Source organism: Pristiophorus japonicus, chromosome 6, assembly GCF_044704955.1.
Source record: "Pristiophorus japonicus isolate sPriJap1 chromosome 6, sPriJap1.hap1, whole genome shotgun sequence".
Classification (NCBI taxonomy): Eukaryota; Metazoa; Chordata; class Chondrichthyes; family Pristiophoridae; genus Pristiophorus; species Pristiophorus japonicus.
The window spans coordinates 186,003,474-186,147,652 of NC_091982.1; positions in this window are offsets into that span (position 1 = coordinate 186,003,474).

Here is a 144,179-nt window from a genome sequence, read left to right on the forward strand (position 1 = left end):
CAAAGCTTTTCCCGCTCCACCATTTTAATTTTGCTGAAATCCCATTTATGCACATAAATTGGATTTCTTTTCTACTTCTGGCAAAGTTATGGTGGTAGAGTGATAGCAGCTCAATTCCCAGTCAGAGTGCCTTTCCACATCATAATTTGAATGCTTGAAAAAAAATGAATTCAATTTTGAAACCAAAGAAAGGGGTTGATTATAACTGTTCCTGCTGAGTGGGAAATGGTCGGCAGTTGGTCGACCACCCGTTTGATATCACACCCAACTTGAAAATCGTGCGGCATGTGAAACAGGTGGCCGAGCCATTTTTGCCTGGTATCCACCCAGCGGGAAGAGTTAGAATTGTCCCTCAAGCCTTTATTTATCACTTGATTATCAATCATGTTTTCTTGAGTGTGAGCTTCAGAGAGAAGGACAGAGAGCCAGAAAAAACACATGGGTAGAGAGAGAGAGAGACAGAGAGAGAGAGAGAGAGAGAGAGAGAGAGAGAGAGACTGGAATATATTTCCACAAACCAAACACAAAACAGCAAATTTAATGTTTGCGGAGATTTATTCAAAAGTTACAAACCAGAGTAGTGAGCCTTGACTGCCTCTACCTCTTTCCCACAGTGTTGTCAGGTCCATTAACTCTCCTTCTCCTCACTACCAGGCAGGCATTCATCAGTGAGCCAAACCACTTCCACCCTTGAGTTCTGCCAAACCCCAGGTTTCCCCTCCACAATGATGCCAGATCAAAGGCCACTCATCACGTGTTGCCAAATCCTAGCAGCCCAACTACAGGGCTGCAAACTCTAGACCACACCACCCACCCACCCCCCACCCCCCACCACTGCCATCCCCCCACTGCTGATAGGATTTGACCATCTCCAAGTGCCTTTAAATTGCAGTATCATCCCTAAAGTTACACCCATGACCACTCCCAGTCCAGTGAGACCCCACTCAGTACTACTAAGTCCGAGCATCTTTAAAATTTTGTGGCAGTTCTGCAATAGCAGAGCGACAGAACCACCAGCGAAATAGCATAAATAGCTAAAACCAGCTATTGATGCCATTGCTCCAAGGTTTCCACTTGTTACAGTAGGAGAGTGGGGAACCCCACAACATTTCAGAGCCTAGATATCTAAATTCAACTGGTACATTTTCCATACAATCTAGATGTTTCATCATCATAGGCAGTCCCTCGAAATCGAGGAAGACTTGCTTCCACTCTAAAAGTGAGTTCTCAGCTGACTGTACAGTCCAATATGAGAATTACAGTCTCTGTCACAGGTGGGACAGACAGCCATTGGAGGAAACGGTGGGTGGGGAGTCTGGTTTGCCGCACACTCCTTCCGATGTCTGCGCTTGGTTTCTTCATGCTCTCGGCGACGAGACTCGAGGTGCTCAGCGCCCTCCTGAATGCTCTTCCACCATTCAGGGTGGCCTTGGGCCAAGGATTCCCAGGTGTCGGTGGGGATGTTGCACTTTATCAAGGAGGCTTTGAGGGTGTCCTGAAAACGTTTTCTCTGCCCACCTGGGGCTCGCTTGCCGTGTAGGAGTTCCGAGTAGAGCGCTTGCTTTGGGAGTCTCGTGTCGGGCATGCAGATGATGTGGCCTGCCCAACGGAGCTGGTCGAGTGTGGTCAGTGCTTCGATGCTGGGGATGTTACAGCATATTGCATCACTGAGCCTAGGAGTGCAGCATATGGGAAGAGAAGATATGCCCACCGAATCTGTCAAAACTAAGTCACGCACACAGAAATGTTTTTCAGTCTGTAGCATTGAAATGATCTTTTAAAGACATTTAAAAGCTCTTAAAAACTCCTTAATACTTTTGAAAAAACTTTTAAATAATTTTTAAAACTTTAAATTATATGGTAAATTGTTCCTTAATATTAAATTTAGATGTAAGTATCTTAGAGAACATTCACGTTACAGATTTCATTGCGAGACAGTTACTGAATGCATTAAATAAAAAAAAAATAGAGAAGATAAAATTGTTGGTAAAATATGTAGAACTGCACAGTTACCAAAACTGATGCTTGGACTTATTTCATATATCAGAATTTTGTTAAAATTATATTAAAAAATACCACTATATTGATTTTTGAAATGCAATATAAGGCCATAGCCAAAAAATACCCGCTTGGTTTTTGGAAACAAAACATCTGCTTCAGTGAGAGTAGGTGCAGAAAAGGGGACTGACCTTTATTATGTATTGTAACATTTGCCAACTAAACCAAAAAATTGGTGTATTTTCCCGCCCAACTCCATATGAAATTCAAGTGCAGCTATGTGTCTTCTCTCTTGAAGAGGATGACTTGCTTCCACACTAATATGAGTTCTCAAGTGACTAAAGATTCACCTACAGTCTCTGCCACAGGTGGACAGGTAGACAGGTGGGGCAGACGGTGGTTGAAGAGGCGGGTGGGTGGGGTGCTTGGGTTGTCATGCGCTCCTTCCGCTGTCGACACTTGGCTTCCGCTTGCTTCCGGCGAAGAGACTTGAGGTTTTCGGCGCCTTCCCAGATGCTTCTCCTACACTTTGATTGGTCTTGGGCCAGGGATTCCCAGGTGTCGGTGGGGTTGTTGCACTTTTTCAGGGAGGCTTTGAGGGTGTCCTTGAAGCGTTTCCTCTGCCCACCTGGGAATCGTTTGCCATGTCGGAGCTCTGAGTAGAGCGCTTGTTTTGGGAGTCTAGTATCGGGCATGCGGACGATGTGGCCCATGCATTGGAGCTGATCGAGTGTGGTCAATGCTTTGATGCTGGGGATGTTGGCCTGAGAGAGAACACTGACGTTGGTGTGCTGATCATACCTGTTATGTATGTGAACCTCACCTTTGTGTAAGACTTGAAACTATGGGGCACACCTGTGGGAGACCTATGGGTCACCTGTGTACCCTGGAGCAAACAGGTATAAAAGGCAGTCCACCACACTGCTGCCTCACTTTGGAGTTATATTAAAGAGACCAAGGTCACAATGGTTTGAGCTTACAACACAGTCTCGTGGAGTTTTTCTGAACTTAACAACTGGCGACAAGTTACAGATCACGAACTTTTGCACGGAAATGGCTGCCATTGGTATTCTTGAGAGATTTGTTGAGGGTGATGATTGGGAAGCCTTCGTTGAGTGTCTCGACCAGTACTTCGTGGAAAACGAGCTGGACACGGCTGAGACGGAAACCAAGCGCAGGGCGATTCTCCTCACCGCATGTGGGTCATCGGTATATGGCCTCCTTAAAGATCTACTGGTCCCAGACAAACCAACGGACAAGACTTACACAGAGCTGTGTGTGCTGGTTCAGGAACACCTCCAGCTGAAGGAGAACATCTTAATGACCAGGTATCGCTTTTACACGCAGCATCGCTCCGAGGGCCAGAATGTGGCGAGCTTTGTCGCCGACCTAAGACACCTTGCAGGACCGTATGAATTTGCAGGATCTTTGGGTGAAATGTTGCAGGATTTTTTTTGTGCTCGGAATTGGCCACGAGGCCATCCTCCGCAAACCACTGTCTGCCGAGTCCTTAGATCTGAGCAAGGCCACCATGATAGCCCAGGCCTTCACATCCATGAGCGACCACACGAAACAGATATCTTCACAGAATCAAAGCTCACCAGCAAGTACTGTGCATAAAATAATGCCTTCAGCAGGCAGAACTGTACATGGTAGGGCCCACTCAACCGCAGAGACCAGGCCTAAGGTGACTCAGAGGCCGCTGGGGAGTGCAAATGTGAATCCATTACCACCATGCTGGCGCTGTGGGGGCAGTCACAGAGCCCATCAATGTCGATTAAAGCACTATGGGACATTGGAACTGGTTCTGGGGGCAGTGGGAACAGTACAAACCAGACGGTCTGCACCTGGGCAGGACTGGAACCAATATCCTAGGAGGAGTGTTTGCTAGTACTGTTGGGGAGGGGTTAAAATTATATGGCAGGGGGATGGGAACCTATGCAGGGAGACAGAGGGAAGTAAAATGGGGGCAGAAGCAAAAGATAGAAAGAAGAAAAGTAAAAGTGGAGGGCAGAGAAACCCAAGGCAAAAATCAAAAAGGGCCACATCACAGCAAAATTCTAAAGGGACAAAGTGTGTTAAAAAGACAAGCCCGAAGGCTCTGTGCCTCAATGCGAGGAGTATTCGTAATAAGGTGGATGAATTAACTGTGCAGGCAGCTATTAACGAATATGATATCATTGGCATCACGGAGACATGGCTCCAGGGTATTCAACATTCAGGAAGGATAGACAGAAAGGAAAAGGAGGTGGGGTAGCATCGCTGGTTAAAGAGGAAATTAACGCAATAGTAAGGAAGGATATTAGCTTGGATGATGTGGAATCTGTATGGGTAGAGCTGCGGAATACCAAAGGGCAGAAAACGCTAGTGGGAGTTGTGTACAGACCACCAAACAGTAGTCGTGAGGTTGGGGACAGCATCAAACAAGAAATTAGAGATGAATGCAATAAAGGTACAGCAGTTATCATGGGTGATTTTAATCTACATATAGATTGGGCTAACCAAACTGGTAGCTATACAGTGGAAGAGGATTTCTTGGAGTGTATTAGGGATGGTTTTCTAGACCAATATGTCGAGGAACGAACTAGAGAGCTGGCCACCCTAGACTGGGTGATGTGTAATGAGAAAGGACTAATTAGCAATCTTGTTGTGCGAGGCCCCTTGGGGAAGAGTGACCATAATATGGTAGAATTCTTTATTAAGATGGAGAGTGACACAGTTAATTCAGAGACTAGAGTCCTGAACTTAAGGAAAGGTAACATTGATGGTATGAGACGTGAATTGGCTAGAATAGACTGGCGAATAATACTTAAAGTGTCGACGGTGGATAGGCAATGGCAAACATTTAAAGATCACATGGATGAATTTCAACAATTGTACATCCCGGTCTGGAGTAAAAATAAAATGGGGAATATGGCTCAACCGTGGCTAACAAGGGAAATTAAGGATAGTGTTAAATCCAAGGAAGAGGCATATAAATTGGCCAGAAAAAGCAGCAAACCTGAGGACTGGGAGAAATTTAGAATTCAGCAGAGGAGGACAAAGGGTTTAATTAAGAAGGGGAAAATAGAATATGAGAGGAAGTTTGGTGGGAACATAAAAACTGACTGCAAAAGCTTCTATAGATATGCGAAGAGGAAAAGATTAGTAAAGACAAATGTAGGTCCCTTGCAGTCAGAATCAGGTGAATTTATAAAAGGGGAACCAAAGAAATGGTAGACCAATTGAACAAATACTTTGGTTCGGTCTTCACGAAGGAAGACACAAATAACCTTCCGGAAATACTAGGGGACCGAGTGTCCAGTGAGAAGGAGGAACTGAAGGAAATCCTTATTAGTCAGGAAATTGTGTTAGGGAAATTTATGGGATTGAAGGCCGATAAACCCCCAGGGCCTGATAGACTGCATCTCAGAGTACTTAAGAAAGTGGCCCGAGAAATAGTGGATCATTGGTGATCATTTTCCAACAGTCTATCGACTCTGGATCAGTTGGAGGATAGCTAATGCAACATCACTTTTTAAGAAAGAAGGGAGAGAGAAAACGGGGAATTATAGACCAGTTAGCCTGACATCAGTAGTGGGGAAAATGTTGGAATCAATTATTAAAGATGAAATAGCAGCGCATTTGGAAATTGGTCCAAGTCAGCATGGATTTATGAAGGGGAAATCATGCTTGACAAATCTTCTAGAATTTTTTGAGGATGTAACTAATCGAGTGGACAAGAGAGAACCAGTGGATGTGGTATATTTGGACTTTCAAAAGGCTTTTGACAAGGTCCCACACAAGAGATTGGTGTGCAAAATTAAAGCACATGGTATTGGGGGTAATGTATTGACATGGATAGAGAACTGGTTGGCAGACAGGAAGCAGAGAGTCGGGATAAACGGGTCCTTTTCAGAATGGCAGGCAGTGACTAGCGGGATGCCGCAGGGCTCACTGCTGGGACCCCAGCTATTTACAATATACATTAATGATTTAGATGAAGGAATTGAGTGTAATATCTCCAAGTTTGCAGATGACACTAAGCTGGGTGGCGGTGTGAGCTGTGAGGAGGATGCTAAGAGGCTCCATGGTGACTTGGACAGGTTAGGTGAGTGGGCAAATGCATGGCAGCTGCAGTAAAATGTGGATAAATGTGAGGTTATCCACTTTTGTGGCAAAAACACGAAGGCAGAATATTATCTGAATGGCAGCAGATTAGGAAAAGGGGAGGTGCGACGAGTCCTGGGTGTCATGGTACATCAGTCATTGAAAGTTGGCATACAGGTACAGCAGGCGGTGAAGAAGGCAAATGGCATGGTAGCCTTCATAGCGGGAGGATTTGAGTATAGGAGCAGGGATGTCTTGCTGTAGTTGAGGCCACACCTGGAATATTGTGTTCAGTTTTGGTCTCCTAATCTGAGGAAGGATGTTCTTGCTATTGAGGGAGTGCAGCTAAGGTTCACCAGACTGATTCCCGGGATGACAGGACTGACATATGAGGAGAGACTGGATCGACTGGGCCTGTATTCACTGGAGTTTAGAAGGATGAGAAGGGATCTCATAGAAACATTTAAAATTCTGACAGGTTTAGACAGGTTAGATGCAGGGAGAATGTTCCCGATGTTTGGGAAGTCCAGAACCAGGGGACACAGTCCAAGGATAAGGGGTAAGCCATTTAGGACCAAGATGGGGAGAAACTTTTTCACTCAGAGAATTGTTATCCTGTGGAATTCTCTGCCACAGAGAGTTGTTGATGCCAGTTCGTTGGATATATTCAAGAGGGAGTTAGATATGGCCCTTATGGCTAAAGGGATCAAGGAGTATGGAGAGAAAGCAGGAAAGGGTTACTGAGGTGAATGATCAGCCATGATCTTATTGAATGGTGGTGCAGGCTCGAAGGACCGAATGGCCTACTCCAGAACCTATTTTCTATGTTTCTATGTCAGGGCTGTGGAACAATGGGGCACCTCCAGCGAATGTGCAACCGACCTCGGACTCACCACGTGACAGAGTCAGCAGAGAGCGACCGATTCAGCGCAGATCACGTTGAACGAGCAGGAGAGGCAACTCAACCGGAGGATGAGGACGAAGAGTATGAAGTACACATCTTCACCACCAAAAGCCCTCCGATAATGTTAAAAGTCAAACTTAATGGCATTCCAGTCTCCATGGAATTGGACACGGGGGCTAGTCAATCGATTATGAGCCAGAACGCTTTTGAGAAACTGTGGAGTAACAAGGCACAGAGTCCAAAACTGAGCCTGATTCACACTACGCTGCACATTTATACCAAAGAACTCATACCTGTTATCGGCAGTGTGGTAATGAAAGTATCATATGACGGAATGGTGCATGATTTACCACTATGGATTGTACCAGGCGATGGCCCAATGCTGTTCGGCAGGAGCTGGTTAAACAAGATCCGGTGCAACTGGGACGACATTAAAGCACTGCCCTCGGTGGATGATGCCCTGTGCTCCCAGGTGCTAAACAAATTCCCGGCGTTATTTGAGCCAGGCATCGGCAACTTCACAGGCGCCAAAGTGCAGATCCATCTTGTTCCTGGGGCACGGCCTGTTCATTACAAGGCCCGAGCCGTCCCATATATGATGCGAGAGAAAGTTGAAATCGAGCTGGGATTCAATGCGCTTCAATGAGAGGGAATCAGATCGCCAGTCGAGTTCAACGAGTAGGCCAGCCCTATCGTGCCGGCACTAAAGAGCGATGGGATGGTCAGAATCTGTGGGGACTACAAGGTGACGATCAACCGAGTCTCATTACAGGACCAGTACCCGCTACCCAAAGCAGAGGACTTATTCTCAACGCTAGCAGGGGGAATGTCGTTCACCAAGCTCCACCTAACCTCCGCTTACATGACACAGGAGCTGGCTGAACCATCAAAAAAGTTGACGTGTATCAACACGCCCAAAAGACTGTTCATGTACCACAGATGCCCCTTTGGGATTCGCTCAGTGGCGGCCACCTTCCAGAGGAACATGGAGAGTCTGCTGAAATTGGTTACATGCACAGTGGTGTTCCAAGATGACATCTTGATCACTGGTTGCAACACCACCGAATATTTGCACAACCTGGAAGAGGTTCTAAAACGAATGGACAGAGTGGGACTCAGGCTGAAATGCTCCAAGTATATTTTCCTGGCACCAGAGGTCGAATTTCTGGGGAGAAAGATTGCGGCGGACGGCATCAGACCCAAGACAGAGGCCATCAAGAATGCACCCAGACCACAGAATGTGACAGAGCTGCGTTCGTTCCTGGGACTCCTCAACTACTTTGGTAACTTTCTACCGTGGTTGAGCACTTTGCTGGAACCCTTGCATTTCTTTTTATGCAAGGGCGACGACTGGGTTTGGGGTAATAGATGCATTTGAAAACGAAAAGTCATCTGTTATGGCCCACCAGATCAGGACCTGGACCAGCCAGGATCCTTTACTGTCCCTTGTAAAAAACTGTGTCCTCCATGGGAGCTGGTCCAGTGTCCAAGCAGAGATGCATGAAGAGATCAAGCCGTTCCAGCGGCGCAAAGACGAAATGTCCATACAGGTGGATTGTCTTTTGTGGGGCAATCGTGTGGTTTTGCCTAAGAAAGGCAGGGAAATATTCATATGCGGCCTACACAGTACCCACCCAGGCATAGTAATGATGAAAGCCATAGCCAGATCCCATGTGTGGTGGCTCGGCATCGACTCGGATTTAGAGTCATGTGTGTGCCAATACAACACTTGCTCTCAACTGAGCAATGCACCCAGGGAGGCACCTCCAAGTTTTTGGTCATAACCCTCCAAACTGTGGTCTAGGATTCACGGTGACTTTGTGGGCCCATTTCTCGGTAAAATGTTTTTGGTTTGTTGTGGATGCTTATTCAAAATGGATTGAGTGTGTAATAATATCTGTAAGCATGTCCACTGCCACCATTGAAAGCCTACGAGCCATGTTTGCCACGCACAGCCTGCCTGATGTCCTTGTCAGCGACAATGGGCCGTGCTTCATCAGTGCTGAATTCAAGGAATTCATGACCCGCAATGGGATCAAGCACGTCATATCTGCCCCGTTCAAGCCCGCATCCAATGGCCAGGCAGAATCGCAGTCCAAACCATCAAGCAAAGCTTGAAACGTGTGTCGAAAGGCTCCCCGCAGACCCGCCTGTCCCCAGCCCTGCTCAGCTACCGTGCCAGACCCCACTCGCTCACCGGGATTCCTCCAGCCAAGCAGCTCATGAAAAGGGCACTCAAAACAAGGCAGTCTCTTGTCCATCCTGATCTCCATGATCACGTCAAGGACAGGGGGCATCAACAAAGCATGTACCATGATTGCGCAAACTTGTCACGTGATATTGAAGTCGACAATGGACATGGTCCCAAATGGCTTGCTGGTACTGTCATAGCCAAAGAAGGGAGTAGGGTGTTTCAGGTCAAACTTGCTAATGGACTAACTTGCAGAAAGCATTTGGACCAAACCAAACTGTGATTCACAGAAAACCATGAGCAACCTGAAGAGGACACCACCAACTTCGACCCTCCAACACACACACAAGTGGCAACCGACATCACGGTTGACCACTAAGTTGAAATTATCATCCCCAGCAAGGCCAGCTGCCCAGCAGCCCAGCGAAGAACCAACCAACTCACTCACACCTGCATTTGTACCGAGACGATCGACAAGGGAGCGAAAAGCCCCAGATTGTCTCACCCTGTAAATAAGTGTACTATTGACTTTGGGAGGGAGTGATGTTATGTATGCAACCCTAGGTAACCTGTATCGTACCGCCACCAGAGGGCATACCTGTTGGAGTCCCAAGGAATCCCAGCATCCCTTGCGAGCACTGTATATAAGCAGGCCTCCAATGCTGTACCAACACTCTGGAGTTTGAATAAAGAAGCTAAGGTCACACTTACTCATGTCTACAGTACTCAGTTACGTTGCTTTATTATGAAGATCCTTGAAGACCTGGTTATCTAGGGTCCTGCTCAGCTACAGGACGCACCCCCACTTGCTCACCGGGGTTCCCCCTGCAGAGTTGTTAATGAAGAGAGCACTCAAAACCAGGCTCTCCTTAGTCCACCCGGATCTCAGTGATCACTTAGAAACCCGGCCGCACAGGCATAACATGTACCATGATCACACGACGGCCTCGCATGACATTGAGGTCAATGATCCAGTGTTCATTCTAAATTACAACTCTGCAGGGGGAACCCCGGTGAGCGAGTGGGGGTGCGTCCAGTAGCTGAGCAGGACCCTAGATAACCGGGTCTCCAAGGAGCTGTCTGTTATGTTCATAATAAAGCAATAACTGAGTACTGTAGAGATGAGTAAGTGTAACCTTAGCTCCTTTATTCAAACTCCAGAGTGTTGGTACTCCTGACTGGATTGCTGGTACTGTCTTAGCCAAGGAAGGGAATAGAGTGTTTGTTGTGAAATTGTTGAATGGGCAAACGTGCAGAACGCACCTCGATCAGACCAAACTGTGATTCACGGACAACATAGAACAGTCTGAAGAAGACCCTAACATCTATGATCCACCAACACACCCCCAACCAGCAATTGACTGCATTGTCAACCACAAGGATGAACCCACCTTGCCCGACAGTCCAATCAGACCAGCCGAGCTGCCGTGCAGCGATGATCCGACCAAATCACCCATGCCAGGATTTCAACTTAGTCAATCGACCAGGGAACGCAGACTGCCAGATCACCTCAACCTGTAAATAACTTATGCTCAAGACTTTGGGGGGGAAGTGATATTATGTATGTGATTCCAGAAAGTGGCTGGCAGAAGAGGATGGACCCAAAGAGGGATTGGCAGAGTATATTGTAGATTTTTTGAAGACTTGCCACTAGCGGGCACACCTGTGGGAGACCTTATAAGGGGTGGTTTTCAGGGAGTTAACTTTCCCTTCTGACATATGAGCGGTTTCAAATCGCTCCCACACCCTTGGTTCTAGATTCTGGAATTATGAAGGGACTGTGACAGACTTGTGACAGACAATCGGTTTCAAGGTAGGAAGCAGGTATGGCTTTATTGTGTTTAAAAAGAAGTAAAAGGCACACCTTTAATAACACACACAGAATAGTGATACCAATACACACTGAGGGGTACAACACATTGAATAAATTGTCAAAATACAGCCTATGGGGAAAAGAATACAGCTTAAACTCTAAATGGGGTAAAGAGGAGAATGCAGATACATTTACACAAGTTATCACAGCTTTCCCCTCCCAATTCCTCTAATTAACTAAGTTATAGATCTGGGAGTTCAGGGGCTATGCTTACCAATCCCTTTTGACAGTTGCTGGTGAATCACAGTTTCGGGGTTCGCTGCACTTTGCCTTCTAAGTGAGCTGTACCCCGGATGGAGGAGAGGACTTTGGGCTGCGTAGTCTTCAGTTGGGGTGAGTCCACTGATGCGGTAAGTCGCGTTTTGGATGTATGAGGTAAGTACCCACTTTCTTTGTTTAGGAATACTTTTAGTTAGTCCTTTTAGATAATTTCTCACCCATTGGTTGTTCAGAAGTAGATTGTAGAGTGGAAATAAATGTCGATTCTTCGGTTTTGCTGAGTTGGTTTCGGTTGGTCTTTTTTGCTGGTTGTGGTGGCTCGGGTTGTCAATTTGGTTGCTGACAACCTTCCGTTTCGTGGGCTTCTTGCTGTTGGTGTGCTCAGTCGATCCTTGATGGTTTCTTGTAGTTTTCTCCACTACTCCATTTCTTCACTCCCCACCTCCTGCTGCTTTTTTCCCCTTGTAAAACTGGGAATAGATATACCCCAAAAAGGCTTCCTTATCTCCCGCCAAATCTGGCCCAGCTCTTTGTTTCAAGGGAGCTGCTCATTAGTTTTGAGCTCTCTTTGTCAGAATTTGGTCGGCTCGTTCAGCAGTAATTTGATTATGATGTGGTAATGTGGAAAATCACCGGTTGGCATTGTTGAACCAGTGTTTAAACTCTTGGGCCGTTTGGCTGGGCCCATGATTTCTATAGGTCTATTTGCACATGCATGCCAATAATGGTCTCCGGTGATTAGCCTGATAGCTCTTGATGCATTTATGTCCAAGGGAGCAAATTTTTATGCCTCACAGTTCTTGTTAGTTATCGATTGACTCATTCTCCCAGACAAATGGAATTAGCTCCAATATCCAATTCCTGAGTGAAGTCCCACCCTCTGTTTTGGCAGTCTGTTCCAACATGTTCCTTTCGAGATCTTAAACTTGTAAAGCTCTTAGGTATCTTCCTCAGAGTTTTTCCTAGGATACCAAAATGTTCATCGAGTTCCAAATTAAATTCCCTTTCCTATGAGTCCAAACACTGGGACGGCGGGGTGGGGGGCAGGTGGTCTCCATGAATGAATCCCCTTTTATCCCCTGCAGGCCTTGTCTGCCCCTTTAAACTCATTTGTGTCACAAAGTTTTTCCTTCCATTTTAAAGTCCAAAAAGGGATTCTTCTCCTCTGCAGGGGAAAGGTACAAGGAATCTTTGTGAAATATTGGTAAATTCTACAGTCCACCATTTATGGTATCATCTTCCAGGCAAGCAAAATTCCTGACTCCCAAGAGATAACCTTCCCCGTAAATTAACTAAACTAATACCCAAAATATGCATTACACTTATGCAACATCACCATAGATACACATTTTTCCCTTTACAGATACAAACTTTTTACATTTACACCCTCCCAGCTTGGAGGGGGTTCAATCACTACAATTGCATTTCAACACAGTTACATTTCATTTCAATTACATTACATTCACCAGCATGTAGGCAACGTACAACCACATTACAGAAGGAAGAACATAGATAAAATTAAACAGCATCAATTGGTCTCTTGAGATTTGGCCACCACCCGGTAATGTCTGGATTGGCGCTTTTGTTTTCTCCCCTTACACTGAGAACACCATAAATACAGAATTATTCCAAGCTGGCAAACCACTAAAAGATGGGAGACTATCCTAATCCAAGGAGGGACTTCTATATTGTTGAGAATGTCCCACCAGAGTGGAACTGTGATGTCTGAAATCTCATTCTCTATTACGGTTGTCTTTTGCTCTAGTGTGCAGAAATGTTTTTGCGATACTTCCACAGATTTCAACAAAGAGGTAAGACGTTCGGGTAGAGGAGGAATTGCATAACCGAAATGTGTGACGTAGTTTTGTAAGTTGGTAACGTTTTCTGTTACAGTGAGGTGAATAGTGGAGGGTTCAGGAATGGGGACAATCCGTTCTTGGGCCACTCGAACTTCTGCCTCAGGTTTAAAGCAAAAACTGCTTTCACTCACCAGACACCATATGTGTTGATCATATTGGTAGTGGGGTGCACTGGTGGTGACGCAATATGTCCCACCCCCTATGTATGCTCCCTGTGGGGAACATGGTCTTGTGTCATTATCTCCATGGTACAGTTGATAGGTTGTGCTCCAGCAGCTTTAAACCCGCACTGTGGTCTCAAGTAGGCGTTCAAGTGCTGGGGACACAGCACTATGTGTGTGCCCAGGCTCCGGCATCCAGAGAGGTCAGTACCTGTCATAGCGTGCTCCCACTTTATGACATAAGGTGGGCCCGCTGAGTAACGGACGTGTGCACCCCCTTGAATGACCCCAATATTCTCCACCCTGTATACCGGTGCGGGTCGGGCTGTCCCACCCATGACGGGCATCCTCACTACTATCCCCATGATAGTGTGATTGGAACGCCCACAGTCCACTGGGACAGGATGGTTTCTGAAGCTAGACGGAGTTGACACGGGCTCAGCGAATTACTAAACGGGTGGAGGGCTGCGAGCTGCTTGTTGCTGATCCAGGAGGGGACTAAACCTTGTTTTAAATCCTCCAGGTTGCTGCGACACTCACGCAGCAACCATGCCCCAAACAGCATGCACACCTCATTCTGTGCAGCCTGATCTGAAGCATTCCTGTCCTCCCATATGACTGCATTTACTGTGTTAGCGTGTCTTTCTAATTCTTCTATGATTTCTTTTAAATGAACTGTCATGGCCTGATCCTCATGTAGTTCCGAGCCCATCACTGTGTTTTCCTCTTTTAGGATTTTACGTAGCTGGTTCTTTAGAGTATTTATTTGTAGTTGTAGTTCCATGTCATCTAGACTATTCACCACAGAGGATCCCGCGTTATATGCTGTGAAAATGTCATTCCAGGTTCCCCTCCTGTGTCTCCCGGTACTCTTGTCGGTTTTGGCGTAGAATGTATATAAGTCTGCTTTGTCTATGTTACCAAAGGCTAACTCGTAAAAAATTTTAAACATGTCTCATAGCAATGCTTGGTTTAATAGTTCTGTTTCCTTGGGGCACCATCCAGGTAAGTGCACCTCAGTTAGATTTAGGATGACTGAAGCTACGGCATAGTGTACCCACTGGTAGAGTACCTTGTCGGTTGGTATGAGGACCAGCCCATTCCCTGGTCCCTCGGTGGTGGTAGGACACCTATCAGTTACTGTACGTCCAGTCGGGATTGTAGGCAAGGGTTTTTTGGGGCATGCTAGCAGTTCAGTGGCGTTAACTGGGACTGGGGCGTATAGGACCGCACATGCAAGCAGACTTGCGTCCCATCCCATCCCTTCCCCGTTATCTTGCCATCTTCTGGCAAAGGCGATCGACATGTCTGCGGGACAGACCCTCTCTGACCCCCACATGCAGACATAGATCCCTTGTTCCGATTCCCACCACTTATCCCAACACACGCTCACTCCCCACTGTGTCCCCGTGATAGTCCGGTAGGTATCGTTCTCAACCATTCCCAATCGGCTGTGAAGTCTCCCATGTCACTGCTCAGTTTTCTGAGCCACCACCACCTATCCAGAGGAATCTGCCCTTTACAGGTAAGGCATACCCGTTTTCCCTCGGTCACTCTAACCCGTGCCGCAACGACCTGTACCCTGGGGCATGGGATGAAAGCCTCCCCGTAAGTGAACCCGTCCTGGCTGGTGTATCGGGTGGAGTTAGACCCCAGCCACCCTGGCCACCGTCCCTTGTGGAAATAAACAGCAATCTCCTCCACCCCCTGTGTGCCAGCTCCGGTAGTCAGGTAGTCACCATTGGTGCTCTCCCTCCTGAGCACCCATAAATGTGGGATTCTCCCAATGCTTACCCCTGCCAGGGCGAGCAGACACAGGATCCTTCTCATCTTGGTTCCTTCCCTCCTTTACACTCCTGTAAAACACACAGAACACACCACCCTGCCCTTGAGAACTGCTCTCAGGCTGGCTGACACACAAGACAAACTCAAAACAATCACCTAAACATTACTGCAACATTAACCTTAATTCTAAACTAAATTTAAAATGTAAAACGGTGCAGTCAGCTGCCTTAATCTAAAAATTAGAGCTATGTACAACCACCACCCGTCTCCGGGTAGCCTGGTTAATCCCTGTCAGGGCCATGCCTTGTGTGGCTTGATAGCCACCTGGCTGCTAGGGTTTCCCTGCAGCCAGTGAGCTGGAGACCCTTGTCTCTGGGACAGCTCGTTGCTACTGCTCCTGTGAGTCCCTCACCGCTGGAGGCTGCTGGCTGGGGGTCCCTACTCTGAGCGGCCTCTGTACTTCTGACCTTTGGTCTTTCCTGTCAGGTAGAATCGCTGAGGCTCAGATGCCGGTGACCACAGTATCTTTGGCCGTGGTGTTCGGAGGGTCCTTCTCAGGGTTTCGGTTACTGGGGGTGCATCTCAATCCCAAATGGTGGGTGGGATAGCCCCTCCAGTAATGCAATTCACCACCCCTATAGGCACGGTTTCTGAGCCTGCCACATTCCCTGTGGGCCGTCCACCGTCGGGGGTGGCCAACGGAGGGTCCACGTCCTGAGGACGGTTCACCCCTCCCGGCTGCCCTCTTTGCTTGGCTGAACCTGGGTTGTACAGCTTGCACTGGTTGATGTGGAACCACTTAATACGGCAGGCAGCTTTATGACATAGACCATCGGGCTTGCCTTGTTGACAATGCTGTATGGCCCCATATATAATGCTTCAAAAATCCCTACCCGAGCATAGTTCCTCACCATGACCTGGTCCCCTATCTCCCATTCGTGGTGTTTGCTGGGTTCCAGCAGCAATCGGTTACTCCGATGCTGTCTGCCCATGTTATGAGCAGCCTGCCAGTGAATCTGTTTGAGGTGTTCAAACAGGTTGCTGACAAACCGGTCCCAGTTCACCTCTCTGAGCTGACCTTCTGTGAGTATCGGGGCTAGGACATGAGTTCGTATGGGGAATACCCCGTGCTCTTTGACTGGCTGGCTTGGATCTCCATTAGGACCAACGGTAAGACCTCCACCCACTTTTGGGGTGAGTCTCCCGTCTCCTTCCGCAGCCTTTCTTTAATGGTGCGGTTTAAACGCTCCACAATGCCCGATCACTGTGGGTTGTGGGCAACGTGCCATTTCCCCTCAATGTCGAGCACTTTAAGGGTTGCCTGCATTACCTGCCCGGTGAAATGGCTCCCCTGATCCGACTCCACATACTGTGGGAGTCCCCACCGGGAGAACACTTCCCTCACTAGAATCTTAGCTGTCCCTCGTGCGGTGGCTGTTCAGAAGGGGAAGGCTTCAACCCATTTTGAGAACACGTCCACCAGGACTAGGCAGTATTTGTAGCCTCCCTGGCTAGTGGGTAGGGGCCCGATGTAGTCAATTTGGATTGACTGCCATGGTCCCTCTACCCTCCTGACGTGTCCTAGGGACACCTTCCTTTTCTGGGGTCAGGATTGTTCGCAGCACACACCAGGCAGTTCACACAGAACTCACGGATGTCCTCCCTGAGTCCCAGCCACCATCCTGCCTGTTCCACCCGTTGCCAGGTGGTCTCAGGCCCGGGGTGTTCCGCTCCTGGACCCTCATGAGCCAGTTTTAGGAATTCCCTCTGGTGCTGCTGTGGCACGACCCATTGTCCCTCTTTAAACAGCATGCCTTCCTTAACGGTAATGGCTGCTGTGCCGTACGGACCTTCTACTCTCTCTCCTCTAGCTAGCGCGCTCAGGACAGCTTTCAGAACTGGGTCCTGTGCCTGAACTGTTTTTAAGTCCGGGTCCAAAGCTATCCCTGTACTCTCTGCTGCCTTGTTCTTATTCTTGACCGCTGCTATGCGGCCGGTGTCATAGGGGTCCCAGAACTTTCCCATGCGGGCACCTTCTTTGGCCAGTTTGTCAGCCTGTTGGTTTCCCTCTGCACGGGGTTCAGTTTTTGAATGGGCCTTCACCTTATGTATGTAGACCTTTCCCTGTTCCCTCACCGCTGTCATGATTTTCTCCAGCAGGGGCTTGATTGCCAGGGGTCTCCCGTCAGCGGACGTGTATCCGCGACGGGACCAGATAGCCAGGTACTCCGTACATGAATTGCAGGTGAACATACTGTCTGAGCAAATCGTGTACGGGGTAGGGAATACCTCGGGGTGGGTCACCACGTACATTACGGCGGACAGTTCAGCATGCTGGGCGCTCATGGTGCTGGGGAGCTTGATTGCCAGGGCAATACCTATTCTTGGGTCATAGACTCCGCACCCAGTGAGTCGCTCGCCAGCAGATACCGTGCGGGACCCGTCCACGTAGATGTCCCGGCCTGTAGGGTGTAACCCAGCCCGAAGGCCAATGTTCACCTCCCATACCCCTTCTATGGAGCACCTATGGGCTTTCCCTGGATAGATTAGGTTGGCTGCGAGCCTTGGCTCACGGGAGCTTTCTACTCTGAGGTCCATCTGGGAGAGGAGCAGGGTCCAGCGAGCAATGCGGGCACTGCTCACCGTCCCGTTCTTAATCCTCCCATCTAGGAGCATCTGAGTTGGTGTGTGGTGGGTTAGGAGTATTAGAGGAGACCCTCCCGTGAAGATCAAGGATCTTTTCACTGCCCAATGTGTGGCTAGGAGGTGTCTCTCACAGTTGGAGTACCCCTTCTCCACATCTGAGGATCCTGGAGGAGAAAACCACTGGTCTCAGCTGGCCGTGCCGCTCTTGAAGCAGCACTGAGCTCAGGCTGTCCCCGCTGGCTGCCACCTCCAGGAAAAACTCCTTTCCTACATCTATTGCTCCTAAGGCTAGTGCGGTCTGCAAGTCTTTCTTGAGCTGATTAAATGCTGCCTCACAACCCTCATCCCAGTCCCACTCGACACTCTTGTGTAGGAGCCTGAGCAGAGGGGCTGCGGTAGCTGCATAATCCTCAATAAAATCTCTGCAGTACTCGGTGAGTCCTAGAAAGGATCTTACCCCTGTCACTGTGTTGGGGGCTGGTAATTCCTGGACTGCTTCCCTTCTAGCCTTGTCTATGGCCCTTTCCCCAACATGCACAGTCAGCCCCAGGAATTTGACTTCCTTCTGGCCGATCTGTGCCTTCTTGGGGTTTACTTTAAATCCTTCTTCTTTTAGCAGCTCCAGCAGCTCAGCCAACAGTGGGCCATGCTCTTCCCCCTGATCGGTGAACAGGAACAGGTCATCCACATACTGCACCAACTGCTGGGGTCTGCTAAAGCCCTTTAAACAGTTCGCCATGCATTGGTGAAAAATGCTGGATCTGTTGTGGAAGCCTTGGGGAAGACAGTTCCACGTGTACTGTTGGCTCTTAAAGGTAAAGGCGAACTTGTACTGGTCCTCTCGTTTTAAAGGAATGGACCAGAACCCATTTGAAATGTCCAGCACCGTGAAAGTGGTCGCGGATGCTGGAATACTCCCTATGAGGTCCACTACGGCTGCTACAGTGGGTGCACAGGCAGGGATATTCTTATTTAGTATTCGATAGTCCACGGTTGCCCTCCATGAGTTGTCCTGTTTCTTAACCGGCCACAGTGGAGAGTTCATATGGGTAGCTATCGGTCTTAACACCCCTTGCTCTACCAGTGATCCCAGCGCCGTTGTCAGGTCTGCCTCTGCCTCCCTGGGGAAGTTATATTGCTTTTGTGGTCGGGTCATGGGGTCCCCTTCTGCACTAACTTCCACCCCCGTTACCCTACCACAGTCATGTTTGTGAGTGGTGAATGCTGCAAGGTTTGCCCGTACATATACCTGGTACTCCACTGGGGTGTTACTGACCAATAATTCCAAGTCGTAACCCTCCTTTGGCTTCACGGTACACAATGTTCCCTTGGCCCCTTTTTCTGGGATCACCGCCATCTCACTTTCCCTGTCTGTCCCTATGGCTACCCATAGACAGTGGTTCCTGAGATCCACTAGGATCTGGTGGCCAATGATAAAATCAGCCCCCAGGATCCCTTTTCTCTTCTGCTCCCATTTCATCAGGACACACTTCCATTTGGTTTTGAGTGTCCCTAACTGAATGGTGAGCGGGATGGAAAACGAACCAGTTTGCTCATTGCCTGTGAATCCCACTAGACTGTATGGGACCCTGTTCGATAGAGGTGAGGCAGCTGGGTTATCTGCATATACAAGGGTGCTGGAAGCACCAGTATCTAGCAGGTAGGTCCCTTTCACTTTCTCCACCTGCATGGTAATGCACGGTCTCTTCCAGGCATCGTACTATAGGGGACACAGGTTTAGTCATGCATCTGGGTGGGTTGGAGCAGAGGGTTTTACCATACCGGCTACTGGACCGGTTGCGGTAGCTACTGCTCCCTGTCTGTTTATAAGTGTCCGTAGGGCAGCTACGAGTGTCTCATATGAGTCGAGTGTTCCTGACCCGGCCTTACGGGCTGGGGCTGGAGTGGCCTTTCCCTTAGTCTCTTTCCAGGGGTTCCTACAGTCCTTCCTCCAGTGCCCACTTTTCCCACACCCAAAGCAGTCGCCCCCTTTGTGGGGAGGGTTCCCACCTTCCTGATGCCACTCTCTCTTGCCTTAGCTGGGTTTAATCTCATGGACCTTCCCTTTAGAGGAGGGTTTCTCTGTCCCTCTACCGTTCTGGTAAGCCAGGGTCAGCTGTCTGACCACTGTCTCCTCAGTGGTTCTGGGATCTCTTGGATTGAACCAGACCTCGGCTTTGCCTTTACTCCAGGTAAGCTGTTTGCCACCAGGCTGCGGAGTCAGTGAGCCAGCTCGTTAGGGGTCAGGTGAGCCCGGTCAAGAACCCCACTACAGGCCCTTTCGTAGACCGGCCACAACCTGTCGGCGAAAGCCTGTGGAGTCTTCCCATAGAGCTGCACTGTCTTCTCCACTCGGGAGAAAGGACTCCCGTTGTTCATACCCATGGCCTCTAGAACCTCCTCCTTAACTGCAGCGTACCTTCTTTCGCCCCTTTCTGCTGTCTGCAGAGAGGGAATGGCACAGCTTGGTGTCTAGCGAGAAGAGCAACAGCTTAGCCTGCTCCGAATCATCGCACCCGTTAATATCCCCTGTGTGTTCCACTTCCAGGAAATGTATCAAGGCATCCCCCTGTTGGGTGAGTTTACTTAGGTGGCCTATTATAGCCCTCAGTTTTTGGGGGTTGTGGGGGACTACGACGTTGCTTTCTAGGGGTCCTGCTGCCCCATCAGCACCAGGCGGGCCAAACCTTTGCTGCCGGACTGGGCGCATTGGCCCTGGTTCCGGCCCTCCTTGTATTGCCTCGCCCGCTTCCCCTTGCTGCCAAGCTTAGTTAAAACTCGGGGCCGCCGGTGTTGGTAGTTCGCAATCCTTGCCTGCCCCACACTCTGGCTGACACCCCTGCTGCTCCGAGCCGTTCCCAGGAGCTGCAGGCGGTGACTGAGGGGTTCTCCTTGCTCTACCAGGTGTTCCTGGGTTAAACCCGGGTTTAACAGGCACACCATGCCTTTAGCCCGGGATGAGCAAGGTTCAAGCTTTGGATCTGCTGCTGGCAGGGGCCGTGGTCTCCTGCCTCAAATTCCCTGGTACTGGCTACCTTATAGGCTACCTGAATGTTTCTCACCCTCTCCCTGTACTCTTTAACTTGCTTGGCGAGGCAGGAATTCTCTTCCTGCAACGCCAGTTCACTATTCTTGGCTTCAATAATCTAACAATGTAAAAGGTCCAGTTGGGTTTTGTGCCTTTCTTTAGTGAGCTCTCTACTTTCCTTTAACTGTCCCACCTCTGTCCACAGCCTTTCCCCGACTGTGGCCCTTGCGCTGGACCTCTCTTCTGCCTGTCTCAATACTCCCTTTAATTTCTCATTCTCCTCATCTAGAAGCCGGATCTGTCGCTGAAGGCAAACTAGCCAAATGGCCTTCTCTATCGACCTTTTATGGTCCTTGCTCTCAGTCCATTGAGCTGCAGTGTCTTCTGAACGCTCAGCATACAATAGATCGAGTACCCACTTCTTAACCACATTTACCCTCTTAAACACAGATGAGGAAATCCCCTCTTCCAGTTTGCTTAATTTCCTGAAACCAGTCTCTCTCTTATCACGTTCCTTGCCCCAGAGTCCCTTCGTGATCACCATTATCAGTAAGGGGTGGTTTTCAGGGGGTCAGCTTTCCCTTCTACCTATATGAGCGGTTTCGAATTGCTCCCACACCCTTGGTTCTAGACTCTGGAATTATGAAGCGGCTGTGACAGACTTGGACAGACATTCGGTTTCAAGGTAGGAAGCAGGTATGGCTTTATTGTGTTTAAAAAGAAGTAAAAAGCACACCTTTAATAACACACACAGAATAGTGATACCAATACACACTGAGGGGTACAACACATTGAATAAATTGTCAAAATACAGCCTGTGGGAAAAAGATTACAGCTTAAACTCGAAATGGGGTAAAGAGGAGAATGCAGATACATTTACACAAGTTATCCCAGCCTCCCCCTCCCAATTCCCCTAACTAACTAATTTATAGCTCTGGGGGTTCAGGGGCTATGCTCACCAATCCCTTTTGACAATTGCCGGTGAATCACGGTTTTGGGGTTCACTGCACTTTGCCTTCTAGGCAAGCTGTACCACGGACGGAGGAGAGGACTTCGGACTGCGTAGTCTTCAGTTGGGGTGAGTCCGCTGATGCGGTAAGTCGCATTTTGGATGTATAGGGTAAGTACCCACTTTCTTTGGTTAGGAATACTTTTAGTTAGTCCTTTTTGGTAATTTCTCACCTGTTGGTCATTCAGAAGTAGATTGTAGAGTGGAAATAAATGTCGATTCTTCGGTTTTGCTGAGTTGGTTTCGGTTGGTCGTTTCGCTGGTTGTGGTGGCCCGGGTTGTCAATTTGGTTGCTGACAACCTTCTGTTTCGTGGGCTTCTTGCTGTCGGCGTGCTCAGTCGATCCTTGATGGTTTCTTGTAGTTTTCTCCACTACTCCATTTTTTCCACCCTTTAAAATAAAGTTCGGGACCTGGAACGTCAGGACCCTCATGGACAACCCCAACAGCGACAGACTGGAATGCTGTACTTCTATCGTTGCTCAGGAACTCAGTTGATTCAACATAGACATCGCCACCCTAAGCGAGACTTGGCAAGCAGGAGAAGGCCAGCTCAAGGAACAAGGTGGTGGTTACAACTTTTTCTGGAAAGGTAAACCAGAAGAAGAATGCCACCTTTGTGGGGTAGGCGTCGCCATAAAAAATAAGCTAGTTGGGTGTCTCAGAGACTCCTCTTGCAGGATAAACAAATGCCTCATGACCCTTCAGCTCTCCTTAGCCCAGAACCAGTGCGTTACGGTCATCAACGCATACGCCCCTCCCCTGGAAGGTACGGACGAGACCAAAGAGGAATTCTACTCCAGCCTAGAATAATCGCTGTCCCGAGTCCCGACAGTCGACAAACTGATCCTCCTTGGCAACTTTAACACCAGAGTTGGAAAGGACACAGGCCTCTGGGGAGGTGTGATCAGCAGAGAGAGGGTAGGGAAAAACAACTCTAACGGTACCCTCCTCCTGACAAAATGCTTACAACATGGTCTTGTCATAACCAACATCTTGTTCCGTCAGAGAGACAAGTATAATGCCTCATGGCAACACCCTCGCTCCAAGCATTGGCATCTGCTAGACTATGCCTTCGTCTGAGCAAGGGACCACAAGCACGTTCGCATCACTCTTGCCATGACAGGAGCTGACGACTGCTGGACAGACCACTGCCTAATCCACTCTGTCATTTCCATTAATGTAACCCCAAAACAATGGTAGCAACAGAAATGCTGCCACAGGAAAATCAACGCTGGAGCACTCAAAAACCCTGCTAAGAAACCTCGATTCAGCCAGCACATCACAACCAACCTGATGACTTCCAATGAACCGGAGACGCAGATTGTCCACAGCGCCTGGTCTGCCAAGGCCTCCATAATTAGTATCTGTGAAGAGACGATTGGTCACTCCACCAGGAAACATCAAGACTGGTTCAACGAGAACATCCAGGAGCTAATAAGCCGCAAGGCATTCTTGAACTGGAAACAGCAACATAATTCGAGAGCAAAAAAGCAGCTCTATAGACGTCTGAATGCCGAGGTCCAACATAAAACTCACGACCTAATGAACAGATGGTGGGTGGAAAAAGCGCAGGAGATCCAGCAACAAACCGACAACCATGATGTGCATAGATTCTTTAGCGCAGTCAAGTCCACCTATGGCTCAAGCACCCAAGGTCCTACCCCACTGAGGGCCAAGAACGGAGAAGTACTCATCAAGGACTGAGAGGCAGTCAGTGCCTGCTGGAAGGAGCACTTCGAAGCTCTCCTTAATTGAGACTTTGTCCTCAATGTGAGTGTCTTTAACTCCATCCTGCAGCATGCTACTCACCACCATCTCAGCACAACCCCAGCCCAGCATAAGGTTGAAAAGGCTATCTGACAACTGAAGAATAACAAGGCCTCAGGAGCAGAAGGAATCCCCGCCGACGTACTAAAGCATGGCGGAGAAGAACTGTTGGCGCGAATCCATGAACTAATTTATCTTATTTGGAAGGAGAGAACATGCCAGGGGTTCTCAAGGGATGCTGTAATCGTGACTATCTTCAAGAAAGGCGACAAATCCGATTGCGGTAATTACAGAGGAGTTTCCCAGCTGTCTGCCACAGGGAAAGTAATCGCAAGAATCCTCCTCACAATCACCTTCTCTCAGTGGCTGAAGAGCTCCTCCCAGAGTTGCAATGTAAATTCTGCCCACTAAGGGGCACAATGGACATGAGCTTCACCGCATGTCAAATTCAAGAGAAATGCAGGGAGCAGCACCAATCGCTGTACATGGCCTTCTTCGACCTCACAAAGGCCTTCGACACTGTCAATGGTGAGGGATTATGGAGTGTCCTCCTCAAATTTGTCTGTCTGCAAAAATTTGTCACCATCTTCCGCCTGCTTCACGATGACGTGCAAGCCGTGATCCTGACAAACGGATCCACCACAGACCCAATACAGGTGCGGACCAGGGTAAAGCAAGGCTGTGTCATCGCACCAATGCTCTTCTCTATCTTCCTTGCTGCAATGCTCCATCTCAACCTCAATAAACTCCCCACTGGAGTGGAGCTAATCTGCAGAACAAACGGGAAATTGTTCAACCTCTGTCGTCTCCAGTCCAGATCCAAGGTCGTCCCATCCTCTGTCATTGAATTACAGTATGCAGACAAAGCTTGCGTTTGCGCACACTCAGAGGTCGAGCTCCAAATCATCGTCAACACTTTCACTGAGGCGTACGAGAGTCTGGGCCTTACGTTAAACATCTGTAAGACAAATGTCCTCTACCAACCTGCCCCACCACACAGTATTGCTCCCCAATTATCAAGATCCATGATGAGGCCTTGGACAACGTGGACCATTTTCCATACTTCGGGAGCCTACTGTCAACAAGGGCAGACGTTGATGACAAAGCCCAACACTGCCTTCAGTGTCCAAGTGCAGCCTTTGTTCACCTGAGGAAGAGAGCGTTTGAATACCAGGACCTCAAACCCGGCACCAAGCTCATGGTCTACAGAGCAATAGTGATACCCGCCCTCCTATATACTTTAGAGACATGGGGCTAGATTTTCCACTTTTGTGCAGATCGCCCAAAAATGGGCGTTATTTCTGGTGTGGGTGGTAAATATTTTTCAAAGCCCCCAGTTTCAATTTTAAAAATTGGGCGTTATCGTGAGCGATCTGAAATAGGCATTAAATCTCTTTGACCTTCTGTCGCAAAGTGTCGTCGTCCTTACCAACGGCATGGCAACGCTCGTTTCCCGCGATTTAGGAAGTCAGGGGTCATCATTACATGCACAAAAGAGGAGACAGTGAGAGAGGGAGCAGAGAGGGAGTGAAGGCGTGTGTGGGTGTGCTGTGTGCTTGTTTGGCTGCTTTGGGAGGTAGGAGGGAGAGTTTCGAGCTTTATAGCAAATTGTGCAAAAAAAGTTAGCTGTTACCAACCAGATATTTTCACGAATGTGGTGCCTATAATGGAGGGAGTGGAGGATGAAGGGTTCCCAAAAATTCCCATGGGTCCCTCTCCTGAATATTAAAGAAAAGCTCCTCTTGGACTGTTAAAAATGAGCTTTGGATTTTTCAAGTGGAGACCTAAGTTTTAAAAGGAAAAAGGCAAAAGGGGGCCAACCTCATGAAACCCCCACCACCACCTCCCCCACCCCCCCGCCTCAGTGTTTGGACTTTTTGAAAAGAGAATTCAAAATGGACCTAAATTACAGACGCCTGAGATCCCCTAAACATTTATGGGAAGGAGCATATCAATTTTAAGATTCTACAACATTTTGGCTGTGATAAAGAGTTACTGAACACAGGAGGTGGGGCTAACCACTGTGAAGCAAATTCACGTATTAAAGATCTCAGAATTTCTGGGGAACTATGCAGCACCAATTCACCCTCTAAGAGATAATCAAATTACCAGCATTATCTAAACTACAGAACTCATCCAAAATATGCAAGAAGCCAATTACCCAATCAACCAATATGGAAATCATGGGCCCAACTAGATGGCCAGGAAACTGGACAATCCTAAAACAATGCAAAACCAGTAATAGCATATTATCACACCCTAATCGAGTTACTGCTGACTAGCCCACCAAAAACACTAACAAAGGAGACATTTTAAAATCAATGGACAGAACAGTTTAAACAAAGCCCAAGAACTGATTTGGCACGAAGATATGGGAGCCTGTTTTAGTATAATTGAAGGTCTGTTCTGGCAGTTAAGGGTGCTTCTAGAGACACTATTAAGGTAGCAGTCTCATTGCATTAGTTCAACACCAGCCTCAAAAAGTGGGACCCCGAAACATCGGCAAAAGGAATCTCTAAAACCCAGAAGGACAGCACCATGACAGCAAACAGGCTTTCAAAACAACTATTGGAAAGTTTCGGACCATTACGACCAATCAAACAGTCAACCGGAACCAACCCGGCAAAACCGAAGAAAAACCGAAGATTTTTCCACTCTACAAGCTGGTCCTATGCTACCAAGGGATAAAACATTACCTAACGGAACTTTTAAGATTACCCTGACCAAGGAAAAGTGAACACTCACCCCACAAGTCCAATACGCACCTTACTGCATCAGCGGACTCAGCCCAACTGAAGAAGTGACACAGGTTGAAGTCCCCGAGGTCCAGGGTACAGACTACAGAACCCGGACAACTAGGGCGAATCCCAGAGTTTGGAACAGGACCAGTACAACTAAGGCGAACCTCGGAGTTGGAATGTCAAAAGGGAATTGGTGAGCATGGTCCCTGAAACCCCAGAGTTCTAATCTAGCTAGATAGTGGGTCTGGGTGGTTGGGTTTTTCTAACTGTTCCTACCTGTTGATGTTCTCGTGTGTTTTCCCCTTCCAGGTTTAGTGCATAAGTATTTTGGGAAGTGGGAGGACTGTGTTCTTTTAATCTGTTATATGTGTTATGTGTTCTTCCCAAATATAGAGCATTTGAGTTGCCATTTTTCCCTATTTGTACCTAATTACTGTGATTATTAAAAATGTGCCTTTTTACTCTGTTTGGACATGATAAAGCCAGTTGTGCATCCAACCCAACTGACTCTGTCTCAGTTTCTCACAACCCCCACATCAGTCCACAGTCTAGAATCCAGGGTGTGGGGCGCCTCGAAAACGCCAAGGAGTCAGAGAAACCTGACCAAAACACCACCCCTTACAAGGAGGCAACTCAGCACGCCGTGGAGACTGACGCTGGCGAGAGCAGTGAGCTGGGAGAGGAACAAATGGGAGAATGAAAGAGAGCAAGGAGGTTCTCGGACGAGGCAAATGCCTACCTCATGCAAGAGGTTGAGTCACGCTGGAGTGATTTGACCCAGGCATGGGAAGCCCACCCCAAAGGCCTACCGGAAGCTATGGGCCAAGATAGCAAAGGTGGTCTCGTCAGCGACCAACAAAATGCGTGAGGGCAACCAATACTGCAAGCGATGAAATGACATTGTCCGATCCACAAGAGTAAGTATTACATTTATTTACATCTACTTATATATTTAAATAATTTGATTTGTAAGAGTCATGAGTGACTATATTCAAATGTGAGGTCTTTCACTTTCCCGGGAATGTTGTACTTAAAGCCTGCGGTCACGGTGTACGTCTTTAGGTAAAGAATGATAATTATCATAATAATCATGATTACATCTGTCGGTTATATGTTGTATCAGTCTATGTGACAGTACCTAGCAATGATATCACGCAATGATCTCATGCCACGTCGTGCTGTTGTTACCTTTTACAGAAGAAGCTTTTGAGGAATAGGGCCGAGCAGAGGCGAACGGGTGGGGGGCCACCAGTCATCCGCAACCTCACCGACATCGAGGAGCGGGTGCTCTCACTCGTGGGGACCCACCCCCGGATGGCCAAGCAGGCAGCTGCAGAACCTGAAGTGATGTCACGTGAGTAAAGTATACACCATTGCGTGATGTCAAGTCAATTGATGCCACACCCACTCATATCCGAATAATAATATATGATAGATGATTGCTAAAAGTTTCCTCTGAATAATGCTGACCTCATGAGAATCATTGCAATGCAGAATGTGTTGATGTCATGAAATGTGATGTCTGTGATGATTTTGATAGCGGTGGTGCTTTTGTCGTGCATATGCTGTGTGTAGCGTTGAATCACCTTGTGATCCTAGCACCCTGTTCTCCTCTAATAACTTCATTTGTGTTTTGCAGCTCAGCCAGCAGCGCGGCCCCAGGCAAGACCACAGAGGCTAGAAGGTGAGGGCGCAGGGCTGGACTTGCCGGACAATCCTACATCTGGTGCTGAGGAGCTCCGATTCTCGCCCGTAAATCTGCTGGGTCCATTCTCAATGGATGACTTTGAAGAGCCGACATCACCAGGCTCCAGAAGGCATTCGACCCCAACGTCATCGACTGCTCCTCCGGCCATTCCCACCTCCACTCTGGAGGTACCGGGCCCAAGCACCTCACCACAGGGCACCCCAGGTGTCCCCAGGACGGCACCGACCCCTTGCAGGTTTCATAGACGCGGCAGGTCTGCTCCACGAGCACCAGATGAGAGGGGCGACATGGTGGAGTTGTCCAGGAGGACTGTTGACATAGGTCACCAGATCCTACAGGCACTGGGAGGCATATCCTGACAGCTGGCCAGCATCTCCGGCACCATGACGGAATACATTCTGCGGATGACGGAGGCCCTGGAGGCGATAGCCAGGAACACTGGTGGCACAGGCCTCCCAGTGGTCCCGGAGCACGGCACTACACCCCTAGGTCCCGCACCCCCAATGCCAATGACACATGAGAGGCAGTAACAAGATCGTGCTTCTGGATCCGAGAATGTTCCCATCTCAGTATCCCTTGCTCCCGTATCCGTGCAACCACCGCCTCTGCCTTCATCCCGCCCCAATGAGGCACCGCTTGAGGAGCGCCTCGGCCAGGCGGTGTGGAGCGAGGAGGGGAAGGGGTAGAGGTGAGGAGAAGACGGGGAGGGGGGAAGGAAAGTGAGGTGATTGTCCGCAGGTGATGGCTTTGTTATATTTCCATCTCGGTGTATGCAATTTGTTGTAAGGTATGGGGGGAGGGGGCCACCCTCTTGGTTTGCGTTTGTGTTCTGTGTTGCTGGACATGTTGACGTTGACCATTTGATTGATGTCAATGTTCTAAAAAGTGTTGTGGGGTGGGGCTGGGGTGTTTTTGACCATTATATCTATGATTTCAGACCAATGGTCGTATTAAATGTTTTTTATTTAACATAACCTTGTTGCCTCAGATAGCTGGACCGTTACACAGTGGTGATTCCTTAAAATGAAAGGGTATAATTAAACTTAACTTCACTAAACTTAAACTTCAACTGGCACCAAGGTGATGCCCACCATTGATGTCTGAGCTGCACACACAGCAGTGTGTCAGCTTTGTCAATAACAGCCACGTTCTTTTAGGCAAAGTGCGCATTTATGAGCTGCTAACCTAAGAGTCTTACGGCTATGTAGCCACCATGGGCCCTTTCCTGCAGCCTGGAGGGGGGGCGTGGGCATGGTTGCATAGTCAACCCTAGGTCAGCATCCAGCCGCTCATCCTTCTCTTCCTCTCTCTCATGAGGTGGATCATCAGTCCCTTCTGGCAATTCTTGCCCCCTCCTGATAGCCAAGTTGTGTAGCATGGAGCACACGACCACGATTTGAGTTACCTGATCAGGGTTGTATTGTAGCTCCCCTCCGCAGTTCGCCAGGCATCTAAAGCGCTGCTTAAACAGACCAATGGTTTTCTGATCCACATTGCATGTGGCTCTGTGGCTCTCGTTGTATCGTTTCTCGGCCTCGGTGTGGGTGTCATGCAGGGGGGGTCATCAGCCAGGTGGCTAGGCCATATCGTTTGTCACTAAGCATCCAGTATTGACCTTGTGGCTGACTGGTAAACATGTCAGATACAGCGTTCTGACGCAGGATATGAGCCTCATCGATGCTGCCCGGAAATTTGGCATTCACTGCCATAATTATCTGGTTGTGGTCGACAACGAGTTGGACCTTCAGAGAGTGAAATCCTTTTCGGTTGCGAAAAACCTCTGCATCCTGAGAAGGTGCCCGCATGGTGAGATGCGTATAGTGTATTGCTCCCTGCACCTTGGGGAAGTTAGCAATTCGGTAGAATCCTAGAGCACTGTCAGTCTGAGCCTCTGTGGTCATAGGGAAGCTTATAAAGTCCATCCTACGTGTGTATAGGGCTTCAGTGACCTGTATAATGCAGCAATGTGTGGCATGCTGAGATATGGCGCAAATGTCGACCGTGGAGGCCTGAAAGGAAATGGACTCATAGAACGACAGTACCGCAGTGACATTGACCTCGACGGACAGTGATGTTCTGAAGATGCTGGCAGGCTGCAGATCTGCCCGAATGAGCTGGCATATCTCACTGATAACCACTTTGTGGAAGTGCAGTCTCTGAAGGAAAGGTAACTCTCCAGTAGAAGGCAATTAGCAGCTAGTTAAAACCAGTTCTGTAAACAACTGACCAGTAGTGAGTCATCTGACCTAGATACAGTTTAAAAAGAGGCAGCTCGTGCAGAGCACGGAGTGCAGCAGCAAAGGGTGGCATTCGTGAGTTTGGTAAGTGGGTGAGTTTGGGCAAGTGGGGGTGGCAGGTGCTGTTTTGTCTTGTTTTTCCTACCAGTGCTGACATTAGAGCAGCTGATAAGGAGTGCGAGAGTAGGAGATGGAGGCCCAGAGACGAGCCCAACCAGCTTCAGACAAAGATAAAGGATGCGAAATCGAGAGGTGACATCACAGCCAAGCTGGTAAGTGGTTGGCTGTTCGACTGGTAAGTATAACACTCTTTTAGACTGACTTTTAAATTGGTTTGGTGTTTGGTGTTTAAGTAAATTTTAGTAAATTAATTTAAGGGTTAAGTCATGGCAGGAGAGCTCAGACCCGTGTCATGCTCCTCCTGTGCTATGTGGGAAGTCAGGGACACACTATGTGTGTGGGAAGTGTGTCCAGCTGCAGCTTCTGACAGACCGCATGACGGCACTGGAGCTGCGGATGGACTCAATCTGGAGCATGCGCGATGCTGAGAATGTTGTGGATAGCACATTTAGTGATTTGGTCACACCGCAGGTAAGGGTTAAACATTAGGACAGATAGTGAATGGGTGACCAAGAGACAAGGCAAGAGTAGGAAGGTAGTGCAGGAGTCCCCTGCGGTCATCGCCCTCCAAAACAGATATACTGTTTTGGATACTGTTGGGGGAGATGACTTACCAGGGGAAGGCACCAGCAGCCAGGTTCATGGCACCAAGGGTGGCTCTGCTGCAGAGAAGGCCGGGAAAAAGAGTGGGAGAGCTATAGTGATAGGAGACCCTATTGTAAGGGGAATAGATAGGAGTTTCTGCGGCCGCAACCAAGACTCCAGGATGGTATGTTGCTTCCTGGTGCAAGTGTCAAGGATGTCTTGGAGCGGCTGCAGAGCATTCTGGAGAGGGAGAGTGAACAGCCAGTTGTCGTGGCACGTGTAGGTACCAACGATATAGGTAAGAAGTGGGAAAAGGTCCTACAAGCTGAATTTAGGGAGCTAGGAGTTAAATTAAAAAGTAGGACCTCAAAGGTAGTAATCTCTGGATTGCTACCAGTGCCACGTGCTAATCAGAGTAGAGGGAGCAGGATAGTTAGAATAAATATGTGGCTTGAGCAGTGGTGCAAGGGGGAGGGATTCAAATTCCTGGGACATTGGAACCAGTTCTGGGGGAAGTGGTACCTGTACAAAAGGGATGGTCTGCACTTGGGCAGGACTGGAACTGATGTCCTGGGGGTAACATTTGAAAATGCAGTTCGGGAGTGTTTAAACTAATATGACAAGGGGATGGGAACCTATGCAGCGAGTAATATGGAGTCAGAAACAGATGGTAGAAAGGTAAAAAGCAATAGTGGAAGGCAGAGTAAACAAAGGCAAGAAACAAAAAGGGCCACACTACATCATAATTCTAAAAGGACAAAGGGTGTTAAAAAAACAAGTCTGAAGGCTTTGCGTCTTAATGCAAGGAGTATCTGTAATAAGGTGGATGAATTAACTGTGCAAATAGATGTTAACAGATATGATGTGATTGGGATTACAGAGACGTGGCTCCAGGATGATCAGGGCTGGGAACGCAACATCCAAGGGTATTCAACATTCAGGAAGGATAGAATAAAAGGAAAAGGAGGTGGGGTAGCATTGCTGGTTAAAGAGGAGATTAATGCAATAGTTAGGAAGGACATTAGCTTGGATGATGTGGAATCTATATGTAGACCTGCAGGACACCATAGGGCAAAAGACATTACTGGGAGTTGTGTACAGACCTCCAAACAGTAGTAGTGATGTTGGGGAGGGCATCAAACAGGAAATTAGGAGTGCATGCAATAAAGGTGCAGCAGTTATCATGGGTGACTTTAATATGCATATAGATTGGGCTAACCAAACTGGAAGCAATAAGGTGGAGGAGGATTTCCAGAAGTGCATAAGGGATGGTTTTCGAGACCAATATGTCAAGGAACCAACTAGGGGGGAGGCCATCTTAGACTGGGTATTGTGTAATGAGAGAGGATTAATTAGCAATCTTGTTGTGCAAGGCCCCTTGGGGAAGAGTGCCCATAATATGTGGAATTCTACATTAGGATGGAGAATTAAACAGTTAATTCAGAGACCATGGTCCAGAACTTAAAGAAGGGTAACTTTGAAGGTATGAGGCGTGAATTGGCTAAGATAGATTGGCGGATGATACTTAAGGGGTTGACAGTGGATGGGCAATGGCAGACATTTAGAGACCGCATGGATGAACTACAACAATTCTACATCCCTGTCTGGCGTAAAAATAAAAAAGGGAAGGTGGCTCAACCGTGGCTATCAAGGGAAATCAGGAATAGTATTAAAGCCAAGAAAGTGGTATACAGATTGGCCACAAATAGCAACAAATCCGGGAACTGGGAGAAATTTAGAACTCAGCAGAGGAGGACAAAGGGTTTGATTAGGGCAGGGGAAATCGAGTACGAGAGGAAGCTTGCAGGGAACATTAAGGCGGATTGCAAAAGTTTCTATAGGTATGTAAAGAGAAAAAGGTTAGTAAAGACAAACATAGGTCCCCTGCAGTCAGAATCATGGGACGTCATAACAGGGAACAAAGAAATGGCAGACCAATTGATCAAGTACTTTGGTTCGGTATTCACTAAGGAGGACACAAACAGCCTTCCGGATATAAAAGGGGTCAGATGGTCTCGTAAGAAGGACGAACTGAGGGAAATCCTTATTAGCCGGGAAATTGTGTTGGGGAAATTGATGGGATTGAAGGCAGATAAATCCTCAGGGCCTGATGGTCTGCATCCCAGAGTACTTAAGGAGGTGGCCTTGAAAATAGCGGATGCATTGACAGTCATTTTTCAACATTCCATAGACTCTGGATCAGTTCCTATGGAGTGGAGGGTAGCCAATGTAACCCCCCTTTTTCAAAAAGGAAGGAGAGAGAAAACAGGGAATTATAGACCGGTCCGCCTGACATCGGTCGTGGTTAAAATGATGGAATCAATTATTAAGGATGTCATAGCAGCGCATTTGGAAAGAGATGACATGATAGGTCCAAGTCAGCATGGATTTGTGAAAGGGAAATCATGCTTGACAAATCTTCTGGAATTTTTTGAGGATGTTCCTAGTAGAGTGGACAAGGGAGAACCAGTTGATGTGGTGTATTTGGACTTTCAGAAGGTTTTCGACAAGGTCCCACACAAGAGATTAATGTGCAAAGTTAAAGCACGTGGGATTGGGGGTAGTGTGCTGACGTGGATTGAGAACTGGTTGGCAGATAGGAAGCAAAGAGTAGGAGTAAATGGATATTTTCAGAATGGCAGGCAGTGACTAGTGGGGTATCACAAGGTTGTGTGCTGGGGCCCCAGCTGTTTACATTGTACATTAATGATTTAGACAAGGGAATTAAAGGTAGTATCTCCAAATTTGCGGGTGGCACTAAGTTGGGTGGCAGTGTGAACTGCGAGGAGGATGCTATGAGGCTGCAGAGTGACTTGGATAGGTTAGGTGAGTGCGCAAATGCATGGCAGATGAAGTATAATGTGGATAAATGTGAGGTTATCCACTTTGGTGGTAAAAACAGAGAGACAGACTATTATCTGAATGGTGACAGATTAGGAAAAGGGGAGGTGCAACGAGACCTGGGTGTCATGGTACATCAGTCATTGAAGGTTGGCATGCAAGTACAGCAGGCGGTTAAGAAAGCAAATGGCATGTTGGCCTTCATAGCGAGGGGATTTGCGTACAGGGGCAGGGAGGTGTTACTACAGTTGTACAGGGCCTTGGTGAGGCCACACCTGGAGTATTGTGTACAGTTTTGGTCTCCTAACTTGAGGAAGGACATTCTTGCTATTGAGGGAATGCAGCGAAGGTTCACCAGACTGATTCCCGGGATGGCGGGACTGACATATCAAGAAAGACTGGATCAACTGGGCTTGTATTCATTGGAGTTCAGAAGAATGAGAGGGGATCTCATAGAAATGTTTAAAATTCTGACGGGTTTAGACAGGTTAGATGCAGGAAGAATGTTCCCAATGTTGGGGAAGTCCAGAACCAGGGGTCACAGTCTAAGGATAAGGGGTAAGCCATTTAGGACCGAGATGAGGAGAAACTTCTTCACCCAGGGAGTGGTGAACCTGTGGAATTCTCTACCACAGAAAGTAGTTGAGGCCAATTCACTAAATGTTTTCAAAAAGGAGATAGATGTAGTCCTTATTACTAGGGGGATCAAGGGGTATGGCGTGAAAGCAGGAATGGGGTACTGAAGTTGCATGTTCAGCCATGAACTCATTGAATGGCGGTGCAGGCTAGAAGGCCGAATGGCCTACTCCTGCACCTATTTTCTATGTTTCTATGATTCTATGTTTCTCGGCTAAGTCAAGGTAAAACCGCTTCTCCCTGTAAGTGCGGGGGGAATATGATCTGGCACGTCTTAGATTGAGCACATAATGCTGTGGATTAGACGTTGTGCCATTTGCACTCTGCAGCATCTGTGTTGTAATCGATGCAGGCTGAGAAATGGCTGGCCCCATTCCAATAACTATAATTATAATGCCGATTGTTCACAAACAATAAATCTCCCCACTAAGACACCTAAAGTAAAATCCAATCGTTCACAGTATGATAAGATGTCTGTTCAGATGGTCACATCATCTGAAAAGAACATCCAAGCTCCCTCAAGTTGAAGCAGCCTTTTCAAAGAAGCGACCTGTGATTTACAAAATGGCGTCCACACCGCTGTGATTAGTTCCGATCAGTTCAACTTTTTCACAGCGGTTTTTTCGGTGAGCGAAATTGTGGGCGATATGTGTGCAAGGTGCTGAAAGTGACGCTGGCCGATATATTGGACATTAGTTTAGGCAAAAAAAGTGGGCGGTCGATATTATTGAATCTCAGCAATAAGTATGTGCCGAAAGTATCGCTGGGTGATCTAATGGGGGTTGGGTTCGCCCATTCTGATGTTTCCGCTCAAAGAAAGTGGGCGGGCAGTATTATTTTTTCTCCGCGTAATGTACATGCCGAAAGTAATGCTCGGCGATAAGTGACCGAGAAATGGGCGTCAGTTTCCATTTTATGGCTAAATGGGCGATAGTTGTGCATTACACCTCAGTTCAGTGTTAAAATGGATGTGAAGTGGGTGGTATGCATGCAAAAATAATGGAAAATCTAGCCCATGGTGTATGTACAGCAGGCACCTCAAAGCACTGGAAAAGTACCACCAGCGCTGCCTCTGCAAGATCCTGCAAATTCATTGGCAGTGTTAAGTTCAGAATAACTCCACGAGACCGTGTTGTAAGCTCAAACCATTGTGACCTTGGTCTCTTTAATATAACTCCAAAGTGAGGCAGCAGCATGGTGCACTGCCTTTTATACCTGCTTGCTCCAGGATACACAGGTGACCCATAGGTTGTAGAATTTACCAATATTTTGCAAAGATTCCTTGTACTTTTCCCTTGCAGAGGAGAAGAATCCCTTTTTGGACTTTTAAAATGGAAGGAAAAACTTCAGGACACAAATTCAGGGCAGTCAGAGGCGGGAGTTCGTGGCGTTGGTGAGGCCTACAAAAGGCCCAGCGGCAGCGAGAGGCGGCGGCAGTCAGAGGTGGGAGATCGTGGTGTTGGCGAGGCCTACAAAAGGCCCAGCGGCAGCGAGAGGCAGCAGCAGTCAGAGGCGGGAGTTTGTGGTGTTGGTGAGGCCTACAAAAGGCCCAGCGGCAGCGAGAGGCGGCGGCAGTCAGAGGTGGGAGTTCGTGGTGTTGGTGAGGCCTACAAAAGGCCCAGCGGCAGCGAGAGGCGGCGGCAGTCAGAGGTGGGAGTTCGTGGTGTTGGCGAGGCCTACAAAAGACCAGCCGGTGCAGCTCCAGCCAGGAGGAAAAGCAAAAAAGAAGTAGAAAGAAATCAAAAGGTGACGTCACAGCCAAAGGGGTAAGTGATTGGCTGGTGATTAGTGAGCAGCTTTTCTTTTTCTTTTTTATATCAGTAAGTAACCTGTTAACATTGTTGTCGCCAAATTAAGTGTATCCAAGGTTTAAGTCATGGCAGGAGAGCTCGATCACATGATATGCTCCTCCTGTACCATGTGGGAACTCAGGAACACTTCCGGTGTCCCTGACGACTACGTGTGTGGGAAGTGTATCCGCCTCCAGTTCCTGACGGTCCGCATTGTGGAATTGGAGCTGAGGGTGGATCCACTCTGGAGCATCCACAATGCTGAGAATGACGTGAGTAGCACGTGTAGTGAGTTGGTCTTACCACAGGTGAAAGGTCCACAGCCAGATCGCGAATGGAAGACCAGCAGGAAGAGCAGTGCAAGGAAGGTAATGCAGGGGTCCCCTGCGGTCATCCCCCTGCAAAACAGATACACCGCTTTGAGTACTGTTGAGGGGGATGACTCATCAGGGGAGGGCAGCAGCAACCAAGTTATGGCACCGTGGCTGGCTCTGCTGCACAGGAGGTCAGGAAAAAGAGTGGGAGAGCGATAGTGATAGGGGATTCAATTGTAAGGGAAATAGATAGGCGTTTCTGCGGCCGCAACCGAGACTTCAGGATGTTGCCTCCCTGGTGCAAGGGTCAAGGATGTCTCGGAGCGGGTGCAGGATATTCTGAAAAGGGAGGGTGGTCAGCCAGTTGTCGTAGTGCACATTGGTACCAACGATTTAGGTAAAAAAAGGGATGAGGTCCTACGAGACGAATTTAAGGAGCTAGGAGCTAAATTAAAAAGTAGGACCTCAAAAGTAGTAATCTCGAGATTGCTACCAGTGCAACGTGCTAGTCAGAGTAGGAATTGCAGGATAGCTCAGATGAATACATGGCTTGAACAGTGGTGCAGCAGGGAGGGATTCAAATTCCTGGGGCATTGGAACCGGTTCTGGGGGATGTGGGACCAATACAAACTGGACGGTCTGCACCTAGGCAGGACCGGAACCAATGTCCTAGGTGGAGTGTTTGCTTGTGCTATTGGGGAGGAGTTAAACTAATATGGCAGGGGGATGAGAATCAATGCAGAGAGATAGAGGGAAACAAAATGGAGACAGAAGCAAAAGACAGAAAGGAGATGAGAAAAAGTGGAGGGCAGAGAAACCCAAGGCAAAAATCAAAAAGGGCCACAGTACAGCAAAATGCTAAAGGGTCAAAGTGTAATAAAAAGGCAAGCTGGAAAGCTTGGTGCCTCAATGCGAGGAGTATTTGGAACCCAGGAGAGGGCTCTGAGCTAGTTAGAGTGGGTGAAAGCTCAGCTGAACAGGACCCCAAGAAAGGATGCAAAAGGCAGGAGGCAACAGAGCAGAGTAGCATTGGGGTAAGTGTAAACCACAAGGTGATAGGAAAGGAAATATGTATGAATATAAAGGGGCTGCAGGAGGGGTCAAAACTAAAAATCATGGTTTAAAAACTAGTATTAAAACACTCTACCTAAACGCACGCAGCATTCAAAATAAAGTAAATGAGTAGACGGCACAAATCATTACAAATGGGTATAGAAACATAGAAACATAGAAAATAGGTGCAGGAGTAGGCCATTCGGCCCTTCTAGCCTGCACCGCCATTCAATGAGTTCATGGCTGAACATTCAACTTCAGTACCCCATTCCTGCTTTCTCGCCATACCCCTTGATCCCCCTAGTAGTAAGGACCTCATCTAACTCCTTTTTGAATATATTTAGTGAATTGGCCTCAACAACTTTCTGTGGTAGAGAATTCCACAGGTTCACCACTCTCTGGGTGAAGAAGTTCCTCCGCATCTCGGTCCTAAATGGCTAACCCCTTATCCTTAGACTGGTACCTCTGGTTCTGGACTTCCCCAACATTGGGAACATTCTTCCTGCATCTAACCTGTCTAACCCCGTCAGAATTTTAAATGTTTCTATGAGGTCCCCTCTCATTCTTCTGAACTCCAGTGAATACAAGCCCAGTTGATCCAGTCTTTCTTGATAGGTCAGTCCCGCCATCCCGGGAATCAGTCTGGTGAACCTTTGCTGCACTCCCTCAATAGCAAGAATGTCCTTCCTCAGGTTAGGAGACCAAAACTGTACACAATACTCCAGGTGTGGCCTCACCAATGCCCTGTACAACTGTAGCAACACCTCCCTGCCCCTGTACGCAAATCCCCTCGCTATGAAGGCCAACATGCCATTTGCTTTCTTAACCGCCTGCTGCACCTGCATGCCAACCTTCAATGACTGATGTACCATGACACCCAGGTCTCTTTGCACCTCCCCTTTTCCTAATCTGTCACCATTCAGATAATAGTCTGTCTCTCTGTTTTTACCACCAAAGTGGATAACCTCACATTTATCCACATTATACTTCATCTGCCATGCATTTGCCCACTCACCTAACTTATCCAAGTCGCTCTGCAGCCTCACAGCATCCTCCTCGCAGCTCACACTGCCACCCAACTTAGTGTCATCCGCAATTTGGAGATACTACATTTAATCCCCTCACCTAAATCATTAATGATTTGGTGGCCATTACTGAAACGTAGTTGCAGGGTGGCCAAGACTGGGAATTAAACATACAGGGGTATCTGACAATTCGGAAAGATAGACAAGAAGGGAAAGGAGGTGGGGTAGCTCTGTTAATAAAGGATGATATCAGGGCAGTTGTGAGAGACGATATTGGCTCTAATGAACAAAATGTTGAATCATTGTGGGTGGAGATTAGAGATAGTAAGGGGAAAAAGTCACTGGTGGGCGTAGTTTATAGGCCCCCAAATAATAACTTCATGGTGGGACGGACAATAATCAAAAGAAGAATGGAGGCATGTGAAAAAGGAACGGCAGTAATCATGGGGGATTTTAACCTACATATCGATTGGTCAAATCAAATCGCACGGGGTAGCCTTAAGGAGGAATTCATTGAATGCATACGGGATTGTTTCTTAGAACAGTATGTTACAGAACCTACAAGGGAACAAGCTATCTTAGATCTGGTCCTGTGTAATGAGACAGGAATAATAAACGATCTCCTAGTAAAAGATCCTCTCGGAATGAGTGATCACAGTATGGTTGAATTTGTAATACAGATTGAGGGTGAGGAAGTAGTGTCTCAAATGAGCGTACTATGCTTAAACAAAGGGGACTACAGTGGGATGAGGGCAGAGTTGGCTAAAGTAGACTGGGAACACAGACTAAATGATGACACAATTGAGGAACAGTGGAGGACTTTTAAGGAGCTCTTTCATAGTGCTCAACAAAAATATATTCCAGTGAAAAAGAAGGGCGGTAAAAGAAGGGATAACCAGCCATGGATAACCAAGGAAATAAAGGAGAGTATCAAATTAAAAACCAATGCGTATAAGGTGGCTAAGGTAAGTGGGAAACTAGAGGATTGGAAAAATTTTAAATGACAGCAAAGAATGACTAAGAAAGCAATAAAGAAAGGAAAGATAGATTACGAAAGTAAACTTGCGCAAAACATAAAAACAGATAGTAAAAGCTTTTACCGATATATAAAATGGAAAAGAGTGACTAAAGTAAATGTTGGTCCCTTAGAAGATGAGAAGGGGGATTTAATAATGGGAAATGTGGAAATGGCTGAGACCTGAAACAATTATTTTGCTTCGGTCTTCACAGTGGAAGACACAAAAACCATACCAAAAATTGCTGGTCACGGGAATGTGGGAAGGGAGGACCTTGAGATAATCACTATCACTCGGGGGGTAATGCTGGACAGGCTAATGGGACTCAAGGTAGACAAGTCCCCTGGTCCTGATGAAATGCATCCCAGGGTATTCAAAGAGATGGCGGAAGTTATAGCAGATGCATTCGTTATAATCTACCAAAATTCTCTGGACTCTGGGGAGGTACCATCGGATTGGAAAGCAGCTAATGTAACGCCTCTGTTTAAAAAAGGGGGCAGACAAAAGGCAGGTAACTATAGGCCGGTTAGTTTAACATCTGTAGTGGGGAAAAGGCTTGAAGCTATCATTAAGGAAGAAATAGCATGACATCTAGATAGGAATAGTGCAATCAAGCAGACGCAACTTGGATTCATGAAGAGGAAATCATGTTTAACTAATTTACTGGAATTCTTTGAGGATATAACGAACATGGTGGATAGAGGTGTACCGATGGATGTGGTGTATTTAGATTTCCAAAAGACATTTGATAAGGTGCCACACAAAAGGTTACTTCAGAAGATAAAGGTACGTGGAATCAGAGGAAATGTTTTAGCATGGATCGAGAATTGGCTGGCTAACAGAAAGCAGAGAGGCGGGATAAATGGGTCCTTTTCGGGTTGGAAATCGGTGGTTAGTGGTGTGCCACAGGGATCGATGCTGGGACCACAACTGTTTACAATATACATAGATGACCTGGAAGAGGGGACAGAGTGTAGTGTAACAAAATTTGCAGATGAGACAAAGATTAGTGGGAAAGCAGGTTGTGTAGAGGACACAGAGAGGCTGCAAAGAGATTTAGATAGGTTAATCGAATGGGCTAAGGGTTGGCAGATGGAATACAATGTCGGAAAATGTGAGGTCATCCACCTTGGAAAAAAAAACAGTAAAAGGGAATATTATTTGAATGGGGAGAAATTACAACATGCTGCGGTGCAGAGGGACTCGGGGTCCTTGTGCATGAATCCCAAAAAGTTAGTTTGCAGGTGCAGCAGTTAATCAGGAAGGCGAATGAAATGTTGGACTTCATTGTGAGAGGGATGGAGTACAAAAGCAGGGAGGTCCTGCTGCAACTGTACAGGGTATTGCTGAGGCCGCACCTGGAGTACTGCATGCAGTTTTGGTCACCTTACTTAAGGAAGGATATACTAGCTTTGGAGGGGGTACAGAGACGATTCACTGGGCTGATTCCGGAGATGAGGGGTTATCTTATGATGATAGATTGAGTAGACTGGGTCTTTACTCATTGGAGTTCAGAAGGATGAGGGGTGATCGTATAGAAACATTTAAAATAATGAAAGGGATAGAGAAGATAGAGGCAGAGAGATTGTTTCCACTGGTCAGGGAGACTAGAACTAGGGGGCACAGTCTCAAAATATGGGGGAGCCAATTTAATACCAAGTTGAGAAGGAATTTCTTCTCCCAGAGAGTTGTGAATCTGTGGAATTCTCTGCCCAAGGAAGTAGTTGAGGCTAGCTCATTGAATGTATTCAAATCACAGATAGATAGACTTTTAACCAATAAGGGAATTAAGGGTTATGGGGAGCGGGCGGGTAAGTGGAGCTGAGTCCACGGCCAGATCAGCCATGATCTTGTTGAATGGCGGAGCAAGCTCGAGGGGCTAGATGGCCTACTCCTGTTCCTAATTCTTATGTTCTTGTGTTCTTATGTTAAATGAGGGCAAAATCACTTCAACAGAGCGCGATGGAGCCGAGAGCGGGGTCGCAGTCAGCCACCTATCTTGGCCGCAATTAGCGGTAGGTCAAATCGCGGCCATATTTTGGTATGATCAAGCATGAGTTATAAAATTAAATTATTACAAAAGATTTTGTTTCTTCTAATTTGTCATTTATGGTACAATTTCATGGGATGCTGGATAATTATACAGATAAGAATGCAATTACGTGTGTTTTGTTACTGTTCATTGACACTATTCAAATATGATTGGTTTGACAGCATATTAAGCCAGAAATGAGCCGAGCTACTTTGAGAATTTGAAATTCATATATAAGTTCACATTTTCTGAACACTGGTGTCAAAGTAACTAATAAAAGACATGTGAAATGATCAGAGAAAATTTTGTGATTATGATTCAGTAACAACAAAAAAGATTCACATTGCAGTGATCTTCACAGACCGAGGCAGGACAACTCTAGTCAAGTTACCTGATACCATATGACAAAGTTCAGCAACCCTCAATCTCGAGAGCCTTGATCACTATTACTGCTCCACTATTAGTCCCAGGTAAGTGTGGAACTTCTATCTTTAATATAATTTTCTTTTGGATTTTTCTGCTGACAATTCAAAAGATTGATGGCAGCCATGTTACGAAAAAAAAACATTTTGCTGTGGTTGGTAAATTATTTGTTCCATTAACATCAGCTCCAAGCTGGATTTACAGGAAATATGTGCAGATCCTTTAAGTAATTCGAAACTGTAACAGCCCCTTTCAATTAGATCTTTCTTCTTCCCTATTTACTAAATTTTAATTATGTTTTTATGGCAGATTATTATTACATTACGTGCTTAAAAGTTTATGGACTAAAAATTCGATTGTGTGGTGGCTGTTTTTTGGGCACTACAGGTGTCTTTTTGGGTTAAAAAATTGCATTCGAGCCACGCGCGGACAATTCTGGTGTGAGCTGCCTTGGTGAGGGTGTTAAGGTCGGCGCTGGGAGCTTGCGCAGAAGTATGTAGAGTGGGCAGACTGTGACTTGACACCAGAGCTGCCCCAATGTTGGAAGTATCGCCCTGTGTTAACCTCACACAGCTGAACAAGCGTTCAGCAGCTGCGAGGACCCACTATCAGCAATATTTAAAGGGATCGTCAACTACTCTCGGGTGAGTTGCTGATTAATTTCTACCAACTCTGTTTAAGTTTGTGGAAGTGTTTGGAGCTTTTCAGAGTTGTTTAAAGTTGATGAGGTAACATGGAGTGCTGCTGCAAATGAGGCAAGCATTTCTTCTGACTTCAAGTTCTCGTCAGACCTCTTGCTCCCAGTCATGGGTGCTCTAGTTATCATCCACCTTAACCTGCAATGTGACAGGGAGATGAGGTGAGGCAGTAAAGAAGAGGACAAGCAGCTCCCAGAAGAAGAAGGAGGAGGAGCAGGAGGAGGAGGGGGAGAAGGACACTCAGTAGGAGGCCTTACTCACCTAGGGTCTTCCGAGAAAATTCTCCTACCGCAACCTGAGCCAGGAGCAGTGTGTGAGGCATCTGTGCTTTATGAAAGATGTGCTCACACAACTCTGCCACCTCTTGCAACCAGATATACAGCTTCACAGCAGGGCAAGGACAGCATTGCCATTGGCTGTGAAGGTGACCCGTGGCCCTGAATTTCTTCACGTCATGCTCCTTTCAGGCTGGAACAGGCGACATCTGTAACAACTCCCAGTTTGCTGTCCACTGCTGCATAAGAAAGGCGACAGATGCTCATTATACCAGGAGACGGGACTTCATTGTCTTCTCTCTGACCAGAAAGAAGCAGATGGGGCATGCACGTGGCTTTGCCAGGATAGCGGGCTTGGTGCAGGGTGCCATTGACTGCACGCACGTGGCTTTGCGGGCACCGCAAATAAATGCTGAGATGTAACCGCAAATGCAAAGGTTATCACTCGCTGAATATGCAGTTGGTGTGTGACCATGCTCGGTACATCATGATGGTGAATGCCCGGTATCCTGGCAGCAGTCACAATGCTTTTATTCTGCACCAGTCCACTGTTCCCTCAATCTTTGAGCCATCAAGACAAACCAGAGCATGGTTACTGGGCAGCAAGGGCTATCTGCTGATCACCTGGCTCATGGCTCCGTTCTGCAACCCAACTACATTTAGGCAGCATGCGTGCAATGAGAACCATGCTGTCACACAGAATCTGATAGAGCAGACCGTTGGTTTCCTTAAACAATGCTTCCGCTGCCTGGATCGCTCTGGAAGAGCCCTGCTGTACTCGCCAGAGCGTGTTTCAAGATTTGTGTGGTCTGCTTCTTGTTCCACAACCTTGCCATCATGAGGGCACAGCCCTTGCCACCAAGCATACAGCAACCAGCTGTGGAGGAGGAATAAGTGGGGGAGGAGGAAGCAGAAGAGGAGGAAGAGGAAGGGCAACCCAGACAGTCCCTTTCTGGCCGGACTGTCCGTGACCAACTCATCCGACTGCAGTATGAGTGAACACAACTCCAATTCCCCATTCAACAATAGTCCCACACTTTACCTTTCCTCTGTTACTGACTATCACAGCATCCGCTTGGCCACAATGCTGACATAAAAGCCACCACAAAAGAAACATTCGAATCCAACTTTATCCATCAATCTATCCAATATAACATAACAAAGTCAACTAATCACTCTTGTGCATTCCTTTAGTGCCTGTCTTCAGCGAGCCTTGCACGACAACCTTGAGCATCTCTGGGCCTTGAAGGCACACCTGCAGACTGCTGCACCTTGGCATGGGTGGCAGCAGTCTGGGCAGGCTGGCTGATAGTGCAAGGGCACTAGCGGAGTGGCAGTGGTGGGAGTAGGAACGCTGTCATCCTGAGAGAGGACAGCAGATTTGTCCTCCACTGAGCCACTGCCTCTCTCTGGAGGACAGATTGCAGGACTGCTGTGACACCCTGCAAGCCCTTTGGTTAAACCCATTCATGATGACAGCAGTCTGAGCTTGCATGGCTTCAGACTGAGCTCCAGCGGCATCACTCAGACATTGGGCGGCTTGTGCTGGGTGCTGCAATGGAGGCTGAGACTTTGGCCATCAGACGCTGCATGATGGTTGGATCCACAAGTGCGCTAATGGACCTGCCCACCCCTTCCACGCTGGGAAGGATGGACTCCAAGCTCTGCACAAAGATCTGTGCAAGGTTGGTGCCGTACTCCTCTATGCTTCTTGACATTGCAAACAGCGTTTCTGGCAGGCCTGCCAATGCACCAAGCATATTGTTGTGTATACCCATCAGTGTTCTTCTGTAGGCTGCACCTTCGAAGTCTTCATCTGAGTCCTCTGGATCAGAACACATGAGTGACCTTGCCCTCCTGGATGTTGATACCTGTGCAACCTTTTCTCTCTGTCCTGGCTGCAGCCCACTCGTGCCTGGTGACTCACCACATACAGATCCCGCCTCTAAGCTACACTCTAAACTCGGTGCAGTGCCAGTATCTGAGCTGGTGATGGTGTGTCTTCCCCTTCATCACTTTCCTCTTCCCCTTCTTCTTCAACCACTGGCTGGGCAGGTTGGATTTCTTGGATCTCTAAAATGAGAAAGACACAAGGATAGAGGAGGCGGGGGTTGGGGTGGAATGCAAGAGGTGCATGCTTATATCATGTGCAGATTGTAAATCCGAAGAGATCATTGAATGAGGGTGAAATGGGAATTGAGATTTGAGAAAGAGGATAACGTATGAGAATACCAGCATCTTGCATTCTTTCAGCCCCACTGCTGGCCAAGGGCTCGGCACCATCCCCTCCATGGGGATAAGCTGATGCAGGCGAGCCTGTCTCCAGCTGGTTAGGTTCTGCTGGTGCCGGTTATGCGCCACCTTTTCCTGCAAAAGAAAGGGAAGTGTGTCAGTGAATGTGGTGCAATGTGTTTCGGTGATGTGCCAGTCAAGGTTGAATAGCTGACAGTGTGTGCAAGCTGTGAGATGTGGGCCTGAGGCTTGCAGCAGTGGGAACTGTGTGATGGTAAGATGGAGAATGTGAATGTGAAGTATGAGTGTTGATTGATAGAGATTGTTGGTAGGTAAATGATGGGAGTGTGGTGAATTAAGCAGTGTGTGAGCCTAGTGGTGCATTTTTGGGATATGGCATTTGATGATGAATTCACTGAACGTGACCACTCATTTGTATAAGAATAAAAGTGTTTATTAATAATAAAATTGATTCTGTGTATGTATAAATGTTAAAAGTGTAGATTATATGGAAAGGTTGCAGTGTTGAAACAAAATAGAAGCTCACAGACTTCCAGCATGTCCTGTTTGTATATTGTCTTAATTGGAAAGCCATTAGCCTAATCAAGGGATGGCACTGGGTCCTCCAGACAGACAGATGTGTGAGGAGAATCAATAAGGAACTGCCCTGGAACCAAGATCTATTCGTGGGGCTTTCTGAAGAATAATGAACTTAAGGGATATAATAACTCAAGCCAAAGTTTGCTCTCTCTTTTCTTAAGCACACGGCAAAAGGCAGGACCTCTCCCTATGGACAAAGGAGCGGGCCGTGTGCTTTGCCAGAGGGAAGTGACGTGTACTGTTCTGTATCTGTAAAGCATGCACTCCCATCTTCCGCCACCAGGGAGCTCATCTCCTGAAGTCCCAAGGGATCCCAGCATCCCTTGGGAGCACTGTATATAAGCCGGCTCCTGAGGCCTGTTCCTCACTCTCGAGTGTCTTATTAAAGACTGAGGTCACTGTTACTTTAACCTCCCTGTGTGCAGTCTCATCTGTGTTAGGAACACAATAACTGGTGACAAGAATACAAATCCAACGCAAAGATGCAGCAAACTGTGGGCATCCTGGAGAAGTTCTCGGAGGGTGAGGGCTGGGAAGCCTATGTCGAATAGCTAGACCAGTACTTTGTAGCCAACGAGCTGGACGGAGAAGGAAGCACTGCAAAAAGGAGAGCGGTCCTCCTCACAATCTGCGGGGCACCGACCTACAGCCTCATGAAGAATCTTCTGGCTCCAGTGAAACCCACAGATAAGTTGTATGAGGAGCTGTGTCCACTGGTTCGGGAGCATCTTAACCCGAAGGAGAGCGTGCTGATGGCGAGGTATTGGTTCTACATGTGCCAGCGATCTGAAGGTCAGGAAGTGGCGAGCTACGTCGCCGAGCTAAGGCGACTTGCAGGACAATGTGAGTTTGATGGCTACCTGGAGCAAATGCTCAGAGACTTTTTTGTACTGGGCATTGGTCACGAGACCATCCTACGAAAATTTTTGACTGTAGAGACACCGACCCTCAGTAAGGCCATTGCGATAGCAAAGGCGATTATGTCCACCAATGATAACACCAAACAAATCTCTCAGCACACAAGTGCGAGCAATGTTCATAAATTAACTGGAACTGTATTTGCGAGCAGAAATATACAGGGCAGAACCCACGAGTCTGCAACTGCCAGCAGGCCTCAGGTGACCCAGTTGAATCAGAGTCCCCAACAAAGGATGAATGCAAGGCAATTCACACCTTGTTGATGTTGTGGAGGCTTTCATTCAGCCTATTCATGCCGCTTCAAAGGGTATGTTTGCAAGAGCTGTGGAACAATGGGGCACCTCCAACGAGCTTGCAAACGAGCTGAAAGCTCTGCAAAACCTGCTAACCACCACGTGGCAGAGGAAGGTCGGTCCATGGTGGACCAAAGCAATTTTGAGCCTCAGAGAGAGGAGGCAGATGCTGAAGTACACGGCATGCCCAAATTTTAGACGAAATGTCCATCTATAATGCTAAATGTAAAATTGAATGGCTTACCCGTAGCCATGGAACTGGACACTGGTGCTAGCCAATCCATCATGAGTAAAAAGATGTTTGAGAGACTGTGGTGCAACAAGGCACTCAGACCAGCCCTGAGCCCCATCCACACGAAACTGAGAACGTACACCAAAGAGCTCATTATTGTCCTGGGCAGCGCCATGGTCAAGGTCACCTACGAGGGCACGGTGCACGAACTGCCACTCTGGATTGTCCCGGGCGATGGCCCCACACTGCTTGGAAGGAGCTGGCTGGGCAAAATCCGCTGGAACTGGGATGCTATCCGAGCGCTATCACATGTCGATGAGGCCTCATGTACCCAGGTTCTCAACAAATTTCCTTCCCTTTTTGAGCCAGGCATTGGAAACTTTTCCGGGGCGAAGGTGCAGATCCACTTGGTCCCAAAGGCACGACCCATTCACCACAAGGCACGAGCGGTACCTCATATGATGAAGGAGAGAGTGGAAATCGAGGTGGACAGGTTGCAACGCGAGGGCATCATCTCCCCAGTGGAATTCAGCAAGTGGGTCAGCCCGATTGTTCCAGTACTCAAAAGTGATGGCACGGTCAGAATTTGCGGCGATTATAAAGTAACTAGTAATTGTTTCTTGCTACAGGACCAATACCCGCTACCTAAGGCAGACGACCTATTTGCGACGCTGGCAGGAGGCAAGACGTTCACCAAGCTCGACCTGACTTCGGCCGACATGACGCAGGAGCCGGAGGAGTCTTTGAAGGGCCTCACCTGCATCAACAAGCAGAAGGGACTGTTCATCCAAAACAGATGCCCGTTTGGAATTCGGTCGGCTGCAGCGATCTTCCAGAGAAACATGGAGAGCCTACTCAAATCGGTACCGCACATGGTGGTCTTTCAGGACGACATATTGGTCATGGGTCGGGACACCGCCGAGCACCAACAAAACCTGGAGGAGGTCCTCCAGCGACTGGATCGCGTAGGGCTACGACTGACGAGGTCAAAATGCGTTTTCATAGCAACAGAAGTGGAGTTTTTGGGGAGAAAGATCGCGGCGGACGGCATTCGGCCCACAGATGCCAAGACAGAGGCTATCAGGAACGCGCCCAGGCCACAGAACGTCATGGAGCTGCGGTCATTCCTGGGACTCCTCAACTATTTTAGTAACTTCCTACTGGGGTTAAGCACCCTTTTAGAGCCCCTACGTGTGTTACTGCGCAAAGGTGAGAACTGGGTATGGGGAAAAAAACAAGTAATTGCTTTTGAGAAAGCCAGAAACATTTTATGCTCCAACAAGCTGCTTGTATTGTATAACTTGTGTAAAAGACTTGTGCTTGCATGTGACGCGTCGTCGTACGGAGTTGGGTGTATATTACAACAAGCTTACATTGCGGGGAAGTTGCAACCTGTCGCCTATGCTTCCACGAACTTGTCTAAGGCCGAGAGGGCCTATAGCATGATTGAGAAAGAGGCGTTAGCATGTGTGTTCGGGGTAAAGAAAATAGCTGTTTGGCCTCAAATTTGAGCTGGAAACTGATCACAAGCCCGTTACATCCCTGTTCGCTGAAAACAAGGGGATAAATACGAATGCCTCAGCCCGCATACAAAGGTGGGCAATCGCGCTATCAGCATATGACTATACCATCCACCACAGACCAGGCACCGAGAACTCTGCAGATGCTCTCAGTCGGCTACCATTGCCCACCACGGGGCTGGAAATGGCGCAGCCTGCAAAATTGTTGATGGTGGCGCAGCCCGCAGACTTGTTGATGGCCATGGAAGCTTTTGAAAATATTAAATCACCTGTCACGGCCCACCAGATTAGGACTTGGAACAGCCAAGGTCCTCTGCTGTCCCGAGTAAAAAACTGTGTACTGCATGGGAGCTGGGCCAGCATCCCCGTTGAAATGCAAGAGCCAATCAAGCCGTTCCAGCGGCGAAAGGACGAGCTGTCCATTCAGGCAGACTGCCTGTTGTGGGATAACCGCGTAGTGCTACCAAGAAAGGGCAGGGTGACGTTCATCTCGGATCTCCACAACACACACCCGGGTATAGTAATGATGAAAGCGATAGGCAGATCCCACGTGTGGTGGCCCGGTATCGACTCTGACTTAGAGTCCTGTGTACGGCAATGCAGCATATGTGCTCAGTTGAGCAACGTGCCCAGAGAGGCACCACTAAGTTTGTGGTTCTGGCCCTCCAGACCATGGTCGAGGATCCATGTCGACTATGCGGGCCCGTTTCTCGGTAAAATGTTCCTGGTGGTGGTGGATGATTTTTCAATATGGATTGAATGTGAAATAATGTCGGGAAGCTCCGCCACCGCCACCATTGAAAGCCTGAGGGCCATGACTGCCACCCACGGCCTGCCTGACATACTGGTCAGTGACAACGGCCCATGTTTCACCAGTGCCGAATTTAAAGAATTCATGATCTGTAATGGGAACAAATATATCACCTCGGCCCCGTTTAAACCAGCCTCCAAGGGGCAGGCAGAGCGGGCAGTACAAACCATCAAACAGAGCCTTAAACAAGTCACAGAAAGCTCACTCCAAACCTGCCTGTTCCGAGTACTGCTCAGCTACCGCATGAGACCCCACTTGCTCACAGGGGTGCCCCCGGCTGAGCTACTCATGAAAAGGACACTTAAAACCAGACTCTTGCTGGTTCACCCCAACCTGCATGATCAGGTAGAGAGCAGACGGCAGCAACAAAATGTAAACAAAGGTCGTGCCACTGTGTCACGGGAAATTGATCTGAATGACCCTGTGTATGTGCTAAACTATGGACATGGTCCCAAGTGGATCTCAGGCATGGTGATAGCTAAAGAAGGGAATAGGGTATTTGTAGTCAAACTAGACAATGGACAAATTTGCAGAAAGCATCTGGACCAAACGACACTGTGGTTCACAGACTGCCCTGAACAACCCACAGCACACACCACCTTTTTCGAGCCCACAACACACACCCAAAGGATTAATGACATCACGCCGGACCAGGAAATCAAACCCATCACACCCAACAGCTCAGCAAGGCCAGGCTCACTTAGCAGCCCTGCCGGGCCAACAACACGCCAGCCCAGCGAGGGCACAGCCAACACAGCAGAACAGACATTTGTACCGAGGCGGTCCACCAGGGAAAGAAAGGCTCCCGACCGCCTTACCTTGTAAATAGTTTTCACTTTGACTTTGGTGGGGGAGTGATGTTGTGTATCTGTAACACATGCACTCCCATGTTCCGCCATCAGAGAGCTCATTCCCTGAAGTCCCAAGGGATCCCAGCATCCCTTGGGAGCACTGTATAAAAGCCAGCCCTTAAGACCTGTTCCTCACTCTGGAGTGTCTTATTAAAGACTGAGATCACTGTTACTTTATCCTCCCTGTGTGCAGCCTCATCTGTGTTCGGAACACAATATATACCTTTTTATAAATCATTATTGTAACATTGTATTGTTGTAACTAAGTCTATCCGTAGGCTAGCTGATGACTGCTGTTTCTCTGATAAGACGTGCATGTGTTTGTTTAATAAAGTATTCTGAATTGTTTTAAAAGAATCAGTCTTACTATCAATTTAATGCCAGAGATTTAGAAATCCTACATTTGAAGTCTTTAAACTTTATCCAGGTCCTTGGGGCTATACTGCTGGCATTCACCACAGTGGCTATCTGCTATACTCTTCTCTGTTGCTTGGAGGGCCACCTGGCCCCTGTGGATCTCCTCCACCAGATTATTACCCATGTGGTGAAGATAAAAATTTACCCTCATTATCCTTACATTTTCTTTACAAGCTGGAACTTTATCAAATGCATGTGGAAAATTGACCTCCTGCATCAACACCTCCAGTGATGTAACAGAGAACCTTGGTGCATGCTCTCTCCCCTGTTGTGCTGTAATTAATAGTTCCTTTCCACTGTCTTCCTCAGCCAGTTCAATGATATGCTGCAGGTAGACTGCACCTTCTCTTTAATAGGTGCAGACTGTCTTTCAGTCGTGCAGGCTAACTTTAAGTGGTGCTATCTTTGCATGAACTTGGGGCCCCTGCTGAAGGTTCAGTCACTCAGCAGCATGTTTAGTGCTGGCTTGAATGCCAAAATCATGGAAATGAGCAGACAGCACAAAATTTGTGTGCTGCCTACAGTCCTTAGAACCGGCATTGATTCCTAGCGCATCATGATCCCTGCATCCTTTTTTTGGGGAAAAGGAATTTCTGGGCCTTCAAGTATATAATAGAGTATAAAGGGGTTCAGTAGCTGCAAATCCATAATTAGTTATTCAATCAGGGTAATTGAAAAATGTTTTTCAAAATTAACACATTTATATTTTCTGTGAGCTTTTGGAGTCATGTTCTTTCAATTGTTATTTTTATTTCTGTTAGTCATTTTCATGCTACTTGTTCCATAAACTGTGACAAATATTCAAATGCTACAGTTATGGAACAATGTGTATTCTAAAATATTTTAGCATAATTCTTCCAAATTAAATTACAACAGTAAATGCAGTGGATAAGCTGATTAGTCAAATAATCCTTCTAAAGAAATGCCTTATACAAAATAAAATGACAATTTACCAGCTTCTTGTTGTTGCTGGAAACAAATTGGCTCAGTGATTAAATAAATCTTGTAGCTTGTTAGTATCTCTGTGTCAACACTAGAGCATCCTATGTTCCTATACTGTTTTTTGATTTTAATAAAATGAAAATCTGATTCAATAATAGGCAGCTAATCTCCTCCACCAGATTATTACCCATGTGGTGAAGATAAAAATTTACCCTCATTATCCTTACATTTTCTTTACAAGCTGGAACTTTATCAAATGCATGTGGAAAATTGAGGTACATAATGGGGCTGATAAATTGTGAACAGCATGTAATATAGAGCTCCACCTAATGGACTACTGCTCCGCCTAGTGGACTACTGTGGTACTGCAACTATTAATGTATATAATAAAAGGATCATGACAAGTTCCTGTAGAGCCATCTTGTGTATGTAAGTGTTGTGATGTCGTAAAGAATTGGGCACGAGGATAGGACAATCGGATTGCATAGCTGAAATGTGCATTCTTGGATGATTTCTGTCAAACAACAGAGAGACTTTGAGAAGTTCTTTGTTTTGCAGCACAGCTAAAAAGCCAAGGTAAATTACAAGCACACTTAGTTGAACTGTCAGAGTCCCGATTGCTGCACCTATGGAAATAATAGGGTGCTTGGGTGAGTTCCATGATGACTGAAAGACTTTCAGAGCATATGTGGAGCGGCTAGAAATGTTTTTCACTGCAAATAGTATCGTCGAAGTCCCCGATGATGAGAACTGTACCCAGGTAGTTTTAGAAAGAAAACTGGCTAATTTATTGACTGAAGCATGCCTTGAGTATATGGATCCCTGAAAAATGTGATTGTTCCCACCAAGCCAAAGGACACACCACTGACGAGATTGTCACTGAAGGGGAAAAATGGGATGGCTTCTCTTCCCGTGAGCGGGCCATCTGATATAAAGTGTCGATGCTCATCCCAACCTGCGTAGCAGCCCTTGAAGTTAGGAGACGGAGACGTATGGCAAGGTATAACGATCTTTAATTACGGATGTCCGGGAACACTTCTCATCACAGCCGCCTGTGAGTGGAAATGTTCTCTGAATAGCAAAATTGTACATCATTTATTCATTTCATAGATCCCTTCACTCCCCAGTACGACCTCCCTCGATCTCTAATTGGGTCACTTTATCAGTAATATTTTGGATAGACAGACCAGGATCTCAAGGCAACCTTAGACCTTAACTGGGATGAACACATTGGGTTAGAATTTGCTGATCGTACATAATGCCTAAAAGTCTGTTTCGAGTCTTTTCACAGAGTTTTATCAGTATCTGTTTAGAGTCTTCCATGGTGTCTTATCTTGTTGGACTGGACGTAACCGTAATGTTTTCTAGTGTCCTAGTACATCAATGTTGAATCAGAGTCCTCTAGGTCCTTGGTACTGGAATATGTTAGAATGTGTGAGGTCAGCTACAGACCTTCTGCCCCTTTTGCTGAGCCGATGTAGAAGCCGGCACTTTAAACCTTATTTTGCTTATACCCCTAATGCCAATTTTCTCTTACAATTCCCCCCTTTGGCCTTTGGCTATACGCCAAGTAGGCCATATTCCCCAGAAACTACTTCCCTGTAGGCAAGTTCCAGATATGTCCGTTTGCCTGGATAGCCATCTCCCAAACTTCAGGACCTCCTGTGACTTCTCCCACAGGCCTATATAAGGTAAGTCCTTCCTGCAGGATGGTTTAAATTCCTGTCCCTTATTGTCTTAATCATAGTGCGTGCCCTCACGTGTCGTTTGACCTGTTTAATTCGTGCACAGGTTAACCCTACCAGTACCATCAGGACAAGTCCATGTGATATAATGCTTATCCATGGGTGAATCCGAATATTAAGTCCAATGTTCCACAGTTTTGAGTACCAAGGCTGGTCTGCCAGCATCACGTTAGTGTCTCTTTGTAGGTTGTCTATTTCTTTCATCAGCCGGATATACTGTCAACTTTGGTTTTGGATTCCTTGCACCAATTGTAATTGTTCCTCACTTAATTTGGGTATCAGTTTTCCTAGCGGTTCCCATACTCCCTCCTTGTACCCTTCTCGGAGGGTATCCGTGACCGTTCCGTGGATAATTTCCGTTGTCTCGGGATCGAAACATAGAAAATATGTTTCTATGTTTCTATGGCCCTTCGAGCCCGCACCACTATTCAATAAGATCATGGCTGATCATTCACCTCAGTACCCCTTTCCTGCTTTCTCTCCATACCCCTTGATCCCTTCAGCCGTAAGGGCCGTAGCGAACTCCCTCTTGAATATATCTAACGAACTGGCATCAACAACTGCGGAAGAGAATTCCACAGGTTAACAACTTTCTGAGTGAAGAAGTTTCTCCTCATCTGGGTTTTAAATGGCTAACCCCTTATCCAAAGACTGTGACCCCTGGTTCTGGACTCTCCCAACATCAGGAACATTCTTCCAGCATCTAACCTGTCCAGTCCCATCAGAATTTTATATGTTTCTATGAGATCCCCTCTCATTCTTCTAAACTCCAGTGAATACAGGCCCAGTCGATCCAGTCTCTCCTCATATGTCAGCCCTGCCATCCCGGGCATCAGTCTGATGAACCTTCGCTGCACTCCCTCAATAGCAAGAATGTCCTTCCTCAGATTAGGAGACCAAAACTGAACACAATATTCCAGATGAGGCCTCACCAAGGCCCTGTACAGGTGCTGCAAGACCTCCCTGCTCCTATACTCAAATCCCCTAGCTATGAAGGCCAACATGCCATTTGCCTTCTTCACCGCCTGCTGTACCTGCATGCCAACCTTCAATGACTAATGTACCATAACTCCCAGGTCTCGTTGCACCTCCGCTTTTCCTAATCTGCCGCCATTCAGATAATATTCTGCCTTTGTGTTTTTGCCATCAAAGTGGATAACCTCACATTTATCCACATTATACTGCATCTGCCATGCATTTGCGCATTCACCTAACCTGTCCAAGTCACCCTGCAGCCTCTTAACATCCTCCTCACAGCTCACACCGCCACCCAGCTAAGTGTTATCTGCAAACTTGGAGATATTACACTCAATTCCTTCATCTAAATCATTCATGTATATTGTAAATATGTGGTATCCATTTATGTCTATTTTTCCCATGAGCCTGAACCAGAAGTTAGGGTTCATGTTTACACTGTACATTAATGATTTAGATGAGGGGATTAAATGTAGTATCTCCAAATTTGCGGATGACACTAAGTTGGGTGGCAGTGTGAGCTGCGAGGAGGATGCTGTGAGGCTGCAGAGCGACTTGGATAGGTTAGGTGAGTGGGCAAATGCATGGCAGATGAAGTATAATGTGGATAAATGTGAGGTTATCCACTTTGGTGGTAAAAACAGAGAGACAGACTATTATCTGAATGGTGACAGATTAGGAAAAGGGGAGGTGCAAAGAGACCTGGGGTGTCATGGTACATCAGTCATTGAAGGTTGGCATGCAGGTGCAGCAGGCGGTTAAGAAAGCAAATGGCATGTTGGCCTTCATAGCAAGGGGATTTGAGTACAGGGGCAGGGAGGTGTTGCTGCAGTTGTACAGGGCATTGGTGAGGCCACACCTGGAGTGTTGTGTACAGTTTTGGTCTCCTAACCTGAGGAAGGACATTCTTGCTATTGAGGGAGTGCAGCGAAGGTTCACCAGACTGATTCCCGGGATGGCGGGACTGACCTATCAAGAAAGACTGGATCAACTGGGCTTGTATTCACTGGAGTTCAGAAGAATGAGAGGGGACCTCATAGAAATATTTAAAATTCTGACGGGGTTAGACAGGTTAGATGCAGGAAGAATGTTCCCAATGGTGGGGAAGTCCAGAACCAGAGGTCACAGTCTAAGGATAAGGGGTAAGCCATTTAGGACCGAGATGCGGAGGAACTTCTTCACCCAGAGAGTGGTGAACCTGTGGAATTCTCTACCACAGAAAGTTGTTGAGGCCAATTCACTAAATATATTCAAAAAGGAGTTAGATGAGGTCCTTACTACTAGGGGGATCAAGGGGTATGGCGAGAAAGCAGGAATGGGGTACTGAAGTTGAATGTTCAGCCATGAACTCATTGAATGGCGGTGCAGGCTAGAAGGGCCGAATGGCCTACTCCTGCACCTATTTTCTATGTTTCTATGTTTCTATGATGACACAGAGGGTGATACATCCCCTGGTCTTAATCGTCAGGTTGGCTGCTCCTGTGCTCATGCACCAATCTCCATTCCCTTTTGGAGCAGCGATCGTTTCAGAATCGTGTTTGAGAGGAGTGATACTCAGCATGCATCCATTTGTTTGGTGGAATCTGCAATCATCATCCATCATTCTTAGCGTACCTCGACATAAAACCACTTGATTATTTTTATAGCAGTCAGTTATGTCAATGCCTATGGTACTATTGTTAATTTTAATCACATGTCTGGAGGGTTGATGGTAACGCAACCGTGTTCGATTTCTTATTTCACCAATATTGTCGGTTTGGTATAAGGGATCTTTGTTATGTCATACTCTGGTATTGATAACACAAATCCAATCATATTCACATGTCCAGTAATACATCTAAATTTTGGCACCCATGTGTGACTATTTTTCTGTACCTTGCATGTGTTATTCATGTTTTTGTCTAGAATCCAATTATTAAATATGCCGTTCGGGATCCAATCTGATATGTACCCATTCTGGAGTTGCTCCAGGTTATGTTGTACCTCACTCAGTATCCAGGCCCTATATCTGGAGCAAACGATCTCAGCTTGTAATCGCTTACTTAGGTTGTTCCCCATTGCGTGGATCAAATTTATGGTCTTGGCATGTTCCCCTAATGTGTGGGCCACTTGTAACAGTTCCCCTTCCGTGCCATCTCCCAACCGCGCTTGTAGCACTTGGCTATCTATTTCCCTCCCCAATAAACCCCTTAAGATTTGCATTAAGGTGTTAACCCGGCCATCTATTGCATACAGGTCTATAGAATTCACCGTCGCAACCCTTGCTGCATAACCCATGCCTAGTGTTCCAGTATTCCCCTTTTTGTTCAACCTTGTTCTGTTCCCTTTCAGACATTAAATCTCAGGGTAGTGGATTCCGGGCCTTCGAGGATTCGTTGTGTCAGGTTCTGGTATAGACTTATAGTTTCATTCCCACAGAAGCTAGGAAGGATGATATCCATTAGGTTTAGGACTACAGTAAGTAGTCGCTGACGCACCCCAAAATATATCCTTTCCTTAGATTCCTTTATTTCTAGCCCCCCTTTGGCTCCAGTCTTTATGGACAGGCATATGAGGGGTGCTTGCGTGGTTGTTCTGGGAAGAGTTGGTGTCCCCAGGGTGGTTGTCGGGGCAGCGGGGGGGGGGGGTCTATCTTGGACAAGGATGTCCCAACACCACTGGTCCGTACCCACGCACGGGGAGGCCGGATATACCTTCCAGCTGGTATCCTCTTGTCGTGGCCTTCCCGAGAATTGAGTGAAGGCGGGCGTGCACCTTATCTGTATCACCTCCCTATGAGTGCAACTTCCTCGTTCTTCTTCTAACACGAAGCATACTGCGGTTTCATTTACTGCTAAAGTTATGCCCTTGTTATTGATCCACCCCCACTGTCGGTTAGAATTTCTGTTAAGTTGTGTTATGCCCGTTAGTTCAATGCTACAATTTAAATCTACTATTGTGCCAACTACCATCATTAGGGTTTTTGAATTGGGATCACAGCTAATGTTTTCTAACGTCTTATAATATAGGCCTTGAGGTCCGTTACTTTTTTCATCAGTGGATGTTCCGGCTCCAAGGAGGGATAGGATCCTGTAAAACACAATGTTTTCCGGTGGCCACCAGTTGGTTAGGATCCAAATCGTTTCAACTGGGTCCAGTGTTTCCATTTGCCAACACCTCCGATGTCTATGCAAGCACATGTGTCACTAACCATAATCACCTGGTGGAGTCCAGTCCATTTTGATGAGAATCTGGATCTTTCAGGATTTATCTTTACCATGACCCATCTCTCTATTTGAGGTACCTGAACCCTTTGTTCGTTCGTGTCCCTTTCTAGATCCCTAATAGTTTGTTGGTCTCTGGCTTGTGCTCGTAATTCATGTGATTGTTTACAGAGTTCCATCACAAACCTCCGTATCTTATCCTTGGAGGGCCCTACCTCATCACTTCCAGCAACCAGCACTACTGGCAGCCTCATGGCACTTCCTGTCATTAGTTCAAAGGGGGTCAGTCCGGTAGTCCGGTTAGGGGTAGCTCTTAATTTCATTCGGATTCGTGGCAGTAACTCAACCCACCCCTGTCTGGTCTCCTCGATTGCCTTAGCCAGTGCTGTTTTTAAGGTCCTATTCATTCGCTTCACCAATCCGGGAGACTCCGGGTGGTATGGGATGTGGAATTTTTGTTTAATCCCTAAAAGGGCGCAAGCTTGCTTCATGATTTTTCCCGTAAAGTGTGTATCCTGGTCTGAGTCCAATTGTAGTGGCATTCCTCACCACTATTTTCCCGGCCAGGGTCTTAGCTACTGTATCAGCGGTGCAGTTTCTAGTGGCGAAGGCTTCTACCCATTTTGTAAATTGGTCTATTATTACCAGACAGTACATTTTTCCCCTTTGGCAAGGCAGTGGCCCAGTAAAGTCTATTTGTAAGGCTTCCCAGGGTCCCTTTCGGCGAGTTTGGTGTCCCAGCCGGATCTTTATCTTTTTCCCCGGGTTGTGTTTAGCGCATGTTATACATAAGAACATAAGAATTAGGAACAGGAGTCGGCCATCTAGCTCCTTGAGCCTGCTCCGCCATTCAATAAGATCTTGGCTGATCTGGCCGTGGACTCAGCTCCACTTACCCGCCCGCTCCCCGTAACCCTTAATTCCCTTATTGCTTAAAAATCTATCTAACTGTGACTTGAATACATTCAATGAGCTAGCCTCAACTGCTTCCTTGGGCAGAGAATTCCACAGATTCACAACCCTCTGGGAGAAGAAATTCCTTCTCAACTCGGTTTTAAATTGGCTCCCCCGTATTTTGAGGCTGTGCCCCCTAGTTCTAGTCTCCCCGACCAGTGGAAACAACCTCGCTGCCTCTATCTTGTCTATCCCTTTCATGATTTTAAATGTTTCTATAAGATCACCCCTCATCCTTCTGAACTCCAACGAGTAAAGACCCAGTCTACTCAATCTATCATCATAAGGTAACCCCCTCATCTCCGGAATCAGCCTAGTAAATTGTCTCTGTACCCACTCCAAAGCCAGTATATCCTTCCTTAAGTAAGGTGACCAAAACTGCATGCAGTACTCCAGGTGCGGCCTTACCAATACCCTATACAGTTGCAGCAGGACCTCCCTGCTTTTGTACTCCATCCCTCTCGCAATGAAGGCCAACATTCCATTCGCCTTCCTGATTACCTGCTGCACCTGCAAACGAATTTTTTGGGATTCATGCACAAGGACCCCCAGGTCCCTCTGCACCTCAGCATGTTGTAATTTCTCCCCATTCAAATAATATTCCCTTTTACTGTTTTTTTCCCAAGGTAGATGACCTCACACTTTCCGACATTGTATTCAATCTGCCAAACCTTCGCCCATTCGCTTAACCTATCCAAATCTCTTTGCAGCCTCTCTGTTTCCTCGACACAACCCGCTTTCCCACTAATCTTTGTGCCATCTGCAAATTTTGTTACACTACACTCTGTACCCTCTTCCAGGTCATCTATGTATATTGTAAACAGTTGTGGTCCCAGCACCGATCCCTGTGGCACACCACTAACCACCGATTTCCAACCCGAAAAGGACCATTTATCCTGACTCTCTGCTTTCTGTTCGCCAGCCAATTCTCTATCCATGCTAATACATTTCCTCTGACTCCGCGTACCTCTATCTTCTGCAGTAACCTTTTGTGTGGCACCTTATCGAATGTCTTTTGGAAATCTAAATACACCACATCCATCGGTACACCTCTATCCACCATGCTCGTTATATCCTCAAAGAATTCCAGTAAATTAGTTAAACATGATTTCCCCTTCATGAATCTATGCTGCGTCTGCTTGATTGTACTATTCCTATCGAGATGTCCCGCTATTTCTTCCTTAATGATAGTTTCAAGCATTTTCCCCACTACAGATGTTAAACTAACCGGCCTATAGTTACCTGCCTTTTGTCTGCCCCCTTTTTTAAACAGAGGCGTTACATTAGCTGCTTTCCAATCTGCTGGTACCTCCCCAGAGTCCAGAGAATTTTGATAGGTTATAACGAATGCATCTGCTCTAACTTCCGCCATCTCTTTTAATACCCTGGGATGCATTTCATCAGGACCAGGGGACTTGTCTACCTTGAGTCCCATTAGCCTGTCCAGCACTACTCCCCTAGTGATCGTGATTGTCTCAAGGTCCTCCCTTCCCACATTTCTGTGACCAGCAATTTTTGGAATGGTTTTTGTGTCTTCCACTGTGAAGACCGAAGCAAAATAATTGTTGAAGGTATCAGCCATTTCCACATTTCCCATTATTAAATCCCCCTTCTCATCTTCTAAGGGACCAACATTTACTTTAGTCACTCTTTTCCGTTTTATATATCTGTAAAAGCTTTTACTATCTGTTTTTATGTTTTGCGCAAGTTTACCTTCGTAATCTATCTTTCCTTTCTTTATTGCTTTTTTCGTCATTCTTTGCTGTTGTTTAAAATTTTTCCAATCCTCTAGTTTCCCACTAACCTTGGCCACCTTATACGCATTGGTCTATGATTTGATACTCTCCTTTATTTCCTTGGTTATCCACGGCTGGTTATCCCTTCTCTTACTGCCGTCCTTTTTCACTGGAATATATTTTTGTTGCGCACTATGAAAGAGCTCCTTAAAAGTCCTCCACTGTTCCTCAATTGTGCCACCGTTTAGTCTGTGTTTCCAGTCTACTTTAGCCAACTCTGCCCTCATCCCACTGTAGTCCCCTTTGTTTAAGCATAGTACGCTCGTTTCTGACACAACTTCCTCACCCTCAATCTGTATTACAAATTCAACCATACTGTGATCACTCATTCCGAGAGGATCTTTTACTCGGAGATCGTTTATTTTTCCTGTCTCATTACACAGGACCAGATCTAAGATAGCTTGCTCCCTTGTAGGTTCTGTATCATACTGTTCTAAGAAACAATCCCGTATGCATTCTATGAATTCCTCCTCCAGGCTACCCCATGCGATTTGATTTGACAAATCAATATGTAGGTTAAAATCCCCCATGACTACTGCCGTTCCTTTTTCACATGCCTCCATTATTTCCTTGATTATTGCCCGCCCCACCGTGAAGTTATTATTTGGGGGCATATAAACTACGCCCACCAGTGACTTTTTCCCCTTACTATCTCTAATCTCCACCCACAATGATTCAACATTTTGTTCATTAGAGCCAATATCGTCTCTCACAACTGCCCTGATATCATCCTTTATTAACAGAGCTTCCCCACCTCCTTTCCCTTCTTGTCTATCTTTCCGAATCATCAGCTACCCCTGTATGTTTAATTCCCAGTCTTGGCCACCCTGCAACCATGTTTCTGTAATGGCCACCAAATCATATCCATTTGTGCCATCAACTCATTTACTTTATTTCGAATGCTGCATGCATTTTGGTAGAGTGTTTTAATCCTAGTTTTTAAACCATGATTTTTAGTTTTGACCCCTCCTGCAGCCCCTTTATATTCAGTGGCCCTTTAAGTTTTTTGCCTTGGGTTTCTCTGCCCTCCACTTTTACTCATCTCCTTTCTGTCTTTTGCTTTTGTCTCCTTTTTGTTTCCCTCTGTCTCCCTGCATTGGTTCCCATCCCCCTACCATTGCCTACAATGGTTTTCTATGTCTCTACCCATTCCTTTCCACCATCAACATTGTGACATGGAGTTCATCATGCCAGTCCTAACAGTATGGGTGTATCCGTGGTAGAGACTCAATAGGTTCTGTTGGATACATTCCGGGGCCACGACATTGTCATTTTTCCTCCAAACTCCATCCGCCACCCCCCCCCCCTTTTAGCTCCATTCTGTTCCCTTCCGTTTCTTGCGGGGTGGATTCTCACTGTATCTTGAGTATGTTTACTTCCTCCGTTTGGGTAATACATGAGCCAATCGGAGTGTTACTGATCATACCTAATTCGGCTGCCTGTTTGGGAGCTCCGTCTGCCCAGGCATTTCCCTGCTGGTGCCTGTCCGTGATCTTTAGATGCGCTTTAATTTTTATTACTACACATTCCTGAGGGAGGAGGGATGCTTCTACCAATTCCTTAACTATCTCTTCATACCTAATGGGTCCCCCTCCCGATGTCACGTACCCCCGCCTCTTCCAAGCAGTCATGTAATCATGTACCACCCCAAAGGCGTCTCGGCTATTGGTTTATATGTTGACCCTTTTCCCAGCTGCTATTTTTAATCCTTCGGTGAGGGCTACCAATTCCACAACCTGAGCCGATAGATTTCCCTCTAAGGGTTCCCTTTTCCTGGCTTGTCCATTGTTGTCCACCACTGCCCATCCTGTTCGTGGGGTTCCGTCTACATATCGACGGGATTCATCCACATAGAGGTCCATATCTGCCTTTTCAAGCGGGGTTTTGCTGATCTGACTCTCTGCTCCCTCATTTCCCGTGAGACCACACTGGTGTTCTTTACCTTCAGTGACTATCCATCCTGCGGGATTATTCCCATTGTCCTTTATTATAGTCACGGCGCCGTTTGGGGGTAAGAACATCGCTTCCCAATTGGCACGCAGTGCGTCGGATATGGTTCTTAACCTTCCTGTGTTAAGTAATTCCACGAGGGTATGATGCCTGGTCATCACTACAGGCTCGCTGGCCCTCACGGCCCATGCCCCACAATCGAGAGCTGTGACACACCAAGTCAGCCCTGCAACCACCAGTCCTTGTTTCGTAGAATAGTATGCCATGGGCCTTTGTCTATCCCCGTGTTTCTGGGTTACCACTGCATTGTAATGGGTCTCACTATGGTACATATACAGGTGGAAGGGTCTATTCTGATCCAGCAATCCCAAGGGGGGTGCACTCATAAGGGCTTGCTTCAGTTATATAAACGCCGTCTCCTGGGGGTTACCCCAGTTGACGGGCTCCTGGAAGGGCCTTCCTACTTTTACTAGGTCCTGTATCGGTTGGGCCATCTCCGCATGCTCCGGAATAAAGTTCTGGCAATAGTTAAATCGTCCCAATACCTGTCGGACCCCTTTTACCATTCCTGGTCTAGGCATTGTTCTAATAGCCTCCTTCTGATCTGCGGGCATCCGTCTATTCCCTTGGGCTACTACGTATCCCAAGTACATAACCTCCTCCTTTCCCACCTGGGCTTTCCTAGGATTTGCCTTCAACCCCGAGGGCTATAAGGTCCATAATACTGTAGTTAGGGCCAACATGTGTTGTTGCTCAGTACCTGAAGCGATAAGAATATCGTCCACGTATTGTAGTTTAGTGCTTCCTTCTCCTATGTCCAGGGGTTCCAGGATTCCTGACAATGCCCGGTGGAATATGCCCGGGCTATTGTGAAACCCTTGCAGCACCCTGGTCCAGGTATACTGTTTCCCCTTTACAGTGAAGGCAAACTTCCTCTGTGACTCCTCATCCAAAGGCATAGTCCAGAATCCGTTCGCTATGTCGAGTACAGTAAAGATTTTATGTTTTGGGTTCAGGCCATTGAAAACAGTGGATGGGCTCGCCACAATCGGATGTTCCCTTGGGGTGACCTTGTTCAGGGCTGTATAGTAGACAGTGAACCTGCAGGCTCCGTCGGGTTTCTTTGCCAGCCACACTGGTGAATTAGTGGTGGCAGTTACTAGCTTTACCACCCCTTGTGCTTCTAATTCTTGCACTATTTGGTGGACAGCTGCTTCAGCCTCAGGCTTTAAAGGATATTGTCTGTGGGCCTTAGGTTCCGGCCCGGGAATTTTGACCTGGTCAACTCGGGCCAGCCCGCAATCCTGTTTGTGCTGTGCCCACAGAGCCGGGTATAGTCGGCATACGCTGCCCCACACGCCCTTCGTTTCCCACTCGGGCTGTATTGGGACAATCTTTGCGACTCGCTGCTGCTGATGTCCCAGACAATCGAACTTTTGTTGGGTCTGATATTTCTCTCCCCCTATTATCCGATTACGCTGGGGGTCTATAAGTGCCCCTACTTCCCTCAGGGTGTCTGTCTCTAGTATGGTGCCTTCCGGGTTAGGGCAGCACCAAAATTGGGTGGGTATCATTATTCCCTGTATCTCTAATAGTACTACTTCGCTTTATGTCGCTTTCTTGGATTCTCCTCCTGTGCCTTGAATATTAATCGTGGTTCTTGTAAGAGGGAGGTCTAGATTAGTTATGGATACCGATGCTTCTGTGTCCACTAGCATATTGCACTGCCGGCCTGCTAACGCTGCACTAATAAACATACGGGGATCTAGCGTTGGCCGTCCCAACCTTCCCTCGGGGGCCGGTAACCCCGAGCGGGTACTGGCCAATTTAAGTAAGTTGATGAGCTCCTCATTAGAGAGTGGCTCTGGAGGGGATGGGGCTGGCAATCTTGTTTGTTGGAGAATTTCCATCAGTTCCTCACGCTTGATAGGCATCCCTGTCTGTTTTCTGGTTTGCTGGGGGCCCTTTCCTGCTGCCCCGCCTCCCGCTGCCTAGCATCTTTTTGCTACGTGTCCCAGTTTGTGGCAATTACGGCACCTGGGTCTATCCGTCCTGTTTTCAGCCTCCCTTTGCAGGCAATCTCTGCTGAAATGCCTGTCCTGATGACATGTGTAACACGCGGAGGTCCCCCCATCTCCCTTTTCTCCCATCACTAATGCTGCCGCCACTATCTTGGCTACCTTTTCCTTTTGCTCAGCCTTTAATTCCTCCACGTTTTGAGCCCTTTCGAAGATTTCATGATAATCATCTTCTATCTTGAATCCCAGCTTAATTATTTTTTGATGTGTCTCCCCCAGTCCATCCTTAAACATTTCTAAAAAAGCCGTGTCCTCTTTATCGGGGTTGTTAGCACCAGAGTGGTCCTTGTACTCAAGCCTTTTCCGCTCTCCATATTCCCCTACAGTGTTGTTCCATTTTTGGATTACTTTTAATATCCTGCTCCAATTAGTTCTTATTGATCGCCAACATTCATCCATCCCATGCTTGAGGTCTAGTATCCGCTGTGCCTTAGTTCACATCAGGTTTTCCATCGTCATCCAGTTGCCAATTTGCACAGCTTGGGTAGCCCTTTGCCAGTTTACATTACTGGTTTTGGCCTTTACCAGACCGTCTACGTCTCCTAGGGTTAGATTATGTGCATAGAACATTTCTCAACCTTTTGCCAGAATTCTGTATTTCTGCTATTTGGTTTGGGGGCTGGGAAAATCTTTTAGCAGTGTCTAACTCTCATGCGGGGTGAGGGGAACTTCTTGTATGGTGACGTGTGCAGGGACGGTGGTAGTACGTATGGGAGCAGCCTGTACGTACCCGTCATATGCCAGGGGCCATTCCTGGGTCCCGTTATTATCTTGAGGCTCCCCCGCCTGAACTTCTTTCAGGGAGGGGTATATTTGGGGTACTGGGGGGTTTATTTTTGGGTCAGGTGTTGCTGATGCGCACTGTAGGATTTGTCCGTTCTCTTTTACAGCCTTTTCTAATTCCGTTATTTTCGTTTTTAATTCCTGAATCAATTCAGTGTGGGTATCTATTTCTTTTACCTGTTCCCGGTAACAGGTAAGGATAATTACTTGGGCCATTTCAACCTTGTGTTTGGTCTGACTATCCCACCATTTATTCTGTCTATCGGCGTATCCGTGGGCTGCCACTCTTTCTGTTTCATCTCTTCCATAAACTTGCGTATTTTTGCCCAGCAAATTTAGTAGAGACCCTTTTGGTCCCCAGTTACATTCTTCCTCCTTTTATTTGCCGGCCTGGGTTTCTGTTCCCTCATTGGTTTTATTCACCTTTTTATTAGCCGGGTTACCCATCTTACTTTGGGGAAGATGTAGGGGTCTTGGGCATTCCCTTTAATTCGTGTTTGGGATGCAGGACATCGTCTATATGTCTCCCCTTGGCGCCGTACACTCGTACTGCCACGCTTCTGGGTCAATATGTCTCGTCTCTGCGGGGACGCGTCTATATGTCTTCCATTCGCACCGTACTGAAAGGAGGCAAAATTCACAAGAACTACCCCCCCCCCGCAGTGTTTGGGCTCATTCGAAAGGAAATTTAATTTGGGACTATCTACCGGAAAGTTTGAAATCCTAAAGTGCTTATGGAAGAAACTACAAACTTTAATCGAACTGTGAACTTTTAAAAGACAAATGCAAGGCTGTGAGCGGGCCTAAAGAACTAGCAAGAGACAACTTGATTATTAGGATTGTCTGGGTGTTGGGACTAAAGTAACTTGTCTGGAGAAATGGGTATTCGAGAATCCTTCTCCACAAGAGACATTAACATTACAACAAATAACCCAGAGATAGCCAACCATCAACCTGAATCTGGAAAGCCATTTCAGCATATATATCACAAAGAGGCCCAATCCAGCCTGTATGCAAAAAACTAAGCACAAAAGGACATTGCGATTACCAAGCTAATATTTCCATCGGGAAACAGTTTTCGAACATCAACCCACCCAAAACATATTAACTTTTAACAAGCCCGCCAAAATATTACAAAGAAGAGTCAAGCCTGCCAAATTTAAACAAAAATTCTGAACTGATTTGGCACAAAGATTAGAACAATTCAAACCGTATAACTGGCCCCCTGTTTCAACAGAGGGTATGCCATATTGCTCGTGCTATACTATGACTATGTCATCAAGACAATTGTGAACTAACTTCTCCAGCCTCGAAGTCCTGAAGTGCTGAAGGAAGGAAGAACATCACCATCGTGGCAACAACCGACCACCGCCAATGTGGTACTAACGAGAAAACACCGCGATCGACCAAACTCGAATAAAACTCCAACCGGAAGAAACCGAAGAATCGAAAGTTTCCACTCTACAATCTAAGGCCTGACTACCAACAGGGTCCCTGGAAAGTCAGTTTGTGGTTCCCCCACACTCCCCACCAGCTTAGGGCTATGATAAGCCACCTGGGAAAGCTAACTCCAAAGGGAGACCCCTCGGTTCACTTTATGGAGATGGAACAGGCAGGGGATATTAATGGGTGCGACGATGCAGAAATGGCATCCCTAGACAGCAAACTGTACCAGTCCCTCTCTACTGAGAGCAAAAGGGGACGGAGAACACCTGCTGCCATCCAGAAAGACATTTTAGAAGCTTTGGGCTGCAGAGACGGAAGTCCCTTCTCCAGAGTGGAGAAAACAGTGCAGCTCGCAGGGGAAACCCCATGGGCTTTCGCAGACAGACTGTGGCCTGTGTACCAAAGCGCCTGTAGTGGGGACATAGACAGAGATCACTTAAGCCCAGACGAGTTAGCACACTGTCTCCAAAGCCTAGTAGCTAACAGTTTACCCCGAATAAGAACCAAGGCTGAGGCCTGGTTCGACCCAAGAGATCCCCAAGCCACTGACATGGAGTGTTTAGGCAACTGACACTAGCTTACAGAAACGGCAGAGGGACAGAAGAGTTCCAACAAAAGGGAAGGGTTCATGAAATCCGACCTAGCCAAGATAAGAGGGAATAGTGCCATGAGGGGGGTAACCCCTCCGATACAAAACGTACCTGCTTCGGGTGCGGAAAGAGTGGGCAATGGAGAAAGGATTATAGAAATCCTTGGGAAAGTAGCGCAGGAAAGAGTTCTCCAGCCCCGGCCAAAAGGGCTGAGAGAGATAAGCCAGCCCCTCCCCACTCATTCGATACTTTCCTAACCGCACTCCGAACCATGTTAGGTGGCCCTGGGAAGGTAGCCACCGCCACCGGTACTGAGACCCCATCTGCCCCATCCCAACCAAAACTGTGACTAGGACAGGTACAGCCTGTCCATCTGTGTGCCCTCGAGTGTGATGCGTGGGGGAGACCGGCCGTACAGGTGGAAGTGGAAAAGGTGAAAGGGACTTACCTGCTGGACACCGGTGCCTCGAGCACCCTTGTCTATGCAGCTAACCCCGCCGCCTTACCACTGTCTAACGGGGTCCCCTACAGATTGATGGGTTTCACAGGCACTGAACAGACTGGCTCATTCTCCATTCCGTTCTCCATTAAGTTAGGTACACTCCACACTAAGTGGACTTGTGTACTGATGAAGTGGGAGCAGGAAGGGAGAGGGATCCTGGGGGCAGACTTCATCCGAGGCCACGGGATCCTAATGGATTTAAGAAATCACTGTCTTTGGGGGTCAGTCTGTATGGGACAGGAGAGTGAGGTGATGGTTATCCCGGGAAAACAGGGAAAAGGGACGGTGTGCACCATGAAACCAAAGGAGGGTTACGACCTTGAATCACTGGTCAGTAACATCTCTGTAGAATATCAAGAGTATGCGAGGAAAAACCTTGCAGCTTTTGCCACTCACAAACACGACTGCGGGAGAATAAACAGGGTCGAGGTTAGCATAGATGGGGACCCCATGACCCGACCACAGAAACAGTACAACTTCTCCAGGGAGGCGGAGGCAGACATGGAAACAGCCTTGGGTTCTTTAGTTAAACAGGGGGTATTGAGACCAATAGCTACCAATGTGAACTGTCCATTGTGGCCTGTTAAGAAACCGGACAATTCCTGGAGAGCCACAGTGGACTACTGAGTACTCAACCGTAACATTCCCGCTTGTGCACCCACCGTTGCTGCCGTCGCCGACCTCTTGGAAGTATCCCAGCCTCCGCGACCACCTTCACGGTGCTGGATATTTCCAACGGGTTCTGGTCCATACCTTTAAGAAGGAAAGATCAGTACAAGTTTGCTTTTACCTTTAAAGGATAGCAATATACTTGGAACTCTCTCCCTCAGGGCTTCCACAACAGCCCCAGTATTTTCCATCAGTGTATGGCCAACTGTTTAAAGAGTTTCAGCAGACCCCAGCAGCTAGTACAGTATGTGGATGACCTGCTCCTATTCACCAATGAGGGGAAGGAGGAACATGGCCTACTGCTGGCTGAACTGCTGGAGCTGCTGAAAGAAGGATTTAAAGTAAACCCCAAGAAGGCACAGATCGGTTTGAAGGAAGTAAAATTCCTGGGACTGGCTGTGCGCACTGGGGAAAGAGCCATTGACAAAGCTATAAGGGAAGCAGTGCAGAAGTTACCCGCCCCCAACACAGTAACAGGAGTAAGATTTTTTCTAGGGCTAACCAGGTACTGCAGAGATTTCATTGAGGATTATGCAGCCACCGCAGGCCCTCTCCTACACAAGGGAGTGGAGTGGGAATGGGACAAAGGTTGCGAGGCAGCATTTATCCAACTCAAGAAAGACCTGCAGACCGTGCCAGCTCTAGGGGCCATCGATGGGGGTAAAGAGTTTTTCCTGGAGGTAGCAGCCAGTGGGGACAGCCTGAGCGCAGTACTGCTCCAGGAGCAGCATGGCCAGCTGAGACCAGTGGTCTACTCCTCCAGCATACTCACGGACATGGAGAAGGGATACTCCAACTGTGAGCGGCACCTCCTAGCCACTCACTGGGCTGTGAAAAGATCACTGATCTTCACAGGGGGGTCCCCTATCCCACTCCTTACCCACCATACGCCCACCCAAATGCTTCTGGATGGGAGAATCAAGGACGGGACAGTGAGCAGTGCCCGCATTGCTCGCTGGACCCTGCTCCTCTTCCAAATGGACCTATGGGTAAAGGGTCTCTGCGAGCCAAGACTCGCAGCCAACATGATTTATCCAGGGACAGCCCACCGGTGTTCCGTAGAAGGGGTATGGGAAATTATCATAGGCTTTCAGGCTGGGTTACACTCCACAGGCCGAGAGATCTATGTAGACGGTTCAAGCACGGTATCTGCGGGTGAACGACTCACAGGCTGCGGAGTTTATGACCCCGAGGCAGGCATTGCCCTGGCGATTAAACTCCCCAGTACTATGAGCGGCCAGCACGCTGAACTGTCTGCGGTGGTGTACGTAGTCACACACCGAAGAATTCTCTACCCCATACACGATTTGCTCGGACACTATGTTCACAGGCAATTCGTGTACGGAGTACCTGGCTATCTGGTCCCGTCGCAGATACACATCCACAGACGGGAGACCCCTGGCAATTAAGCCCCTACTGGAAAAGATCATGAAAGCCGTAGGGGAGGAAGGGAATATCTACATACATAAAGTCAAGGCACATTCCACCACTGAACCCCGTAGCGAGGGAAACCAACAGACTGACATGTTGACCAAGCAAGGTGCCCGCATGGGCAAGCTCTGGGATCCGTACAACCTAGGACCCATCGCAGCAGTCAGGACCAGGATGGGGATGGCAGGGAAGGCAGGGATAGCTTTGCCCCCAAACCTTAAAACCGTTCAGACCCAAGACCCCTTCCTCAAAACTGTCCTGAACACGCTAGCTAAAGGGGAAAGGATAGACGGCCCATATGGCACCGCAGCAATTGCCATTAAAGAAGGCATGCTGTTCAGGGGGGAGCAATGGGTAGTATCGCAACAACACCAGAAATAATTCCTCCAGCTGGCTCACGAGGGTCCAGGAGCAGGACACACCGGACCTGAGACCACTTGGCAACGAGTGGAACAGGTAGGGTGGTGGCCAGGACTCAGGGAAGACATCCACGAGTTCTGTGCTAGCTGTCTGGTGTGCGCGGCCAACAACCCCAACCCCCAGAAAAGAAACGTGTCTATGGGACATATCAGGAGGGTAGAGGGACCCTGGCAGTCGATCCAAATCGATTACATTGGGCCCCTATCCATTGCCCAGTGAGGCTACAAGTATTGCCTTGTATTGGTGGATGTATTCACTAAATGGGTGGAAGTCTTCCCATGCCGAACAGCCACTGCCCTGGGAATAGCCAGGATCCTGGTCAGAGAAGTGTTCTCTCGATTGGGACTACCACAATACGTGGAGTCCGACCAAGGGAGTCACTTCACCGGGCAGGTGATGCAGGAGACCCTTAAGGTACTCGGCATCAAAGGAAAATGGCATGTCGCCCACAACCCGCAGTCATCCGGGCCTGTGGAGCGTTTAAACCGCACAATCAAAGAAAGACTACGCAAAGAGACAGGGGACTCACCCAAAGGGTGGATAGAGGTCCTACCACTAGTCCTCATGGGGATCCGGGCCAGCCAGTCAAAGAACACGGGATACTCCCTGTACGAGCTCATGACCGGCAGAGCCATGCAAACCCCCACCCATGTGTTAGCCCTGGTACTCACAGAAGGTCAGCTTAGGGAAGCGAACCGGGACAGCTTTGTCAGGAATCTGTTTGAACACCTTAAACACCTGCTAACAACATGGGGAAACAGCATTGGAGCAACTGACTGCTGCTAGAACCCCGCAAGCACCACGAGTGGGAGATAGTGGACCAGGTTATAGTAACTACGCTCGAGTAAGGATCTTTGAGGCACTGTACATGGGACCATACCACATTGTCGGCAAGGCAAGCCCCATGGTCTATGCCATAAAATTGCCCCGCCGTACATAGTGGTTCCACATAAATCAGTGCAAACTTTTCAACCCAGGGGCAGCAGCTAAATGTAAGGGACAGCCAAAAACTGTAAAGCATACTAAAGGAGCTGGCCCCCAATCATTTGGGACTCGGACGCACCCCCAGCAGCCGGAGCCTTAAGAAGGACTCCCCGCACCCCACGGCCAAAGACACCGTGGTCACCAGCGCTCCAATTTGAATGGTTCAGCCCCGGAAAGGGACCAGCCACAAAAGGGCACCTAAGGTCAGAGACGAGCCCGCGAGCAGTGACACCCAGCCAGTAGCCTCGGGCAACAAGAGACCCCCAGAAGAGATAGCGGTGGACCAGCCACGAAGTGGGAATCCCCAGCCCGTAGCCCTCGACCAGGCAGAACCCCCAGGGGACAAAACGAACCAAGCAACCAGCCGCAAAGGGTGTTGTAGCACCAGAGGGGATGTTCCCCGATAGTGTGGGACTCAAACCCACGTCCAGTCAGGACAGTCCGGGTCCGGTGGTGCAGGCCGACTTATTACTGACCTCGCTGGACACCCAGCGTAAGAAGAAGAAAGAAAGAAGGCAGGAATTAAGCTGGCCACCCGGAGACGGGTGGCAGATGCACATATATAGTACGATATGGATTTAAGAATGTTTAGTGTAAGATTATCTGTGTAATGATAAGAATATATGTATTAGTTACTGGGATAAGGAAAAGAATCTACCTGTGCAGCTATTAAAAGAGGCGCAGGCCGGGTAACCCCCGGGAGTAAGAAGAATCTACCGGTATGGCTGTTAAGAGAAGCACCGGTGAGATAACAAACAAAACGGCTGTGAGAGAAAAGTTAGAAGCAGACATCAGTCCACATGGAATTGAATAAGACAGCCAGTCTACTAGAGACTATACTATGTCTGAAAGGAAGAGAGCCCAATTTGGAACTTGGTCATCTTTGTCAAGCCAGAGAGCTTTCTGAGGGCTAGACAATCTGTTTTATGTGCCCCTACAGGAAAGAGAACAACATGAAAAGGATCCTGTTCCTGCTCACCTGATAAGGATGAGCAGCGGCGACCGAGGAGACGTGGAAGAATCCTCATTTACGGGTATTCAGGAGAAAGAGCACCGATCGTAACTGTCATGTATTCAACCAGCATTGTAACCCATGTATAATCTGACCTAAGTTTGTACACTGTGAGAACAATGACCACTAGGTGGTGAACTTGTGGGAGACACTCCTAACCTGGACCTTCAGGTATAAAAGGGGAAGCTCCACTGACTTCCATCACTGGAGTGCTAAGGAATAAAGGACAGGTCACAGACTGACCTTCTCTCAAGCATGGGCCTCGTGTGCATTTATACTGTATAGTAAGAACCTATCAATGGTGATGAGGATGGGATGTAAACCACGCGAGCATGGCCACTAGCAGAACTGACAAGAGGTACTGTGTTAAGGAATGGTTGGGACAAAGATTCATCATTGTTAAAGCAGCACACAGCACTCCAGTTCCTGATGGGTATCAAACAGTTTGAAAAGTTGTGGGCGTCCAAGGCCAGGAGGCCAAAATTATCACTGATTGACGCACAGCTACGAACATATACAAAGGAGATCATTCCAATGCTAGGCAGCATCACGGTAGTCGTGACCCACAAAGATTCGGAGAACAGGTTGCCACTCTGGGTTGTCCCTGGGGACGGTTCCGCACTACTGGGGAGGAGTTGGCTTGCTGTCATGAACTGGAAATAGGGCGATGTCAATGCAATTTCCTCTGTGGAGTGAATATCATGCTCACAGATCCTGGACAAATTTGACTCATTATTTCAACCCGGCATTGGCACTTTCATGGGGGCCAAGGTAGTGATTAACATAAACCCGGATGCCAGGCCAGTACACCATAAGGCCAGAGCGGTGCCGTACGTGATGCGGGAAAAGATAGAAGGCGAATTGGACCGCCTGCTGAGGGAAAGCATCATCTCACCAGTCGAATTCAGTGACTGGGTGAGCCCAATTGTGCCGGTGCTCAAGGCGGATGGGTCGGTCAGGATATGTGGTGATTACAAGGTCATCATCAATCGGGTGTCACTCCAAGACCAGTACCCGCTACCGAGAGCGGAGGACCTCTTTGCGACGCTATCCGGTGGCAAACTTTTGTCAAAATTGGACCTGACCTCAGCTTACATGACCCAGGAGCTGGTGAGTGAGTTGAAGAAGCTGACCATCATCACGACACACAAGGGGTTGTTTGAGTACAACAGATGTCCATTCGGGATTCGCTCGGCTGCCGCGATCTTTCAACGAAACATGGAAAGTCTCCTCAAGTCGATTCCAAGGAAGCTGGTTTTTCAAGACGACATCCTCATCACGGGCGGATGGGTCAGTCAGGATATGTGGTGATTACAAGGCCACCATCAATCGGGTGTCATTCCAAGACAGGTACCCGCTACCGAGAGCAGAGGACCTCTTTGCGACGCTATCCGGTGGCAAGCTTTTTTCAAAATTAGACCTGACCTCAGCTTACATGACCCAGGAGCTGGCGAGTGAGTCAAAGAAGCTGACCACCATCACGACACACAAGGGGTTGTTTGAGTACAACAGATGTCCGTTCGGGATTCGCTCGGCCGCCGCGATCTTCCAACGAAATATGGAAAGCCTCCTCAAGTCAATTCCAGGCATGATGGTTTTTCAGGACGACATCCTCATCACGGGTTACGATACTGAAGAACACCTCCACAACCTGGAGGAGGTGCTATGCAGACTGAACTGGGTAGGGCTGCGACTGCAAAAGGCGAAGTGCGTCTTCCTAGCTCCAGAGGTAGAATTCCTGGGGATGAGGGTACCAGCAGACGGGATCAGCCCTACTGCATCCAAGACAGAAGCAATCCAGAGAGCACCCAGACCCCATAACACGACGGAGCTGTGCTCGTTCCTGGGGCTCCTGAACTATTTTGGTAACTTTCTTCCCAAATTTAGCACGCTGCTAGAGCCGCTACACGTGCTCCTACGCAAAGGTCATGAATGGGTCTGGGGGGACAGCCAGGAAAGGGCTTTTAATAGAGCACGCAAGTTGTTATGTTCCAACAATCTGTTAACGCTATATGACCCACGTAAGAAACTTGTGTTAACATGCGATGCGTCGTCCTAGGGTGTTGGGTGTGTGTTGCAGCATGTCAATGCCAAGGGTCAGTTACAGCCGATAGCTTATGCCTCCAGAAGTCTGTCCCAGGCAGAAAGGGTGGTAGAAAAGGAGGCGCTCGCATGTGTATATGCGATAAAGAAAATGCACCAGTACCTGCTTGGCAGGAAATTTGAGCTGGAGACAGATCACAAACCCCGAACGTCCCTTTTGGCCGACAACAAGACCATAAATGCAAATGCATCGGCCGGCATACAGAGGTGGGCACTCACGTTAGCCGCCTATGACTATACAATTCAGCACAGACCGGGCACCGAAAACTGCGCCGATGCACTCAGGGGGCTACTGAGCATGCTGCTGAGATGGTCATGGCTGTTGAAGCTTTCGGAAGCGATGGCTCACCCGTGACAGCCCGTCAGATTAAAGTCTGGACAAATAGAGACCCACTATTGTCTCTAGTCAAGAAATGTGTCCTGAATGGGGACTGGGCAGCCACATACAGGGCATGCCCTGAGGAATTTAAACCATTTCACAGGCGCAGGGATGAACTCTCGATTCAGGCCGATTGCCTACTGTGGGGAAACTGTGTAGTCATGCCCCAGATGGGCAGAGAGGTGTTCATCAGAGAACTCCACAATGAGCACCCGGGCATTGTCATGATGAAGGCAATTGCCACGTCACACGTTTGATGGCCAGGGATAGACGCAGATCTGGAACTTTGTGTTCGCAGGTGCAACATGTGTGTCCAGCTGGGCAATGCGCCCAGGGAAGCCCCCTTAGCCCCTGGCCATGACCCACCAAGCCCAGTTATCCCTTATACACCCGACCATGAAAGAAATTGTCGAGAGCAGGCGCCAGTCACAATATGACTACCATGACAGGAATGCGAGGGCGCGATGTATTGATGTAAATGACCCTGTTTTTGTCCTCAACTACGCTGCAGGGCCCAAATGGCTCGCAGGAACTGTGATTGCCAAAGAGGGAAATAGGGAAACATGTGGATCAAACAAAAAGGAGGTTCAGCAACCCCATAGAAGAAGCAGAGGAAGAACACGATGTAGAGTTCACTCCATCACAGGTGACCGAACACCGGAACCAAAGGGAGGAGAGCCCAGTCACTGTGGGCAGTCCGGATAGGCCTGAGGCACTGCAAACAGCAGACAATCAGGCCAGCGCCCAACAACCGGAGCCCCAACTCAGGCGCTCTACAAGAGAGCATAAACCACCAGAGAGACTCAACCTGTGATCTCAATAAGACTTTGAGGGGGGAGGTGATGTCATGTATTCAACCAGCATTGTAACCCATGTATAATCTGACGTAAGTTGTACAAAGTGAGAATAATGACCACTAGGTGGTGAACTTGTGGGAGACACTCCTAACCTGGACTTTCAGTTCTAAAAGGGGAAGCTCCACTGACTTCCATCACTGGAGTGCTAAGGAATAAAGGACAGGTCACAGACTGACATTCTCTCAAGCATGGGCTTTGTGTGCATTTATACTGTATAGTAAGGACGTATCAGTAATCGCCGGGGGTGGCACCCCAGGCATGGAAGAACTCGCCGTTTACGCCCACGAGGGAAGATGGCCAGGGTGGCTGGGATCTAATTCTACCTGCTACTCCAGCCAGGAAGGTTTTACCTACGGGGAGGCCACAGTTCCATGCCCCTGGACACGGATCATCGCTGCCCGAGTCAGTGTTATAGAGGGAAAACGTGTATGTTTAACTTGCAAAGAAAACATTTTCCTGGGAAGATGGTGGTGGCTCAGAAAACTCAGCAAAGATGCATGGGACCAGGAATCGGACTGAGAAAGACTTGTAACGATACGTACTGCACCATCACGGGGACACGGAGAGGAGTAAAAGTGCGTTGGGACAAATGGTGGGATCCTGTAAGGGGTGGTTTGCAGGGGGTCAGCTTTCCCTTCTGACCTTATATGAGCGGTTCCGAATCGCTCCCACACCTTGGTTCTAGACACTGGAATTATGAAGGGACTGTGGCAGACTTGAACAGACAATCGGTTTCAAGGTAGGAAGCAGGTATGGCTTTATTGTGTTTAGAAAGAAGTAAAAGGCACACCTTTAATAACACACACAGACCAATACACACTGAGGGGTAAAACACATTGAATAAATTGTCAAATTACAGCCTGTGGGGAAAAGAATACGGCTTAAACTCTAAATGGGGTAAAAAAAAAGGAGAATGCAGTTACATTTACACAAATTATCCCAGCCCCCCTCCTCCCAATTACCCTAACTAATGAAGTTATAGCTCTAGGGGGTTCAGGGGCTATGCTCATCAATCCCTTTTTTGACAGTTCCAACTCCAGGGTTTGCCTTAGTTGTCCCTGGGGTTCGCCTTAGTTGTCCACGTTCTGTAGTCTGTACCCCTTGGTAGCGTAGGACCAGCTTGTAGAGTGGAAAAATCTCCGTTTTTTCTTCGGTTTTGTCGGGTTGGTTCCGGTTGACTGTTGGGTTGGTTGCGATGGCCCGCAACTTTCCAATAGTCGTTTTGACAGCCTGTTTGCTGTTGTGGTGCTGTCCTTCTGGGTTTTAGAGATTCCTTTCGCCGATGTTTCGGGATCCCACTTTTCGAGGCTGGTGTAGAACTTATGCAACGAGACTGCTAACTTAATAGTGACTCTTGAAGCACACCTAACTGCCAGAACAGACTTCAATTATACTAAAACAGGCTTCTTTATCTTCCATCAAATCTAGCTCAGTTCTTTGTTTCGATTTTTCAACCAGCTAACTGAAACTTGATTAAGTGGTTTTAATCTGGCGTTAATAGGCTTTTCGAAGTTGGTGAGCTCTCCATTGTGCTAGTCTGGCCTGAGCTAGATATTTCTATGCCAGTTGAAAAGGTGTTGGAATATGTATGTGACATTTGGGTCCTCCGGGTGCGGTGATAAATGTTTCTTCCATCGTTGATTGTTTAAATGCTAATATTTTCAAGGGGCAAGTTTCGAGGGTATACAGTTCCCAGACAATTTGATTAGTTCCAATGTTCAAACTGGCCCTTTAGATATTGACCCCACCCCTTTTCTTGCAGACTCAACATACATCTTTTAAAAATCCCAAATTCGATTAAAGTTCGTAGTCTCTTCCATGTGCACTTTAGGATTTCAAACTTTCTGGTAGATAGTTCCAAATTAAATTCCCTTTCCTATGAGTCCAAACACTGGGGAGGGGGGGTCTCCATGAATGCACCCCCTTTTATCCCCTGCAGGCCTCGTCTGCCCCTTTAAAATTCATTTGTGTCCCAAAGTTTTCCTTCCATTTTAAAAGTCCAGAAAGGGATTCTTCTCCTCTGCAGGGAAAAGGTACCTGGAATCTTTGCGAGATATTGGTAAATTCTACATTCCGAACAAGGAATTTATGTTTGCATGTGGGGATCAGAGAGTATTTGTCCCGCAGACATATCAATCGCCTTCGCCAGGCAATGGCAAGATGAAGGGGAAGGGATGGGGTGGGATTCTAGCCTACACGGTGGCGTGGTCCCACACTCCCCACTCCCAATTAATGCCACCGAACTAAGAGCACATATTAAGAAACCACTGCCCACAACCCCACCAATATGCGCAGTAATAGAAAGGTGTCCTACCACCACTAAGGGACTGGGAACGAATTAGTATTGGTACCGACCGAAAAGGTGTTATACCAGGGGGTACATTTTGCGGTAGCTTCAGTAATTTTAAACCTTATCGAGGTACACCTACCTGCATGGTGCCCAAAGGAAACAGAGCTGCTATACCAGGCCCTACTTGGAGACATGTTCAAGAAATTTTCTGAGTTAGATTTTGGAAATGTAGACAAAGCAGACCTATACACCCTAAATGCTAGGGACACCATGGGCTCGGGGAGACCTAGAAGGGGAATCTTAAGCAAAGTTTTTACTGCCTACAATACAGGATCCTCTGTAATAAATAGCCTAGATAACATAGAACTACAAACACAGATAAACAGTTTAAAGAACCAATTGAGAAAAATCCTAAAACAAGAGAACACAGTAGTATGTTCAGAACTACACGAGGTCCAGGCTATGACAGTCCATTTAAAAGAAATAGTGGCTGAGCTGGAAAAACATGCACAGACAGTGAATGCACTCATACGGGAGGATAGGAACGTTTCTGATCAGGCTGCACAGAACGAGGTGTGCGTACTGTATGGGGCATGGTTGTTGGGCGAGGGCCGCAACAACCTGGAGGATTTAAAACAAGGTGTAGTCCCCTCTTGGATCAGGAACAAGCACCTCACAGCTTTCCACCCATACAGCAATTCACTGAGCCCGTGCCAGCTCTGCCTAGCCTCTGAAGCCTACCCTGTCCCAGTAGACTGGGAAATCTAACCACATCATTATGGGAATCGTACTAAGGATGCCGGTCATAGGTTGGACAGCCCGACGCACACCGGTATGCCAGGTGGAAAACATTGGAGTTATTCAGGGAGGTGCACACATTCGTTTCGCAACGGTCCCACCCTATGTCATAAAGTGGGTGCACGCTGTAACGGGTAATTATCTCTCCGGGTGCCGGAGCCAGGGTGCACACGTAATATTGTGTCCCCAGTACTTGAGTGCCCATTCAAAGCCACAGTGTGGGTTTAAAGCTGCTGACGCACAGCCTATTAACTGCACCATGGAGGTAATGGCACAAGGCCACATCCCTCCACAGGTAGCATACATAGGGGGTGGGACATATTGTGTCACCACCAGTGCACCCCACTACCAACATGGACACTTCTGGTGTCCGGTGAGTGATAGCAGTTTTTGTTTCAAACCTGAGGCATCAGTTCAAATGGCCCAGGAATGGATTGTCCCCATTCCTGAATCCTCCACTGTCCACCTCACTGTGAAGGAAAACATTACAAACCTGCAGGATTATGTTGTACATTTTGGCTGTGCAATTCCCCCTCTACCCGAACATCTTACCGCTCTGCTAAAAGCTGTAAATATCTTACAAACAGTTCTACACTCTAGAACGGAAAACAATTGAGATAGGGAAAAAGATTCTCGAGATCACCATTCCACCTGGGTGGGACCTTTTCAGAAATATAGAAGTCCCAGTCTGGATCCAAATCGCTTCCCACACTTTAGGTATCTGTCAACTTGCGGTTATTCTTTACTTATGGTGTCTCACTTGCCGAATGAAACGCAGAGGCCGTCAGGTCAGGCACCAAAGGGTGCTGTACGCTCCTTGGCCAAACTTGGGAATCGTGCAGGGAGGGGTGACATCATACTACCATGTTTAATTTGTGTGTGATTTTATCTGCTGTAAACCACAAAATACCGAGTGTTGTAAGAGTGTTACTTAAAATGTGTTTGACTATGTACCTTTATTTCGACTGAACTTAAAATGTGTTTGACATTGTACCTTCATTTCTACTGAACTTATCGTTGTGTTTGACTGTATACCGTTATTTTTACTGTGAAAACCGAGTAAAGGAGGGGCATCGTACCCCCTCTATGCTGTAACCGAATTATAGTGATTGTATTCGCCTGTAAATTGCATTGCATTTCAACCGGGGATGCACATTAATGTTTAGCTAGTATAAAAGCAGGGAAGGTTGACTCTCGGGCGCAGGAATTTTGCTTACCTTGATTGATACTCAAGAGTGTGGAGTGTCAACAGGGGAGACTGAAGGATGCAAAATTCATAAGAACTCCCCCTGTGTTTGGGCTCATTCGAAAGGAAATTTAATTTGGGACTATCTACCAGAAAGTTTGAAATCCTAAAGTGCTTATGGAAGAAACTACGAACTTTAATCGAATTGTGGACTTTTAAAAGACAAATTCAAGGCTGTGAGCAGGCCTAAAGAACTAACAGGAGACAACTTGATTATTAGGATTGTCTGGATGTTGGGACTAAAGTAACTTGTCTGGAGAAATGGGTATTCGAGAATCCTTCTCCACAAGAGACATTAACATTGCAACAAATAACCCAGAGATAGCCAACTGTCAACCTAAATCTGGAAAGCCATTTCAGCATATACATCACAAAGAGGCCCAATCCAGCCTCTATGCGAAAAACTAAGCACAAGAGGACATTGCGATTACCAAGCTAATATTTCCATCAGGAAACAGTTTTCGAACATCAACCCACCCAAAATATATTAACGTTTAACGAGCCCGCCAAAATATTACAAAGAAGAGTCAAGCCCGCTAAATTTAGACAAAGAATTCTGAACTGATTTGGCGACAAGATTAGAACTCAAACCATATAACTGGCCCCCTGTTTCAACAGAAGGTATGCCATATTGCTCGTGCTATACTACGACTATGTCATCAAGTCGAGAAACCAACGCGACAGTTGTGAACTAACTTCTCCAGCCTCGAAGTCCTGAAGTCCTGAAGGAAGGAAGAACATCACCATCGCGGCAACAACCGACCGCTGCCAACGTGGTACTAACGAGAAACCACCACGATTGACCAAACCCGAAACAAAACTCCAACTGGAAGAAACCGAAGAATCGAAAGTTTCCACTCTACAATCTAAGGCCTGACTATCAACAGGTGAAAACATTACCGAAAGAGACTTTGAGCCTATTTCTAACGAATAAAACCAGGTACTTACCCCATAGATCCAAAACGCGCCTTACCGCATCAGCGGACTCACCCCACTGAAGATTGTGCTGCTGGAAGTCTGCTCCGACGTTCGGGGTACGGCAAGCAGAACCTACAGGTTTCAACGAACCCCAAAATCATGAACTACCGCTAACTGACCAGTAAGGATTGGTAAGCATAGTCCCTGCCTGTCCTGAAGTCTAACCTAGCTAGAATTAGGTAACAGGAGGTGGGAGGTGTAATTTTACTGTAATCCCCTTTGAATGTGTAATGTATTGTTCTTTTATTAGCATGATTATAAGTTTGACATCGTAATTTTCTTGTCATTTTCTTTATTAGAGTGATTATAAGTTTTGACATTGTATTTTCTTGTCTTTAATAAAATCAAAGTTCTTTTGCACCAAACCAGTTGTTCTTTGCACTTTATTACATCACCCAAATAAATCCAGAGTCTAGAACCCAAAGGAGTGGGAGCGATTTGAACTGCTCAAGTTGGTCAGAGGTGAACCTGACCCCGGGACCACCCCCACTGTACACTCGTACTGCCACGCTTCCAGGTCAATATGTCTCATCCCTGCGTCATGCGCTTGTACCGCTTGGGTCAATAGGTCTCATCCATATGTGTTCTCTTGCGTTGTACCCTCGCACTGCCGTGCTTCCTACACGCGCACATCTCAGAGTATGCTTTAAACCCCCCTACCACCCCTAGAACATCCCTGTCCTCTGTCTCCGTCCCTCCGGGACCCGCTACAGATGGTGCTTTGTACAGATGTCCTTCCCTCCCAGTTCATAATGCCATAACTCTAACTTGAAGGTGCTAAATTAAACATACTCATCCCAATTGTTCCGTTCGGGAAGTTCTTGTACTCTGCTCGCAGCGCCAAATTGAAGGGGAAAAATGGGAAGGCTTCTCTTCCCACGAGCAGGCCCTCTGATATAAAGGGTTGACGCTCGTCCCAACCCATGTAGCAGCCCTCAAAGTTAGTAGATGGAGACAGATGGCAAGGTATAACGATTTTTAATTACGGAAGTCCGGGAACACTTCTCATCACAGCCGCCTGTGAGTGGAGATGTTCCCCGAATAACAAAATCGTACATCATTTATACATTTCATAGACTCCTTCGCTCCCCGGTATGACCTCCCTCGATTTCTAATTGGGTTATCTTATCAGTAATATTTTGGATTGACAGACCAGGTTCTTAACTGGCATGACCTCATTGGGTTAGAATTTGTTGATCGTACATAGCGCCTTAAAGTCTGTTTAGAGTCTTTTCACAGATTCTTATCAGTATCTATTTAGAGTCTTCCATGGTGTCTTATCTTGTCGGACTGGACATACTTTAATGTTATCTAATGTCCTAGTACATCAATGTTGAATCAGAGGCCTCTGGGTCCTTGATAATGGAATATGTTAGAATGTGTGAGGTCAGCTACAGACCTTCTGCCCCTTTTGCTGAGTCGATGTAGAAGCTGGCACTTTAAACCTTATTTCACTTATACCCCGAATGCCAATTTTTTCTCACAGTCACTACAATCCAAAGCCCCTGGAAATTGCTGACAGTTATCATTTTGGAACACAAAATGAGTTGAATGCTGAGCGTATCAATGAGTACAGTGTAGTTTTAAAAAAGCTATCCATCCACTGTCATTTTGGAAACTTACAGGACCTAACATTGAGTGACTGCTTTGTTTGTGGGATGAAAAATGAAGCAATCAGAAGAAAGTTGTTGACAACCCCTAACTTGACTTTTGATTTAGCTTGTCAGACAGCAATGTCAATGGATATGGCTGATCAATACTGCCGAGAATTTTGAGCCATTTCCAATCATCAGACAACCAAGGTGAATCTCCTGCAGGTTAAAAGTAAAAGGCAGTTGGGCCCCAAAGCCTCAGCAACTGTGCATTGAAGTCTTGCTATCGGTGTCTGGGACAACACATTGCTCAAAGTTGTCCATATGTGAGGCAGAGTGTTTCTATTGCAAGAAAACTGGGCATCTTGTAAAGGCATGCTGACAAAAGAGTAAACTGATGGTCAATGCTGGAAGTAGCAATCGCCAGACACTACATAGCATTCAAGAGAAGCAACAGGATGAGGAGGTTCTGGAGATACATATCATCAGGAGCACAAGGATACCTAACAACGACTTGCAAAGTATCATCATCCAAGTAGACATTTCAGGAACCGGGATACCCATGGAAATCGACACTGACGCATCCGGAATTGCTACATCTCGACAAGTTGAATGATTATCCACTGGAGAAGGCGGAGATAGAGCTGTGAGTGTACGCAGGATAGCAAATCCCTGTTGTAGGATGTATCACCATACCGGTGAAATATAAGTTTCAGAGCTTGCCTCTCATAGTAGTTGCTGGAGACAAGCCTGCCTTGAGAGGTAGAAATTGGTTTGGATCACTGAAGCTGGATTGGAATGAGATTTTTCATGTGGAAACGAAATTTGCATCAAAAGATGACATTATCAATCAGTATCTGAAGGTGTTCCATGAACAGGCAGTCCGATCCAAGTCTTCAAGGTGAGTGTCAGAGTACAGAAGGAGGTAAGACCAGTTTACTGCATGCCGTGCCCTGTACCATACACACTCAAGGAGAAAGTTGAGCAAGAACTCAAAAGACTACGGGCTAGAACCTCCACTTTTTTTGCATGCTTAACGCCCACTTAATGCCCATGTTACTGCTGAAATGACGCATAACGCCCATATATCACCCATTTTGGCACAAAATGGAAACTGATGGGCATTTTTAGGAAACTTATTGCCGAGTGTTACTTTCCCCATGTGCTTAATGCCAGGAAAAAAAATTACCGCCCGCCCACTTTTTTGGGGTGGAATCAGCAGAATGGGTGAAATCAACACCCATAATATCGCCTAGCGTTACTTTCCGCACGGAATTATCGCCGAGATTCAATATTAACTCCCGCCCACTGTTTTTTGTCGCAAATTGCATATTTACCCAAATTAGCGTCCATGTGATCGCCCAGCGTCAAATTCACCACCTCGCACACATATCGGCCACAATATCACTTGCCCAAAAAAACGCCCACAAAAAGTGGAACAAACTGGAATGAACGCCAGCGGTGTGGCTGGCATTTGTTAAATCCCACACTTAGGTGAGGAGCTGATATCTGAAAGATTTGCCTGAAAGAGCGCTGATGTGAGTAACAACGTTGACACACTGCTGTGTGTGTGCAGCTCAGGCATCAATGGTGCCCATCATCTTGGTGCCAGTTAAAGTTTACGTGATTGATGTTAAGTTGTAGTTAGAAACATAGAAACATAGAAAATAGGTGCAAGAGCAGGCCATTCAGCCCTTCTAGCCTGCACTTCCATTCAATGAGTTCATGGCTGAACATGAAACTTCAGTACCCCCTTCCTGCTTTCACGCCATACCCCTTGATCCCCCTTTTGAAGATATTTAGTGAATTGGCCTCAACTACTTTCTATGGTAGAGAATTCCACAGGTTCACCACTCTCTGGGTGAAGAAGTTTCTCCTTATCTCGGTCCTAAATGGCTTACCCCTTATCCTTAGACTGTGACCCCTGGTTCTGGACTTTCCCAACATTGGGAACATTCTTCCTGCATCCAACCTGTCTAAACCCGTCAGAATTTTAAACGTTTCTATGAGGTCCCCTCTCACTCTTCTGAACTCCAGTGAATACAAGCCCAGTTGATCCAGTCTTTCTTGATAGGTCAGTCCCACCATCCCGGGAATTAGTCTGGTGAATCTTCGCTGCACTCCCTCAATAGCAAGAATGTCCTTCCTCAAGTTAGGAGACCAAAACTGTACACAACACTCCAGGTGTGGCCTCACCAAGGCCCTGTACAACTGTAGCAACACCTCCCTGCCCCTGTACTCAAATCCCCTTGCTATGAAGGCCAACATGCCATTTGCTTTCTTAACCGCCTGCTGTACCTGCATGCCAACCTTCAATGACTGATGTACCATGACACCCAGGTCTCGTTGCACCTTCCCTTTTCCTAATCTGTCACCATTCAGATAATAGTCTGTCTCTCTGTTTTTACCACCAAAGTGGATAACCTCACATTTATCCACATTATACTTCATCTGCCACGCATTTGCCCACTCACCTAATCTATCCAAGTCACTCTGTAGCCTCATAGCATCCTCCTCGCAGCTCACACTGCCACCCAACTTAGTGTCATCCGCAAATTTGGAGATACTACATTTAATTCCCTCGTCTAAATCATTAATGTACAATGTAAACAGCTTGGGCCCCAGCACAGAACCCTGCGGTACCCCACTAGTCACTGCCTGCCATTCCGAAAAGTACCCATTTACTCCTACTCTTTGCTTCCTGTCTGACAACCAGTTCTCAATCCACGTCAGCACACTACCCCCAATCCCATGTGCTTTAACTTTGCACATTAATCTCCTGTGTGGGACCTTGTCGAAAGCCTTCTGAAAGTCCAAATATACCACATCAACTGGTACTCCTTTGTCCACTTTATTGGAAACATCCTCAAAAAATTCCAGAAGATTTGTCAAGCATGATCTCCCTTTCACAAACCCATGCTGACTTGGACCTATCATGTCACCATTTTCCAAATGCGCTGCTATGACATCCTTATTAATTGATTCCATCATTTTACCCACTACTGAGGTCAGGCTGACCGGTCTATAATTCCCTGCTTTCTCTCTCCCTCCTTTTTTAAAAAGTGGGGTTACATTGGCTACCCTCCACTCGATAGGAACTGATCCAGAGTCAATGGAATGTTGGAAAATGACTGTCAATGCATCCACTATTTCCAAGGCCACCCCCTTAAGTACTCTGGGATGCAGTCCATCAGGCCCTGGGGATTTATCGGCCTTCAATCCCATCAATTTCCCCAACACAATTTCCCGACTAATAACGATTTCCCTCAGTTCCTCCTCCTTACTAGACCCGCTGACCACTTTTATATCCGGAAGGTTGTTTGTGTCCTCCTTAGTGAATACTGAACCAAAGTACTTGTTCAATTGGTCTGCCATTTCTTTGTTCCCCATTATGACGTCCCCTGATTCTGACTGCAGGGGACCTACGTTTGTCTTTACTAACCTTTTTCTCTTTACATACCTATAGAAACTTTTGCAATCCGCCTTAATGTTCCCTGCAAGCTTCTTCTCGTACTCCATTTTCCCTGCCCTAATCAAACCCTTTGTCCTCCTCTGCTGAGTTTTAAATTTCTCCCAGTCCCCAGGTTCGCTGCTATTTCTGGCCAATTTGTATGCCATTTCCTTGGCTTTAATACTATCCCTGATTTCCCTAGACAGCCACGGTTGAGCCACCTTCCCTTTTTTATTTTTACGCCAGACAGGAATGTACAATTGTTGTAATTCATCCATGAGGTCTCTAAATGTCTGCCATTGCCCATCCACAGTCAACCCCTTAAGTATCATTCGCCAATCTATCTTAGCCAATTCATGCCTCATACCTTCAAAGTTACCCTTCTTTAAGTTCTGGACCATGGTCTCTGAATTAACTGTTTCATTCTCCATCCTAATGCAGAATTCCACCATATTATGGTCACTCTTCCCCAAGGGGCCTCACACAATGAGATTGCTAATTAATCCTCTCTCATTACACAACACCCAGTCTAAGATGGCCTCCCCCCTAGTTGGTTCCTCGACATATTGGTCTAGAAAACCATCCCTTATGCACTCCAGGAAATCCTCCTCCACCGTATTGCTTCCAGTTTGGCTAGCCCAATCTATGTGCATATTAAAGTCACCCATTATAACTGCTGCACCTTTATTGCATGCACTCCTAATTTCCTGTTTGATGCCCTCCCCAACATCACTACTACTGTTTGGAGGTCTGTACACAACTCCCACTAACGATTTTTGCCCTTTATTGTTCTGCAGCTCTACCCATATAGATTCCACATCATCCAAGCTAATGTCTTTCCTAATATTGCATTAATCTCCTCTTTCACCAGCAATGCTACCCCACCTCCTTTTCCTTTTATTCTATCCTTCCTGAATGTTGAACACCCCTGGATGTTGAGTTCCCAGCCCTGATCATCCTGGAGCCACGTCTCCGTAATCCCAATCACATCATATTTGTTAACATCTATTTGCACAGTTAATTCATCCACCTTATTGCGGATACTCCTTGCATTAAGACACAAAGCCTTCAGGTTTGCTTTTTTAACACCCTTTGTCCTTCTAGAATTTTGCTGTACAGTGGCCCTTTTTGTTCTTTGCCTTGGGTTTCTCTGCCCTCCACTTTTCCTCATCTCCTTTCTGTCTTTTGCTTTTGCCTCATTTTTGTCTCCCTCTGTCTCCCTGCATAGGTTCCCATCCCCCTGCAATATTAGTTTAACTCCTCCCCAACAGCACTAGCAAACACTGGAATCACCAGTGTTTAATGGTCCAGCTGTCTGAGACAATGCGTAACAAGGTTATGTTCAATAACAAAAATTTAACACCAACATTGGTCTGAAATCATAAGTATCAGGGTCAATAATACCCAAACCCCGCCCACACCCCACTTTTCTCACCATTTACATAAATCACATGTTCAACATGTCCAGCAACACAGAATACAAAGGCAAAGCAGGAGCGTGGTCCCCAGCCCCCATACATTGCAACAAATTGCATACACCCAGATGGAGATAGAACACAGCCATCACCTGCGTTCATGCACCGAGAACATAAGAACATAAGAATTAGGAACAGGAGTCAGCCATCTAGCCCCTCGAGCCTGCTCCGCCATTCAATATAATGGCTGATCTGGCCGTGGACTCAGCTCCACTTACCCGCCCGCTCCCCGTAACCCTTAATTCCCTTATTGGTTAAAAATCTATCTATCTGTGACTTGAATACATTCAATGAGCTAACCTCAACTGCTTCCTTGGGCAGAGAATTCCACAGATTCACAACCCTCTGGGAGAAGAAATTCCTTCTCAACTCGGTTTTAAATTGGCTCCCCCGTATTTTGAGGCTGTGCCCCCTAGTTCTAGTCTCCCCAACCAGTGGAAACAACCTCTCTACCTCGATCTTGTCTATCCCTTTCATTATTTTAAATGTTTCTATAAGATCACCCATCATCCTTCTGAACTCCAACGAGTAAACACCCAGTCTACTCAATCTATCATCATAAGGTAACCCCCTCATCTCCGGAATCAGCCTAGTGAATCGTCTCTGTACCCCCTCCAAAGCCAGTATATCCTTCCTTAAGTAAGGTGACCAAAACTGCACGCAGTACTCCAGGTGCGACCTTACCAATACCCTATACAGTTGCAGTAGGACCTCCCTGCTTTTGTACTCCATCCCTCTCGCAATGAAGGCCAACATTCCATTCGCCTTCCTAATTACCTGCTGCACCTGTAAACTAACTTTTTGGGATTCATGCACAAGGACCCCCAGGTCTCTCTGCACCTCAGCATGTTGTAATTTCTCCCCATTCAAATAATAATCCCTTTTACTGTTTTTTTTTCCCAAGGTGGATGACCTCACACTTTCCGACATTGTATTCCATCTGCCAAACCTTAGCCCATTCGCTTAACCTATCCAAATCTCTTTGCAGCCTCTCTGTGTCCTCAACACAACCCGCTATCCCACTAATCTTTGTGTCATCTGCAAATTTTGTTACACTACACTCTGTCCCCTCTTCCAGGTCATTGATGTATATTGTAAACAATTGTGGTCCCAGCACCGATCCCTGTGGCACACCACTAACCACCGATTTCCAACCCGAAAAGGACCCATTTATCCTGACTCTCTGCTTTCTGTTCGCCAGCCAATTCTCTATCCATGCTAATACATTTCCTCTGACTCCGCGTACCTCTATCTTCTGCAGTAACCTTTTGTGTGGCACCTTATCAAATGCCTTTTGGAAATCTAAATACACCACATCCATCGGTACACCTTTATCCACCATGCTCATTATATCCTCAAAGAATTTCAGTAAATTAGTTAAACATGATTTCCCCTTCATGAATCCATGCTGCGTCTGCTTGATTGCAGTATTCCTATCTAGATGTCCCGCTATTTCTTCCTTAATGACGGTTTCAAGCATTTTCCCCACTACAGATGTTAAACTAACCGGCCTATATTTACCTGCCTTTTGTCTGCCCCCATTTGTAAACAGAGGCGTTACATTAGCTGCATTCCAATCCGCTGGTACCTCCCCAGAGTCCAGAGAATTTTGGTAGATTATAACGAATGCATCTGCTATAACTTCCGCCATCTCTTTTAATACCCTGGGATGCATTTCATCAGGACCAGGGGACTTGTCTACCTTGAGTCCCATTAGCCTGTCCAGGACTACCCCCCTAGTGATAGTGATTGTCTCAAGGTCCGCCCTTCCCACATTCCTGTGACCAGCAATTTTTGGCACGGTTTTTGTGTCTTCCACTGTGAAGACCGAAACAAAATAATTGTTTAAAGTCTCAGCCATTTCCACATTTCTCATTATTAAATCCCCCTTCTCATCTTCTAAGGGACCAACATTTAGTCACTCTTTTCGGTTTTATCTATCTGTAAAAGCTTTTACTATCCGTTTTTATGTTTTGCGCAAGTTTACCTTCGTAATCTATCTTTCCTTTCTTTATTGCTTTTTTAGTCATTCTTTGCTGTTGTTTAAAATTTTCCGAATCTTTTGTTTCCCACTAACCTTGGCCACCTTATACGCATTGGTCTTTGATTTGATACTCTCCTTTATTTCCTTGGTTATCCACGGCTGGTTATCCCTTCTCTTACCACCCTTCTTTTTCACTGTAATATATTTTTGTTGCGCACTATGAAAGAGCTCCTTAAAAGTCCTCCACTGTTCCTCAATTGTGCCACCATTTAGTCTGTGTTTCCAGTCTACTTTAGCCAACTCTGTCCTCATCCCACTGTAGTCCCCTTTGTTCAAACATAGTATGCTCATTTCTGACACAACTTCCTCACCCCCAATCTGTATTACAAATTCAACCATACTGTGATCACTCATTCCGAGAGGATCTTTTACTAGGAGATCGTTTATTTTTCCTGTCTCATTACATAGGACCAGATCTAAGATAGCTTGCTCCCTTGTAGGTTCTGTAACATACAGTTCTAAGAAATAATCCCGTATGCATTCTATGAATTCCTCCTCCAGGCACCCCCATGCGATTTGAGTTGACCAATCAATATGTAGGTTAAAATCCCCCATGACTACTGCCCTTCCTTTTTCACATGCCTCCATTATTCCCTTGATAATTGCCCGCCCCACCGTGAAACTATTATTTGGGGGCCTATAAACTACGCCCACCAGTGACTTTTTCCCCTTACTATCTCTAATCTCCACCCACAATGATTCAACATTTTGTTCATTAGAGCCAATATCGTCTCTCACAACTGCCCTGATATCATCCTTTATTAACAGAGCTTCCCCACCTCCTTTCCCTTCTTGTCTATCTTTCCGAATCATCAGCTACCCCTGTATGTTTAATTCCCAGTCTTGGCCACCCTGCAACCACGTTTCAGTAATGGCCACCAAATCATACCCATTTGTAATGATTTGTGCCGTCAACTCATTTACTTTATTTCGAATGCTGCATGCGTTTAGGTAGAGTGTTTTAATCCTAGTTTTTAAACCATGATTTTTAGTTTTGACCCCTCCTGCAGCCCCTTTATATTCAGCGGCCCTTTTTGTTTTTTGCCTTGGGTTTCTCTGCCCTCCACTTTTACTCATCTCCTTTCTGTCTTTTGCTTTTGTCTCCTTTTTGTTTCCCTCTGTCTCCCTGCATTGGTTCCCATCCCCCTGCCATATTAGTTTAACTCCTCCCCAACAGCACAAGCAAACACTCCCCCTAGGACATTGGTTCTGGTCCTGCCCAGGTGCAGACCGTCCGGTTTGTACTGGTTCCACCTCCCCCAGAACCGGTTCCAATGCCCCAGGAATTTGAATCCCTCCCTGCTGCACCACTGCTCAAGCCACGTATTCATCTGCACTATCCTGCGATTCCTACTCTGACTAGCATGTGGCACTGGTAGCAATCCCGAGATTACTACTTTTGAGGTCCTACTTTTTAATTTAGCTCCTAGCTCCTTAAATTCGTCTCGTAGGACCTCATCCCTTTTTTTTTACCTATGTCGTTGGTACCAATGTGCACCACGACAACTGGCTGTTCTCCCTCCCTTTTTAGAATGTCCTGCATCCGCTCCGAGACATCCTTGACCCTTGCATCAGGAAGCAACATACCATCCTGGAGTCTCGGTTGCGGCCGCAGAAACGCCTATCTATTCCCCTTACAATCGAATCCCCTATCACTGTCGCTCTCCCACTCTTTTTCCTGCCCTCCTGTGCAGCAGAGCCAGCCATGGTGCCATGAACTTGGCTGCTGCTGCCCTCCCCTGATGAGTCATCCCCCTCAACAGTACTCAAAACGGTGTATCTGTTTTGCAGGGGGATGACCGCAGGGGACCCCTGCACTACCTTCCTTGCCCTGCTCTTCCTGCTGGTCTTCCATTCCCTAGCTGGCTGTGGACCCTTCACCTGTGGTAAGATCAGCTCGCTACACGTGCTACTCACGTCATTCTCAGCATCTCACTTTTCTTCCCCCCTCCCCTTATTCTCCCCACCTCTATCCCTTCCCCTCCTCACTCCATGGCGCCTCGCCGAGGAGCTTCTCAGGAGGTACATCATTGGGGGGGATGAAGGCAGAGACGGTGGTTGCACGGGTACGGGAGCGGGGGCTGCCGAGGGAGCAACATTCTCTGATGCAGAAGCAGGATCTTGGTCCTTGCTCTCATCTATCATTCGCAGTGGTGGTGTGGAACCTTGGGGTGGAGTGCCATGCTCGCGACCACTGGGAGGCCTGTGGCAGCAGTGGTCCTGGCTATCACATCCAGGGCCTCTGCCATCCACAGAATGTACTCGGTAATGGTGGCCAGCTGTCGGGATATGCCCCCCAATGCTTCGATGAGTTGATCACCAATGTCTACAGTCCTCCTGGACAACTTTACCATCTCTCCGCTCTCATGTCGCGATCGTGGAACAGACCTGCCACGTCTACGAGGCCTACGCGGGTCGGCACCGTCCTGGGGTCAAATGGGGTGCGCTGTGGTGAGGTGCTTTTGGCCGGTACCTCCAGAATGGAGGCAGGAATGACCAGAGGACCACTAGATGGCCTTGGGGTGGAATGGCTTCTGGAGCGTGGCGATGCAGATTCTTCAAAGTTCGCGCTCACATCCATGGAGAACAGACCCAGCGGATTGACGGGCGAAAATCGGAGCTCCTCAGCATCAGATGTAGTAGAATCATCCGCCAACTCCTGCCCTGCGCCCCCACCTTCTGGCCTCTGTGGTCTTGCCTGGGGCCGTGCTGCTGGCTGAGCTGCAAAACACAAATGAGGTTTTAGAGGAGAAGGGGGTGCTAGGGTGAACCACAGCATATGCACGAAAAAGCAACACTGCTATCAAAATCATCACAGACATCACATTTCATGACCATCAACACATTGTGCATTGCAATGATTTTCATTAGGCCAGCATTATTTCTATGACAATTTTAGAAATCATCTATCATATATGATTGTTCGGATATGAGTGGGTGTGGCATCTATTGACTTTATATCACACAACGGTATAAACTTTACTCACGTTGCATCACTTCAGGGTCTGCAGATGCGTCCGTGGCTGTCCGGGGGTGCTTCCCCACGAGTGCGAGCACATGCTCCTCCATCTCAGTGATGTCGCTGGGACTGGTGGCCCCCCACCCGTTCGCCTCTGCATGGACCTCATCGTCGATGGCTTCTTCTATAAAAGGTGACAGGATGACATGGCATGAGATCATTGCGTGATATAATTGCTAGGTACTGTCACAGAGACTGATACAACACATAACCGACAGATGTAATCATGATTATTATGATAATTATCATTCTTTACCTAAAGACGTGCACCGTGACCGCAGGCTTTGAGTAAAACATTCCTGGTAAAAGTGCAAGACCTCACATCTGCTGATAGTCACTCATGATTGTTACAAATCAAATTACATAAATACAAAAGTACATGTAAATCAATGTAATATTTACTCTTGCGGATCCCTCACGCACCTCGTTGGTCACCGACGAGACCATCTCTGCTATCTTGGTCCATATCTTCTGGTAGGCCTTTGGGGTGGGCTTCCCATGCCCTCTCTGTGTCAAATCACCGCAGCGTAACTCGACCTCCTGCAGGAGGGAGGCATTTGCCTTGTCCAAGAACTTCCTAGCTCTTTTGTGCCCTCCAATGTGCTTCTCTCTCACCTCACTGCTCTCTTCAGCATCAGTCTCCACAGCATGCTGTGATGCCTCCTCTCTCTCCATTATAGGCCAAATTCGGTCAAATATGTGTCTGGTAATACCTATTTTTTTTTGCCTGTGAAGCTCTAAAGTCTCCCTCCTTCCTCCCAAAGCAGCCACACCACATCCAGCCATGCCTCAGTTCCTCTGAGCTCCCTCTCTCTCTGTCTCCTCTTCTGTGCATGTCATGGTGACCCTTGACCTCCAGAATCACGGGAATCAAGCGTTGTCATGCCATTGCTAAACGTCGGCCACATTGTAAGGCAGAAGGTCAAAAATGTAACGCTCCGGCCCATTTTATATCGCTCGCGGTAATGCCCATTTTCAAAAGTGAAGACTAGGTGGTTTGAGAATGGGCGAGAAGCCGGCAATCTGAAAACCCTTTTTTACCCGCCTATGCTGGAAATATCGCCCATTTAACCACAGAAGTGGAGGTTCTAGCCCATAAAACTAAACCTTATTTATAAGGTAGATCTAAGTAATTGGTCTACACCCACTTGTTGTTGTCCCTAAGTCAGATGGGAAGGTAATGTTGTGTGATGACTATAAAGTAACCATAAATCAGGTTCTAGAGGGCAATCTACCCAATACATGTAGACGATTTGTTCACAATGCTGACAGATGGTCAGATCTTCTCGAAGTTGGATCTGGCAAATGCCTACTTACAACTTGAGCTAGATGAGGAGTCCAAGTCATGTGTGACTATAAATACTCATCTAGGCCTCTATCACGTCAATAGGTTATCATTTATTAGTGTCTTTCACCCCCACCATATTCTAAGGGGTGAAGAACCAGATTATGCAAGGCCTTGAATGGGTAGCATGTTATTTAGATTATATACTCATTTCAGCACCAAACAGGCAAATCCATAATAACGTATTGAATTAAGTGCTCATATGGCTAGAGAAGCACAAAGTATGAGTAACTGCTCACGTGTGAGTTATTTCAAAACTCAGTGGAGTACTTATGGCATCATCATCATAGGCAGTATCTCAAAATCGAAGAAGACTTGCTTCCACTCTAAAAGTGAGTTCTCAGGTGGCTGTACAGTCCAATGTGGGAATTACAGTCTCTGTCACAGGTGGGGCAGACAGTGGTTGAAAGAAAGGAAGTGAGGGCGGGCATTTCAGAGGGTGTGCAAACGATGGCAGATGCCATGAGGGAGCTAGCTTCTGCAATAAGCGCACAAAGGCCGGACACTCAAATGCCACTCTCATGAGGAAGTGCACTTTCCCCGAGATGTGGGTGAGGGATGGGTATAGCCTTTCTTTACTATTGTTACTGTTGTTGCTGTTATTGTTGTCGTTGAAGTGCATTGTAAAATATCCAATAAAATATATTTTGCATTAAAACTGAATCATGTTCCATTAGGACCACACAACATTTAGGGACAACTGTAAAAAGTAAAAATCCCTCACCCCTACAGTCATGCGTGCCTGCCATCCCTAGCCCTGGCGGGAGGGCTAGTCAGTGCATTCTACAGTCGGCAAGGTAGGACTGCTCTATTTTCAGTAGCTGATTTATCTTTCTTTTATTTTTGATGATGTTGTGCAGCTGTTGTGCTGAAGATGTTGTAATGTTGTGACGATCTTTAGTGCTTTAGAATCCTTTATCTCACCTCCTTCCCCCCCCACCCCCCATTATCTCTGGCTATCTGTGCCGATTTCGTAAGTGTAGGTAAGGTTTTTTTGTGCCCACAAAAGTGGCCACATACACTGGCCTAAGTTAATTTGGAGTAACTTTCAGCTGGCCAAATTTGCTTCTATGGCCAGAAGAGGTGTAAGTGGCTTGTCACACCCCCTTTTGGAGAGAACAAACTAAACTAGAAAAAAACCTAACTAACTGACTTACACTGGAACAAGTTAAATGGGGAAATTTGCGATTTTTAAGTTACTCCAAAAAAAGCTACTTACTCCAAAAAAAACGGGGCAACTCTTGGGGAAATTTGAGCCCATTTATCCCTTTGTAAATTCTTTCCGTCCTCATCAGAACTTGCTTTCCCACCTATCTTTATATCTTTAGCAAATTTAACTACATTACACTCAGTCCCTTCATCCAAGTCATTAATGTAGATTGTAAATAGTTGAGGCCCCAGCACTGATTCTGTGGCACCCCACTAGTCACTGTTTGCCTCCCTGAAAATGACCTATTTATACCGACTCTCTGTTTTCTGTTAGTTAGCCAATACTCCAATATCCTCCAATTAGCCATGCGAATATATTACCTCCAACCCTGTGCGTTCTTATCTTGTGCAGTAGCCATTTATGTGGCACCTTATTGAATGCCTTCTAGAAATCCAAGTAGAAGACATCTACTGGTTTCACTTCATCCACCCTGCTTGTTACATCCTCAAAGAACTCCAGCAAATTTGTTAAACATGATTTCTCTTTCATACAACCATGCTGACTCTGCTTGACTGTATTATGATTTTCTAAATGTCCTGCTACTACTTCCTTAATAATAGACTCCAGCATGTTCCCAGTGCCAGACGTTAGGCTAACTGGTCTATCGTTTCCTGCTTTCTGTCTCCCTCCTGGGTGTTACATTTGCAGTTTTCTAATCTATGAGGATCACTCCAGAATCCAGGGAATTATGGTAGATGACAACCAATGCATCCACTATCTCTACAGCCACTTCTTTTAAGATTCTAGGATTCAGGCCATCAGGTACAGGGGACTTGTCCACTTTTGGTCCCTTTAGTATGCCTTGTACTTTTTCTCTAGTGATAGTGATTGTTTTAAGATCCTCCCCCCCCCCAATAGACCCTTGATTATCAATTTTTGGGATGCTTTTAGTGTCTTCTACCATGAAGACTGATACAAAATATTTGTTCAAAGTCTCTGCCATTTCCCTGTTTCCCATTCTTAATTCCCCAGAACTCAACCTTTATGGGACCAACGTTTATTTTAGCTACTCTCTTCCTTTTTATATACCTGCAGAAGCTCTTACTGTCTGATTTTATATTTCTTGCTAGTTTACTCTCATAATCTATCATCCCTCTCTTTATTTTTTTTAGTCGTCCTTTGCTAAAAAATTGCCAATCTTCTGGCCTTCCACCTTTCTTCGCAACAGTTTATGCTTTTGTTGTCAATTTGATACCATCCTTTACTTAGTTAGCCACAGATGGTTCATCCTTCTTTTAGAGACTTTCTTTCTCACTGGAATATATCTTTGCTGAAAGTTATGAAATATCTCGTTAAATGTTTGCCACTGCTTATCTTTGGTCTTACCCTTTAATCTATTTTTCAAGTCCACTTTAGCCAACTCTGCCTTCATACCTTTTTAATTGCCTTTATTTAAGTTCAGGACACTAGTTTGAGAACTAGTTTACTCACCCTCAAACTGAATTTGAAATACTACGTTGCTGTGATCAATCTTCCCAAGAGCCTTTACTATGAGATCATTAATTAATCCACCTTCATTACACATTACCAGATCAAAAATAATCTGTTCCCTAGTTGGTTCCACAATGTATTATTCTAAGAAACCATCCCGAATACACTCTATGAACTCTTCCTCAAGGCTATCTTTGCCAATTTGATTTGTCTAATCAATATGAAGATTAAAATCGCCCATGATTATTGCCATACCTTTCTTACAAGCCTCCATTATTTCTTAATGTATACTCTGTCCAACAGTATAGCTACTGTTAAGGGGCCTGTAGACCACCCACCAGTGACTTCTTCTCCTTATTATTTCTGATCTCCACCCAAACTGATTCTACATCATGATCTTCTGAGCCAATATCATTTCTCACTACTGCACTGATCTCATCCTTTATTAACAGAGCTACCCCACCTCCTTTTCCTTTCTGCGTATCCTTCCGAAAAGGCAAATATCCCTGAATATTCAGTTCCCAACCTTTGTCACTTTGCAACCACATCTCTGTACTGGCTATCAGATCATACCCATTTATTTCTATTTGTGCTGTCAACTCATCTATCTTGTTACGAATGCTGTGTGCATTTAGATAAAGAGCTTTTAATTTTGTCTTTTTACCATTTTTCCCTACACTGACCCCACTTTCTGATGAACTCTTATGTGTATACGCTCTGTCCCTTCTGTCACATTCTGGTTAACATTACCTCTCTCGCTACCCTGCACTTTTGTCTTCTCCTTTCTATTTGACATTTTTAATTTCCGCTTACCGGATTCCTCCTCCCCCCGCCGCCAGCCCCCCCCCCCCCCCCCACTATTTAGTTTAAAGCCCTATCTACAGCTCTAGTTATTCAATTTGCCAGGACACTGGTCCTAGCCTGGTTCAAGTGAAGCTTATCCCGATGGAACAGACAGCTCCCTCATATCCAGTACTGGTGCCAGTGCCCCATAAATTGAAACCCATTTCTCCCACACCAATCTTTGAGCTACGCGTTCATCTCTCAGATCTTATTTACCCTATGCAAATTTGAGGCAGATATTCATCCATAATTCGTCCTGTAGGAATGAATTATCAGTGGATAAAGATTGTATCATGTGGGCTGCAAGAGTAGTTATTCCGCATAAGTTCAGGTCCAAATTATTAGGAGATCTTCATGACCAGCACCTGGGAATGTGCTTGATCAAGAGTTTTGCATGCAGTTACTTATGGTGGCCAGGTTTAGATAAAGATATAGGCCCCTATTTTTGCCACAATTGTGCGCCGTTTTTTTGGCATCTAAACATTTTTTCACGTGAAATACTCCCTTTTCAACTCTCACCAACGTTTGTACACTGGCGCCGACTGTGTGTGCCAGTTCTTTTTACCATAGCATGTTTTGGCGCAGATCGGAGTCAAAATGGGATTGGGTGCTGTTTTTGTGCACTTAATCGATTTTGGCCATCCACGATTTTTTTCAGCGTGGCACACAGTGGCCAAAAGCACCGCAAAAAAAAAAACATCTGTGAATTTAAGGAATTGCTACGGCGCACAAGAGGACCTGAGGGAGGCAATAAGAATACAACATAAAATACTTTTTTGGAGCAAGGGAAGAAGATTTCCAGCTGAAAGGACTGCTTCCCCCACTGCAATCCCAGGCCAAAAGAACTGCTCCCCCTGCTGGATCTGTTGCAATTCTGAGCCGAATGCCCCCCGCCCCATGCCTCCCGGCCCTGCTCAGTCCCGCTCCCCCTGCGAGTTGAAGTTCAGGAGTGGGAGGGCCATTCGGCCCAGGAATGCACCAGGTCCACCTGGGGGGGAGCTGTGGCATGGGTCCAACAAGGGGAGAGATCCTTGGGTCCTTTCAGTAGTGGTGGGGTAGTAATCCTTTCGGGCGAGCGTGCTTCAGTTTACTTCAGCGTCTCTGGTTGCCCTGGCAACTTTAGCTTTTCACACATGCCCAAAGAGTTTTTAGCGCAAATTTGAAACTCCACCCCCAGACTAACTTCATAGAGTGCAGCACCAAATCCAAATATTTATTTAGCGAAAGTCACGATTTTTTTTCAGACGCAAACGTACACAAAAAATCGCATGTCAACATGCGCGGGCGCCAAAAATCAAGCAGGTAGAAAATAGAAGCCATAGAGTACATCATTAGTCAGTGTACAACGGTCAATCGGTAAGCAAGAAACTACCCATCAGTACCATAACAGCCATTGAAATAGCCTCCCAGGATGTGGCAAAGATGACATGTAGATTTTGATGAGCTTGAAGGACAATTGTTCATTGTGATTGATAATCATCTGAAGTGGGTAGAGGTGTTTCTGATGCAGAAAATACCAACAAGTAAATCACTAGACAATTTGCAGAAGATTGTTTTCTTCATATGACCTCCCAGAAGAAATTGTGTCTGATAATGGGCCGCAATTTTGTTCAGAAGAATTTGCACAGTTCATGAGCAGAAATGGTGTGAAACATACTAAGTTTCCACCGTACCACCCTGCTTCAAATGGTGCAGCAGACCGCACAGTACAAATTGTAAAACATGTCCTCATCAAGCAAATGTTGGATCCAAATCCAAAGAAACGGCAGTTGTCATTGGACTACAAATTAGCAAATTTTCTAATTACTTATCGTAATACTCCTCAAAAAACTACTGGTAGAACACCAGCAGAGTTGTTTCTCAAACGACAGCCGCAAACCAGGTTCTTGTTGTTAAAGCCAAATTTGGCACAGTCAGTAGAAGAGAAATAATTTAGGCTGAAAGAGAATCATGATAGAGGTAGAGTAAGAGAGAGAAGTGTGAAATTGAATCAGAAGGTTAGAGTGAAGAACCATCACCATAAATGGTTAAAGTGGTTACCAGGAAGAGTAGTGAAGATATGTGGCCCTCGCGCATATTTGGTCAAGATGTTTGATCATAGAAAGGTTAGTTTTGTTCCCATAGATCATATTTTACCTACAGATGTGGAAGGCGTTGAAAGTTGGAATGATTCAATTATTTCTGATGAGTTAGATAGTCTTTTTACAAGTAGAGTACCAGTAGCAAATCCAACATCAGATGTTTGAGAAACGAGTCCAAGAGAAAGTCAGAATTTAAGTCTGAGTCAGGCAGATAAGCCATCTGAAGTTGTAAAATGTTCAAATGTAAATCAGGGGTTGCCCTTGGAGAAGAACTCTCCTCCGGCTCAACCAAGAATGAGTCTTAGTTCGACACCAAGTTTGAAAAGTTCTGTTCAAGAGCGAAGGTATTCTCTTCAAAACAGAAAACCAGTTGTTAAGATTGATTTGTAGATATTTCAAATTAAGTCCATGGGCTAGATTTTTCACTTTTTTTGCATGCATAATGCCCACTTAACGTCCATTTTAACACTGAAATGACGAATAATGCCAGATATCACCCATTTAGCCACAAAATGGAAACTGACGCCCATTTTTCGGACACTTATCGCCAAGTGTTACTTTCCCCATGTGTGTAACGCAGGGGAAAAAATAATACCGCCCGCCCACTTTTTTGGGGCGGAATCATCAGAATGGGCGAAACCAACGGCCATAATATCGCCCAGCATTACTTTCTGCACGTAATTAACGCCGAGATTCAATAATACCGACTGCACACTTTATTTTGTCGTGAAGACCACATTTGCCGAAACTAACGCCCAGGAGATCGCCCAGCGTCACTTTCACCAACTCGCACACATCTCGCCCACAATATCGCTCGCCCCAAAAAATGCCAGAAAAAGTGGAACTAACCGGAATTACTCACAGCGTTATGGACGCCATGTTCTAAATCACATGTCGCATCATTTAATAGGTGTCTTCGTCAGGTCATTCATTCTTTGTGACCAATCAGTGGAAAACAGATAGCTATTGGAATGGGGCCTGTCCTTTCTCACCCTCTCTTGATGACCAATTACATGCTGCGGACTCGAGATGGCAGAAGGTATGCTCCGTAGCATTATGTGCCCAATGTAAGACGTGCCAGACTGATGAGGAGGACCAGACGTTACACCCCCGCAAGTATAGGGAGAAGCAGTCTTACCTCAACTTGCCTGACACCACCTGCCTTCGGAGACTGCGCTTCCACAAAAAGGTTATCACTGAGGTATGCCAGCTCATAAGAGGAGATCTGCAGCCAGCCAGCACCATCAGTACTGCACTGTCTGTTGAGGTCAAAGTCACCGCGGCACTGTCTTTCTATGCGTTGGGTTCTTTTCAGGCCTCAGCTGGCGGCATTTGCAGTCTGTCTCAGCATGCCACACATTGCTGCATTAGACAGGTCACTGAAGCCCTGTACAAATGCAGGAGGGACTTTATCAACTTCCCTATGACCAGGGAGGCTCAGATTGAGAGGGCTTTAGGATTCTACCAAATTGCTAACTTCCCCAAGGTGCAGGGAGCAATAGACTGTACGCATATCGTGATACGGGCACCTTTTCAGGATGCAGGGGTTTTCAGAAACTGCAAGAGATTCCACTCCCTGAATGTCCAACTCGTTGTCGACCACCAGCAAATTATTATGGCAGTGAATGTTAAATTTCCGGGCAGCATCCATGATGCTCACATCCTGCGTGAGAGCACTGTATCTGACTTGTTTAACAATCAGCCACAACGTCAATGTTGGATGCTTGGTGACAACGGATATGGCCTCGCCACCTGGCTGATGACCCCCCTGCGTGACACCCACACCGAAGCCGAGAACCGATACAACGAAAGCCACAAAGCCACTCACAATATCGTGAAGAAAATCATTGGAGTGCTTCAGCAGTGCTTTAGATGCCTGGACCACTCAGGAGGCAAGCTCCAATACTACCCTGAGCAGATGGCTCAATTTGTGGTGGTGTGTTTCATGCCACACAACTTGGCTATTAGGAGGGGACAAAAATTGGCAGAAGAGTCTGACAGTCCACCTCGGCAGAGAGAGGAAGAGGAGGACGAGGAGATGGATGCTGACATCGGCCCAGACAATCAGGCTGACGCTGAAGCCACCCCCCTGTAGACTGCATGAAAAGGCAGCCTGTAGACAGCATGATAGCTGCAAGATTCTTACGTCAGGAGCTCATAAATGAGCGATTTGCCTGAAAGAACACTGGTGGTCTTTACAAGGCTTACACACTGCTGGGTGTGCATGTCATACATCAATGGTGTAATATAGAGATCCCCCTAGTGGACTACTGCTCCACCTAGTGGACTACTGTGGTAATGCAACTATTGACGTATATAATAAAAGGATCATGTGACAATTCCCTGTAGAGCCATCTTGTGTATGTGTGTGTTTGTGATGTTGTAACAAATATATCACACAGCACTGCCATTGCAAGCACAGCTCAGGTACTTTGCACATCTGTACAGGAATGAGCGACCTTATGGAATAATACAAGGTCAGTTTAATTGCATGCTTATGAGGCAGCAGTGCTGTCGTGGCTGAAATTGCTGCACTAGCAACCACTAAAGAACTACTGTCTGCCTGTTCACCAGGAGGATTTTCTGGTGTGGAGGGGCTGGACACTGGGCAAGGGCAAAGTTGACACAGATTCTGGGGGCAAGAGTGATGAGGGTGGCGGTCTGTACTTTAAAACAAAAAATACGGCTGTTCACTACAAATCCTGTTCTAAATAGTTGTGGTACAACTGAAACTGGGACCTAATGAGCCATGCACACAGCTTGTATTCAGGCCCCCAACTGCATTGGGGCTCACTGGATGCTTTAGGTGCATTTCAAGTCTCATATCTTCATGTCTGATAATAGGGGGAGTGGACACTCTATTTCCACCCTATTTCCATTGTATTTGCCAGATAATTCATTCAGCTCCAGTGATTCAGGAATTGTTTCAATCAATTGCAGCAAATTTGTGAGGCTGATCCAACTGATTCTAAATTCATCCTCACCTTTACATTTTTTACCTGAATGCTGGTAGATTCCTGTTAAATACTCTTCAACTTCAACTCAACTACAAGTATTAACAAACTAAAAAGAAATAAAGACTTGCATTTCATGACCTTGGGATATGCCAAAGTGCTTTACAGCCAATGAAGTACTTTTGAAGTGTAGTCACTGTTGCAATGTAACAAACTACTCTATAATTCCCAGGTTCTACCTCGTTTTATGACTGACACTGCAAAAATATTACATTTGCAACATTTTATTTGTATGGAAATATGATCTGATTGAAAGAACGTTGATATTAAGTTTGTTAATGTTACTTTGATTACTTGTAGTGTTAATTCCCAGACAGGCAAACCCTGTGCCACCAGTGCTTCAATGATTCTCAGTGTTATTTTGACATATCTAAGGCAGCTAGAATTTCTTATGGTGGGTGAAAAAATGGAACTGTTTACACTTATCTAATTTTACATTGAAGGACTTGAATGAGGCCACTGCCATGGGTATTTAGTGTCCTACTGAATTCAGTCCATCAATGTCCCAAACTATGGAGGTAATCACACACATCCCTATAAGACAACTATGTTGATGTTGAATCAATCTGACAGCCTAGTATCATATTTTCACTCAACAGTTAGATGACTTATATAAGTGTTTGATGATGGATACATCTTTTAAAACGAGGTAAGAGCTTCCAGAAGTCTGTCTATGCACAGAATCAAATGTAGGCTTAAAATCGATAAGGTTGGTGAAACATGCATTTGAAATTGCAGGCACTTTCCACCACTTGTCATGGACAAAATACCTTGTCAATACACAGCCTTTCTTGTCAGAAATCTACATGATTTTCCCTGAGATCTGGGTTAATGGCATTAGGGGTGATGAAGAGAGGCTTTCCAATGAGGGGCAAAACCAGGTTGTTGTGGTCGTCAATTGTGTAAGGAATGTTGGCTTTTTATGTTGCAATTAATTAATGCTTCATTGCCAATCCTCCTGAAGTGATTGTACCATTTGTCAGATTATTAAGATAGTCTGATATAAGAAATCTGTGGACACACTTTACTTCTAATAGATTGCATTCTTTGCTTGATGTGCTGTAAATTCACTAAGCTCTACTCTGATTCAGAGTTGAAGCCGTCAATTATTTCTGTCTGGTTACTATTTGTCAATGTGCTGAAATTTTCTGTTCATATCTTTTTACACCTTTCTCCTTGCAAATTATATTTTTTGTCTTACATTAAAAAAGTGTGTTGGGCTAGTGCTCTTGAAAATATTCCACCGAATGTTCATAGTCCTTACTGGTCACATCACTTTACTGCTGCCTTTGACTGGTGTGCCACACCCAACTTTTCATTTCTGTCACTTTTGCGAGTTCTTAATCTTCTGTTCTTCTGTTTTCAGTCACTTGATCTGACTTGCTATTCCTCTAGCTGCCAAATCCCATGCTTGCACAACTCCTGTAAATAATGCAATAATAAACCAGAGAAAGGGAAGTTTTGAAAACGATGAACAACTATCTCATGTTAAAACATTTAAACCCAAGGACACAGATTTAAGGTGAATGACAAAAGAACTAGCGGCGACATGAGGACATTTGTTTTAACGCAACGAGTGGTTAGGATTTGGAGTGCACTGCCTGATAGGGTGGTGGATATAGATTCAAAAGTAGCCTTCGAAGGGGAATTGGATAAAAACTTGAAGGAGAAAAAATTGCAGGAATATGGGGAAAGAGAAGGGAGAATGCAACTAACTGGATTGCTCTTCGAAAGAGCCGGCATAGACTCGTTGGGCCGAAAGACCTCCTTCTGTGCTGCACTATTCTATGCTTCTATGTTTCTATGTTATGAACGATAGACTTGTCCGTAGAAATTTGGCTCAATAAGCAATCTAAAAGTTGGAAGTCTTGCTTCTAAACTCCAAAGATCTGTTCAATGAGACTTCCAGTGGCAATGTGCTCTGTCCTGGGGCTTGAGAATGAGGTGCGATGTCAGGAGCTAGGGCTGCAGTAGTGAAGTAGAGTGCCCTCGGACCCTGTCCTACAACCTTTCCGCTACTTGAAATATTTTTAGCATGCTGCTTTGTTTCAAGATGCTTTTGAGTGCATCTACATGCATGAATTTGAGACAATGGCACAGACCATTTGTCTGTTCATGGTATGGACTGAGCTTGTGTTGAAGTATAGTACTGCCCAGTGTCCTGGCATTCAGACGGCTGTATTATATGCCTTCTTTCATGCCTTGCATTGCAGGAAAGTTATACATTTGAATATTGTGGCAGATTGTTGCAGAATTAGGTAGAAAATGTGGTGATGTCAGAATTGAGAATTGTAACCTCCCTGATGCTGTAATGGATGGTATGTCCTGCTATGTCCTCTCTATTTTCTTGGAAAGATCCACAGCTGGATTTTCCGCTTGTTGCCGCCTCTGTTTTTGCCCTGGAGGGGCAGCAATAATGGCGGTAAACTCTTCCGGGTGGGCGGCCAGCTTTGAGAACCCCGCCAGGGTTTTCGGGGCTGGTTTCGATGGGTCACAGAGCATTTCCGCCCGGAAGAGGTGAGCCAGTGTGGAACACTACTGGTTGCATCACCGGCTCGATTTTTGGCTCCTATCCGATCTGTAGCGCCCCATTGAGTGCTGTGCTAGGACCACCTGTGAAAGCTGGCAGTCCGAGCTGTAGCGGCTGCAGTGAGGTAAGTAATGCCGACCTCAGGTAAGTGTGATTGTTTCTTGAAAAACAATTTTTGCGATTTATGTTTTGGTGGCATGAGTTATTTATTGGGAATGTTTTTGGTGGGTTTTTTTCTGTTTTTTTTCCCTCCTCAGTCCGCTCTTAGAGTGCTCCAACGCTGGTTGTTTAGCTTGGGATTTTCTAGTGCCCTAAGGGAGGTGTCCAATGCCTCCCTTAGCTTTCCGCCCCACACTCAGGGCCCAGCTGCTGACTTTTGCTGACTGAGGCGCAAACTGTTCCCGGATGCAAACTTTACCGCCCCGCTGCCATTACTGCTCCAAAATGAGCAAAGCCGAAAATCCAGCCCCTAATGTTTAATTCCTCGGTCAGTTTCATTTCCATAGATTGGATAAGGCATTGGCTATTTAAGACGAAGATGAGGAGGAATTTCTTCACTCAGAGGGCTGTGAATCTTTGGAATTCTCTACCCGAAAGAGCTGTGGATGCTGAGTCATTGGGCTCAAGTTTCGGACCCCTGCTAGAACGGCGCACATCGGAGATGCCCACCTAATTTGTGGAAAAGAAATTGCGCCGAATACTTACCTCGCGATTCTTGATATATATCGGGTCATTTCCAGCTTGCCGTGGTGCAGAAGGAGCTGCTGGGGGCGGAGCTACAACCCTGCACCAAAAAGAGTGCCGGCAGCTGCGCACGTGCGCAGTAGCTCCTGGCCCTCCCAGAGCGTCCTGTCTCTGGATGACGACCCTCTCCCTGGCCGAAGGGACGTTGCCCCTATCCCGGGCCGAGTGGACTGACTGATCTTACCTCTTCCACGGCGGGCCCGTCTGGCATCTCGCTGGGTGCGGGCCCGCCCGAAGTCTTCATCGGCAGCGGGGGCCAACCCGCCCAGCATCTCCTGGGAGTGGGCTCCACCCGAAGTCCTCATCGGTGGCGGGGCCGCCCGACCGGTATCACCTAGGAGTGGGCCCTGCCCGAAGTCCTCGTCGGTGGCGGGGCCACCCGACCGGTATCTCCTAGGAGTGGGCCCTGCCCAAGCAGCTCTTCAGCAGGCTGTTGGAGGGCTTCCAGTGCTGCAGTAGCTGAGTAGAAACTTTAAATTTTTTATTTATTGATTGAGTTTTTATTATTTTTTTTATTTTTTATTTTTTATTTTTTTTTGATTGATTGATTTATTGGTTGATTTATTGATTTATTTATCATTTATTATTGATGTTGGCTCTTTATTGGTAAAAGTGAAGTGTTTAATGCTTTGTAAAATCCCCTAACCTTCCTCTAACTTCCCTTTCCCCCCATCTCTCGCTACCTGCACCTAATTTATAAAGTGTAGGCAAGGTTTTTCTGAGCGTACAAAAATCGACACTTAATCTTTTCTAAATTAGTTTGGAGTAACGTTTCACTGCCTAAACTTGCAAAACAGGCGTAAGTGGTTGGTAACGACCCCTTTCCAAAAAAAAAACTGCTAAAACGAATCCTTATTGGTCGGGAAATTGTGTTGGGGAAATTGATGGCTGAAAAATCCCCAGGGCTTGATGGTCTGCATCCCAGAGTACTTAAGGAGGTGGCCTTGGAATTAGCGGATGCATTGACAGTCATTTTCCAACATTCCATTGACTCTGGATCAGTTCCTATCGAGTGGAGGGTAGCCAATGTAACCCCACTTTTTAAAAAAGGAGGGAGGGAGAAAACAGGGAATTATAGACCGGTCAGCCGGACATCGGTAGTGGGTAAAATGATGGCATCAATTATTAAGGATGTCATAGCAGTGCATTTGGGAAAGAGGTGACATGATAGGTCCAAGTCAGCATGGATTTGTGAAAGGGAAATCATGCTTGATAAATCTTCTGGAATTTTTTGAGGATGTTTCCAGTAGCATGGACAAGGGAGAACCAGTTGATGTGGTGTATTTGGACTTTCAGAAGGCTTTCGACAAGGTCCCACACAAGAGATTAATGTGCAAAGTTAAAGCACATGGGATTGGAGGTAGTGTGCTGACATGGATTGAGAACTGGTTGGCAGACAGGAAGCAAAGAGTAGGAGTAAATGGGGACTTTTCAGAATGGCAGGCAGTGACTAGTGGGGTACCGCAAGGTTCTGTGCTGGGGCCCCAGCTGTTTACATTGTACATTAATGATTTAGACGAGGGAATTAAATGTAACATCTCCAAATTTGCGGATGACACTAAGTTGGGTGGCAGTGTGAGCTGCGAGGAGGATGCTATGAGGCTGCAGAGTGACTTGGATAGGTTAGGTGAGTGGGCAAATGCATGGCAGATGAAGTATAATGTGGATAAATGTGAGGTTATCCACTTTGGTGGTAAAAACAGAGAGACAGACTATTATCTGAATGGTGACAGATTAGGAAAAGGAGCGGTGCAACGAGACCTGGGTGTCATGGTACATCAGTCATTGAAGGATGGCATGCAGGTACAGCAGGAGGTTAAGAAAGCAAATGGCATGTTGGCCTTCATAGCGAGGGGATTTGAGTACAGGGCAGGGAAGTGTTATGACAGTTGTACAGGGCCTTGGTGAGGCCACACCTGGAGTATTGTGTACAGTTTGGGTCTCCTAACTTGAGGAAGGACATTCTTGCTATTGAGGGAGTGCAGCGAAGGTTCACCAGACTGATTCCCGGGATGGCGGGACTGACATATCAAGAAAGACTGGATCAAAAGGGCTTGTATTCACTGGAGTTCAGAAGAATGAGAGGGGATCTCATAGAAACATTTAAAATTCTGATGGGTTTAGACAGGTTAGATGCAGGAAGAATGTTCCCAATGTTGGGGAAGTCCAGAACCAGGGGTCACAGTCTAAGGATAAGGGGTAAGCCATTTAGGACCGAGATGAGGAGAAACTTCTTCACCCAGAGAGTGGTGAACCTGTGGAATTCTCTACCACAGAAAGTTGTTGAGGCCAATTCACTAAATATATTCAAAAAGGAGTTAGATGTAGTCCTTACTATTAGGGGGATCAAGGAGTATGGCAAGAAAGCAGGAATGGGGTACTGAAGTTGCATGTTCAGCCATGAACTCATTGAATGGCGGTGCAGGCTTGAAGGGCCGAATGGCCTACGCCTGCACCTATTTTCTATGTTTCTATGTTTCTGTGAAACTATTCTAACTAACTAGAACTGGAGCAAACTAAATGCCGAGAATTGCGATTTCTCAGATACTCCATACTAAACTAGTTACTCCAAAAAAAAAGGAGCTACTCGAACCGAAACTTGAGCCCATTGAGTATATGCAAGACTGAGATAGCTAAATTATTGAACTTTAGGGGAATCAAGGGATATGGGGATCGGATGGGAAAATGGATTGAGGTCAAAGATCAGCCATGATCTTATTGAATGGCAGAGCAGGCTTGAAGTACATTATGGCCTAGTTCTGTTCCTATTTCTTATGTTTCTTATGCAGATAAAGCTGCCCTGAACATAGAAATTCCGCTGAATCACCATCATAGGCAGTTCCTTGAAACGAGGATGACTTGCTTCCACGCTAAAAAAAAAGGATGAGCTCACATGATGTTTCGAATGAAGAACCTGAACCACATCCTCCAGGGTGGAAGATGCCTGTGCATGGATTTTTTAAACGTGTGGTGGCCGTTGCACACCAGCCAACACACGAGCTTGACAGAGCTAGGTTTTGGTGACAAGAATTATCCAAGACAACTGGAGACCAGCTCTGCTGCACGGACCTAGTGCGCGCACATATCTCAGTGTGGGCTGGTTCGTGCTGCCCCTGGGCCCCTGGCCCCGAACTCATGCCTCCTCTGGCCCCAATCACATACCTCCACAAAGCAGTGAGAAACTGAATGTTACAGAGTTCGTCAGAAAATAAACGTCCTGACAAAAGACATAGGTAAACCCCATAAAAAGCCTACACTCTGTAAAGTTTGCATTGTTAGGTTAAATGATTGACAGCATTTATCACCAGCATTCAAATGATTTTTACCTCTTCCAGGAGATCACATGACTCCGGTTGGGATGGAACATAAGAATTAGGAACAGGAGTAGGCCATCTAGCCCCTTGAGCCTGCTCCGCCATTCAACAAGATCATGGCTGATCTGGCCGTGGACTCAGCTCCACTTACCCGCCCACTCCCCATAACCCTTAATTCCCTTATTGGTTAAAAATCTATCGATCTGTGATTTGAATACATTCAATGAGCTAGCCTCAACTGCTTCCTTGGGCAGAGAATTCCACAGATTCACAACCCCCTGGGAGAAGAAATTCCTTCACAACTCGGTTTTAAATTGGCTCCCCCGTATTTTGAGGCTGTGCCCCCTAGTTCTAGTCTCCCCGACCAGTGGAAACAACCTCTCTGCCTCTATCTTGTCTGTCCCTTTCATTATTTTAAATGTTTCTATAAGATCACCCCTCATCCTTCTGAACTCCAACGAGTAAAGACCCAGTCTACTCAATCTATCATCATAAGGTAACCCCCTCATCTCCGGAATCAGCCTAGTGAATCGTCTCTGTACCCCCTCCAAAGCTGGTATATCCTTCCTTAAGTAAGGTGACCAAAACTGCACGCAGTACTCCAGGTGCAGCCTCACCAATACCCTATACAGTTGCAGCAGGACCTCCCTGCTTTTGTACTCCATCCCGTTCACAATGAAGGCCAACATTCCATTCGCCTTCCTGATTACCTGCTGCACAGTGGAGTGTAGAATGTTTTGGTGCAAGGGGTGTCGCAGTTGTATGGGGCGGCCTGGTTAGGCTCTTTACCTTTCCGCAATTGTTCATTGTACACAGGTTTATATGTAACCTTCAGGGCTGCTGACCGAGGGTTGTGTGGCTCTTTGTCAGCCGGCATGGACACTATGGGCCGAAATGGCCTTCTTCTGTGCTGTGACTTTCTATGTTGCTATGTTTCTATGATTGCCTGTATAATAGACATCATTCTTGGCTCAGTAGTAGTACTCTCGCCTCTGAGGCAGAAAGTTACAGTTTCAGATGCCACTCCAGAGACTTGAACACATTACGCTGACACTTCAGTGCAATACCGTCGGAGGTGCCGTCTTCCTGTTGAGGCTGAGGCCTTGTGTGCCCTCTCAGGTGGACATAAAAGATCCCAGTGTCCTGACCAGTATTTATCCCTCAATCAACATCTGGTCATTATTTCAAATAATACTGTTTGTGGAACTTTGCTTTGCGCAAATTAGCTGCTGCATTTCCTACATTATAACAGTGACTACACTTCAAAAAGAAAGTACTACTTTGGCTTTAAAATGCTTTGGGGCATCCTGAGGTCGTGAAAGATGCTATATGAATGCAAGTTCTCTTTTTTTATTAATGTGCTGTCCTTAAAAATTAATGAGGACCTCAATAGACTGTGTTCTTGGTTATAACATGCGATTTGCTGCTGTCCAACTAGTACATTAGAATGTATTTACTGTATCATAGCACTTTAAATTATGTTGAAATAGTGTAAGACTAAACACAGTGCAGCAATAAAGGGAACATGCACCATCTTGGCCTTGTGTTATGTGCAGATCAGGGGGACAACAATGTGGCCCTTTCAGAATGGCACTTTAAAAAATTCAATAAATGAAATGAGTTTGGACAGTTTCAATCAGCTTTAGGAGGCAATAATCATCTACATAGAACAGGCATTATTCAACACAATTGGCAGTAAGTTGACCTTCTCAAAGAGGCCACAAGGACGCTGATGCTGGAAGCAGAAATATGTGGTAGTATTGGAGAATGTTTTCAGGCATGACACATGGTGCACTTAAATCACTGCTGTAAACCCACATATGCTACATAAATCGTTCCTTAAATGTGCTTCATTTTTCAGTATATCTTTCTACTGTGTTTACATTTCAACTGTAATAGGAGAAATGTTTTACTGACTTAAGGTCAGAGCAGGCCAACCGGAAAAAGCCTTGGGGGTTTAATTGGTTGAATTTATTTTTTGAAATCAAGATTTACTGCACTGTTGTGCAGAAATTCGTTGGTTCTGATTCTGTTTACTGAGTACTTCCACAAAATGAAGGTTTATCATTTCAAAAGCATCCTACTAAGTATTTTACATGTATTACTATGGAAAGTACTTTAAAATTATTGAAGCATGACCAATTTTTCATATGACCCCTAAAATCTGTTTTTAATTTTTTTGACATTCATTATTAAAACTATGGAACCGTGCACATTTATTAAACAAGCATCTAGGCAATAATTCTTTTTTGTGTGTTATTTTTATTATTTTTCTCCTTTTTCACTCTGCATCAGTGAAGGTGACTTACACCTGCATTTCTTCCAATGACCCTTTATAGACAGCACGTAGGAGATATGCGAGGTGGCCTGACGTCACTCTCTCTCTGCTGTTACCTTTGTATCTATGAGGAAGCACATGACATTGCCTTGTCATTTCCTGGTGATATCGTAATATAGATTAGGAACTCCAACTAACCAACTCATTATACCGCCTATAAATTAGCTATTTATTTGAGTTTAGCTTTAGGTATGCGATCTATAGATGTAAAATACATTAGGACATGAAAATAAGCTGCATAATTCCTAGCACTGCACCCACAAGTGACGTTAGCTGTGTCTTGAGTGGTTTATTTACCATAATCCACCACATCATGATTTGTTTTCTTCAATCTATATTTGCACTAAAGCCAGCTATTGTGGTCCTTTTCCTTCACAGCTCAATATATCTTGTTATTCAGCTCAGTGGAGAATTATAGATAATAGTGGGCAGTGATAGCTGAGTTGAGCTTATTCAGCACACATCTACCCTACAGTTTTTCTGTACAAGACCTCTTAACATTGGTGATAAGGATCAGTAAAATGTGAGTCACAGCTAAATGCAAGCCAGTGCCTTCAGTCTTAAAATTCCTAGGGATAGATATTGGGTGCATTTGCGGCTCTCGTTAGCGCACCCGGGTAACGCTTATGGGGCACAAATGTATTACCGTCCGGGTACGACGCTGGCAACGACTCATGCCATATTGGACGGGAGTTTAGCAGCAGCGCGATGGTGTTGCTTGCGATCTCCTGTGCCCAGAGATCATGACATCATCACTGTGCGCATCGCCCCGTTAGTGCCCCAGCCTCAAAATTGGCTTTCGCCCCCTGAAGCATCGCGGGACAAAACCAGCGACAGCTTCAGGGGACACGTATCGGGCTGCCGGCCGCTACCAGGGTAAAAATTAAAGAGGAGGTGGCCGAGTGCAGAAAAAAACGTACCTTTTCGTTGCCGCTCTTCCTGCAGTTTCTTCGTGGGTCGTGGCCGCGATCACTCAGCTCGGTGGTCCAGGTAGGTGCCTTTTTCTATTGCAGAGTCAGCAGCATGGGCCCTTCCCTTTAATTGAGGGAAGGGCCTTCGGACGCAACAGCGCTACGTGGCCAAGTATTTCGTGCTGCTGAGGCGTTCGCCCCGTTATCACCCTTGGAAGGAAGTGGAGGGAGCGCTCCGCTTCCTTCTGGGGGCGGTAACCCGAATTTATGATGATGCTTCTTCACTCTAACCTTTTGATTCAATTTCACACTTCTCTCTTTTACTCTCCATCATGATTCTCTTTCTGTCTTGATTGTTTCTCTTCTACTGACTGTGCCAAGTTTGGCTTTAACAAGAAGAACCTGGTTCGTGGCTGACATTTGAGAAACAATTCTGCTGGTGTTCTACCAGTAGTTGTATGAGTAGTATTATGATAAGTAATTAGAAAATTTACTAATTTGTAGTCCAATGACAACTGCCGTTTCTTTGGATTTGGATCCAACATTTGCTTGATGAGGGCATGTTTTACAATTTGTACTGTACGCTCTGCTGCACCATTTGAAGCAGGGTGGTATGGTGGAATTTTGGTATGTTTCATACCATTTCTGCTCATGAACTGTGCAAATTCTTCTGAACAAAATTGCGGCCCATTATCAGACGCAATTTCTTCTGGGAGGTCATATGAAGAAAACAATCTTTGCAAATTGTCTAGTGTTTTACTTTTTGGTATTTTCCGCATTGGAAATACCTCTACCCAGTTCAAATGGTTATCAATTGCAATGAACAATTGTTGTCCTTCTAGCTTAGCAAAATCTACATGTAATCTTTGCCACGCCCTGGGAGGCTATTTCCATGGCTGTAATGGTACTGATGGTAGTTCCTTGCTTACATGTTGTACGCTGACTAATGATGTACTCCATCTTGATCTAAAACTGACCACGTCTTTGCTGAAGTGCAGCCTTTGAACATACTGTTCCTCGGTGAAATTGATGTAGGAAAACTGCTGCCCGAATATCCTGGGAGGGTAAGGCTTCCTGTTGAGAGCCCTGTTGGCCCTCCTAACTCTGGCCACATTTTGCACTCTTTCTCTGTGCCTCAGTTGCCTCCGACGGTGATGCTGGAGGGCAAGGTCCAGTGCCAGCACAGCCCCCATGAAACAATCTAAATGTCAGACTTTCAAATCTGCCCTCAATGAAAGCCACAAATCTTTATGAGCCAGAACACTCCTCATCTGCCAATCGCTCAAATCAGTCAAAACACCTATCTGCCTATGTGAAACTAGAAAGAACCATTATTGGCCAACTGAAAGTAAACCAGATGGTGGCATCTTTAAGTAGCATTCCTTCAGCTGACATCCGACTGAAGCCCGACTGGTGAAGGTGTCATTGTCAGCGCCAGGTGAATACCAGGGGGTGAGGGCCAATTTTTGTTCCGGGGCACTACTGGGGCGCTGCGCACGGTGATGATGCCAGCATCGCCGGGCATAGCAGATCCGGGTGCTACGTGTTACCGCTGCCACAAAACCCTCGCCAAATTTAGCGGGAAGCGCTGTTTAAGGCATGCCCAGTTGGAAACTCATTTGCACCCAATATGGAAGGCGCAAAGTAGCCCAATTTCTCCCTCATTGTCATTGGCCCGCACGACAAACTTGCCACCAATACAATTCCCCTTCCCAGAGACTGTCACAGGTTGAATCAGAGGCTCGAATTTTCCAGGGTGGTAGCAGGCGTGATCGGAGGCGGATCCGATGGGAAAATTGTTATTTTTGGGAGCGGGTCAGGAACCCGCTGTCATCCCGTTCCATGCGCCTTTCTCCCAAGCGGGTATGTCAGTGCAGACCCAACTTGACTGGCAGAGACAGGCAACCCAATTTAAATTATTAGTAGCTAGTTGTCAGACCCTTAAGAGTGGTTTTAACCTTACCCTTTAAATTTAACTGGATGGCCATGGGAAACATGCATCTCGGGAACCACGTCTGTTAACCTGAGGTGGAAGTTTAGGGGCCATTGCTCCAGCTGATTAGTTGACAGCATGAAATGTACTATAACAACTCCCACCTGACAGATGATCACTTTCCTCAGCAGAAGATGTTTCTCACTGCACTCTCAGCACAGATTCTGCAGAATGCAGTCTTTCGAAAAGTCCCCATCCAGTGTCACCTCATTGGAAGATCGTCTCTCACCATTAACAGATTGCTTCTGTCATTTCCACTTCACCTGCTATCTATTCCATCAGCATGGATAATGTTTATATTGTCTCATCTTGGTCCTCAGAATCTGACCATGATGAGCCTCAACACCAGCAATACCAGACTCACCAGCAGCATCAACAACAACACCAACCTTCTCTACAATCACCTGATGCTGCACAGGACAGAAGGCATCAGCACCTGACCACATTGCTGCCTGGGAGGCCAGGGTTGGCCACATCATGGCCAGATTTACTTCACTTGATGTTGTACACCCATATGGCTGCCCATGTTGCATCAGGTTGGCACCACCCCACAGCAACATCATAAAGCATCCCTGCAATGACCAAACCATTCCTTTCACACTTACCACCATTGCTGGAGGTAACGTTATGTCTCATTATTCACTGCAACTCACTAAGTCACTTACAAATGTGCACACAAATCGGTCCAACACCGGAAAGTGTTGAAAATAAAGATTTTTTAGGTTTGACAACACAATAAATGAAACTTTACATAAACATTGGATAAAACACCCAAGTTGCTTCCTTTTGTGTTGTTAGTTGGTCTGATTGCACTAGGACGAGTGTGAGTGTGAGAGGTGGCTAATGAGATCAGGGAATGTGATAATGTCGATAGAGAAAGAGGGATGGACAAGCAAGGCATGTTGGTGTGAGGAAGGATGTGCAGGGATCGGATTGGGAGGGCAGAGTGATGGGGATGTGATGAGAGGCACAGCAGGATGAAGGTGAGTGTGGTTTTGTATTCATATTTCCTGATCTAATGAGATCATTGAAATGTTTGCAGCACTACACCCAGGTCCTCCTGACCACATCCCTGCTGGTGACCTCCTCTGCAATCTCCAACCAGGCTGTTTGGTGTCCTGCAGAGGTCTCTTCCTACATATAAGCATATGGAGGGAGTCGTTGGAGAACCTGGGTGCAGTCATTGTCAGTACTCCAATGCTGTGGTGCACTGGCAGCTCTATGTTACATTGGCATTCAAATCCAATGTGGCCGTGGCCACTTTAAAGATTCCGTCTGAAAAAGCATCAATGATGACATCACCAGACCCGCACCATTTAATTGGGCCAGGTACCATGCAGGGTGGCCTTAATAGGCCCTATTTTTCATTTTATTTATTCATTGGATGTGGGTGTCGCCAGCAAGGCCAACATTTATTGCCCTTGAGAAGCTGCCTTCTTGAACCATGCAGTCTGTGTGGTGAAGGTGTGCTGATTTTGTTGTACCGGTTTGTTACAACTGAATGGCTTGCTAGGCCATTTCAGAGTCACCCACATTGCTGTGGGTCTGGAGTCACATATAGGCCAGACTGGGTAAGTATGGCAGATTTCCTTCCCTAAAGGACATGAGTGAACCAGATGGGTTTTTATGACAATCTGGTAGTTGATCTCACCATTACTGATACTAGCTTTTTAATTCCAGATTTATTTAATTAACTGAATTTAAATTCCCCCAGCTGGCGTGGTGGGATTTGAACTCACTTCTGTGGATTGTAAGTCCAGGCCTGTGGATGACTAGTCCAGTAACAACCATTATGCTACCATACTCCGCTATTAAGGGAAAGCCATTTTCAGCAGTGGGATGGAATCTGAACGGGGTCACGACGCACCGTAACTACTGCCCGCACCAGAGCCGTCCAGGTTGGCAAAATTCTGGCCAGAATTTTTGCAAAGTCAGCATCCTATTTTGCCCTGAGCTGAGCTTCTGGCCCATATTCTTTCCATTATAAAGACTGTCTACTTTCACCTCTGTAACATCACTCCTACCTCAATTCATCAGCTGCTAAAACCTTCATGCATGGTTTTGTCAACTATTCTAATGCTCTCCTGGCCGGCCCTCCATAAACTTGAGCTCATCCAAAACTCTGCAGCCCATATCCTAACTCGCACAAAGTCCGACACACCAGTCACCCCTGTCCTCGCCTACCTACGTTGGCTCCCGATCCACCAATGCATCAGATTTAACATTCTCATCCTTTGTTCACATCACTTCATGGCCTCCCATCCCACTCTCTGTACCCTCCTCCAGAACTACAACCCTCCGAGATCTCTGCGTTCCTCCAACTTTGTCCTTTTACGCATCCCCCATTCCCTTCTCCCCACCATTGGCAGCCGTGCCTTCAGCTCTGGAATTCCCTCCCTAAACATCTTCACCTCTATACCTCTCTCCTCCTTTAAGATCCTCCTTGAAACCTACCTCTTTCGACTGAGCTTTTAGTTAACATACCTCATATTTCCTTCTTTGGCTCAGTGTCATTTTTTGCCTGATTCTGTTTCTGATACTGCATTAAGGGTATTATATAAATGCAAGTTGTTGTTTTTCATGCTGGTGTTGTTCTTCCTCAGCGATGGTTTGAGAGCCTGATATCAGAAGAATGATCTGTCCATTTAGTATATTTAATTATAATTTAATTATAAGTATAATTCATGATTTTAGTAAAGGTATAATATTTGGATTGACATGGTGATTCTTTCTAGTCATCACTTGTTCTATATTTGGATATTCATCATGAGCTGCCTTCTTGGACCTCATAACTAAGAAATCACAACAATTGAGATGGTTGTATATTCAGGATATCTTGAAGGGATGGCTAGTTTTGGAACAAAGTAGTGCAGAGTACAGAGCAGGTTATACAGTGAAATTAAAAAACCTTCTGACTTGAATTTCTAAGGAATTAAGTGATTCTAATACTAGATTTACTTAGCATAATCTCTCTAAGGCGGAAAAAAAAATCCAATTATTATACATGCCTTTCAAACTGCTCCTGCTATGTGATTATCTTGTTCAAATGTTGATACTGTTGCCTTTTCTGAACCAACTGCTGTTAGCATTCAATGTCGCTTAAATTAAATTATTAGTACTCAGTGGACCTAGGATAGTAATTTACATCTAATGCCCTTTATTTGATGGGTAAATCCATCAATGTAGCTAGACAGTACAGTAGGACTACAACAGTCAATGATGCTAACAAGTTGGAAAATAGCGACTGCCATGATGTACAATGCTTTGTTAATAAGATAGGTCCTGGAAATGAGAATCTAGAGAGTCAGGAATCAACAGCAAACACTAACATTATCTTTTTCATTACCCATCCTCTGTTAGTAACTAGCGCATTTCCAGCAATATCACTTGCTAATGCCCCTTGAGAAATTTCTTCCTAGTATTGGCTATGTGTCATTGCGGCCTGTTTGTCAGTCTATAATTGTACTGAATCATTCTTTGTCCAGTCGACATCTTCCTCCTCTTCATTGTTATTTCAGTTTTACTGCTAGCTGTTCTATAATCAGAAACTGGTACAACATCCAATGCCAAATGTATTTTTCTCAAACTGAAAACATCCTCCAAGAATATGATTTCTAGGTATTACAGTTAATTACATAACAATTGACTCCAAGTTCTGCTTCATTGCAATTTTTCTTAACAGACTCACCAGAATTAGAATTATTTTTGTACTTTAAATTGGGAGTTAGACAAAAAATTGGAACCAGTTTTATTGCAAATGATTTCAATATTTAAAAATATTATTAATTTCTTACTTTTGAAAGTACACTGCCTTACTACCAAAAATATGTTCCGTGAGAAAGCTATTTTCGGCAGCTTGATATTAATACCTGTGTAGGGTTTTAACTCTTTATTCTTTAGGGTATGAGAGGTGAGAATCAACCGAGGCTGATTTTTTTCCTAAATAATTGGTTTTATTGACATTAAGACACAACAGTTTTATAGATAGAGATGTTTACAACCTTAGCTGGTAGTTCAACTTGAAACTCAGAATGATCAATTTTTCTGTTTTGGGAGATGGAGGAATTAATTCTTCGTTGACATCTTCCTTGAACTGGTGCTTCTTTGTCACCTACAATTCATTTTAAAATGGTTACTTTTATACTCTTGCTTTTATCTTCAAAACAGCTTGCTGATGTGTCTGAAAGTTTCCCACAGTTCTCCAAGGTCCAACCAGACAGCTGTATCTCTCACCTTGCTTTTATTTCCCCATAAGTACAGCATGTCTTGCAACAACAATTAGTTCTCTCTTCAATTAGTCTGAAGCAATAATAATAATTTATGAGAACTTTCAAATTGGTCAAGCTTCTCAACATGCCTTCTGATGTTGGTCAAGTTTAATAAATCCAGAGTTTCTGGTCCATTCTTTTAGTTTTCCTTAAAAACTGGTATTAAAAGTCATATTGAAAAGTCCAAAATCCTTCACATGACAAATTTTGCACTTTCACCATTGATTTATGTGTATAAATATGGATTTCCGTGGTTTTACTCTGATGCTAGATAAAATTGGTAATGTTATTCACTGGGGCAGAAATAACAAAAAGCACAAAAAGCACAGGGTAAAAATAAGTGCCAGCCCGAAATAAGAGGCCAAGGATCGATCGAAATTGGTCCTCAGCTTTCACCTACATACTCAGGATTAGTATTGGTTATCGCCACTGTTTGAGGCAGCTCGGCCCACAGGGTTTATGGGGGGTGGGGGTGGGGGGGGTCCAAGAGGTCCTTTAACAGGTGTTAGGCCCCTAACTTACATATTCAAACGTCCTATTTAGGCATCCGCCTTTAAGGATGCTTTTGAAGGTGATAAGAGATACAAGTGTTTAGAAAGATGTGAACGCGAACATTTCAGGTACCAGTGGTGGAGCAGAGTGAATGATACACACTAGGCCAGGGTGAGAAGAACTGAGAGTGTCAGCTGTGATACTGACCTGGGGAAAACTTGCAGAGTTAGGTGGAGTAAAGTCATGTAGGGATTTTTAAATGAAAAGAAAGATTTTGAAATAAAGAGGAGGAGCTGGTAATGTGCACTGCCATTAATATTGAGCTGCATAGTATAACGTTGTATAGTTGAACATTTGTGTAGATTTGTGCATAGATGAGTGCTTAATTGAGATTTGTTCGGCCTGCAGTAAATTTGTATTAGAAAATCCCATACTATATGCAGTTATTTTGCTCCCTAAGTGCCACAAGCTAGTTTTTAATTTTAATGTTGCTGTTGAAGGTATATTTTCAAATCAATAATTCATTCAATTTTTTACTGACAAATACATCAAAAGCAGGAGTTATGCAAGTTACATATATAACCTCCTCTCCTGGGGTGCAAAGGTACCACGCTTATTTGGATTAGTGCAGAGATTTCTGACCCTGTCACAGGCGCAAATGGAAAGATTGCAATTGCAAATTCAGCACTCTAGTTAATAGAAAGCTAATCCTAATTCAGTGGAAAGGGCAGGTTGGTTGGAATCAGAGTCGAGAGGTGCCTTTGGCACCAGGCAGTGTGATTTATCTCTCCTTATGTAAGATTCAAGGAAACAGACCCTTGGAGCAGATTTTTGAAAGCGGACATCAGTGGTTTTTTAAAATAAACAAAATGGATTGTTGGTACACGTATCCAGACACCTAGGGGTAGATTTTCACTTTGTGCGATAGTGTAAAATGGGTGAAAAGGAATCAACAGCCAGTTTTACATCTCTCCTGATTTTTATTTCCATTGAAGTCACTAACAATAAAATTCAAGAAAATTTCAGCTATGAGGAAAGATTGAATAGGCCGGGATTGTTTTCTTTGGAACAGAGGACGCTGAGGGGAGATTTAATTGAGGTGTATAAAATTATGTACTGAACAAAAACCGCCCTAAGTGGAAGAAGTGCATCCGGGAGGGCGCTGAGCACCTTGAGGCTCATCGCTGAAAGCATGCAGAAATCAAGCGCAGGCAGAGGAAAGAGCATGCAGCAAACCTGTCCCACCTACCCTTTCCCTCAATGACTATCTGTCTCACCTGTGGCAGGGACTGTGCTCTCGTATTGGACTGTTCAGCCACCTAAGGACTCATTTTAAGAGTGGAAGCAAGTCTTCCTCGATTCCGAGGGACTGCCTATGATGATGATGATGATGACAAAATTATGAGGGGCTTAGAGTGGATAGGAAGGACCTGTTTCCCTAAGCAGAGGGGTCAATAACCAGGGGGAATAGATTTAAAATATTGGGTAGAAGGATTAGAGGGCAGATGAGGCCATTTTTTTCCATCCAGAGAATGCTGGGGGTCTGGAACTCACGGCTTGAGAGGGTGGTAGAGACAGAAACCCTCATCACATTTATAAAGTACTTGGTTGTGCACTTAAAGAGCTGTGACCTACAAGGCTACGGACCTAGTGCTTGAAGGTGGGATTAGGCTGGGTAACTCATTTTTTCGACCAACATGGACACGATGGGCCGAATGGCCTCCTTCTGTGTCGTAATTTTCTATGATTTGATGATGTAATATAGGCTGCCATCTCACTATTCCCCGGTTTATACTATTGCACAAAGTCAAGCTCTTCATCCTAAGTTTCTAAGTATGATTTTGCTCGTCGCTTCAAAAGTTTGCTTCCATCATGCTTGTTCTCAGTGGTGGGGAATGTTTTTAAAGGAAGGCGTTATTCATTTTTTCAGTGGTGATTTTGTGGGAAATATCCATGCTTTGTGGTGGTTTTGCTCGGAATGTATATCTACCTTGACATATAAAAAATGTATACTGACATACCCACTCCCTTGAGCTTAGTATGCTGGAAAGAATAGAAATGTTGATGTTGCAGCAAGCCTGTTTTCTAGCACTATCACCAGGTACTATTGGAAAGGTGCTTCTAATACAATTCAAAATTGGGGCTGTTGAACTTTCTCATTGATAAACAAAAAATGTGAACTCTTGAAAGGTCAACTGAAACATATTTTATGTTGAAGCAATTTTTCTCTTGAATTTCATACTCTTTTACCAAAAAAAGACCTGAGGGATTTTTTTTTAATGGAGCAATCCAAGCATCACAAATCACAGTAGACATTTTAATGCAGGGTGTGAATCATTTATTGTTGAATTTCATATCACATCAGGGAGCATTGCTGTTTATTTAAAAGGTGAAAATAGGACACATCAGCATATGGGACCTTTACAGAATGTACTAACCACTTTACTAGAATATTGGGTTTACTGTAAAGACCTTAGCAATAAGTCTTGCCTAATAAAATGTTCTGTTTGAACTTCATTTTTGAAATGATTTTACTTAATATTTAAAATAATTGTTTACTAGCTGCAGCTGTTTTCTTCATTCACACAATGCTGTATAGCTATGAGTAGAAACCTATATTTGTGTTTCTACCATCCTGGAAGTGATTTGTTCAAACCAGTTTATGCTAGTGGAAAGATTATCAAAGTGACTAAAATGTTTATAGTGTGAACTGTGTAGGAAGGCCTTAATGAGGGAATGGGTCAAGGCCCCCTTTGTGTGCTCAAGTACCATTTTTAACTTTTCTTGAAATGTATTCCCTAGTCATAAAAATTTGTAACTTTCTCCCCCAAATGTCTGTGGATGTTACACAATTGGAGCTTTCAAGACTGAGATAGATTTTTGTGAGGCAAGGGTATCAAAGGATATGTAGCAAAAACGGGAAAAATGAGTTGAGTTGCAGATCATCCATGATCTATTGAATGGCCGAGGGGCTGTGTAGCCTACTCCTGTTCCCCTACGAAGGGTGACTAATGATTGGTTGAATGATTAAGATTTGTAAATTCCCGTAATGAATTCTGTCAATATGTATTATTTTTAATATTTATAAAACATCCTGGAGGTGAAATTCGGTAGCGTTCCGTTTGGCGCGGTAACTTTTAACTTTTAGAAAATTTAGCGCCTGGCGAGATACCTTGTCGAATTGTGTGAAGGGGGAACCTTGTCGAATTGTCGAAAGGAGTGAAGGGGGAGGTAAATGAGGTGCTAATAGCCTCAGCTGGGCACTATAGGGGAGCTATTCACAGACAGTTACCTTTCCGCGCGTACATCCGCGCCAGGGTGTCCTTGGAGATGGAGCACGCGGTGTCCACCGGTACGCTCGTGGCCTTCCGTGAGAGGTGGGCGCCGGAGGGACTGGAGTGCATTATCACCCCCGGCAACCAAATTTTAATTTGATTTTACATGTTTTAAAATTTAATTTGTTCATTGCCAGATTTTTAGTGCCCCCCTCCCCTTTTATAGGGGGCACTTGTAAAATTTATGATTTTATTGCCCAAAAAAAAATCACAAAAAAAAAAGTCAAAAAACCCCCCCAAAAAAACAAAAAAAGGGCAGTTGAAAAATGTTTGGAGTGTCCCCCAGATTGGAGGGCACTTGACTTAACTGTTTTATTGTTATCCAACCAAAAGAGTTGTAGAGCTGTTGGGTCGGCCGACGTCCGCCGTGCGGCCGATGCCATCGAGTCGCTAAAAACGGCTCACAGACAGTTGCCTAATTTCAGCTGAGTTCCATTCAGCAATCAGCCATCAATCATTGACTCTAGCTCCATCTGACTCTTAAAGGGGAGGTCATTTGAACTTGCTGCTGCTCATTTTCAGGATTGCTGCATTGAGTCAGTGATCTGTGCACTTCAGGAACATTCTGAAGTGGCTGCTGCAAATCCCCCTTCAAGTGAGAGGGCTACACATTTTATCAATGTGGCCATTGAGACATTGGTGGGGGCACTGACGACAAGGAGGGGGTCGCCTTCCCTCCATCGGGAAAGAGGTCATTTCTGCAGGTTTTCCAGGCCATGTGACAAGAGGTGAGCTGGGAGGTGGAGGCCAGCACTGTGTTGCAGAGAAGGCTCACCCAGTGCAGGATAAAATTGAACAACCTCTGTCTGGTGGTGAGGTTGAGTACAAGCTTCTACACCTCCACCATACCAGCCTCTCAACCTCTGTCTTTGCACACTGAGCAAACCACCGCTCCCCCACCACTCCACCACCAAGCATTTGCAGATACTCACACTCACATCCTCATCTCATGCCTTGCCTACATTCACAGCTATTCAACCATGGCAGACACACAAGTTCCTTTCTTTTTCAGACCAAGATGGCACGTAAGGGAGCAGCAGAGGACAGGAGGAGGGGAACATGAACTGCGGCCGCTGAGTGACCTTGAGGAGTGAGTGCTGCGGATCATTAGCCCGCAGGTGGAGGGTGCAATGGCTGGCAGTGACATCGACTCCACTGGGGCAACAGTGGTATCTTTATCCCATCTCCTTTTCTCATACCACTTTCATCCCATGCCAGAAGGCTTTACCACTTTCCAATACCCTCTCGTTTTCTCTTACTACTCCCCTGCCACAACAGAAGATTTTACCACTTTTCAATCCCCTCTCCTTCTATCATATTACTTTCCCTCACCCCCACACCAGAAGGCTTTATCACTTTCCAGCTCCTGATACTGTCTGCAATCGTTGTCCATTTCTGCCCCACTGCCCTCACCTTAATGCGAGTCTTGTGCCATTTATGCTTTCAGATAACCAGGCAGCAGCAGTGAAGCCTACACCGGAGCCTTTCCCCAAGAGATTCTGAAGGGAGAGGAAGAGCAGCAGGAGGAGCTGAGCACTGTGCGATTGCTTCTATCACCCACAGGCACCAGCTCAGATACTGGCATTATGCGTTCGTTAGAGGTTAGGTTAGCAGAGGGGTCTGCACTGGGTAATGCACCAGGGCTTAGCAGGTTCAGCAAGGCCAAGGGGAAAGGAAACCTCGGGAGCCATCTCCCCAGAGAGTGAGGTCGCCTGCGAGTTCTGCTCATGGGACAGATAAGGAACTTGATGGGGAGGAATTCACATCATAGGTGCAATGACAAGGGTGCCCGAGAGCCTGTCAGCAGTGGTAATGAGCATGGAGGAGTCTGCCTCCCGCATTGTACAGAGCCCTGTGCACACCCATTGTCTGCCGACAATGGTGGACTCCCAGACAGACCATGCAGATCCAGACCTCATGACGGGTGACATGGCAGCACAGGCGGAAGCAACTCAATGTCTTTGTGCCGTAATGCAGACAATGGTTTATGGCATGGAAGCTCAGACTGCTTTCTTGCAGTCTCAGCTTGATGCCATGCAATGTCTTGGTGCTGTCATGCAGTCAGTGAGTGCTGGCATCAAACCTCAGACTGCTCTCATGCAGTCTCAGCTTGAGGAAATGCATGATCTGACTGGTGTCATGTAGTCAATGACTGCTGGCACTGAGTCTCAGACTGCTCTCATGCAGACTCAACTGGATGCCACGAGTGCTCTGACTGTTGCCATCGCCGCTGGGTTCACCACACTCCACTAGGGATCTCTCAGTGTCGCGGCAGCCCACCAAACTGTGCTCCAGTGGATTGGTGGGGATGCTGAGATGCTGGCCCAGGGGAATGGCACTGGATCAGTGGAGCAGGAACCTGCTGTCCTCTCTCACGATAACAGCATTCCTGATCCCACCACTGTCACTCCGCCTTTGCGCTTATCGCTGGCAGTCACCCAGCCAGCCCAGACTGCTGCTGCCCAGCCTGAGGTGGTGCAGTCTACAGCCGGGCCTTCGAAGCCCAGAGCTGGTCGAAGGCGTCCTGCAAGGGCATCTGTAGTCTCTGGCCCAGACACACAGCAGCCTTCCACGAGCCATGCTGCAACCACAGATGACACACTGCAGAGGAGTACTCGAATAGTTAAAACAAAGAGGGGCTATAAGAACATAAGACCATAAGAACATAAGAAATAGGAGTAGGAGTAGACCATCTGGCCCCTTGAGCCTGCTCCACCATTCAATAAGTTCATGGCAGGTCTGATTTTGGCCTCAACTCCACTTCTCTGCCCTCTCCCCATAATCATTGCTTCCCTTATCTTTCAAAAACCTGTCTATCTCCACCTTAAATTTATTCAATGACCCAGCCTCCACAGCTCTCTGGAGTAGAGAATTCCAAAGATTCATGGTGCTCTGAGAGAAGAAAGTCTTCCTCTTTTCCATTTTAAATGGGCGACCCCTTATTTTGAAACTATGCCCCCTACTTCTAGATTCCCCCATGAGGGGAAACATCCTCTCTGCATCTACCATGTCAAGGCCCCTCAGAATCTTATACATTTCAATAAGATCACCTGTCAGTCTTCTAAACTCCAATGACTATGGGCCCAAGTTTGACCCTCCGGTTAAAATTGCGCACCTACCTGAGGTGCGCCGACTTTGTACATGAAAAACGGCACCAAAAACTTACCTCGGTATTTACCCCACTCCTTGGAACATCAAAGGCTTGGCGTGTCGCAGCAGAAGCAATGGGGCGGGGGGGGGGGGCGGAGCCAAGTCCCAGCGCTGAAAACAGTGCCACCCCAAGCCCTGGCCGAATGGACTCCCTCATCGGCGGCCAGAGTGTGCAGAGCTTGCTATAGACTCTGTGCAACAGCACCCAGTTGCTAGTGTTTTTCTGCAGTAAGGCTTCGCTGAAAGTAGTGTCATGCATGTACATTCTTTTTGTAGCCACCTGATGGTGTCATTGTTCGAGGCCACTGAGCAGCATGCACATGGTGCTGCTCTGGTATAAAAGATGAGCCATTTTGTGAATCAGGCACTTTGGGCCTAAATAAAGCAGAAGCAAGGTTTTACCTTGCTTAGTTAAACAGTACCCAGTTTGAACCTTTATTGCAGACATAACATTTGGCGACGAGAATACAAGTACCTTTGTTTGCAAAATGAGTACAATTGGATTTTTAGAATGATTCGTGGAGGGAGAAGATTGGGCAGACTTTGTGAGCCATTTGAACCAGTACTTCGTGCCCAACAAAATGAAGGGGGTCGACGATGCAGATCGGCGCCGGGCATTGTTCCTCACTGTGTGCGGTTCAAAGAACTACGGCCTGATAAAGAATCTACTCATGCCTAGTGATCCAACAGAGAAAAGGTACGAGGAGTTGTGTACGTTAGTACAGGAGCACCTCAAGCCAGACGACGGTATCATCATCTCGAGATACAGGTTTTATACACACATTCGATCGGAGGGCCAGAACGCAGCGGAATTTGTTGCCGACCTGAGACGTCTAGCGGGACCGTGCAAGTTTGGGACGGTGTTAGCAGACATGCTGCGGGACTTCTTTGTTATCGGTATCATCCACAAGGTGATCCTGCATAAACTTCTGGTGGTGGAGGAGTTGGATTTAAAAAGGGCCATCCAGATCGCTCAATCATGTATGACAATGGACAGAAGTCTAAAGCAAATAGCGGTGAAGAACCGAACCTCGGCAAGTATTGTAAATGCAATTGATTCGGCGTTCGGCAGAACGGCACATGGCAGGGCCTAACCGGTTGCGTTCGCGAATGATTTGGCGTTCGGCAGAGCGGCACACAGCAGGGCCTATCCAGCTGCGTTCGCCCAAGGTCCGCCAGCGGGAATGTATCCGATTTCTCCGTGTTGGCGTTGTGGGGGAAATCATCGGCGCCAGCAGTGCCGATTTAAGCAATATAGTTGCAAAGACTGTCTGAGAGTGGGGCATCTCCAGCACAAGAGTCCGTAGATGAGCAAGCGAGCTGCGACACACCACGTGGAGGATGAGAGTCAGACTAGCTCGGATCCGGATACGCAATCCAAGATGCTAGAGGAGGAAGTGTATGGACTATAATCCTTCATAACCAAGAGTAAACCAATTTTGATTAATGTGAAGTTTTACGGGATACCGATATCGATGGAACTGGGCACAGGGGCTTGTCAATCAATCATGAATGAGAGGGCATTTAATAAGCTGTGGGATACTAAGAATGTGAGGCCCAGGCTGAGCCCTGTTAACGCCAAGCTGCACATGTACAACAAAGAACTGATAAAGGTGATTGGCAGTGCACAAATTAATGTGTCGTATAACGGTGCGGTTCACGAGTTACCGCTGTGGATTGTTCCAGGCAATGGCCCAACGCTGCTTGGCAGGAGCTGGTTGGAGAAAATCAGATGCGACTGGAATGACATAAAGGCGTTGTCGTCGGAGGAAGATACATGTGCCCAAGTATTGAGCAAATTTCCCTCTCTGTTCAAACCGGGTATCGGCAACTTCACGGGAGCCAAGGTGCAGATCCACGTGGACTCAGATGCAAGACCCGTCCATCATAAAGCTCAAGCAGTGCCAAATATGATGAGGGAGAAGGTCGAAATTGAACTGGACAGACTCCAGCGTGAAGGGATCATATCTCTGATCGAATTTAATGAATGCGCCAGCCCCACTGTTCCTGTGCTGAAAAGTGATGGCACAGTCAGAATCTGTGGAGACTACAAGGCTATGATCAACAGGGTTTCGAAACAAGATCAGTACCCGTTACCGAAGTCTGATGACTTGTTTGCGATGCTAGCCGGAGGGAAGTCGTTCACAAAACTGGACTTAACATCAGCCTATATGACACAGGAGTTGATCGAGACATCGAAGAGACTTACATGCATTAACACACACAAAGGACTGTTTATTTACCACAGGTGCCCTTTTGGAATTCGCTCATCTGCAGCAATATTCCAGGGGAATATGGAAAGTCTGCTGAAGTCCGTTCCCAGAACCGTCGTGTGCCAAAATAACATCCTGATCACTGGTCGTGACTCCAAGGAACATCTGAACAACCTGGAAGAGATTCTACTGCATTTGGACAGAGTGGAACTCAGACTTAAATGCTCGAAGTATGTCTTCATGGCACCGGAGGTCGAATTCCTTGGGAGGAAAATCACTGCTGATGGCATCAAACCTTACTGACGTGAAAACCAAAGCCACCAAGAATGTACCCAAGCCGCAAAACGTGACGGAGCTGTGTTCGTTCCTGGGTTTACTCAACTACTTTGGCAACTACCTACCTAAATTGAGCACCTTACTTGAACCACTGCACATGCTTTTGAGAAACGGCATCAACTGGGTGTGGGACGCATTGCAAGACAGAGCATTCGGGAAAGCCACCAATCTGCTTTGCTTGAACAAGCTGCTGGTACATTATGACCCAGGTAAACATTTAGTTTTGGCCTGTGATGCATCGTCATATGGAATTGGTTGCGTGTTACAACAAGCCAATGAGTCGGGGAAACTTCAACCTGTTGCGTATGCATCCAAAAGTTTGTCTAAAGCAGAAAGAGCCTACAGTATGGTAGAAAAAGAAGCTTTAGCGTGTTTGTACGGTGCTAAAAAGATATATCAATACCTGTTCGGTCTAAGGTTTGAATTAGAGACCGATCTCAAGCCACTCATTTTGTTTTCCGAGAGCAAAGGTACCAATAGCAACGCTTCATCTCGCACCCAAAGGTGGGCACTGACATTATCTGCCTATGATTATGTCATTCACCACAGACGTGGCACAGAGAATTGTGTCGATGCTTTGAGCCGGTTGCCGTTGCCCACACCGGAGGTGGAAACGCCACAACCGGCAGATTTAATGTTAATCATGGATGCTTTTGAGAGTGAAGGTACCCCTGTCACGGCTCAACAAGTTAATATCTGGACCAGCTAGGATCCGATATTATCGGTGGTAAAGGGTTGCATCCTCAAAGGGGATTGGTCTGCCATACCTAAGCAAATGCGCGAGGAGGCCAAACCGTACATTCATCGCAAGGACGAACTGTCTATTCCAGCAGATTGCATAATATGGGGCAATCAAGTTGTAATAAAGGGAGAGAGAAGTTTGTGCATGAGTTACACAGCACACATCCTGGTATAGTGATGATGAAGGCCATTGCCAGGTCCCACGTATGGTGGCCAGGAATTGATTCTGAGCTGGAAGCATGCGTGCATCAGTGCAACACCTGTATGCAGCTCAGCAAAACACCAGCGGAATCGCCGCTGAGTCTGTGGTCATGGCCATCCAAACCTTGGTCCAAGATCCATGTAGATTTTGCAGGTCCCTTCCTGGACAAGATGTTTTTAGTGGTGGTCGATGCTTATTCGAAGTGGATAGACTGCATAATCATGTCATCCAGTACGTCCACGGCAACAATAGAGAATCTCAATGTCATGTTCATGACACATGGTCTGCCTGACATAGTGGTGAGTGACAATGGGTCATGCTTCACCAGTCAGGAGTTTCAGGAGTTTGTAAAACTTAACGGCATAAAACATGTAAGGTCAGCACTGTTTAAGCCTGCGTCCAATGGGCAAGCAGAATGTGTAGTACAAATTATCAAGCAAAGCATGAGGAGAGTAACCCAAGTGTCACTGCAGACCGCTTGTCTTGCATATTGCTGAGTTACAGGACAAGACCCTACACACTCACAGGGGTCTCGCCTGCTGAACTCATGATGAAAAGAGGTCTTAAGACCAAGTTATCTCTTGTACACCCGGATTTAAGTAATCATGTTGAATACAGAAGACAGAGTCAACAAGGGTACCATAATCGCTCAATTGTGTCACGCGAGATTTCTGTTAATGATCTTGTGTATGTGTTGAATTATGGTCAGGGTCCCAAATGGATCGTTGGTACGGTCATGGCCAAGGAGGGCAACAGAGTATTTGTTATTAAGCTCAAGAATGGGCAAACTTGCAGGAAACACATGGATCAAACAAAGCTGAGGCACACAGATGAGCCAGAGCAGTCGGACGAAGAAACCGTCGACGACCAACCAACCTACCAGCAGCCTTCAGTGGACTCCAGGGTCATCAGTGAACCTGGAATTTCCATCATGGACTTGTTCAATAAAAATGGACTTGCAATTCCTGACATGGCCACTGCCACCCCCAACAAGTCAGCCATCCAGCTACCAGCCACAACAGACTCCGCACATTCACCCAAGGCTGGAATCGAACCGAGACGGTCAACCCGGGAGCGTAAAGCACCGGACCGTCTCAACCTGTGAAAGACTATGATAAGATCTCAGAGGAGGGTATTGTCATGTATGTACATGCTGTTTGTAGCCACCAGATGGTGTCATTGTTGGAGGCCACTGAGCAGCACACACATGGTGCTGCTCTGGTATAAAAGGTGAGCCATTTTTGAGTCAGGCACTTTGTGCTGTAAATAAAGCAGAAGGTTGTACCTTGCTTAGTTAAACAGTACTCAGTTTGAACCTTTATTGCAGACATAACAGGTAGGACTTCTATTTTTTATTTGTTTATTTATCGATTGATTATGTGGTCCTAAATTCTTGTTTGATTTGCATTCTAGTTTACTCTTCATCTGATTTTAAAAGGAATTCTGTAAAATAGTTTGGCTGAAACTCTTGTTTACAAGATTTGCTATAATGTATTTGCTAGTTTACCAATCCATTTTTAATCTAGTTGTTTAGTGCTTTGTAAGTCTTGGTGCTAGGTGCAGGTCCTCTCAGCTTCTCCTTGTATTTTTTATTTGTTATTGAATGCTTATTTTTGTGCTTTGTTTGCTGCTTGGTGCTTTAAATGTACTGCTTTGTTTAGTGCTTGGTGCTTTAAATGTACTTATGCTTCTTTAATGTTGTGAAGGTGTTCAGTGCTTTGCAAGGTCCTTTCACTTCCATTTCCCCCACCCCAATCTCTAGCTACCTGCACTGATTTCTTAATTCACTGCAAGGTTTTTCTGTGCGGCCACAAGTGACCACATACGCTGGCCTAAGTTAGTTTGGAGTAACTTTTAGTTGTCTAAACTTGCTTAAATGGCCAAAACAGGCGCAAGTGGCTGGTAATGCCTCCCTTTGGAAAAAAAACAAAACTTAAAAAAAAACTAACTGACTCACTTACACTGGAGCAACTTAAATGGGCAGAATCGCGATTTTTAGATACTCCAAAAAAATCTAGTTGCTGCAAAAAAAACGGAGCAACTCCTGGGCAAACTATAGGCCCAACCTGCTCAATCTTTCTTCATTTGACAACACCTTCATCTCAGGAATCAACCTCTTGAACCTTCTCTGAACTGCCTCCAATGCAATATGTCACTCCTTTAAATAAGGAGACCAAAACTGTATGCAGTACTCCAGGTGTGGTCTCACCAACGTCCTGTACAGTTTTAGCAGGATTTTCCTACTTTTATACTCTATCTCCCTTGTAATAAAGGCCAACATTCCATTTGCTGTCTTAATTATTTCTGTACCTGCATGTTAAAATTTTTCATGTGCAATGACCCCCAGATACCTCTGTACCGCAGCATTTTGTAATCTCTCCCCATTTAAATAATAATTTGCTGTTTTATTTTTCCTGCCAAGCTGGATAACCTCACATTTTCCCACATTATACTCCGGGGCCAAAATTAAGGTGTGCCAGAAATGTTTCCAAAGTCCCACTGGAAATGACTCATAATGGAGGTGGGCTACAGCCATAAAGTCAGGCTGACTGGCTAAAATTTGGTCAGACAGGAACTCCGCCGCTGTCAATCAGCGGTGGAATAGTGATGATGTCACAGCGTGTGTGCGTCACCACGTTCTCTCCCGTCTGTTAAAGGGGAGAGATTCTGTTATTTTAAATCTTCTGCCACTGGGCCACAAGTGGGGGCGCCAGGCTGCCCATTGGCAGCCCAGCCGAACCCGGGGCAGTATTTTGCCTGCCGATTGGGAAGTGACCGGCTAAAATGTTTACATTGCGGCTGTGGCAGTGGGCCCTCCACTTTAAAGGCCGTTGCGCTGCCGGGCTGCACTCACTTTGCAGAGGGTGCACCAACAGAAAAACCTTTTGGAGGCACCGCGCGGAGGGATCGATGGATGGAGCTGAATATCGGAAGATAACTATTTTTGTAATTGGCGGTGCAACCCCTGATGACTCACTTTCACCAGTCATAAGAATTGGGCGGGATCGGGTCTAGGCTGAAAAATCCCCAACCAGAATTTAAATTGGGTCAGCCAGTTGACCCCAAAGCAGTGGCCTTTCGATTTTTAAGAGTGGCTGCAACAAAAGGGCATTAGCAGGTCTCTTTGAAACGCTGAATTTCAGCCCCTCCATCTGCCAAATTTCTGCTCACTCACTTAACCTATCCAAATCACTTTGCAGATCCTTTGCGTTCTTCTCACAACTTGATCCCTGGCCTTCTCCTTGTCTTTCTCTCTCCCTTTCTCTTTGCATTTGTCTCCACCTTTGTCTTTACTTAAACAGTCTCATACATAAGAACAAGAACATAAGAAATAGGAGCACGAGTAGGCCATTTGGCCCCTCGAACCTGCTCCGCCATTCAATAAGGTCATGGCTGATCTGCCGACAGTAGCGTCCGAGCAGGAGTTTGAATACCAACACAGCTCCAATGAAACTATATAAATGTTGTTGTTTCATATTTACCCTCAATGATACAAGGAATAGTTAGGAGGCAGAACAGTCCTTGAAGTGAAAAGCGTTGAAATCTGTCCACCAGCCAAGCTGCCTATGTGTTTGCAAGCTCCAAAGAGTAATGGCTGACAACAATTGTTATTCAATATGGCACCTTTAAATAGGGCTCCTCCAGCCGACTCCGACTCCAACTCAACAACTGAAGCTGTTGTTGTCACTGTCAGGCAGTATGTGAGTGGGCATAGCCGAATTTCTCTTCTGGGGCTGTAATGGGGAGCTGCGCATGTCGATGATGACATCATCGTCAGGCACAGCCAAGCAGGGCACTTCCAGTAGGAGCAGGGCAATACCTCTTAGCGCCTCCGCAAAACCCCCAGCCAATTCCACAGGGGGTGCTATTCTTGCCGCACCTGAACAAAAAAAATCATTTGCGCCCCGAAGCGCTAACATCAGGTGCACAAGAGGCTAATTTTGGGCCTCCTATGTTTATATCCCAACATTTTCATATTTTTAAACAGAAATTTAAAAAATAATTGATACAGTGCCTTTCATATCTTCAAGAAGTCCCAAAACACTTTACGACAAATACTGTATTTTTGAGGTGTAGTTACTGTTGTAATGTGTGCAAACATGGCAAGCCAATTTGCACACAGCAAGGTCCCACAAACAGTAATGAGATAAATGACCACCCAATTTGTTTTAAAAACAGAAAATGCTGGAAATACTCAGCAGGTCAGGCAGCATCTGTGGAGAGAAACAAAATTACATTTCAGTCGATGACCTAACGTCAGATCTGTTTTTGTTGTGTTATTTGAGGGATAAATGTTGGCCAAGGAATTGGGAGAACTCCTGTGCTCTTCTTTGAAAAGTGCCATAGGATCTTTTACGTCCACCTGAGCAGGTAGATGGAGTTTAGGTTTAATATCTCATCTGAAAGACGGCATCTCCAACATTGCAATACTCCTGCAGTACTGTACTAAAATGTCAAACTAGATAGTGTGCTGAAGTTTCGAGTAGGGCTTGAAAACACAACCTTCTGACTCAAAGATGAGAGAAAGAAAGAAAGAATTGCATTTATATAGTGCCTTTCACGACCAACGGATGTCCCAAAGCCCTTTACAGCCAATGAAGTGTTGAACAAATTTATTAGAGTTTTTTGTTGATGATTTGAGGACATAATTACCTTGGAGGCAGTGCAACGGTGGTTCACTAGATTAATTCCTGGGATGAGAGGGTTGTCTTATGATAAGAGATTGTGTAGAATGGGCCTTTAATCTCTGGAGTTTAGAAGAATGAGAAGTGATCTCATTGAAGCATGCACAATTCTGAAGGGGATTGACAGGGTAGATGCTGACAGATTGTTTCTTCTGGCTGGAATGCCTAGAACTAGGGGGCACAGTCTCAGGTTAAGAGGTAGGCCATTTAAGACAGAGATGAGGAAAGATTTCTTCACTCAAAGGGCTGAGAATCTTTGGAATTCTCTGCCCAGAGGGCTGTGGATGTTGAGTCTCTGAATATATTCAAGGCTGAGATAAACAGATTTTTGGAGTTTAGGGGAATCATGGGATATGGCAATCGGTTGGGAAAGTGGAGTTGAGGTCGATGATCAGCCATGATCTTATTGAATAGCGGAGCAGGCTCGAAAGGCCATATGGGGAGGAGTTAAACTGATATGACAGGGGGATGGGAACCTATGCAGGGAGACAGAGGGAAATAGAATGGGGGCAGAAGCAAAAGATAGAAAGAAGAAAAGTAACAGTGGAGGGCAGAGAAACCTAAGGCAAAAAGCAAAAAGGGCCACATTACACCAAAATTCTAAAAGGGCAAAGTGTGTTAGAAAGACAAGCATGAAGGCTCTGTGCCTCAATGCTGAGGAGTATTCGGAATAAGGTGGACGAATTAACTGCGCAGATAGCAGTTAACGGATATGATGTAATTGGCATCACGGAGACATGGCTCCAGCGTGACCAAGGCTGGGAACTCAACATCCAGGGGTATTCAACATTTAGGAAGGATAGACAGAAAGGAAAAGGAGGCGGGGTGGCATTGCTGGTTAAAGAGGAATGTAATGCAACAGTAAGAAAGGACATTAGTTTGGATGATGTGGATTCGGTATGGGTGGAGCTACAGAATACCAAGGGGCAGAAAACACTACTGGGAGTTGTATACAGACCACCAAACAGTAGTAGTAAGGTTGGGGACAGCATTAAACAAGAAACTAGGGATGCATGCAATAAAGGTACAGCAGTTATCATGGGTGACTTTAATCTACATATTGATTGGGCTAATCAAACTGGTAGCAATGTGGTGGAGGAGGATTTCCTGGAGTGTATTAGGGATGGTTTTCTAGACCAATATGTCGAGGAACCAACTAGAGAGCTGGCCATCCTAGACTGGGTGATGTGTAATGAGAAAGGACTAATTAGCAATCTTGCTGTGCGAGGCCCCTTGGGGAAGAGTGACCATAACATGGTAGAATTTTTTATTAAGATGGAGAGTGACACAGTTAATTCAGAAACTAGGGTCCTGAACTTAAGGAAAGGTAACTTCGTTGGTTTGAGGTGTGAATTGGCTAGAATAGACTGGCAAATGATACTTAAAGAGTTGACGGTGGATAGGCAATGGCAAACATTTAAAGATCACATGGATGAACTTCAGCAATTGTACATCCCTGTCTGGAGTAAAAATAAAATGGGAAAGGTGGCTTAACCGTGGCTGACAAGGGAAATTAAGGATAGTGTTAAATCCAAGGAAGAGGCATATAAATTGGCCAGAAAAAGCAACAAACCTGAGGACTGGGAAAAATTTAGAATTCAGCAGAGGAGGACAAAGGGTTTAATTAAGAGGGGTAAAATAGAGTATGAGAAGAAGCTTGCTGGGAACATAAGAACGCAAAAGCTTCTATAGATATGTGAAGAGCAAAAGATTAGTGAAGACAAACGTAGGTCCCTTGTAGTTGGATACAGGTGAATTTATAATGGGGAACAAAGAAATGGCAGGCCACTTGAACAAATACTTTGGTTCTGTCTTCACGAAGGAAGACACAAATAACCTTCTGGAAGTACTAGGGGACCGAGTGTCTAGTGAGAAGGAGGAACTGAAGGATATCCTTATTAGGCGGGAAATTGTGTTAGGGAAATTGATGGGATTGAAGGCCGATAAATCCCCGGGGCCTGATAGTCTGCATCAGAGAGTACTTAAGAAAGTGGCCCTAGAAATAGTGGATGCATTGGTGATCATTTTCCAACAGTCTATCGACTCTGGATCAGTTCCTATGGACTGAAGGGTAGCTAACGTAACACCACTTTTTAAAAAGGGAGGGAGAGAGAAAGTGGGTAATTATAGACCAGTTACCCTGACATCAGTAGTGTGGAAAAAGTTGGAATCAATTATTAAGGATGAAATAGCAGCGCATTTGGAAAGCAGGATCGGTCCAAGTCAGCATGGATTTATGAAGGGGAAATCATGCTTGACAAATCTTCTTGAATTTTTTGAGGATGTAACTAGTAGAGTGGAGAAGGGAGAACCAGTGGATGTGGTGTATTTGGACTTTCAAAAGGCTTTTGACAAGGTGTCACACAGGAGATTGGTGTGCAAAATCAAAGCACATGGTATTGGGGGTAATATACTGACGTGGATAGAGAACTGGTTGGCAGACAGGAAGCAGAGAGTCGGGATAAATGGGTCCTTTTCAAAATGGCAGGCAGTGACTAGTGGAGTGCCGCAGGGCTCAGTGCTGGGACCGTAGCTCTTTACAATATACATCAATGATTTGGATGAAGGAATTGAGTATGATATCTCCAATTTTGCAGATGACACTAAACTGGGTGGTGGTGTGAGCTGTGAGGGGACACTAGGAGGCTGCAGGGTGACTTGGACAGGTTAGGTGAGTGGGCAAATGCATGGCAGATGCAGTATAGTGTGGATAAATGTGAGGTTATCCACTTTGGGGGCAAAAACGCAAAGACAGAATATTATCTGAATGGCAGTAGATTAGGAAAAGGGGAGGTGCAACGAGACCTGGGTGTCATGGTACATCAGTCATTGAAAGGTGACGTACCGGTACAGCAGGTGGTGAAGAAGCCAAATGGTATGTTGGCCTTCATAGCTAGGGGATTTGAATATAGAGGCAGAGAAATCTTACTGCAGTTGTACAGGGCCTTAGTGAGGCCTCACCTGGAATATTGTGTTCAGTTTTGGTCTTCTAATCTGAGGAAGGACGTTCTTGCTATTGAGGGAGTGCAGCGAAGGTTCACCAGACTGATTCCCGGGATAGCAGGACTGACTTATGAGGAGAGATTGTATCAACTGGGCCTTTATACACTGGAGTTTAGAAGGATGAGAGGGGATCTCATAGAAACATATAAGATTCTGGCGGGACGGGACAGGATAGATGCGGGTAGAATGTTCCCGATGTTGGGGAAGTCCAGAACCAGGGGACAAAGTTTTAGGATAAGGGGTAGGCCATTTAGGACTGAGATGAGGAGAAACTTCTTCACTCAGAGAGTTATTAACCTGTGGAATTCCCTACCGCAGAGAGTTGTTGATGCCAGTTCATTGGATATATTCAAGAGGGAGTTAGATATGGCCCTTACGGCTAAGGGGATCAAGGGGTATGGAGAGAAAGCAGGAAAGGGGTACTGAGGGAATGATCAGACATGATCTTCTTGAATGGTGATGCAGGCTTGAAGGGCCAAATGGCCTACTCCTGCACCTATTTTCTATGTTTCTATGTTTCTATGGCCTACTACTGCTCCTTTTTCTTATGTTCTTATGTTCTTGCGTTCTTAAGTACTTTTGAAGTGTTGTAATGTAGAAAACGCAGCAGCCAATTTGCATACTGCAAGCTTGCACAAACAGCAATGTGATAATGACCAAATAATCAGGTTTTTTTGTGATGCTGATTGAGGGAAAAATATTGTCCAGGACACAGATAATAACTTCCCTGCTCTTCTTCGAATTAATGCCATGGGATCTTTTACGTCACCTGAAAGAGCAGACGGGGCCTCGGTTTCATGTCTCATCCCAAAGATGGCACCTCTGTCAGTGCAGCACTCGCGCAGTACTGCACTTGAGTGTCAGCCTAGAATTAGGTGCTCAAGTCTTTGAAGTTGAACTTGAACTCACAGAGAACTACCAAAGAGCCTAGGCTGATACTAACTCATTTTTATAAATAATATGATTTTTCAGGAGTTAGTTATTAGCTGAAACATCTTGTTGTCTACAAGGCAATGCATCAACAAGACTGGTAAGATCTCTTCACTCACCACTCTCTGTTATTACTTTGTAAGGTACTAATACTGGAATTGTGACTGCATTTTTTATTCACGCTGTAGTCTTGACTTGTTTTGGAATTTCACAAATTGTTGCTAAATAAGATTACATTGCATATAGTATTTTCATGGAATGTCCTTATTGGTGTCAATGTAATTGATTGAATCATTGTTCAAAATGAACTTGGTGACTAAGAAGATTAGGTGTAGACCATTAATAATATATTCAAATGCCATTGCATTCAAAACACTGGAAAAGCACAGCCACTTGACTGAATGATGTGATTTGAAAACCGTGAACTGTTAAATCCTGTGAAGGTAAAAGTTGCTCTGTTCCCAATTCTCCCAGGGATTGCTAGCTCTTTCAGAGATAATTGCTCCTGAAAAATTCTGATGCATGAAAAAGCTGTATTCTTCTTCAGAAACCTGGGGAAATTAATTCCCAAACTATTAGTCTCATTACTTTCCACATTTAGTATCTTTGATGCCTAACAGAAGTGTGATTTGACAGTTCTGGAAAACAGCATTTTTTTCAATTTTCCATTGGAAGGCCTATTTGGATTAATATAATGGCCCAAAATTGGTCTCCTTAGCGTCTCCCGTTATTGCCTCTGGCGGGTGATAACAGGGTGCTAAGCACTTAGCGACTGGGCACGGCGAGAAGATCGATTCCCGCCATATTCGTTGGGAGATTTGTAGCAGAGATATGATGTTGCACCCGATCTCCTCTGCACGGAGATCGTGATGTCATCACCATGCACATCGCCCTGGTAGTGCCCCGGACCTGAACTTTGGATCCACCCCCCTGCTGTAACATTGCTGGGCGAAAACACCGGCAGCTGCAGGAGCTGCTCACCGGGTGGCCGGGCGCTTCAGGGTCAATGCTTAAAGGTGAGGTGGCTGAGGTAATTAAGAAAAAAATTTTCATACCTCTCTTTAATTTTTTTCGGATCTTCTTTGCCCGCGATCGATCAGCCCAGCACTCTGCTACTGTGCATCAGGCTAAGCGGGCCAGATTGCAGCTGCTGTCGGGGAGCAGGGAAGTTTTTATTTTGCAGAGCCTGCAGTGATGGCCTTTCCCTTTAAGGGAGAGAAGGAGCCTTCCAACATGGCAGTGCTGCACGGCTCATTGTGCAGCGCTGCACATCTACCATCCTGCCTGCTGCCTGTTGCTGAAGGAAGGAAGTGGAGCACTTGATTTATTTCTCCACTTCCTTCCTGGAACGCAAACGCCAATTTTTTTAAAGTTAGAAAACATTAGCACCTGACGTTAATTTTTCCAACTTTGAAAAGTTAATGCCTGAAACAGAGCGCTCCCGAATTTCTCCCCGAATAGACACCAAAGAAAACTGAAGTTGGTCATTTAACTCTACGCACTAGTGTTCAAATTAAATATTTCATTTATTTCTGCAATGTAGATTTCCCAATCAAATGCAAAGCACAGCAATTTTTAATCATATTTATACAAAGTGCAAAAATATTGGAAGATAAAGGTTGCTTTACATCAGACCTTGTAGAGCCTTCCAAGCCCCGATGAGATGAAAGAGAGGTTCTATGAAGATCTAGACAGACTGGTCAGGTCCACACCTGCTGGGGACAAGTTGATCATCCTGGGTGATTTCAACGCACGAGTTGGAAAAGACAGCAAGCACTGGAAGGGAGTCATTGGACAGCACGGCACAGGAAAATTAAACAGTAATGGCCTCCTCCTCTTGAGTGTGTGCGCGGAGAACGACTTGACTATCACAAATACTCTATTCAGGCAGGCTGACAAGTACAAAACAACTTGGATGCACCCCAGGTCTAAGCAATGGCACATGATAGACCATGTCATTGTAAGAAGGCGAGACATCAAGGATGTAAAAATCACAAGAGCCATGCGGGGAGCAGAATGTTGGACAGATCACCGTCTAGTCAGATCCACTCTCCAGCTGTACATTGCTCCACTTCAGCGCAAGCGTCCAAAACCGAGCAGAAGTGCCTTTAACACAGCTAGGCCGAAACATCAGTGCTACCGTGAGCAGTTCCAGGATGACCTCGATAACAGGCTGATGTCTCACGGTCCGCTCATCGGCAACACCACACAGAAGTGGACAAAGCTCAAACAGATGGTGACAGACTCAGCAAAGACAACTCTTGGACTTAAAAAGAAGGTACACCAAGATTGGTTCGATGAAAACAACGTTGAGATCTGCAAGACGCTGGATGAAAAGAAAAAAGCATAGAATGGCAAAATGACCCTTCCTCAATTTCCAAGAGGGACCGCTGCAGACACATGCAGAGCAAAGCACAAAGAGACCTTCGCCAGATGCAAGATAAATGGTGGCAGACGAAAGCAGAGGAAGTGGAACATTATGCTGAAACTCACAATACAAAGATGTTCTTCAGCGCCATCAAGTCAGTCTATGAACCATCAAAACCCAGCACTACTCCACTCCTTTCAGCAGATGGCAGCACTTTGATCAAAGACAGGACTGGCATAAATGAGAGGTGGAGAGAACACTTCAGTAATCTTCTTAATCGACCTTCAACAGTGAACAAAGAAGCATTTGACTCCATACCCCAGCAACCTATCAAAGAAGATCTTGATCTTCCTCCCAGCATGGATGAAGTAAAGAAAGCCATCAACCAGATGAGTACTGGAAAGGCTCCAGGAAAGGATGGAATCCCTGCCGAAATCTACAAGGCAGTAGGCCCAGCAACTCTCGAGGTCTTTCATGACATAATAACTAGCATCTGGGAAGATGAAGACATGCCATAGGACTTCTGTGATGCTATGATAGTTTCCCTCTACAAGAACAAGGGCAACAAAGCAGACTGTGGCAACTACAGGGGAATATCGCTTCTGTCCATTGCTGGGAAGATCATCGCCAACATAGTATTGAACTGACTCATAGCTAGTGTCTCAGAAGTAAATCTTCCAGAAACACAATGTGGCTTTCGACCTGGTCGGAGCACAGTGGACATGATCTTTGCACTCAAACAGAACATGGACCTGTATGCTGTATTTATTGACCTCACCAAGGCCTTTGATACTGTCAACAGAGCAGTGCTGTGGTCAATCTTGACGAAACTTGAGTGCCCAAGGAAGTTTGTCCACATCATCGAGCTGTTTCATGACAACATGACAGGTGAAGTGCTCTCAGACGGCACAACCACGGCCCCATTTGCCATCTCAAATGGAGTGAAACAAGGTTGTGTACTCGCTCCAGTTCTGTTCAACCTATTCTTTACCTGCGTCTTGAACTATGCCATAAAAGACTTGAAGTTTGGGGTCTACCTGAAATATCGATTAGATGGTTCACTGTTCGACCTCCACCGCCTTGCTGCAAAGACCAAAGTACGGAAACGACTCATCCTAGAGGCACTCTTTGCTGACGACTGCGCCCTTATGGCACACAAGGAGAGTAACCTACAATTCATACTCAGCAAATTTGCTGAGGCAACAGAATTGTTTGGCCTAACCATCAGCCTTAGTAAAACCGAGGTTCTCTATCAGCCTGCCCCTGGCACCACAGCACCTGCTCCCACAGTCTTCATCGGCAGTATACAACTAAAGACAATGGACAGCTTCAAGTACCTTGGCAGCACCATATCAAGTGATGGGTCCTTGGACAAGGAGATTGATGCAAGGATCTGTAAAGCCAGCCAGGCACTTGGTTGCTTGCGCACTAAGGTGTTGAGTCACCACCATATCCGACTGTCAACTAAACTGTTGGTGTATAGAGCAGTCGTTCTCTCGTCTCTCCTTTATGGATGTGAGACCTGGACACTGTACAGGCGTCACATCAAAAAGTTGGAAGCTTTCCATATGCGCAGTCTCAGATCTATACTCCACATACGCTGGCAAGACCGGGTGTCAAACTTTGAGGTTCTGGAGAGAGCACAATCAACTAGCATCGAGGTGGTGATCATGCGAGCCCAGTTCTGGTGGGCTGGACATGTCATCTACATGGATGAGTCAAGGATCCCTCGTCAGCTTCTTCACGGCGAGCTCTGTGAAGGTCGAAGACACCAGGGGCACCCCGCAAGCGCTACAAAGATTGCATCAAGGCTAATCTCCAGTACTGTGGCATCCGACCAAAGGACCTCGAGAATACAGCAACTAATAAAATCCAGTGGTGAACCCTCACGAGGACTGCCTGCCAGACCTTCGACGAAAGCTGATGTCAACGCCTGCGGGACACTAGAGATAGACGACATCAGGTACATCAAACTTCCCTTGTGCGATGTGCAAGAGACTATGTGTATCCAGAATTGGCCTATACAGCCATTTGAAGACACATGCCATTGATGATTAGCACATCTTTGTTGTATACGACAGACTACCAAGAGGGACATCAGAGCCTTGTAGAACATTTTTACTTTTTTAATTTGCTTCCGATTTTCCCAGAATTATGCTTTACACAATTAACTTTTGCATTTGGCCAGAAAAATTGTGAATTTTTTAACTTAAAAAATTAGCTGATGAGGAGTAAAACAATGGGTGTACCATCTGAATAGATTTCCTTATTGCAAGCACTTTCTATATTTGAGATTCCTTTACAAATTTGGTTAGTTATTAGAGCATGTAGCATGAAATTATTATCAATATATATCCCCGCATCTGAAGGAGAAGTTCATGGATTACATCAACATGGGGTCATATAGAAATTTATGATCGACTGATCTGCCTTCTGATCTGAAAGAGGTTGCATAGAAGGGAGCACCTTTGAAGGGAACATAAGAGGTGTAAAGTCAGTTCTCAGCAATACTTCATCTTAGTAAAGAGATAAAAGTGGATTGAATTTACTTCTAAAGGGTTCCTTGGAGTTCTGCCATCTATTTTAGTGCTGCAGTCTGCAACTCTGAGCTGACAGTCAGCATATCTGAAAAGGCAATACAAGGTAGCGGCAAACAAGCATTTTAGTGTGAATATTCGCAATATAACATGAGTCAGGTGAAATGGTGACGTGTTTTACAAGCTTCTTTACTACTTTATAAATGCAAGTTATTGTTATTGATTGAACCTTGCTTTAATGTATCTATAAATTTGCATGTTAGTGAAGTAAAATCTGTGACCAGCCAAACTAAAATCCTCATTGCCTCTACAGCAACTCCGTTTCAGTGACTAATTTAACTCCATAATAGAACTTCATGGCTTGGAAATAAGGCCATAGCTGGCAGAATGATACTTAAGCTAGTCAAAATCGGGAGAGGCGGGGGCAGACCCCGACAAAATTCCCAGGGTCAGCTAGTTTAAATAATGCAAGAGCCCCCAAAAGGAGCTAGATATGCCAAGAAAGCCCAGAAAATTCAGAAAAAGGGCAAAGTAAGGATGAATTTTCCTATTTAAGGCAGTTAAAGAGATGAGCAGGCTCTTGGAAGAGCGACTGAAATGGACAGAGCTAAAGAAGGAAAAAGGCACAATTCAAAAGTTTTCCGTGCCCATGAGGAAGTACTGCTAGCATAAATTTGAGAACAGAGGGCTGTGATTGTTGGAAAATCAAGGAGGAAGCCATGACATGCTGCAGTGGAACATAAGAGCATAAGAAATTGGAGCAGGAGTAGGCCATACGGCCCATCCAGCCTGCACCGCCACTCAATAAGATCATGGTTGATCTGATCATGGACTCAGCTCCACTTCCCTGCCCACTCCCCATAACCCCTTCTCCCCTTATCTTTTAAGAAACTGTCTATTTCTGTCTTAGATTTATTCAATGTCCCAGCTTCCAAAGCTCTCTGAGGCAACGAATTCCACAGATTTACAACCCTCTAAGAAATTTCTCCTCATCTCTGTTTTAAATGGGCAGCCCCTTATTCTAAGATCATGCCCTTTAGTTCTAATCTCCCCCATCAATGGAAACATCCTCTCTGCATGCACCTTGTCAAGTCCCCTCATAATCTTATACGTTTCGATTAAAATCACCTCTCATTCTTCTGAATTCCAATGAGAAGAGGCCCAACCTACTCAACCTTTCCTCATAAGTCAACCCCCTCATCCCCGGAATCAACCTAGTGAACCTTCTCTGAACTGCCTCCAAAGCAAGTATATCCTTTCGTAAATATGGAAACCAAAACTGCACGCAGTATTCCAGGTGTGGTCTCAACAAGACTTCCTTGCTTTTATACTCCATCCCTTTTGCAATAAAGGCAAGATATCATTGCCTTCCTGATCACTTGCTGTACCTGCATACTATCATTTTGTGTTTCATGCACAAAGAAGGAGATGCCTGTGCCTGTGACTGGGACCTTCATGATCAAAAGAAGTTTAATGATCTCACCAGCTCAGCAAAGGTAAGAGTGTTTTCAGATGAATAACATGGCAGGTAACTGAATCACGGAGAAGCACATG